This window comes from Chelonoidis abingdonii, chromosome 1, assembly GCF_003597395.2.
Source record: "Chelonoidis abingdonii isolate Lonesome George chromosome 1, CheloAbing_2.0, whole genome shotgun sequence".
Taxonomy (NCBI): domain Eukaryota; kingdom Metazoa; phylum Chordata; order Testudines; family Testudinidae; genus Chelonoidis; species Chelonoidis abingdonii.
This window is the reverse complement of record NC_133769.1, coordinates 354,890,804-355,034,982: the sequence shown is the minus strand read 5'-3', so window position 1 is coordinate 355,034,982 and position 144,179 is coordinate 354,890,804. Positions and strand designations below refer to the sequence as shown.

The 144,179-nt window shown below is 44.3% G+C and overlaps 3 protein-coding genes and 1 long non-coding RNA gene across 11 annotated transcripts in view; 2 read left to right on the top strand and 2 right to left on the bottom strand.

Annotated features, from left to right (window-relative positions):
• The window catches only part of PRCP (prolylcarboxypeptidase), a 104,430-nt gene extending 93,430 nt beyond the window's left edge, over positions 1 to 11,000 (bottom strand). Inside the window, exons 1-2 of one of the 3 annotated variants that reach the window (XM_075061781.1) lie at positions 10,540 to 10,967; positions 7,616 to 7,681 (exon numbers count right to left, since the gene is read on the bottom strand). The gene's annotated coding sequence lies outside the window, so the exon portion shown is untranslated. Of the gene's footprint in view, positions 1 to 7,615; positions 7,682 to 10,539 lie in introns of all 3 variants that reach the window. The other 2 variants (XM_075061779.1, XM_075061780.1) reach the window with 2 other exon arrangements.
• A 199-nt stretch (positions 11,001 to 11,199) lies between these two features.
• DDIAS (DNA damage induced apoptosis suppressor) lies at positions 11,200 to 27,872 on the top strand. Of its 2 annotated transcripts, none has more exons than XM_032789718.2 (5): positions 11,200 to 11,282; positions 15,713 to 15,841; positions 17,209 to 17,370; positions 21,194 to 21,311; positions 25,075 to 27,872. In XM_032789718.2, the coding sequence occupies exons 2-5, from the start codon at positions 15,729 to 15,731 to the stop codon at positions 27,610 to 27,612; spliced, it is 2,931 nt and encodes a 976-aa protein (XP_032645609.1). In that variant the 5' UTR covers positions 11,200 to 11,282; positions 15,713 to 15,728; the 3' UTR covers positions 27,613 to 27,872. The 2 variants fall into 2 exon arrangements, with proteins under 2 accessions (XP_032645609.1, XP_032645610.1); XM_032789719.2 differs by having other exon boundaries at positions 11,232 to 11,402.
• A 9,770-nt stretch (positions 27,873 to 37,642) lies between these two features.
• On the bottom strand, positions 37,643 to 104,735 carry RAB30 (RAB30, member RAS oncogene family). Of its 5 annotated transcripts, XM_075061783.1 has the most exons (7): positions 104,179 to 104,735; positions 93,859 to 94,052; positions 90,258 to 90,364; positions 53,853 to 53,953; positions 51,523 to 51,606; positions 41,824 to 42,007; positions 37,643 to 39,523 (listed from the first exon to the last, which is right to left on the bottom strand). In XM_075061783.1, the coding sequence occupies exons 4-7, from the start codon at positions 53,943 to 53,945 to the stop codon at positions 39,273 to 39,275; spliced, it is 612 nt and encodes a 203-aa protein (XP_074917884.1). In that variant the 5' UTR covers positions 53,946 to 53,953; positions 90,258 to 90,364; positions 93,859 to 94,052; positions 104,179 to 104,735; the 3' UTR covers positions 37,643 to 39,272. The 5 variants fall into 5 exon arrangements, with proteins under 5 accessions (XP_074917884.1, XP_032645612.1, XP_074917883.1 ...); XM_032789721.2 differs by lacking the exon at positions 90,258 to 90,364; XM_075061782.1 differs by lacking the exons at positions 90,258 to 90,364; positions 93,859 to 94,052 and adding an exon at positions 54,233 to 54,312.
• A 553-nt stretch (positions 104,736 to 105,288) lies between these two features.
• Positions 105,289 to 116,428, top strand: LOC116830308 (uncharacterized). The gene is made up of 2 exons (XR_012655062.1): positions 105,289 to 110,301; positions 111,283 to 116,428. It is a non-coding gene; the product is annotated as an uncharacterized LOC116830308 (long non-coding RNA).
• The last annotated feature ends 27,751 nt before the right edge of the window (positions 116,429 to 144,179 follow it).

Sequence of the window (144,179 nt, the reverse complement as noted above, 5' to 3'; positions counted from 1 at the left end):
ATTAGGAAACTTTCTTGTGAACACAGTACATAGCAGGGCAGAAACTGTATAGAATAGCGTCCCCATAGGAAGGGGACGTTTCAAGTAGATATAATTATGCATATGGGGTTGGATAGATGATTCCTATTACTCGTACTAAATATTATGGAGCCATCCTGTCTCAGAATTGTGTATACAGTCTTGTGGGCCCAATTACGTACACAACTAGAGGTAGCTATCAATTCTGAATAGCTGTAACATATGAGCTTCAAATCAGCAACGACTGAAGCCACTCGCTAATAAATCTCCATTGGACGCAGACAACGGCAGGAGTGAGATGTGGCAAGGTCAGATCTGAGAGAAGCTTCAATGTCTAGTCAAAATCAGATGACGAAAATGAAGTGAAAAGATATTTAGTCTATACCTGCCAAATACAAAAGTCTGAAGGATGTGACTCACATACACTATCTCCATGCATTTCAATCAACTGTGGAATTTATAGGAAACAGCTATTAAGCATCACACCCTTTTAATGGCTGTTTTCCTGCTTCCCTCCCCACAATGATTTATTTTACAAGGCACTTTTAGGGTTAATCACGTTATAACTTAAAAAAAATATATATTATATATATATATATATATATATATATATATATACACACACACACACACACACACACACAGAAAAGCCATCCTGAGCTGTGCCTAAACTAGAAAAATATTTAGTTTCCCTCCACTTCAGCTCCACTAGTGGGAAATTTTAGTAGAAATTTCCTAATGCAGGCACATACAAAGATAGAAATTTCTAATTTAACAACAAAACCAACTCATTCTTTGGGTCAGGGACAGTTTCTTACTAGGTGTACAATGCTTAGCTCAACAGGGCCCTGATCTAACACTGGACCTCTAGGCACCATTGTAATGAAAACAAACATGCTTAACCCTGCTCCCCCTCTATTCCCCAATAAAACCCTAGCAAAAACAAAATTTCTTAAAGCAGACCAGGCTTTAGAGATTTAAACGGACAATCACACTTCGACACTGCGTTCTTTATCTAATCATTTGACCATGCTTAGCACCATCATATCCCAGCACCCATGGTGGTGGTCCCAGAAGGCATGGGCTTCCCCAGGTGAATGTGAAGGCTTGATAATGAATAATAATCCAGATCGTAGCTAGGTCTTGTGCGTTGCTGGGAAAGGAACACATTAAGTGTGAATGTGTGGGAGTTCCTGATGCATCTCTTGGAGACAGGGCAACTTCTGTGACTGACAGGAAGAACTATTTCTGAAGGAATAGTTTGTCTTCTCCTTTCCTCTAATTTCTTTCCTCTCTACTTTTGCAATTCTGACCTCAAGGTCTTTCTTTCCCCAGCTCTTCTAGGTTTAGCAGCATTTTTGACTGGTACTGAAGGCATCTGATACAATCGGAAACTGAATTAGCTGTATTGTTCCCATTGAAAAAAAGCCAAATTTTCATGTCTCAATGCACTCTCCCCTTTTATGCACATGCAATTTTATGGACACAAACATTTGTGTTTTAGAGCATTACCAATTACACACATACTGGGTGGCTTTGCGTGTCTATTTTATAACATGTATGAATAAGCACTTGAAGCTGCTTACATGCAGAAAGAACACATTTTGAAAACTGTCCCACAATTTACATGCACTAGTTTGAAAATATAAACCCTTTGCTAAAGATAGTAGTCTCACGATCTTGATAGACTTTATAGGACCTGATCTTTCAAACCAATCCTGGAAAAGAGTTTAAGTTTTAAATAATGCATTATATCCAGGGCTTTGGAGCGGAGCCCAGAGAAGCAAAGCTGCAGGTTTTTGCCTGGAGCTGGAGTGGAGCCGGAGCACAGCTCCAAAGCCCTGATTATATCAGTACAAGCCATTGCACAGAGGCTTAATTCTGTGAAAGATGGAACCAGAAAGAGTGATGAGGGGAAACAGGGCCTATCAGACATATGCATCAAATCCCCCAGAAGCACTATGTATCAAAGAAAACTCTGACATAAATCTTATTAGCTCTTCTGCTGAGAACACTTTAAAAGTTATTGAATACTATGCAAAGAGGCTCATCAGGAAATACGAAAGTTAAAGTTCTCACAGTAACATCACCTCAGCCATACTGGCCAAAAGTGGCATTCTGGATCATCAGTTCAGCTGTTAAATTTGTACTAAAACCAGATGTTTTATAGGCTCTGATGTTCTTCATGCATATGTATAAGTAGCTCCTCCCATGTCATATCTTAAATTCCTCACCCTCTTAATGTTGGAGTGTCCTTATCTTATAGGATAGCATATTAATTAGTTTAAATGTATTAGCATATACATTGATCGGGTTACTAGGTTTACATGCAGTGAGACATTTGCAGATGCTCTCTAAAAACACCCTAAACTGATACAAACTGGCTTCTTGCTGTTACCTATCAGCAGTTTTCCTTAATTTCAGCACTTGTGATTATTATAAAACAAGCAAAAAAGTCTTTATACCATCCTGTGGTTTAAGGTCACTAATAGTTTACTTATGCTATCCCTGTGATACTGACAGATCAGATCAGCCAACTTGGGTATCAGCCACAACAACTTAACAAGAGGCACTGAAATGTGATCAAGCCAATCTACTTGTACGTGAATTTCAAAAAAAATATATTAGACCAGCAATCACTAACCCATTTATTTGCACTAATAGAAGTCAGCTTGTAGATGCTAATTCCCTTTCATGTCTTAAGTGCTTTGTATTATACATGCGGATGGTTCAGTTAACTTTTACATCTTTGATCTCAGATACTGCAGGAAACTAATAAGAACAGATTTAAAAATTTTATTAAGATAAGAAAAAGTGGATGGTACAGAGTTTAAGCACAGAAGTTTCTGGTTATCAGGGAATGACATACAGATTATTGAGGGTGCAAAGTTTGGTTTAAGAGCAGATGGCATAAGGAATACATAATCTGCAATATCCCCGACTGGAGGTAAAAGGTTGATGGGTCGAAGCACAGACATTGAGATACGAGGGTATGAAGTTCATAAGTGGCTATGTTCGGGTGTGGAGTATAATGAGTGGATGATGATGAGGAGGATGGATTGACCCTCATTTGGGTGAGACGTAATGTTCAGGAAGTTTATGGTTCCAGTTCATATGATCTAACAGAGAAAGTCTCTTGGTCCCTTTCTTGTAGTTGAAGAACAATGTCACTCTGGCTCACACCTCCTGATACTGTCAGTGGCTGGTGATGTGCTCGATATTATCTTCAACTTAATTATCTATGCCATAATGAAGTAGAGGCTAATTGTCTTATGTGAATGAATGCAACTAGTTTATCCGTGTATGCCTAGGAAATAGACATTAACTTCAAAGCCACTATCTGCACTGCCTATTTTTCCTCCGGGGAGGTTCTGCTGTGACAAGAGGCTTGCCAGCTTGCTAGGGAGCTATAAAACAAAGCTCCGGGCCTGATCTTGATATCTCAGGTCTGCTTAAATTTTAACAGGGAAGGTTTAACCATAAGATGAAGTTACCTTGGATTACCCTGGAATTCTCATGGAAGAATTTGAACAAATTCTACACCTGGACTACCTATTGGACTATGACCTTCTAAATTGATTCCAGAAAGTCTACACAAACCAGCAGCCTCACCATCTCTGCTATGAAACTGATCTAAGTACTTTACACACATTTGTATCAATAGTGATCCCTAAGCCATATATAACTCTCTTTTTTCTTTTATTAATAAATCTTCGATTTAGGCCTTGGCTACACTGGCGCTTTACAGTGCTGCAACTTTATCACTCAGGGGTGTGAAAAAACACCGCCCTGAGCGCAGCAAGATACAGTGCTGTAAAGCACCAGTGTAAACAATGCCCCAGCGCTGGAAGCGCGGCTCCCAGTGCTATAAGCTAATCCCCACGGGGAGGTGGAGTACCTGCAGTGCTGGGAGAGCTCTCTCTCAGCACTGGCGCCGCGACCACACTCGCACTTCAAAGCGCTGCTGCGGGAGTGCTCCCATGGCAGCGCTGTACAGCTGCAAGTGTAGCCATACCCTTAGTTAGTAAGGATTGGCTGTAGCATGTATTTGGGTGAAATCTGAAATATTCACTGGCCTGGTGGGCAATGTGTCCAGTCCTTTGGGATAAGTAAAACTTTTATGGTGAATAAGGTTTTTAGTAACCCCTCATTATATTAGGGCTGTCTACACTACCGCACGGGGTCGATCTAAGATACTCAACTTCAGCTAAGTGAATAGCGTAGCTGAAGTTGACGTACTTAGATCTACTTACCGTGATGTCTTCACTGCAGTAAGTCAACAGCTGATGCTCTCCCATTGACTCTGCTTGTGCTTCACTTTCTGGTGGAATACCAGAGTCGACAGGAGAACACTCAGTGGTCAATTTATCGCATCCATAGACAAGATAAATTGACCCCTGCTGGATCGATCGCTGCCCGCCAATCTGGCGGCTAGTGTAGACAAGCCCTTAGAGTTGGCTGTCTAGATGGGAGCCAAAGGCTGGATTGCCTAAAAGGGGACTGCATTTGGTTTCTGGTTAACCAGCGTGGTATTACAAAAGCTGTTTTGTTACTGGATTGGTGAATCTAATTATAGAATAAATCACCAATCTTGGGCATTGTCTGCCCTTTCTCAGCATGGCCCATCCAGGCACCAAGGTCACAAACCCTTTTAAGCAAGTACTCCTACACAGTCCGTTTGGCCTTACACTCATGCTAACTGCTTGAGTTCTTCTCATAGGTCTAGGCCTATGGGCCCCTTACATTTCTGCATTATGTTCCTAGTCCTTCACCTTATAACCATTGTGCAGGCTACAAGCTCCTGCAAGGGCTACAGTACTTTAATACACATTCCAGTGTTTCCAATCTAGGATGTGGGATTCCTGGAGGGGGAAAGGTGCCAGACTAGTTTTAGGAGGCGGTAGAGGAACACTGTGGGTCTGGAAAGCTGCATGATTCCAGATTCTCTACCCCTCAGGCCCCCAACATATGGCAAAGCTGCTGCCAATCTGCAAATAAAAGTGGTAAGTGGTTCCTTGAGAGCTACCCACACCTGCCTCTCGCTGTGACCTCTGACATAGCTGGCTGTATAAAAGTAGCTCACACAAATGTGGGTGCAAAATGCAGATTGTCATCCCGCTTCCCTTCTCCATTACACTCAGCTTGGCTTCAGACAGCATCAGTGAACACTCCCAATATGTAGCCTTCTAGTGAGTAGGAGAATGGGCTCAAAACTACCAAAGAAAGGAGGATAAGTTCTTGTCTACACACAAAAATTGTACCATATTAACTATACCCATATAGTTAAAGCAGTACATCTCCCCTTGTGGATGCAAGTATACCAGTATAAGAGTGCTTACGCTGATATAGCTTATTATTGTCATGGAAGGGAATTAAGCTATCAGCACCCTCATATTGGTATAAATGTGTGCACACAGAGGTGTGGGGGTGGTGTATCACTTTAACTATTTCACTAGAAAAGACACATACCTAACCCAAATAGTTAAACTGATATAAAATTCTGTGTGAATCAGACCTAGACGTCAGAAAGAAATATGTATGAGAGCAAAAATGAATAAGAAAATAAATAAAAGACAAGATGGGAAAAAGAACAGTAAGGAGAAATAATAGGTAGCAAAAAAAAAAATAAAAAAATAAAAAAAAAAAAGAGAGAGAGAGAGAGGCCTGTGTCAGGACATGGCCATCATTGCTCCAGTCCATTTCAAGCCTGGTTTTCAACAAATAAGATTGACAGCCACTGATATGCACAGTACTGTACAAAGAACAAGAGTGCTTGTGGCACCTTAGAGACTAACAAATTTATTTCAGCATGAGCTTTCGTGAGCTACAGCTCACTTCTTCAGATGCACAGAATGGAACACACAGACAGGAGATATTTATACAGTACAGAGAACATGAAACAGGTGAAGTATGCATTCAAAGGAAGATCAATCAATTGAGATGAGCTATCGTCAGCGGGGGAAAAAAAATTTTGAAGTGAGAATTAAGATGACCCATAAAGGTGGTGAGGAGAACGTAGCATAGGGAAATAGATTTCAAATAGGTAATAACCAGCCATTCCAGTCTCTGTTAAGCCTGAGTAATTGTGTCAATTTCATTAATTGAGTCAAGCAGTCCTCTCTGGAGTCTGCTTGAAATTTTTGTTGCAGGAACGCCACCTTCAAGTCTGTCATGAGGTTAGAGAGGTTGAAGTGTCTCCCACTGGTTTGTGATATGTTTGAGTCTGATGTCCAGATTTGTGTCGTTATTCTTTCGCAAAGAGACTGGCGTTTGGCCAATATACATGGCAGAGGGGCATTGCGCACAGTGAAGGGCATACACGTTGGTAGATGTGCAGGTGAACGAACGCCCTTGAGGCGGGCTGATGGTGATAAGTCCTATGATGGTGGCACTATGAATAGAGCAGTTGGACAGAGCTGGCATGCAGGCTTTGTTGCAAGGATAGGTTCCTGGGTTTAGTGTTTATGTGTCTGGTGGCGGCTGCTGGTGAGTATGTGTTTCAGGTTGGGAGGTGCTGTCTAAAGTGAAGGACTGGCCAAGCTCCCAGGATCTTAGAGGAGGGATGATCTTTAAGGATAGGTTGTAGATCTGTTGATGATTGCGCCTGCGTGTTTAGTTGGGCTGTAGGTGATGCTTAGGGCTTCTGTACTCTTTGTGGGCCTGTCCTGTAGTGTGGCTCTCTCGGTACCCCTTCGGCTCTGTCAATCTCGTTTTACTTCAGTAGGTGGTAGTAGTTTAAGAATGCTGATAGAGATCCGTAGGTAGCTCTCTCTCTGTCTGAGGATTGGAGCAAATACAGTCTGTATCCTAGAGCTTCGCGTAGACAATGCGATGCGTATGGCGGTCCTGGATGGAAGCTGGAGGCAAGTAGTTAAGTATATCGGTCAGTGGGTTCCGGAAGGGTGGTGTTTAAGTGACAAATCCGCTTATAGCACAGTAAGAGCTAGAAATGGACGATTTGTGTGGATTGATCTAGCTGGGGGTGACTGGTGGCGGCGGGAATGGAAATTGTTAAAATCTACGTGGAGAACCAGGACAGGACCCACCAAAAAAATACAGAACGCCAACACAGGACCCTAATCACACAGCCACGCCTCATTCAAAAACCAGGTGGAGAAACACTTTCAAACCTCTCTAACCACTCGTGACAAGACTTGAAGGTGCAGTTTGCAAACAAAAAAACTTCAAAAACAGACGTCCAAAGAGAGACTGCTTGAACTCGAATAATAGCAAAATTAGACACAATTAACTCAGGCCGTTAAAGAGCTGGGAAAGCTGGTTATACACTAATTGAATCTATTTCCCTATGCTAAGTTCTCCTCACACCTTCTATGGGTCATCTTAATTATCACTTCAAAAGTTTTTTTTTCCCCTGCTGACGATAGCTCATCTCAATTGATTAGACTCTTCCTGTTGATATGCATACTTCCACCTTTTCATGTTCATCTCATGCTGAAATAAATTTGTTAGTCTCTAAGGTGCCACAAGTAGTCCTGTTCTTTTTGCAGATACAGACTAACATGGCTGCTACTCTGAGTACTGTACAAGGAAGGTATGCAAGTTAAAGGTCTCATAGCAACATTAGCTTCTGCATTACCTGATTTGTTTCTCAACATTCTGGACTTCAGCCTCCATCAACATAAGCTTTTTGCATTTGATCTCACTTTAAGAAAAAATGGGTAAAGAGGAAGTTAATGTTAAACTTTTAATTCCACTGTGTACTTCCCCAGTTGCACAAAGAGCATATTCGCAATAGTTGAATCTCAGCAGTGAAGCTTCTGATATAAATCCTGCTTCAAACAGTGCTATAAAGTGTTTAAATGCTTCACAGTCAAACTCAGATTAAACACAGAAATACTGTACTGTAGAAAAGTGATTTTCCCCTACAGTCATTTGCAACTTTTTATTTAATAGTCTTTCCCGTCCTTCCACAAAAAAAATTTACCCAAGGGATTAGTTAGAACTTACTATATTAAAAGTTAAGACTTTTCAAGGTGGTTCTTCTGAAATTATCCATTTGCAACATGCCATTAAATATTTTTTAAAGTTTGAAGTATCAAGTTTGTTCTCTGACAATGGAACTTACTCCTTATTGAACGGATCCTGCTCAAACTTTTTAATGTACCTCTTTGGACAGAGATCTAGTATAGAAAGTTTCAGCCACAAAGGAGAATTTTTGTAAGTGGTGAATATACAAAAATGAGTTAAAAATGAAAGTCTGCTTTGTGATTTACACTATGACGTTTGTTGCCATATTCACGAATTCAGTTTTCTCTTTTTATACAAAATTCTAGAAGTCATTATGTCAAACTTGTTTTTCTCCTCTCAATCCTGTGTTAGAGACTATTTGGGTCAAAACAGGATCTTTGTTGCTAAGAAGCTAAAGAAAGAAATAGGGAACAGAAACATCATACTTTGTCCTATAAAGTTGTGAAACCTTGTTATCCCCATGTCAGGGCTCCTTCCCCACTCTGAACTCTGCGGTACACATGTGGGGACTCGCATGAAAGACCCTCCTAAGCTTATTTTTACCAGCTTAGGTTAAAAACTTTCCCAGGGCACAAATTCCACCTTGAACAGTATGCTGCCACCACCAAGTGATTTAAACAAACATTTAGGGAAGGCCACTTGGAGCGCTATCTTCCCCAAATATCCCCCCCAAGTCCCTACACCCCCTTTCCTGGGGAGGCTTGAGAATAATATCCTAACCAATTAGTACAAGTGAACACAGACCCAAACCCTTGGATCTTAAGAACAATGAAAAATCAATCAGGTTCTTAAAAAAAGAATGTTAATTAAAGTAAAAGAATCACCTCTGTAAAATCAGGAAAGTAAGTACCTTACAGAATAACACAAGACTCAAGAACATAGAGGATCTCCCCTCTAGGCAAAACCTTAAAGTCACAAAACCAGGGATAAACCTCCCTCTTCCTACAAAGGAAATCAAAAGCCAAAATAAAAGTAAGCTAATGCATTCCTTCGCTGCTACTACTACTAATGGAGTTGGATTGCTTGCTTCCTTGATCTGTTTCCAGGATGCATCCAACGAAGTGGGTATTAACCCACAAAAGTTCATGCTCCAATACGTTTGTTAGTCTATAAGGCGCCACAGAACTTTTTGCTGCTTCTCCAGGAAAAGGCACAAGGAACAGACTGACAAAGCCGCCCCCTTCCCCCCGCCAAGATTTGAAAGTATCTTGTCCCCTTATTGGTCCTTTTGGTCAGGCATCAGCTAGGTTACCTAAGCTTCTTACCCCTTTACAGGTAAAAGAGGAATTAACCCTTTACAGGGTAAAGAGGGATTTTATGCTACCCTTAGCTGTATGTTTATGACACCCCATTTTCTATGCAGTATTGTTATAGTCAGGTTGGTCCCAGGATATTAGAGACAAGGTGAGTGAGGTATTACCTTTTACTGGACCGACTTCTATCGGTGAGAGAAACAAGCTTTTGAGCTTACACAGAGCTCTTCTTCAGGTCTGGGAAACTCACTCAGACTATGTCTATGATACACGTGCTACAGCTGCACTGCTGTTGCGCTTCAGGCGAGGATGTTCTAAGTCGACAGGAGAGAGCTCTCCTGTCGGCTTAATTACTCCACCTCCCACAAGAGATGGTAGATATGTCAGCAAGAGAAGCTCTCCCACCAATATAGCGCTATCTACACCAGTGCTTAGGTCGGAGTAACTTACGTCGTTCAGGGATGTGGATTATTTACATCCCGAGTGACGCAAGGTATATTGAAGTAAGTTCTAGTACAGACAAAGTCTCAGAGTATCACTGATAAATACAAGATGAAACAGATTGTTTAGATACATACTTAATACATATTTAAAGGACCATTCAAGGTGACATGGCCCATTAACTTCCCTCAAGTCATAGGGAGGAAAGGAGAGGGAGAAACAGCTGAGGGGGGGCTTGTGTGTGGGGAAAGGAGACTAAGGTTATCTCCATGGGCAGCATGTCTAATAGGCAGAGGAAGGCTATGCCTCCTCAAACAGCCCCGGTGCGCCCCCTGCAGCTAGTTGGCCCCAGCCCAGACAGGCTGCAGCTCTTCCAGGATGGGACGCCTGCTGTGGCTCGGATTTGGGATAGCTTGGACTGCCCACGGCTGAGGGGACCACCCCCCCCCCCGCAGACCCTCACGGTGGGGTGACCCTGGCCCAGCAGAGGGGACCCCCCCGAAGACCCTCACGCTGGGGTGACCCTGCCCAGCAGAGGAGACCCCCCCCGCAGACCTCACGCTGGGGTGACCCTGGCCCAGCAGAGGGACCCCCCCCGCAGACCCTCACGCTGGGACCCTGGCCCAGCAGAGGAAAGACCCCCCCCCCGCAGACCTCACGCTGGGGTGACCTGGCCCAGCAGAGGAGACCCCCCCCGCAGACCCTCACGCTGGGGTGACCCTGGCCCAGCAGAGGGACTCCCCCCCGCAGACCCTCACGCTGGGGTGACCCTGGCCCAGCAGAGGGACTCCCCCCGCAGAGGCCGGGCTGTCTCTCGCGGGGGAGCGGAGGCGTTTACCTTCTGGGGAAGTAGCGGGTCTGGTAGACGGCGGCGGGGCGGACTGAGCTCTCCCCGGGGGCCGCGCCGGAGGCCAGGGACAGGGCGGAGAGGCCCCCGGAGGGCAGCGGACGCTACCCAGACCGAGCAGCAGGAGCACCCAGCATAGCGACTATGAGCAAGCCGCCTGCCGCTCCGCTCGCTTTATACCGGCCGCAGCTCCCGGGGCACTGCCCAGCCCCGCATGGGGCGGGAGAGGCCGAGAGGGGAATCCCGGGGCGGGAGAACCCTGAGCGGAGGAAGGCGCGAGCCGGGGGCGGGGGGGGGAGGCTGCTGGGGGGCTCAGCGCCCCGCCCCCATGCCTAGCGGGGGGAAGGGATTCGGAGCTATCTGCCTAGGGCCCCTGGCGCCCCCAGGGGGAGGGGCCTACCCCGGTACACAGCTCTGCGGCTCTGACTGGTCCGCGGGCCGGGCATGCCAGGATGTGATTGGATTTCCGGGGATGAGCAATGAGCGTCTCTCTGGCTTGACTGCAGTGATTGGCTGCAAAACTGAGAATGGCTACCTCTGAATGGCTGTTGCGTTTGGAAGTGGTGATTGGCTCAGATGATTCTGCGACTGTTCTCTGTGAAGAGCAGCAATTGGCTACCTGGTCTGATCATTGAGAGGCAGCGATTGGCTCCTCGTGGATTCTTCGCTCACGTGATCAGTTTCTGTGCTGTTATCCCAGGAGGTTGAGGGTCTGCTGGTGTGCACGATAATTGGTGTGTGAGAACGAGTCTGTGCGTCTCACGTCACTTCCCCTTCGGGCTAAATGAGCCCGGTGTGGGCGGGCGGAGGAAGTTGGGAGGGGGGAAGCTCACGCTGAGCCGGGCCGCAAGTGGGTGAGTCTAGCAACCCCCAACTGTCTGCCCGGTCCTAGGAGCGGCCCCGCCGCGCCCCCCTCAGCGCCTGTGCCTACAACCCCGCCTCCTGCCCGCCGTTACCAGCCCGGGAGCGCCCCAACTTCTTCGCCCGCCCTCCAAGCGCCCGCTCCCTCAGCCGGGCTGTGCCCAGGCTGGCCTCAGCAATGGCTTTGCCGCCGCCGCCCCCGCCTTCGGGATATGCGGGCTCTGCCTGTGGATAGCTCCAGCTAGGACTCCCGGCCACACCCCCGCGGCTCCGTCCCTCCCCCGGCAGCGCTGGAGCGGGCGCCGAACGCGGGCAGGAGCCGATGATGTTGGTGTCCAAATTCCCTAGCCCCCCCCCCCCCATCAGTTCACTCACAGTCCCCTCAGACATGGATTAAGTGCCCCCCTCCTCCCCACCGCTCCCGCGGCCCGGATCTCCGGCAAAGAAAGAGACGGTCAGTATGGCCGCAGCATTGGGCAGTAAGGAAGATGGGGCGTCAGAATGACGCACTGCCCGTTGCTACGGGGGTGCCAGATCCCAGCTGTGTGGCTTGCTCACCTGTGTGTTAATTGGGATGACCAGCATCGAGAAGGTCGTGCATTGCAGCATTGCATGACCTAATCAGCCTTCCTCATCAGCATTCACTTTAACAACAGGGGAACAGATTGGTCTAAAGTGCCAGAAACGGTAACTGCACAGCTAGTGAGTGCCATTTAGGAGTCTCAGGATTAGAATGGCAGGAGTACTGCAGGTTCCAATTCAGGTGTATTGCTTTCTTCATGAGCACTTTAAACTCGGGGCTGAAGGGAGGGGGGAAATGAACTGATCCACTACAGGGCACCAAACAACTGATTTATAAGGGGGGAAAACATACCTGGGGAAGGGGGATGCTTATTGAAGCCTGTCAAAGAGTTGTGTGATACAGCCGTCTCCAGGGCTGTGCCTTTTGATGCACAGCACTCTTGAAACAAAAATCATATTCAAGTAATAGCAACTAAAGCTGACGCAGTCTCTCATGCATCTGACAAAGTGGATATTCACCCACAAAAGCTTGTGCTCCATCTGTTAGTCTATAAGGTGCCACAGGACTCTGTCGCTTTTTACAGATCCCGACTAACACGGCTACTCCTTTGATACTGATTGTATGTTTTTCTATATAAACTGCACCCAAGGGGTTAACAACAAAACCTGTAAAATGCAAATGTTACACTCCACCTCTCACCCTGTCTCCCGTTCAGAGTGTGCATTTGTGTTTATTTCTTAGCAGACTGAAAATGCATAGATAACGGTGTTTTGACATGGTGCCAATTCTTCCAACTTCTCTGCATGAAACGCCTATTGATTTCTATCTGAATTTCATATTTGGAGTCAGACTCATTACAAGATCAGACTCATTCTTTGTCAACTCTCGAATTTATTCCATGTCCAAACTTATTTTCTTGGTACTGTTGTGTGGTTCTGTAGCTCTCTTGTGTGTTTGTTCTTGAAATCAAGACTGTTATGTGGTTTTGGTGGCACTTATGGAACACAATGTGTATACAGTCAAATCTTTCTCCGGTGCATTAATGCTGTGGATAATATTGGTCCTCTTATTTGATATCCCAATGTATTTTGTCTTTCTATGTCTGTTTTCTAAACTTTAAACTCTCTGGGGCTGGGACCACCTTGATGTCTGCACAGCACTGGACATGTTGTCTGTGCATATAAAAACAAAATTAACAAGTCTTGTAACCTGAATATGGCAACTGTGCTTGTTCCAAATCTTGATTTACTTTTCCAAAATGGTAGATACACTCTGCCTGATCTGGCCAAGGCCAGAAGAGATGTTATCAATTATTTAGATACTTTGCCTTAAATATTTACAAAATAGATACTCTTTTGAAATAATTTAATATAGCTATATCTACAAACTACAAACGCTGCCCTTGAAGTCATACACACATGCATACCAGAAGGAGCTATAGGCTGATGCTGTGGATAATGTAGGACCTGGGAATTTATTAAAAACATTTTCTCAAAGTTGTAAGGTTTTGGGGGGAGAGGTGTGGCTAGTGTATCTTGAAAAGGGATATATAGGTTTGGATAGTACAATGAAGGTGAGTCTTGCATAGAGAAGTTTTATGGCCTCTCCTGATGCAGTTGTAAAGCTCTGTGTAGTCCTTTAAAGAAGTTTGATTTCTACATCTCACACTGCTCAAAAGTAGCTTGTCTGTGACTTGATTTGAAGGCATAAGACGAGATGGTTCTACCCTTCTGTGGAGCAGAATACCCTTGGATAGTCCTTTTAATTTTAATTAGACTATTTCAGATGTGAAGGGTATTGCTCATTGTGAGCAATCATGCCTAAACATTGCCATTATCAATTGTTTGCTTAAAAATGGCACCTTTGGATCTCACTGGGGATACCTAAATGGTTGAATGCACAAATGCTTATGTCAGTTATATGAACACTTCAGTTTGTCAGTTTCAGAAATTCACACTCTATTCTCCATTCTAGGAACTTTAACAATCTGAAGAACTATACATCATCTTAAATAAGGCCCTTAAACAAAGTCCTCCACTTCTATTTGACAGCTTTGGAACAATGTCTTTCATATTAGTTAAGTAGAAGATATTTCTACTCTGTAGTAACCCACAGCTGAGACAAATTGATAATTCAGTGAAGAAAACTACAAGAACTGGGATTTTTAATTAAAACTGTAAACAGTATAAGGTGCTACTCTTTTTTAAAAAAAAAAAAATTCTCAAATATATTTTAGGGTAGATAAAACTTTGTCCTCCCAACTATAGTGAAATGTTAATTTGGAATTTTACCGTTGTCTGGGTCAAAAGCAGGTGTTCATGGTGCCATATGATTAAAAGGCTCTTTTTTTCTCTATGCCAGTATACAGAGGAGGTTGGTTTACAAAAGCAACATTAAAATTCCAAGTGTTGCCTTGTTGGATTAAAAATGTTTATCATGATGAAACATTTTAAAGAGATCCTTCAACTTGTTTTTTGAACTTGATTTGATTTCATGTTAAAAATAGTTTGGGGGATTTCATCTATATGAGTCCTTCTGATAACTCTTTAGTTTTACAATCACGTTTTCCTATTCTTAAATGAGCTGTTGCTGTCAAATACATAAGAAATATTTCTGTAAATAGACTGTCTCACTAAAATGATTGAGTGCTCTGCAGTTTCAGAATTGAAGTCTTGTGATACAGATTCTTATATTTTTTAAAAACCCTCATAGCAAGAAGCATATATGAATGGCTAAATGACCCTTTGAGAAAACAGCAGCTTTGAGAGTAAAGTGCACCTGAGCAAAAATCTATGTATTCAAACCAGATGACCTGCATTTTTTAATTTTGGTGAAACAAAGACTGAAACTGCATGTGCCAAATGTCTACTCAAAAGAAGGATATTTGAGTTAGTCCCTTTAAAAAATAGATTTATCACAGAGGTGCCTTCTGTGATTTAACTATAGCGGGGTGGGCAAACTACGGCCCATGAGCCACGCTGCGCGGCTCTGCCTCGCTCCGGCCAGGGTGCTAGATTGGTTGCTGGACCCCCCGGCTCCCGGAAGCCGTGGCATTGCCCTGCTCTGGTTCTTACGCGCTCCAATGGGAGCTGCAGGGGCGCTGCCTGCGCATGGAGCAATGTGCAGAGCTGCCTGGCTGTGCCTCCGCATAGGAGCCGGAGAAGGGACATACCGCTGTGTCCGGGAGCCACTTGAGGTAAGTGCTGCTTGGAACCTGCACCCCCCTGAGCCTCTCCTCACACCCCTACCCCAGCCCTGATCCCATTCCCAGTCTCCAAACCCCTTGGTCCCAGCCCAGAGCACCCTACTACACCCCAGACTCCTCAACCCCAGCCCCATCCCAGAGCCTGCACTCCCTTCCGCACCCCAACCCCTATTTTATGCGCATTCATGTCCCGCCATACAATTTCTATTCCCCGATTTGGCCGTGAGGCCAAAAAGTTTGCCCACTCCTGAACTATAGAGTACACTGGTAATTCTGCAGAGAAAATTGAGACTAGTTAGGAAACTATTTAGCTCCTCATACTACTATCAGATCCACATGGGCAGACCTGTGCCTCATTGAGGTTAGTGGTGCACTTTGCTGGTCTGCATTTAGATCAAAATGCAGAATTATGGTCTTCATTCTCAACTGAAAGGACAACCTAGTGATATTCCGAGTGTCTCTTGAATGCCCAGTGTCCACCTGTCCCCTGATCGTTTTTTATTTTTATGAAAAAGTTTGTGTTAAAATTTCATAAATGAGAATCTCGTCAGATCATTCTGTGTTTCTCTTTTCAGGTGACACTGTGAACACATGAATGGCAGGAGAAGACTGTTAGCTGCCTCTGTAATTTCTGTCCAAAACTCCAGCTTTGTGTATCCTTCGTGTCAAAACTGCTTTTCTAAGCTGATACTAGATTCTAATAGGTAGGTCCAGTTTGGGGCATTGCTAATTGTTAATTTGGAAAGCACCTGGCACTCTTCAGGTGCTATATACATAAGTGGTCTGTAACAAGTTTTTTTAAAACTATTATGTTACTGCCTGGGAACTCTAGTCATGGACCAGGATCTGATTGTTCTTAGCCCCATACAAAAACAGTCCTTGCCCCAAAGAGTTTACAAATGTAATTATAAGATGACACAGCAGGGGAGACAAGACAGAAGGGGAGCACAATGAGAAAATTCTCATGATCATCAATGACAGTGGTCTCCGCACACTAGCAGCTTCACTGTTCTCAAGTTTTTTGTATGCATTATGGCAATGGAGAGTTTTGGGGGAGGATTTGAAAGAGGCAGAATATGGGGCACTGGGCACATAATACGTTTACTTTTCCATAGGTTCCTTGGAGTCTAGATTCACTAGTTCCTGCTTTCTTAGGCCAGTAGGAACTATGGGTTCAATCATGCATCTATAGACACTTTCTCCTGGGTGTCTTAACTTCAGTTTAACATGATTAAAACTGAGCTGGTTTCTTGAACTTCATGAATCCTTTTGACCTTCCTCATTCTGTGACTGTAGACAACCCCATCCTTCATCTCACAACATGGGGTCCTCCTGTGTGATTTCTCCTCCTCACCATATATCCAGACAGTGCCCAAATTTTGCCCTTTCCTACTCCACAGCATTTGGCAATCACACAATACCATTGTTCTGTAAAATCAAGAAACTCCCACAAATGTGTGGAACATCCAGACTCCTGTGCTGCAAACCCTGGGCACTGAGACTCTGAAACACATGAAAACAATGAATTCCGGAAATACTAAATCGACACATCCAGCTTTATGAAGCTCGATATCTCCATAGTGTCAGATATTGAAGAGAAGAAAGATATTGGAGGTTTCTAATATCTGAGGGGGTTTTGTTATCTTTTTGATTTATCTAAAGCTCTAGATACTAGAGTGTGTAAAAAAAAAAAAAAAATACAAAAACTGCTCTGCTAGGAATTTCAAAGTGAAGTCAGTCATCTTGCAAAGCTCCCCCCCGCCCCCAAAACATTAAAGTAACCCCAACACCCCACCCCACCTGGTAGCGTATATTAAGCTTATGTTTACTAAATGTGTAAAAGAGCTTCACTGAAGTTCATGGGGCTTTGCATGATCACCGGAATCTGCCTTTGTTGAGCTTATTGCAGGATTGGGGCCATAAAGAGCAAAGAATAAGGGGGGTGGGGGGACTCTCTAAATTTCTGATTTGGTACGAGGTGTATGATGCTGGTAGTATTTATTGATGTGTAGAAATTCTTACTACACCATCAGTTAACAACGTGTGCTCATTTTTCCTACTGTCTTACCAGGTTTAACTGTCTAAAATGTGGCTGCACGGGTGAAGCTAAGGATGCAAACTACAGGTATAAGCTGTCCCTAAAAGTTGCTGGCACTAGTGATTTATTTGACATTACCGTGTTTGGAAGCTCTTTAGAGCCATTCTTTGGGGTCACGGCAGGAAGTCTGCAGAGGTAAAGGATGCTTTATTTTTTTATTTTTTTTAATTATATAGCTGCCTCCCCAGCCTCAGCTTAGCAGAATCTGGAGAGGGGTGTGTGGGGATAGAGCGGGTATGGCTACATTTGTGGCTTTTAATATTCGTGGCTCTGCAGTGTGTATGGCTACATTTCGTGGCTCTAAATATTTTCTTGGACCTGTTTGCCAACTTGATATCTGAGCAGTATTCCTCAGTAAGCTGATAAAAATTAGATTTGGGTAGATGGTGATTTATTTGTAAGGGAGAACTCCGGAAAATATCCACTTGTTACAAGCATTTATTTGGCACCTATCACCATATTAACTGGACACTTTAAAAGACTTAAGTTGAGACATTAAAGATCTTCCTAAGAGACCAGATCCCATGAATCCTCCTGTCTGCAACTTAATCCATCTACTAGGAAACTAGGTATAAACATTTGAGAAGATCTTGTCAAAAAGATGCACCTCACAATTTCATTTCATGAACAGTTGATTGGTATGACAGCTTTACAAGTGTTGCCGAAGTGTAGGAGAGAGACCTGAAGGATTTCTATCAAAGGTAGGTATTATCTGCCCTTTGTGAGGTTCACATTGCATTTAGAGTTTTGGTCCCTTATGTCCCTTTGTCATTAGTGATCATTCCTGGTCTGATGGCAAGTTTCTAAATAACATAGCTTTCTTCAGGTTTTTAGACACTTCTGCATCATTTAGATGCCTCATTGGGGGATATCTCTCTTGCACTACCTTGTGATTTGGACATGGAGGTAAAAAATGTCTTGTAGCTCTTCACTGAAGTGGTCAGGTTTGCATTTAGCAAGAAGTGACTTCCCAGGCTTGCTACTGAGAACTGAACCACCAACCCTACAAACTTTCACCCTTTGGGCATAAAAAATCCTGCCCACAAAAATCTTATAGTGGAATTTGACTTGAATGAGAATTTTATGCATGTGATCAGTAGGAGCAGAGTTGGACCTAAGCCAAGCATTTCTGAAAACACCACCTTAATAGCTCCCGTAGGTAGGGAATATGTTCCCACCCATCTGATTTGTATTATCCTTTGCTAACTCTCTAATAACATACTTACAGTTAGTCTTGAAGTTGATGAACAATCATGTGACCTCTCCCTCTCTCAAATTTCACACAGAAGTTGTGATGGCACCCTGCTTTGTCTTATGTTCTGAATGGTTAGGAAAATATTCTTGCTTTATATCCCAATCTGGCACCTGTTACTCCTGGGGGAATTATACACTACTGTGTGTGCACATAATTAACAAGCCCCGCAAATTTCTAATTTTTTGCGCAGAAAAAAGATTCTGCTGAAATGTTGCTGCCGTTCTGCCTCTTGCCCATGAGAGGGCACTATGGCGCAAGAACAGCAGCAGCTCCCAGGAGAAAATAACTTCTGCAATTCCAAATTTTACCCACCAGAGTGCGCTGTGGCAATAGAACAAAGCTACAGCTCATGGCCAACAAGGGAAGAAAGAGAGCTGCCTTCTTTGCAGAGCTTGTCAGGCCAGGTCAGGAGACAGGGGCTGTGGGAAGACAGACAGCATGGGGTATAGGTGGGGAGTCAGACGGGGGCTCATAAGGGTTAGTGGGGGAGTACAGACTGGGGGAGGGGCTGAAGGGGAGTGGAGGCACAGGGCCATAGTGGGAAAGGAGGTGTAGACATACATGGGGGCAGGGAGTGGCTAGGTGGGGACAGAGAGACACATGGGGCAAAGGCAAATGTGCCTGATTGAATGGGAGAGGCTAGGAGTCAGCCAGGGTCTGTATGGAGAAACTCCCTAACAATCCCTTCCCACCCCCCAAAAAAACCTGTTCCATACTTTTCCCACCCATACCCAATAACCCTCCAAGTTCACACCCAGGTTCCTTCCCAGCAATTTACTTCCCTCTCTCTCAGCTCCTCTGTTATCTCTGACTCCCGCAAACCTTTGCATTGCTTCTGACAGGTGTGGGAAAAATTGTTCTGTACTGTAGTTTAAATGAATTATTACTCAGAGTTCTGTATTAATATGCCTAGTAAGGAATCTATTTGTCAAAAACAATTTCGTGAATCTTTTTGTCTGTATTGTTACAGACATACTTGCTGACAGGTATTTTGAAATGAATGGCCAAAAATAATTGAAATTGGTGTGATGATATTGTGGCATTTTTGACAAATAAGTCTGCAAAATTCAGCATATTTTAAAATATTGTGCGCAGAATTTTTAATTTTTTGGCATAGAATTCCACCAGAAATAACCTGTCCATCAGGCAGGCACCATCATTAGAGTAATATGTGGTACCATCTTTTTACCAACGGACATTCTCATGCTTCAATTCCATGTTTTCTAGTTCCTTTATCAGCAGTAGATTATATAAATAGGGAATGTAGAGTGTCTCAGGACTTGTCTACACTCACAGTACCACAATGGCACTTATTACGCCAACGGGAGAACTTCTCCCACTGGCGTAGGTCAGCGGTTCTCAAACTGGGGGTTGGGATCTCCAGGGGGTCACAATGTTTTTATGTGTGTGGGGGCGGGGGTCGTGAGCCGTCAGCCTCCACCAATATCCCGCTTTGCATCCAGCATTTAAATGGTGTTAAATATATTTTTTTAAGTGTTTTTAATGTGTAAAGGGGGTCGCTCTCAGAGGCCTGTTATGTGAAAGGGGTCACCAGTACAAAAGTTTGAGAACTACTGGTGTAGGTACTCCACCTCCCCAAGAGGCGATGATTATGTTAACAGGAGAAGCGCTCCTGTCAACATAACACTGTCTATACTAGGGGTTAAGCTGGTATAACTATATCACTTAGGGGTATGAATTTTCCACACCCTGAGCAACATAGTTATGCTGACAAGTTTGTACTGTAGACCAGGGCTCAGTCTGTGTGCACACATGCTTCTGTACATTTTTATTACTTTGTAGCAGAAGAATGTATCATTAATACTTTAAGTATCAGAGGTGTTAGTCTATAAGGTGCCACAGGATTCTTTGCTGCTTTTACAGATCCAGACTAACAGATGTTTTGGAGCATGAGCTTTCGTGGGTGAATACCCGCTTCATCAGATGCATCTGACAAAGTGGGTATTCACCCACGAAAGCTCATGCTCTAAAACGTCTGTTAGTCTATAAGGTGCAACAGGATTCTTTGCTGCTTTTACTTTGTTTTAAAAAATCCAGCCGGTGTGGTGTGAATTTATTGCTAGCTTTAATTTTTGGCCTTGTCTACAATAGAACATTGTACTGCTTTTACTGTATTGTTTTACCTGAAATGGCAGAACTCCCACCCTCACTTAATGCGGACAAAGTTATATTAGTATAAGTTTGCTTAATACCTGTATAGCTATTCCTATACCAGAAGGGGAACAAGTTACTCTGGTTTGTCACCTTTATACTAGTATAACTGCATCCACATTGTGGGTGGTACCAGTCTAACTATCAATAAAAGCACACCCTTATCAGAAATACTTATACTACTATAAAAATTGTGTACAGGCCAGTCCTAAAGCAAATTATGTAGTTGTCTGATTCTGCTTACTCCATTATTTCCCTACTTGATATTTTTTTTTCCAGTTGTGTGTGTCCTTACTTCTCTTCTGAATAATCGGGAAATGACAGATAGTTAAAAGTTGATTCTCTGCAGATCACTGCGTTGTCGCTGCTAACTTCCTACTCAGATTTCATCTTTTCATTCTATGTGTAGCTCAAAAACCTAACCCAATACCCCATCTTCAGTGTGGGTGCCCTAATCATTACAATTTAAATACTACGTAAAGCTTTCTCTGCCCCATGTCAATACTTAACATTTAGCTTTCTTCATTCAAGGTATATTCAAGATTTTAACCAAGTGTCAGGAGAGCTGGATAGAGATGCATCTCCACGTGTGTTAATTCAAGCAGTCAAAACTTGTTTCATTGGGAGAAGATTTATATTTGGAGTGAAGGTAACTTTCCACATTTGATCCATTAGCTTCTAGTTGAATCATGCAAATTTTAAGAAGCAGTCTTGAGAGTCTAATGTATCGTGGTACCACACTGACAGTAGCAGAGCAGCATGTTTGATGTCTTCTGGGGACTGAAATATCCAGCAAAGAAGGCAGTGGGGCTAGGCCACAAGATGAGGAATCAGACCTGTGTGCCACTCTCAGTTCTGCTACTAAATTCCCATGTAATTGAGTAAGGCCCAGATTCACAAAGGTACTTAGCAGCCTAAACCCCAGATTTAGGCATCTACGTTAGGCACTACTGCCATCCACAAAACCCCACTCAGCTGCTGTCTGTAGGGCCTTAGGCCCCATGGCACCTAAATTTTCAGGGTGAAGGTTTCCTTGACACCTAAATTTCTACCTCTGGCCACATGCATTGTTGCCTCCCTCTAGACATTCAAATGTCTCTCTCTTGCCTAAGCCCCAGTACAGTCCACGAACTGGGAGAACGATCTCGCCTGTGGGGTCTGATGCAATTGGCCTGCTCGGAGCAAGCCTACCGAATCAACCCCCATTCAAAACTTGCCGGGAGGTACCCGCCATTGTAACGCTTAGTCTCTTGGCTAGAGCAAACACCCAGGATGTAGGAGACACAGGTTCAATTCAATTCCTGCCTAATGGGGAGAGAGGATTTGAACAGAGGTCTCCCACACCCTCTCAGCAGAGTGCGCTAACCACTTGGCCATGGGATGTCTCTCTCTGTCTCTCCTGATGAAGCTAGTCACTTTGCAATAAATATTTAGTCATTGGAGCCAGGGAACTGGACTTGAGTCTTCCCACCTCCCAGGTGGGTGCCCCTACCCTGGACTATCGTGTAACTTTCTCTCTCTCTCCCAAATGTCTCGTTTGTTTTTTTTTTTTGGGGTTTTTTTTGTTTTGTTTTGTTTACCATTCGGACAAACTGCAAGATAAAAAGTGGTAAAACATATTATAATTGCTACAGTTGAGCACCTGCACTCACAGACCTTTATGCATTTAAGTGTGAGAGATCTCCAAAGATCCAAAGACACTACTAGAAACTGATGTTTATTAATTTTATTTCTCAACTTTCCACTTTAAACATTTTATATTCTTTTGTAATCTCAGGGTTTGTTAATCTAAATTAATAGAAAGAGCTGGACTAAATCCTGAGCAGATACTGGTTAGCTCTCACTCCTCACAGATGTCAACCATTCCTTGCTGGGAAAAAAGTCTGTGTGACCTGTGTACATTCTAGTGCCTCCTATCTCCCTGTTATCTGAATAGTGGAAGTTGGAGAGCCCAGCTTGAGAGTAGCTATTCACTAAGGTTTCAGTTAAATCCGGCCCTGTGTACTATGAGTACGTACTCTTTATGCATCTGAACAGTCCTTTTGATGGGAATGAGGTCTACTCACATTCTCTAAGGATTACTCAGATGATTAAGGAATGTCTGACTGGGTAGCGAGTTGTAGCGTTACACAACTAATGCCACGCCCAAACTCAAAACACCAGTATTAAACTCTTACAGTGTTTAAAACTAAGACTCAGATACAAACGGATTACCTGCCGTGCATAGGTATTCATGAGGAAAAAACGAGATTAATAATTAGACTCTTTCAGTCTAACTCAAGCAGCAGCAAATTACGAGACTGGAAAATAGAGCAGAATATAGTTTTAATCAGTGAGAAGTCAAATCATAACCATTGGAACAAACTTACCAGAGAGTCATGGGGATTCTCCATCACTAAGTCCTGCATCGCCAAGATTAGCACTCTTTTATCTCTAAAATACCTGGCTCTTTGGAGATTTAGTTTTGCGCGAACGTTCTTACGAGACCTGTGCAGCTATATCGAAGAAGTACAAATGACTAAGGCCAACGTCTAGAACCGACGCGCCCGTATGCGGCGCAGTTAAAATCGATTGCTCGGAGGAATCGATTATATCGCGTCTCATCTAGACGCCGATTATCGATCCAGAGCGTGCTTAGATCGTATTCCAGATCTCCCCAAGACGAACGGAGTTCCGGATTCTGACATGGCGGAGCCGCGAGACATCGATCCCGCGCGGTGAAGACGGCGTGATGTAAATCGATTTTAGATATCGATTTCAGCTACGCTTTTCGTAGCTGAACAATTGCGATACTCTAAAATCGCCTCTCCTCTCTCCGTCGTGTGCACCTGGCCTAAATGTCATGGTCCCTTCTTGCCTTGGAATCTATGATCATTCTGCAGTCTATTCTTTCACCATCACATACTGTGAAGACCCAGCCGTGGGGTACTTGGTTGGTAGAGGGCATGTTACTGGTCACTATGATTGAGTAGTTTTCTGTTCCGAGTGACCAGAGCTAAGGGGTCTGCCTAGAGTAAGCAGGAACCTGCCTAAACCTGTGTCCAAGCCTGTCACAGACAACGGCAGGACAGGTGATTAGATCACCTGCAGCCAATCAGGGCCGAGCTAATTCAGGGCAGCCTGGGTTTCAAAAGGGAGCTCACTCCCGTCAGGTGAAAGAGGAGAGGAAGTGCATGTGAGGAGCTGGGAGCAAGAGGCACAAGTAGCTGAGACTGAGAGGGTGTGCTCCTGGAGGACTAAGGAGTACAAGCGTTATCAGACACCAGGAGGAAGGTCCTGTGGTGAGGATAAAGAAGGTGTTTGGAGGAGACCATGGGGAAGTAGCCCAGGGAGTTGTAGCTGTCATGCAGCTGTTACAAGAGGCACTATAGACAGCTGCAATCCACAGGGCCCTGGGCTGGAACCCAGAGTAGAAGGCAGGCCTGGGTTCCCTCCAAACCTCCCAACTCCTGATCAGACACAAGAGAAGTTGACTCAGCCTGTGGGGAAGATCACTAAGGTGAGCAAATCTACCAAATAAGCGCAGGACCCACCAAGGTAGAAGAGGAACTCTGTCACAATACATTCACATACTACTCTCTTCTAAACCATATCTCCTCCCTCTCAAGTGTGGTATTAAACACCACAAGCAGAACTGCAGAGTCTGAGGGTTTTCTGACACAAAGTACTTGCAGGTAGCTATAATTTGGGCAGTTGCTCAGCTGTGGCATTGCATTTCCTCTAGACACTACAGGTGTTTGAATCACTCCATGAGCTACATGCTTTATGCCTTTCTTTTTCCAAAGATGCCTCTAAATTTGAACCTGCAGTTTACATCCAGTCCGTGATACACGGGGGTGCAAATAGAGTTCCAGGTGAGGCGCCTCTGATAATCTGGCCATTAAGCTCCGGCACTATCTAGACCAAACTGAAAGGGTCAAGGTAATAATCCTCTCCCATCCATGCCCCTGGGTATACGGGAGCCCAGCTTTGAACATTGCTCAGTATGTCATAGTTCAAAGGAAGGTATCTGCTGTCTAGTGGCCATCTAGTCAGTTATGCAGTACATCCCTCCTCACAAGATGGCCTTCTCTAGTGAAGTAGTTTTTCTTCTGCCCGAGTGTTGTCTTTTCCCCTCAGAATTCCTACTGAGTTTTCACCAAGCACTCTGAAAATTCATTCTATCATTGCAACAAAGGCCTTCTGGGTGGGATGTCGTTTATAGCCTTCAGTAGCGCTCATTTGCTAGGGTGTGCTGCTGTGAGACAGCAGGTTTTTCTCTCTTTCCCAAAGACCCTGATGAAAAGAGAAGGTCTTTAAAATGAACTGTGGACTGGACTTGTTTGGATCTTTCTTGCTCTCAAACACCATAAATTTTTCCTCTGTAGCCAGACAAATCTTTACACTAATAAACATAATGAATTCTTTTGCAGAGTTCTGAAAACCATGATGGAGGGCACTCTGTTTCTGACAGCATTTTGCCAAACTGCTCCAGAATTAATAGACTTAAAAGAGATCTTACAGCCTGCCAGATCTTCCTGCCAAACACTGCTGTTGCCGGCTTTACTGTTATCAGCTACTTCCATCGGCTCCTGCAATCTGCTAATTTCAGGAGCAGTCACAGTAGCTCACAGCAACCCGATTGTCCTTTCATTGCAATAGATGAGCCTAGCAGTGAGCTCAGCAGCTTGTGTAGCTCTGGCAGCAACTCATGTTTTGTTCAGTCAAGTGGCCGAGAGAGTTTTTCAGTACCCTGGCAGCAGTCCTTTGGCCTGACTTCTTCATCTGTTGAGTGGGTAACAACAGAAGATTTTTCATCTTTAGAACTGAGCAAGGCTGCTGGTGAACAGTGTAAACTACAGGAGAGAGACCAAACCATTCAAAATTTGCAGCTCTGTAACTCTATGAATGAGAGAAATGAACAGGAAGATAGTGAATTAAATGCACTATCCAGTAGGTCAGACACAATCACTGTCTCTGAAAAACTAGAGAGCTGCTCTCATTTAAAGAGAGAATGGTCACCTGACAGGAACAGCTCTAGGTTGTTACAAAGTCCATTGGATTTGGGGATAAAATACTCTTGCCTAGAGATTATCAGCAGACGTGATTACTGTCCAGAAAAATCTGGGAACTCCTTGCTTTGCCAGAGAAAAGATGATTCATTTTGCTCCTCAGCAGTGTCTCCTAATCATGGAAGTGCAGCTGGAACTTCTCAGGATGACCCTATGATTTGGGACGAGCTGCCGTTCTCTGAAAGTCTAAATGATTTCATAGCCAAAATTGAAAACAACAAGAGCACCATATCCCCAGTAGGTCTCAATGCTCATAAATGTTCCCTTCGTGAAAGAAACGATTTGGATGAAGATCATAGCAAAACATCTTGTAGGCAAGGCATTGTACATGTTGCCTGCAAATCAGCCACCACAACAGGGAGGGTCCCACCACTAGCAGAGAATGTGAATACTTGCAAAGAGCATATTCTCTCCTGTCATCAATCACACCTCACTCCTGTAAATGGCCACGTATCACAATGTGAACCTTTGTACAGCATTTTATCTACGAGTACTAAGGGAGGCAGAGAGTCTGACTTTATACCTGACCCACCTCTGCTAGTGCTGTCGCAGTCCTCAGCAGTTAGAGCAACTTGTGTTCTTTCAGCGGGCAGTTTTCTACAATCTGAGAAAGCAAATGCTAAAATTTCAAACAATGCCCATTCTTTCACCAACCTTCAGTGTACTATGAAAGATGCAGAAATCTCATATTTACAAAGGAGAGAGAACCCCGCCCATTTACGTTCTCTGTATGATGGCTGCATAGCTGATTGGGAAAATAAAGAAAATTGTAGTTATCTATCAAACCTAAGAACAGATCTTACAAGCTCTCAGGAACTGGGCTGTGATTCAGCAGCTCCCTACAATGCTAAAAATACTTGTAAGAGAGAATTGGAACCATTAACTGAATTGCAAGAAAATACTGTTAGAGCTATAAACCAGAATGATGTGCTACAAAACAACCTCAATTACTCCAAAAGCAGCTACAATGCTTCTGCTGACCTCTTTGAGGCTAGTGCCAGAGAGATAGAAACCATGGTAGAATTTTCAAACAAGTCTCGCAACTCTTCAGCACAGGAAGATGTTTTGACTGAAAAGTACACAGCATCTGAATTAGTGTGTAGTCCTTTAGATGTTGGCTGCAGCTATTCAGAGTGCAGATCCTCACTTAGTTTACCACCTCCTTTTGGTAAACACAGTACACCCATAAATTATTCACTTTATGATTCAGAACTTGATCTGGTAGATACCCAGAACTTTGTTCCTTACTCACAGTCAACTCCTGTTGCAAGACCTCTTCAAAAATTCAGATCCCAGAGGGGGAGAGAATCAGTTCTCCCTAAATTGACATCTAAAAGTCCTACTAAAATCCGCTGCAAATCTAAACAGTCTAGGCCATCTTTTAAAAATACTTTATTAAGACAACTTACCAGCAAGTTCCTGAAACACAAAAGATCAAGTAAGACAGCCATCAATAAATCTGTTTCACAGCAGTCATTTATCAACAGCGAGGTGCCAGAGAATGATTCTAAAGAATGGATCCCTCCATCAGCAACAAAATTGTTACAGCCAGTTGCATTTTGTAATTTAAAAACAGCTGGGCTCCAGGCTTGCAATCCAACTATCTGCAAACGCATTGACAAAAAGACTATTTCTGAAAACAGAGTCAGCAGTGGAAAGTCAAGAACTGATACATGTTTAAGAAGCAGAAAATTAAATCCTATGAATAGAGCTGGAATTCCAACAACTCCTATACCTGCAAATGCTGCTAAGGCCTTGTTTCTAAAAGATGCAGTCTCTGGAACTTGTGCCTGCTCAGAAACCCAGAAGAGCCATTCATGTGCAACTTACTTAGTGGGTGGACTGGATGAGGCAGTTAGCTGGTCTCCTGAACTATTTACAGAAAAATACTATTTCTAAGTATGTGGCTTTTGGAAAACCTCATTTTTGTTTCATTTTTGGAAGTGTGCCAGCATTGCCAGAGAAGGAAAAGGGACGTTTTTAAAAAGTTTAATTATTCACGTCTCTCAGCATCTGTCTCGTTTTAAGATGAATTCTACTTAGCTGCAAAGCTTTTTGTCCTGCACGGAGGTTGAGGAACACAGAACCCTGCTGTCACATTATTTTATTGTGGATGAAATGACTGAGCTAAAAAAAGTGAAATAAAAGTTTAACATTAATAGGCTATGCAACCTTACTTTTCAAGCCATTCAAGCAAAGGCTTGTCTAGCCAAAATTGTATCTTCCCCAAAGAGAGAGCCCTAGGAATGCACCATTCTCCTGCTTTGTTCAAAACACAGGCCCTGGATTCTGCTTTCAGTGAAATCCTTTTGTGGAAGGCTGACTTTGCTGTTTTAGGACCTGTTAGGAAATAAGTCACAGGAGGGAATAAATTCCATTCTAAAACATTAGGTACTGTGACTGGGACTAGGCATCAGATGACCTGTATTCAGTTCCATCTCTGCTACCCATTTAGCTTTGTCTTTTTGAGGGAGGTTATTATGATATTTCTAATGCACCTGTCTTGGCACCAGGAACTGTATCCAGCCCAGTCAGAGGAGTCAGTAGAAGACTTTTTTCATTATTTCAGGGGCTAGTGGAATGAGCTCCAAGGCATCCACTGTCTATGGGCCTTAGATTTTTCAATCTGCAAAAGAAAACTCAGCCACTGAGAGCTACTTGAAAGCAGTGTGTAAATGCAGATCTATTCCTGTTTCAAATCTGCCTGAACAGCATCTTTCCTTTATTTTCAGCATGGAAATTCCACCTGCCCTATGGAGCTCTGAAAATCTCTCCCTCATTTCTCTACCCCACCTCATGGCCCCACATTGTAGCCACTCATCTCCTACCCAAAGACTTGGAAGCCCCTTGCTGTTTCTCTGTATTTGGCGAGAAGGGTCAGTTAGCAGGAGGTGCTTCCTCCCTCTTAGGAGCTGACCGTATTGGCACTGCAGTGTTTCCAAAAGCCAAAAAAGAAAAGTCATTAGTGGACACATAGCAAGGCTTCCTAATATCTACAAACAAATCCATTTAAAAAAAAAAAACTTTTCAGTTGTGCTCTGTAATGTACAATGTGAGGACCTCACACCCATTCACAGTCTGATCTTCAGCAGCCCATGAGGCAGAGCAGAGTCATTCTCCATCTGTATGTGCAGGTACTGAGACACACAGGTTTCAGTGACTTGCTGGAAGTCTGTAGTAGACAGATGTGGCCAGACTGCCTCAGTCCCAGAGCAGAATCTTAACCACAGACAGACTATCTTTCCTCTCGACCTTCTACTACTCACTGTGGCACTCTTGACACCAAACAAGAGTTCTTCCCACTTCTGGGGATCCTACACCACTAGGTGATGAAGGGAAAGGGCTGGGCCACATTGATGGGCCTGCAGGAATGTTCTGCCAGCCCTGTCCCATCTGTGGATCCTAGACAGAGGTATGAGAGGAAGACAACACGTAGACTCAGCTACACCATAAAGCACAAAATAGAATTTAAAAACAAACAAGTGAACAGGAAAAAAAATAAAGTTCTTAACCTACCTGAACAGTGCCACCTAAAAACTGGTGATCATCATCACAGGCTCTGGGCAGTTGGCCCAAGAGTCCAACCAGCTGCCTCATGAGTAAGCATCTAGTGATCCTCCACACTGCATAAATGTAATCTCTGCCCCTCATGCTGTATGCACAAGACAGAATTATTCAGAACATCCAGTGAGTGGAACATACCAATAACATGAGCAGATACATAGATGTAAAAGCCATAGATGGTGTGCCCCTGCAACAGCGAACACTGCCTTTCCCTGTGGGACAGATGCACCAGCCTAGAGGCCTTGCAGCACTCAGGGCAGGGATGGAAGGGGAAGGGACATGCTGCAGCTGGGGTACCAGAAGGTAGCAGGATAGTGTGGATGCTTTGTGCTGGTTCAGGCATGCTAGTGCAATTCTCATCTGCAGATGAGGGTGCGATACTGAGTTTTGGCTGTCTGCACTTGTGCCCATGTTGTCTATTCACACTGAGCCACCTCACAAGTTGTTTGGCATATTTGATTAAGTCCTATTGGCTAGCTGGCATCTATCCACCATCCACCACTCAGTGGAATTGGGTGTGACCATCAGGCTTGGGTGCCTAGAAATACATATTAGCATGGCTATTGTATGTAGAAGATAGACCCACACTTGCTGTAAGGCAAGTCTCCAGATGGCACAGAAATAAACAGTTCAGCTTCAGAGACCTCTCCATTCCAGTTGTAGTGTTCTTACATGATGTTCATTATGGGAAAACATCTACATAAGGATACAATGTCCATGCTAGTTCAGAACAGTAGCTAAAGACTAAGATTTGCGCTAATGGGCAGCTGTGATGCAAATATACATTACAGACCAGACCATCCCATTTCACAGCTACAATGTAATTGATGTCAGCAGGGTTTTCCTCTCTTAATAGAGGAAAATTTGGCCCTTATGTCCCATAATGTCTTGCTTTGCAGCAGTTAAGCTGTGGAATCCAAAGCCACGGGAGTGTGAGATTTTGCCACCTATTGGCACCAAGTCTTAGGAATGGCTAATTGCAACACATCTGCTGGATGGCAGAACTTGCAAGGTAAGGCCTAATCTTCCATGGTGTTTAGCTAAATGTAAATAGGTGAAGATAACAATGAAGAGCCCAACAGCAAAAAGCTTAAATTAATAAATTGAACACCAGTGCAAAGCACAGTTAAAGCAAGTACTTGCCCTAAACCCCCCACCCTTTGCACTTGCATGCAAACCGGTCATTTATAAAGAAACTCCCTGGCACCTCTTCTATAGAGATCTCAGAGTGCCTCATGTTAATGAATTAACCTAAGAGCCCTTCAGGGAGAGGAGGGGAGGGGAAAGATTTATTGGTTTTACTCTTATGACCCCATCATGATGGTTTCTAGTCCCTGCCTCACTTGGTCCCTTTTTCCCCCGTCTGTTTGGTGATCCCCAGCACATTAGACCCTGGTCATGCTGGGCTATTTGCGCTTGGCTAAAAGGAATCATCCTGGAGAATAGCCACGGGGGCTGGGGCATGCTGCACATCCACCCCAAACCCACAGCACCTCTTTAAATGCCAAACCCAACCAGCATTGGTTGCTATGGGAAAAAAGGGCACTGCAGTTGGAAACCATTACCACATGTTATGAATGGGGAAGAAGCCAACCCCGTGTACCCTTTAGCTTACCATGGCTGCCTGGAAACCAAATTCTATTGCCCAGCTGTGTGTGATGTATCACCATACCGACAAGTGCTCAATATAAAAGGCAAAATGTGACCTTGTACCTAAAACACATCTGCTGTGAATTGCTTAATTCGTGCGAAAGTCTCCCTTTTGTTTTCAGAAATGTATCTTAAATTCTACTCTCCCTTTTTTCCTCTCCTGCAGCTGCAAATGTTTCCGTGCTCCCCGTATCAATGCCATCCTTGAGGTTATCGCAGATTAGAAGGTGAAAAAAACAAGCTAATGCAGTCCTCCCATGCTGATAGGACACAGCTGAATGCATGGAGGCATTCGGTGACAGAGGCCAGGAAGCATACAGTGCGCGTGATCAGAACATGTAGGAGGAGATGCTGAGGCTAATGGGGGAGCAAATGGACATGATGAGGTGCCTGGTGGAGCTGCAGGAAAGGAAACGAGTACAGAACCCCCGTGCATCCATTGTGTAACTGCCTGCCTTCCTTACCAAGTTCTATATCCTCCTTACTCAGATGCCCAAGAATGCATGGGGGGCCCTCCAGGTAACCAGCCACGCAACTCCAGGGGATAGCCCAAGCAACAGAAAGCTGTTATTCAAACAGCTTTGATTTGTAGTATGGCTACAATAAGCAATGTGGCCTTGTCCTTCCCTCCTCCCCCACCTTCCCCACACTACCTTTTACTAGTCAGGATTGTCAGTGGTTGAAGAGCAGGGGTGAGTTTACAGGGAAGTACATTTGCCAAAGCGGGCAGCTTTGCATCCAGGACAAACACACACAACTGTCACACCATAGCCTGGTAAGTCATGAAACTGTTTTTCAAAGCCTTTCTGATGTGCAGTGTACCACACTGTGCTCTTCTAATTGCCCTGGTGTCTGGCTGTTCAAAATTGGCCACCAGGCAATTTGCCTCAACCTCCCACCCTGCTGTAAACATCTCCCCCTTACGATCACATATTATGGAGCACACAGCAAGCAGCAATAACAATGGGAATATTGCTTTTGCTGAAGTCTAACCTACTCAGCAAACAGCACCAGCGCCCTTTTAAATGTCCAAAGGCATATTCTACCACCATTCTGCATTTGCTCAGCCTATAGCTGAACTGCCCCTTACTGCTGCTAAGGCTGCCGGTGTACGGCTTCTGAGCCATGGGAGCAAGGGGTAGGCTGGATCCCCAAGGATAACTATTGGCATTTCAACTTTCCCCGTGGTAATTTTCTGGTCTGGCAAGAAAGTCCCTTCTTGCAGCTTTTCAAACATCCTGGAGTTCTGAAAGATATGGGCATCATGCACCTTTCCTGACCATCCCACATTGGTGGTGATTATTTTTTATTATGATGAAATGGCCAGTGCTTGCACCACAATTGAGAAGTACCCCTTGCAATTTATGTACTGTTTGTCAAGGTGGTCTGGTGCCAAGATAGGGATATGCATGCCGTCTATCACCCCACCACAGTTAGGGAACCCCATTGCAGCAAAGCCATCCACTATGGCTACTTGGATCACAGCAGCCCACACGGTAGATTTGCCCACCCTGAATTGATTCCCGACTGACTGGCAGCAGTCAGGCATTGCAAGTTTCCACAGGCTCTCTCTAATTGCTTTGCAACTATCAGGGCAAGTCTCATCTTGGTATTCCTGCACTTCAGGGCAGAGGAAAGCAGGTCACAAAGTTCCATGAAAGTGGCCTTACACGTGAAAATTTCGCAGTCACTGGGAATCATCCCATACCCGCAACACTGTGGTTCCACCAGTCTGTGCTTGTTGTCCAGGCCCAGAATCAGCATTCCCTTGGATCAACATGCCCCAATGCTGCCATGATATCCCAACTGCCAGATCCCATGCTTTCAGAAATGTGTGTCCACATCCTCAATCTTCCTTGTGGTGGCAGCGCCAAGCTAGGCTCTGCACATACTGCAGGATAATGCACGAGGTGTTTACAATGCTCACAAAAGCAGTGTGCATCTGAGCAGGCTCCATGCTTGCCATGCTATGGCATCTGTATGGATAACCCAGGAAAAAAGGTGCAAGATGATTGTTTGCCATTGCTTTCAAAGGGAGGTGGGGAGACTGACGACATGTACCCAAAACCACCTGCTACAATGTTTTTGCCCCATCAGGCATTGGGAGCTTAATCCAGAATTCCAGTGGGCAGCAGGGACTGTGGGATAGCTACCCACAGTGCACCACGCCAGAGTCGATGCTAGCCACAGTGTTGAGGACACACTCCACTGACCTAGTGTGCTTAGTGGGGACACACGATTGACTGTATAAAATCAGTTGCTAAAGATTGAAGTCTATAAAATCGACCTAATTTAGACATGCCCTAAGATGCCAGTTTGAGTAGTTTTAACAGTATTGTCAAGAGCTGTCTTGCATCTGTGTACCACTGCCCTCTAGTGGTGGAATTGCTATTTCACCTGAGTGCTGTAGGGCCATCTCCTTTCAAATGCCAGTAGAAATCCTTTTTTGGCTCATGTAGGATGTACCTATGCTCACAAGGATGATAGCTCTATACCTGCTCTTCCTGTGAAATTCTAAGTGTCTGTGTTCTGCAACATGAAGTCCTAGGTGACTGGATTTGTTACATTAACATTAAATACTATGCTCTTAAAGTACATTGGTTTATTTTTTTACATTTGAAGGGGAACTTCACATGTCAAGTCTCGCTCACTGGGTGTGAGACTCACTAGCATGCCATCTCACTCTCACATTCCTAAGCTTATCGCTGTCTTTTTGAGTCAGTATGTTAAGCTTTAAAACTCAGGTGCTGAAAGAGACCAACAGCATTTGTAGGTTTGGTCACAAAACAGGTTGTACAGTAGTTGGCAGAGCAAGGGGATATTAGTCTTCTTGGAAAATGGAAGCTCTTTTGTGCAGCCAGAGCATTCTGTACTAGTGTAGCCAAGTCAGCAAGGGAGAAGCTATCTTTGAGTGATGAAATGTTAAAGATAGCAGCATTTATGAACTTTGATGTTAAGGAAGACTGCACTTTTGAACAGGTTGGGCACTTTGTTAGTAGAGACCAGCACAGATTCAGTCTCTGTCCACCTGAGATAGAGAAGCTGCAAGAGGAGGACGTTGATTACCAGTTGATGCAGAAATCAGATCCCCCTCCAGGTGTACGGGATGAGGCAGCAGTACAAACTGATACACTACTGTGCAATACAGGATGGACACTGCGTGGGCATATTTTAGCAACATCAAAAGCCCTAGTGGTCTTCTGAAGTTTTCTTTACTGACCAAGAGTGCTAGGTTTGTCTTAGTTTTACCCCACTCAAATGCAGAAGAGGACCTGGGGATTACAGTAAACGAGAACCTGGATATGAGTCAACAGTGTGCCCTTGTTGCCAAGAAGGCTAACCGCATATTGGGCTGCATTAATAAGAGCATTGTCAGCAAATTGAGGGAGGTGATTATTCCCCTCTATTCAGAACTGGTGAGGCCACATCTAGAGTATTATATCCAGTTTTGGGCCCCCACTACAAAAAGGATGTGGACAAATTGGAGACAGTCCAGCGGAGGACAATGAAAATGATTAGGGGGTTGGGGCACATGACTTATGAGGAAAGGCTGAGGGAACCGGGCTTATTTAGTCTGCAAAAAATAAAAGAGGGGATTTGATAGCAGCCTTCAACTACCAGAAGGGGGTTTCCAAAGAGGATGAAGCTCAGCTGTTCTCAGTGGTGGCAGATGCTGGAACAAGGAGCAATGGTCTCAAGTTGCAGTAGAGGAGGTCTAGGTTGGATATTAGGAAAAACTATTTCACTAGGAGGGTGGTGAAGCACTGGAATGGGTTACCTAGGGAGATGGTGGACTTTCCATCTTTAGAGGTTTTTAAGGCCTAGCTTGATAAAGCCCTGGCTGGGATGATTTAGTTTGGGTTGGTCCTGTTTTGAGCAGGGCATTGGACTAGATGACCTCCTGAGGTCTCTTCCAATCCTAAGCTTCTATGATTCTAAGAGAGAGTGTTTAGTCTTGTTCGAAAAAATAAAACCAGTTAAACCAAACCTTGGACTAGACAGGACACAGTCCTCTGTTATCCAAGTGACCTTGCAAATCCTTAGCCATGTTTCAAGTTATAAAAATAGGAAAGGGGACCAACATGGCAATATAGCAAAGCATATGAATAAAACATGAAACCAAATTAGATATTAGAAAATAATGTGGAATCTGAATCCTTTATATATGGTTTGTTAGATTCAAATTAATTTATTTTACATTCATTTAATGTATTGTTTGGTTGTGTTTTATTTTAATTGTTTAATTTTAATTACTTTATTTTTTTATTTTGGAATCTGATTCTTTTAGTTTGCTGTAATTGTAATATGAGCAATAATATAGAAACCAAATAATATTTGTATTGTAAAGTGTTTTTCAAATGGATGATCACTATGACAAGGTGATATGCAAAATAAACTTTGTAGTAATAAAAAGGGTTTTGTTAGGTTTATGTAAAAACAGTTAATTTTTGAATATTTCTCTTGTTCTGTCCACTAAACCAAGGGTTATTAACCCTGGTCTTCAAGGGCTCTCCAACCATCCAGGTGGTTGTTCCAATCCGCAATTAATTGTTTTTATTAAAATCTACTGGTTTGAATTAGGACATAGCATTTCCTATGTAATATTAAGCAGTGTACATTTTAAAACAGACTATTAAGTGCTGGTTGGATTAAAAACCTGGACTAGGACCCAAGATGAGTGTCTGTGAATTAAGCAATAACCTAATACACCACATGGAAAGTCTCACTCTTTGGGACTGTAAATCTCATTCTTAAGGACAGCCAACCTTTGGCATCTCTGCAACTTCATTTTATCAATTTTGATTAAACAAACTAAGAAACCATTTAAAACCATTTATTTACATACAGACGCAAGTGTAAGCAATTTTTCACCAAGTACAAAAATTAAGTTACAAATAAACCATGGAGCTTTATATAGTCATTCATCATGTCAGACAAAAGACATTCATTCCATACACTGTTCTTACTCAACACATTTTAGCGGTCTTGGCAACAGAAACTTGAATACCATAGAAAAGCCAAATACTTGTGGTAGTTTATGATTTGCAGTTTGGCAATTTGATAATAGTATCTTTCCTTTTCAGAATAGGACATTCTCTTCCTTTGAGTTTTAGGCAAAGTCTTAGAAAACAATGCATTTTCTATGATGAAATGGCTAAATAAGTATTTCACTATTTGTGCCTGATCAACAACTAATGCATCATCCTCTTGTCATTGTGGTTGTGAGATTCAGACATTGAAACAAGAGGGTCTCACCTAAAATTCTGTATATTGTGCTAAGCCTATGATCAGTGGAAAAACCCAGATGCTACACAGCAGTTATTTACAGAGCCATTTAGATTAGAAAAAAAATATTTCCACCTGGGAAATTCCTTCAATATTATTAGCATGGACACCTTCAGCAAAATGTTGCTATTTGCTTTTAAAAGGCTTTTTAAGCACAAGTTGAACTGTAGTGGATGGTACTTGGTTCATGCTTAAAAATTATCTACTTTAATTTTGATTTAATACTGATCAGAATGGATGATAGTTTAGTTCTTTTTTAAAAAAACCCTATGATCTTACTTCAACAAAATAAACTTTTTATAGTAGACTGTAGACACTTTAGAAGAAACAAGCTTATGCAAAAACTAGAGACCCCTAAAATCTGAACTTGCAACATGTAAAGTACAAACAACAACATGCTGGTTAGGCATTATTACAAAAGGAAACAAACAGACTCAAAATATTAATGAATTCAAATATTAGCAGCAAAAGCTTTTCCTCACAGATTAAATGAAGTAGGAAAGCCTCAATCTACAATTTCAGAGGTGATCTGTGATGCAAAATAAGACTGAAGCATAAATGAAAGAGGAGCAAAAAGAGTGTTTCTGCAGATTGACAGGAATGACTGGAGCTGCTCCAGTTGAAATTTTTCTTTGTCAGTAGCTGTGAAAAATGAAATAGTAACATCTGTAATACAACTTACTGTGCTAAAAAAAGACTCACCAGCCAGTACCCAGAAAAGAATTCTCCGTAGTAACTCAGATCCCATCCCATCTAACATCCCATCACAGACCACTGGGCATACTTACCTGCTGATAATCAAAGATCAATTCCCAAATTAATAAGAGAGGTTTGAGGAAAATACTCGAGCATTTCATCCTTGGACGACAGGACATGAAAAACAAGCATAATGTGGCACCTGTAGCCCTTCATCACTCCACTCCTCCTGGCACCTTTATCAAGTATCTCTTCCTTAGCAGTTGATATACTATGTAGAAAAATCCAGGACATGAAGACTAAGAATGTTTTTTAAAAATACTATGGAATTTTAGTGAGATGGCAGCATTATCCCACAGGGCATTTACCGCAACACTTAAGTGACCTGCAAAATCTGTTATGTAGGAACTAGATGGTCTTTAAGAGGTCAAACGAAACTGTATCGGAAATTTAAGGGGTATTTTTAAAGGAAGTCAGTTAAGAAAGGAATCCTCCCTACTGGAGGTGCTCCTTAGTGCTGGCTTCAGTGTATTACCTAGCACAAGAGAAACCACTGAGTCAAACAAATTTTCCTGTTGATTACACTGTAAGGGAAAACAACTGACATGCGATGGCAGGAAAATATGCATTATAGAGTGGCTATCTTGATCCACAACACATACACTTCCCATCGAAAATCAAAGGCACAGTATGACAGAGCCCAAAAATCTTTTTAGGAAAATGTGACAAAGCATTTTAAAAGGCCATTTTTATTTTCAAGATTTACTTATTGGCAGCTTTTTCATGTTAATACAAAAGGCCAGTCAACATCTTCAGCAAATAATACATGATATCGAGCTGATTAATGCTAAGTTACAATGTATCACAGCCACAAAGTTACCGAGAGTTTTAGCCTCATTCAGGTCAATAAAACTGATACCAAACATTTAAGAATGATTTGCTATGTATGCGTCCAACCTCTTTTCCAATTTTGCTTTAACATCAATGTGTAAAGTCCAATGTGTTATTAGAACATGGCACTAGAGGTGTAATATAACAAATACCAAAGTGCTTCCACATTAGAGCTTTTATATAAAGAACTTGCCGAGGCAAATAATTATACAGACATTGGAGTCTGAGACTTAGAGTACAAAGTAATAAGAAAATTAAATGGATCTATGGTCATGAATCCAAAAGCTACTATAATACAGAGTCGATGCCAAACTGGTACCTTGAATTGCTTCTCCAAGGTACAGTTTCATAAGATGATCACTGGATGAGTAAGACACAAAATGATTAATACCACCACTTGCTGCCATTTTCACTTAAGCTTAAAAAAAACATACAAAATTGTATGCTTGCTTCTCAAGCAAGACCGGTAACTACAAGCTTTCATTACTCAAACACACTGGGCTGCCATCTAAACTGTGCTCTGCCTTTCAACCCTTATACATAATCAGTGCAAGCACAATATTTTGGTCAGATCTGATCTGTTTACAACTCCATCAATCAGTATTCTCAAAACTAGTTCATTAAGTTAGGAAATTACTGTTTAAAGAGCTTTTTTGACTCAAGAAAAAAAGTCTTTTCACCCCCACAATTGACATCAAGGAAGCACAGTCCTTATCCACTATGTTCAGGCTGAGAAAAAGAGGTAAAGATATTTTATGGACAGTGCTTATTAGCATACTTTCACTACTTACTCTAAGTTACACATTCAGAGGACAGTAATGTAAGAAAACTAGGTTTGGTCTATGAAATATTCAGCTGGAGTACTAGCACCAAACGGAGTGACTAAGCCAATATCCATATCTTTTTCCAAACTGTTTGTTTGGAAATGTTGATATATATATTTTTAATTCCAAGTTCATGAAAGTGCCTGTGGATGAGAGATATAACACTAATTCAAAACATACAATTGTGTCCTGCATCAGGATGCTGTGGGCATATACACATCCTAAGCATTAATTTGGCTGGCAGCCTGGAAGAATGCCAGTTCTGTATAGTCCAAGGCTTCAAGTTCATCTTTCTTTAAAAAGACCAAACGTGTGCTGCAAAAGAGATCCTGCATTCTTCCATGTCATCCAGGGAGGCTGTTCTGATCTGCAACAGAAAGTGATGTAGCAGCCCATGCTCTGGATTTGAATGAGCGCCTTGTGCAAACTATTTTTCCTAACCAACTCCAGAGACTGCAAAAAAGATTAAACCATATTATATTCTGCTATGTTGACCTGCAGGTGGAGCGGCCAGCCTGCCATGCTTTAAGATCAGGAACCTGACTTAGGTGCGAGTCAGATGGGTCAAAGTGGCAGGAATTGCCTTCACTGAGATAAATCTCAGCAAAAAACCTCTTGGTCCATTTGGGGTGAATCTTGGGCTAGCCCTTAATTGAAATTGCAGCAAGGCAAATAGCTGATACTTTTCCCCTCTCCTGGTAACGGGGAAGCCACATTGTTCACAAGTGTATTCTGTCTTGCCTCACTGATCAGCCGGCAAGCTAAGTCCAGAAAGAGTTTTTCCACGTTATCGGATTCTTTAGCAGAAGTTTCCAGATAGTACATGTTTTGGGCCTCTGAAAATTCTTCAGCTCTTTGTTTGGAGACTTCTCTTTTCTCAGCTAAATCAATCTTATTACCTGCATTAATACAATATTTTAAGAAAGGGAATTAATTTGACTTGTAAGACAAAACCAACAGAAATTGATCTGGAAGAAAGGCACCATTTGTCACCATGTGTCTCACGTTAGGTTCTTTATTTTAAACAAACTGTTCATCTTATAAAGCTACAAAACTAAATGCTCCCTCTTCTGTCCCCCAAAGAGTGGAGTCTCCGATATTAAAAAGACTTGGCTGTCTACTAGCTCGTTTCATGGAACCTTCCCCAAGAACACACAAGCCATTTAGCATTAATTTAGTGCTAATGCCTCTGTTTAATATCAATTGGCATTAAAGGATTTCCCTTTTAATGTCTACTGAACAATCACTGGTTCTTGCTCCAAGGAGCACTTAAAATGTCAATTATTGTATGTGGGGGCGCCAAATGCAATACTTTTTTCATATAATTATGAGCTTTAAAAAGAGACCTGCTCTCCAGTTTTAATTACAGATTTTTGTTCATTATATGGTTACTGAACATGGGGAATGAATGGGTGCTGGAAAGCTGTTAGAACTAGGTGAGGTTAGAACTAGAACTCAGGGAGATTTCATTTTTAGCTTATGGCAGAACAGATCAACATTTGTGTAGGGAATAAACCAACTAATGATTAATCTGATATTAACTGCACTTGGTTTGGGAAGAGGTGGGAGTTGAGGAAAGGATCCCTTTCCACTGCCATCATTTCCATCCAGCAACCTCTCCTTTACAGTGTAATGGTTCATGGATACACTTTATATGAGGTTACATTTACAGAGAGTTAATAAGTGATTACTATGGTATATAAGCATCTTACCAAGTTACCAGTGGTTATAAGCACGTCAGTAGAAGGTGCTACAGATGGTTATAATCAACCTATTGGATTCTAGCAATTTATTAACACATTATTGTTTATTAACGTTTTATAAACTATTTATAAAATATACTGTACCTTTAATCTACAGTGTGAATGGTTTCTTGTCACGGAACCTCCATGCATTTTAGCTTGCACTGTTAGTGTGCATTAGGGCACCCAGAGTCTGGGATAAGGGTCTTTTTAATTGTTTTTAAATCCAAATAAAGACTAAATACACCAGATTAATCTACTCTTTAAATGTTAAGCTATTTGAGAGAGAGAGAGAGAATCTTGCTATTGAATAACCATTCAACCCACCAGTTGACTAACCGTTTCCATCATTCTTCAGCTATGCTGAGACCTAGTCCCTGGACCAAGTCCCAGAAAAGTGATGTTTTGACTACTGGATTTGGAAAACAAAGTGTAGCATTGCAAAATGGTAATGGGCCTCATCACTGGGTATACATTGGTGCACATTTCTGGTAGCAAACTTTTGTCTGATGGCTGGATTTGCTTCATCTCAAGCAAAGGCACGTTACTCAACATGGCATTTTCTTCATTTATATATTTTTTCAATTCTCTAAAAATTCATGTGAAATTCTGATTTAGTACCAGTGAAAGGTGTAACCTCATGGCCCTGGAGACAGAGCCTTCTGTTTATTCACATGACAGGGATGGTACAGACAGCGGCACATGCTCTTCTTCACTGCCCTGCACTATGCCTCAGTAATGAGGGAGAGGAGGAAGACACTCCAGGCTCCATATGCCCACTGAGTCTTTACCTGTCTGCTGAGAATGCCAATTGGAATGGTAGTTTTTTGTGATGCCAACACCTGCCACTGCAACAGGACTAAGGCCATCAAAGCATAACAACTTTCAGCCACTACCAGCCGTATCTAGATATGAACTGGAAACCTAGAAGTGTAAAGCTCCATTTACTCTTTCTAAACTGCGGCTGCACAGTCAAAGCCATGGGGCTAAATAACCAAATACAGTGGAAGGGAAAGTGAAACAATCGTTAAATGATTCCTGGCTTGTTTGGGCTTTCTACCTAAACACCCCCCTCCATGATGAACAACCTTATATGGCTTAAGATGGCCAACACTTTGAGAAGCAGCAGTTGCTATTCTGAGTTGTATTACTGGTGCATTGGCTTTACGTATTGGAGGGGTCATTCAGCTACAGAAGTTGTCTTGGCAGTGCCACTCAGGTGAATGGCTTTACAGTAAGATTCTACAGAGATATAGGTAAAGAACCTACTGGCATCAAGAGGTGTCCAGTCCAGTATACCTGGAGGAGATCCTGGCACTATGAGATAAAACAAATGCAGTATTTTCCATTGCTAATACCTCTATCTGCCAATGACCCTAGTCAAACTCCAAATGGACATGGCTGATTATTCTCTCCTGGCGAAATGAGCTTTTATAAAAAGCACAGTCCTCACTTACCCACTAGCACAGTTATGACCTTATTGCTGGCGTACTGTTCTATTTCTCTCAGCCATTCGGGAAGGCATCGGAAGGATTCTTCACAGGTTATGTCATAGGTCAATATTAATGCATTAGCGCTGCGATAATAACTCTGCGTAATGGACCGGAATCTCTCCTGCCCTGCCGTGTCCCAGATCTGCAGCTTTTGGCACAACAGGAAGGAGAGAAAGGGGAGGAGAAAAAAAAAAATATATATATATATTTAAAAAAGCATTAAACCATCCGTTACTTCGCAACAGGGCAGCACCTAAATGATGGGAAATCAGGTAACTTTTAATCCCTTTGGCTCCTTCTTCCACTCTACCCCCCATTTTTGTTTCTGTTCCTGCATCTAAAGATTTAAATTCAAGGCACTCCGTCAGCTGGCATTCCAGCTGATTTCCCTTGGAAGCAGCAGGTCTGGAAGCTTTCATGTGACTGTAGGGTGACCAGATGTCCTGATTTTATAGGGACAGTCCCGATTTTGGGGTCTTTTTCTTATATAGGCTCCTATTACCCCCCACCACCACCTCGATTTTCACACTTGCAGTCTGGTCACCCTGTGTGACTGTGAGCATTTCAGCAAGCAGTGGAAGCAGTAAGCCATGCTGGCTTGGGATTCTAATGCTGGCATTACAGGGGGAAAACAAATGCCCCCTGCATTGCGGACAATGACAACAGCTGAAAAACAAAGACAAAACATCTCCCCCAGCTGCAAATGGAGTTATCCCATTTCAAATGAAGAGTGAGGGAGGAGGGTAAGGAGAGAAACCATAAGAAAGAATAAACAGCGTGGGCTTGTGTATGAACTTTCAGCCAAGCATCTCAAGGTTCGTGCTCTGCATAGGCTTGCATAGGTCACCTCACCACTGTCTGTCCCCAGTCCGGAGCTGCAAGGAAAGGTATATAACCACTTACCTACATCAAAGGGGTTGTTGATGCTCTTTGAGCTCTTGAAAGGTAACAGAATAGAAGTGTAAAGTACTATCATTTACACCATCATCTCGGGGTAGAGGTGGAGAGAGGGCTTTTAAAATAACATTGGCCCTGATCGTGTAGGGAGCTCTGTGTCCGACCACGGGTCTGCCTACACAGCGTTCACTGCAGGACTGGGTTCCTAAAATCATGTCGGCTGGTCAATGGCATTTCAGATTAGTCACAAGATAATAAGTGACCTCAATCCACACTAAAACATGGACCATGACCAAAAAGGACCCAAACTGCAGCCCACGTGTACACTGGGAAAATTAACCAACAATTTCAAAATGGTTCTAACGTGGTTCAGCTAATCTGGTATTAAATTGGGGGAAAAGTATGTAAACGTGGCTCAGATGAGAGAACCATTTTCACCGAGGTTTAGTAAATCTGCTGAAATGCCAGTCTAATCAAAATGGTACCAATCACTATAGCCTACACCTAAACCAGTGTTCAACCCAGTCTGAAGTCTGGAGTAAGTTACCTCTCCACTCTAGGCAAAGCTTTTAAGATTCTGAATTCTTAACTGAAGCTCTGTAGCAAGAGGCCATTGGCAAGAAAGAGCTCAAAAAAACCAAACAAGTGCATGTGGAAAGGCAGATGCAGCCAGAGCTACCAGGAATTTCCTAGGGCTTAACAGAAATGTAGGAAGGCTTTGTTAGCAAAGCTACATTATTACTGAAAGAAGAGACGTTGTAGAGGCCCTGTAAAAATCATGATTATAGTATATTCTACTGAGAAAAGGCCTAGAAACCTGGAAGTCCTGTCTGCTCTACACAAACAAGGATGATCTCCTGCCACTCTTCATAATAGTAATGCTAGAATGCTAGTGGCCATATTTCCTTTCTGCCACTGGTGTACAGGGTACTGTGCATTGGTTGCTTGCCACCACGAGCACACAGTGGGCTGTTTTCTGCTGCATATATTGAGATTACAAAATATCCTTTGGAGGAATTTGGTCATCAACATCTGCCTTTTCAGCACATTTGCCTATGCCTGCAACACATTTCTTGACTATATTCTAGTAAGTAAATCTAGAGGTATCAGTTGACCTTAGAATTTCTCCAAATCATTGGTCTCATGCCTAAACACAAACTGCCTCATGAAACAAAAATGTATAATTTTTATCAGTTGTTAAACTGATGAACTTTTGGGGATCTAGAATAAAAGCCAATTTTGTTTTAATGTGGTCGGTGATTCATAATGTCTCAAATTTCAATATTTTAACTCAATGGGGCACTTCTCTATTCCAGGCTTTGGTTTTTAAAGTGCCTATCACCATATCTGAATGGTTGAAATCTGATCAGAAAGATCAACGTTTTGGTGATCTTTGGTGGAAAAGTTAAAGTCAATGGGAATTTTTCCTGTACTCAGCAGATCCACGACAGAGTGAACAAAACTTAAAAAGATTTTAGCTCAAGGGGAACATGGAAGATAAATTGTGTCAATCACAGCATTACAGGTAATCTATATTATATTAGCTTCTGAGAGATGAGAGCCTCACTTAGCCCATTATCTGATTCCAGGCCTTAGGGTCTGACTTTGAAAAGCTGCCTTTGATTTTGTGGAGAGAAAATTAATTGTGTTACCAATTCCCAGCACTCATGCATCACACTGCCTGGTCTGTTGGCAAATGCTGTTTAGATAGCTAAGTATTCAGAACTGCAGTAAAGTGGGATGTAAAATTGTAAGCACAGTTCCTTGCAGGTGCAAGTCAGGTATCAGGGTGGATCTGCTTTAAAAATCAGGGTCTTTATAATTTGTTTTTGTTTCTGTAGGTTTGATGTTTCAGTTACTTTAATAACGGTTTACTGATGTGTATACATTTTGTATTTCTGCAGGATATTCTAGGGATGACCTCTCTGAACTGAAAATGGCTTTTTGATGAGGATGTTCTATCACACCAACATGATGAACTTTGAAATTGGAAGAAACTGCTTTGGGGAACAATAGGACAGAAGCTCCTGTGATTGGATTTAGCTGTCATTCAACCCACTTGCTGGATATTTAAGTTAGAAGAAAAGCACTAGAATTTGTGTTCATTGATAAAAATCTGCTTTCAGCCAAAATGTGTGTGTCTGTTTTTATCACTGTTCAGCTTATCTTTGCCAAAGTAAGTGAATTTACCATCTATATTTTTCCATTTTATGGTCTTCCTAGGGAAGTCAAAGGATGTTGCCTGACTTACACATGAGAACACAAAGTTATCTGGATGTTATTTCTTGGGGAAGCATCCTACAGGCTGTAGGCACTCTGTGGGTTCTCAGCATCCACCGGTAACCCTGTGGATCAGCTCCTCCTTCCCCCTCAAACCCTATCTGCCGGTAGGCCTCACCAATCAGCTCCTCCCTCCCAGCACCTCCTCCCTGCTGTGATCAGCTGTTGAGCGACAAGCAGGAGATGCTTGGAGGGGGGGAGCAGGGTTAGGAAAAAGAGGGGGAGGGGGAAGAAGGGGCAAAGGCAGGAAAGAGGCTGGGCAGGGATGACAGCTTGGGGGAAGGAGTGGGGTGGGGGTGGGATCTGGGGTGGAGCAGGAGTCGAGCACCCCCTGGAACTGGAGAAGTCAGTGCCTCTGCTACAAGCCTCAATCTCTAAATTCATAGATAGGAATAATTCTGTTGAGTTCAATGAGACCACCCCTGTGTGTAAAGTTAAGCACATTCTTAAATGATTGCAGAATTGGGGTTATGCCTGATTACCCCTTTAGCTGCTATCCACTTATCTTGAATTTATTTTTGTAACCTTTTAGGCATTAAATCAGATCTCTATAGAATAGGTGTGGCTTGAGTCTTTTTTAATTTTGATTTTGTCAGAAAAGATCAGGAAGTCCAAAAAACTAGCCTTGGATCGCAGAGAGTTTCATACGCTGTATCACATAAAAGGATATGATGCGATTCAGAACGCCCTTGTCTTGCTTTTCACATGGAAGTCTCTCCCTGAGCTTTCTTCACTATTCTTCAAAACTGAGATGATTTCTAAAGAAGTCTCAAGTTAGCAAGTCTGTCTGTACAGAGTTTGGAATGCAATCCTAAAAGCTCTAAAGACATTGACCCAAGCAATCTTGAATACCAAGAACTGCCCTATAAATAGTTCTGTTCTCTCAACTTAGCTCTTAACAGTGGTGCAAGGAGGTGGGTGGAGTCACAACCTGGGAGCTTTGCAATGAGCTTATAGGCAGAGAAGTCCCTAGTTTGAGTGACATGTCATTTTTATATCTCTACTTTGCGCGCCTGAGTCACACCTGCTTTTCTTGCTAATATACAAGTATTTCCTCCCGTTAGCACTGTTGATCAAATACAGCTGTGGGAGAGTAAGGTGGATTCTATTCTGCCTCACACAAAGAAAAATCAGTTAAGTTCCGCTTGCAGGATCTCTTACTACCAATGCTGATGCAAGAGGCAGAAATAACACAGCTTGACTTTCAGACCCCAAGTAGTGACTGGCAGTTAAATCTGCAGGGCCAGTTTTCCCTTTCACTGACACAAGTTTCACACTAGTTTAACTCCAATGACTGACTTAAATGTAGTTGTTCTTGATTTACACCAGTGTGAGAGAAAAATCTGGCTCAGCATCTTTGAATCAGGACCATATAGAGAATGAACATGAGAATTCTTCGCTCCTAAATGTCACCTGTCAATAGCGCTGCTAAACATAATACAACTCTATCTAATTGTAGGCTGCTTGAAATAAAGGTTGACTCTGTGTGTGTGTGTGTGTGTGTGTGTGTAAGAGAGAGAGAGAGAGAGATCTAGCTAGCTATCTAATCTCTCTCACACACACACACACTAATTCAAGTGTTTCAGATAGGCTGGGCTGTGTCTGCGTTGTACAGATTCTTGGCCTACAAGTTGTCTACACTGTACAATGGTGGCATACTACTGCTTAGGGCTGGTCTACATTAAGGATATTTGCACCAGTGTGCCAAACTAGTATAAAGCAAGGATTGTGTCAGTGTCACCCAATCCAGGGTGCAAAACCCCCTAATGCAGGCAAGACCTTAGTACCTAATGCTTTCTCTCCTGCTGCTCCCTCCCCGGCTTCAAAGCACTGTGCACAACATTGAGTTAACCCTTGTGGTAACACACTTGTTATGGTAAGTAAGTATCATCCCTATTTACAGATGGAAAAATGGAGACAGAAAGGGATAGGCACTTGATCAAGGCCACAAAATGGGGGTGTCACCAGAGCCAGAATTAGCACCCTGGTGATTGCTGCTTCTCAAGCCTGTGCTCAGATCATATTTTGCTACCATCAGCTGCTTAGTATTTACTAAAGAACCTCCACAAGATACAGGTTTGCACCAGCACCTCACTGACAACCTTCAGGGTGACTTTCCAGTATAAAAAGAAGTTGGAAAGAGAAACAGGAAACTCCCAAGTAAGAGAAGAATGGGTCCAAGATTTTCAAAAACTGTTGCCTAAAACTAGGCTCCTACATCAAGGGTGGGCAAACTACGACCTGCGGGCCAGATCCAGCCCTGTAGGGCTTTGGATCCTGCCCACAGGATTGCCCCCTGGGGCGCCGTGGGCCCCGCGCCACTCTCAGAAGCGGCCAGCACCACATCCCTGTGGCCCCTGGGTGGGGGGGGGGGCAGAGGGCTCCATGCGTTGCCTTCGCCTCCAGGCACCACCCCCCGCAGCTCCCATTGCCCGGGAACAGGGAACCACGGACAATGGGAGTTTCAGGGGAGGTACCTGGAGGCATGGCAAGGGCAGAGCATGAGGAACCCCCCGCCCCCCTTATCCCCCACGGCCGCAGTGCTTCCCTGGGCTCAGTGCGCGGGGCAAGGGCAGGCATGCAGGGAGGAGGGAGCCTGCCCTGGCCCTGGTGCATGCGGCTACCACCCAGAGCTGCTTTAGGAGCCTGAACGCCGGAGCCCAAACCCCTCCTGCACCCCATCCCCCAATTCCCTGCCCTAAGCCCCCTGCCTGCACCTCGCACCCCTTCAGCACCCCAACCCCCTGCCCTAAGCCCCTTCATATACCCTGCACCTCTCCTGCACCCCAGCCCCCTGCCCTGAACTCCCTGCTGCACCCTGCACCCCGTGCACCCCAACCCCCTGCCTTGAGTCCCTTGCCTGCACCTTCTACCCCAACCCCCTGCTCTGAGCCCCCTCGTACACCCCACACCCCTCCTGCACCGCAGCCCCCTGCCCTGAACTCCCTGCTGCACCCTGCACCCCAACCCCCTGCCCTGAGTCCCCTGCCTGCACCTTGCACCCCTTGTGCACCCCAACCCCCTGCCCTGAGCTCCCTGGTGCACCCTGCAGCCCAATTCCCTGCCCTGAACCCCCTCGTACACCTCACAACCCTACTGCACCCCAACCCCCTGCCCTGAGTCCCCTTGTACACCCCGCACCCCTCCTGCACCACAGCCCCCTGCCCTAAACTCCCTGCTGCACCCTTCACCCCTCCCTGCACCCCAATCCCCTGCCTTGACCCCCTGTGTACCTGCCACCCCTCCTGCATCCCAACCCCCTGCCCTGAGTCCCCTGCCACACCCCACACCCTCTGCACCCCAACCCCCTGACCTGAGCCCCCCTCCCACATTCCGCACCTTTCCTGAACCCCTGACCTGAGCCCCTCCTGCACTTTACACCCAACCCCCTTCCTTGAGCCCCCCCCCCGAGACACCCGCACCTCTCCTCTGTCCCACTCCCATGCCCTGAGCCCTTTCGTGCACACCACACCCCCTCCCACACCCCAAGCCCTTGCCCTGGCTCTGCATACAATTTCCCCACTCAGATATGACCCTCGGCCCAAAAAGTTTGCCCACCCCTGTCCTACATCCGTAAGTAGTATGATTTTCAAGAGAGCTAAGCAGCCAGCATTTCCATTCTAACCAGGCCATTTATTTATATGCCTAAATATTGCATGAGCAGCCTAACATCAGACTCCCACTTTAAGAAAATCTTGGCCTGGAATTGTCTTTGGGAAAATAAAGTGGAAAGAAAACCCCTCTTTCTGTGAGGTCTGCAAACAACTCCTTCCCATACGTTATCTTGCCAAAAAGTTTATGTCCCTTCTAATGCAGCCAAGGTCAGTGAGTGCTGAGCTTATTGACACAGAAGTACAAGCTACATGAGTAAGAGCTGCCTGGTGCTCCTTCCCCAAGTATATCAATTGATTTTTCTGATCAACATGCCTGTGGATTTCCATTTTTTCCTTCACCTTCTATGAAGAAAGAGAGTCTATCGGCCCCACTCATGGCTTCCGTCTCTCTCTAAGAGGATGAATGTACATTTATACAGCACCTCTATAAAGAACCTAAATCACAAATTATACACGCAGACCACCACTGGCCTGCAGCCACTCAGTTTGAGGGTAGGCATGAACACACCTCCTCATGACAGGCAGGTAATGGGAAAATGGGTGGAAATGCCCTTCTTTCTAAAAAGCGCCATGAGAACTGTAATCCCTCTACAGAGCAGACGGGACATCAAGGCAAAAACTTTTTATATTAAGGAAGGAAGGATGGTCTTGTGGTTGATGGACTGCATCAGACTTCAGAGATCCGGGCTCAAATCCCAGCTCTGCCACAGACTGACTGTGTGACCTTGGGAAAAGTCATTCAGTCTTTTTGCAATTCCGTTTCCAGTTTATAAAATCAAGATGAAGGGTGAAAGAAAGGAAGTAGTATCATCTGGAGAGACTGTAAGCTCCTACGGCAGAGACTGTCTCTTACTGCAGATTTGTACAAGCCCTAGCACAATGGGGCTGGGGACTCTAGACACTCCTATAATTAAAAATACATCAATCATTAGGTGTCAATCCCTATTTAAGCAAACTATAGCCTGATTTTCTCAGACAAGCTGAGGACCCCATGGGAGCTGCAGGTTCTCAGAATATCAGAATATTAAAAAATCTGGCCACTTTTCATCATCTAAATAGATTTAGGTACCTGACTTCAGGCACCCGCATTTGAAAACGTTGCTTTGTGTGTTTAATCCACACAGCCAGTAATTTGCACCACCTTGACTCTCTCATCTGAGTACCCACTAGACTACCAGAAGGGAGAGAAGAGAAATCAACTATTTTTTCATTTCTGTCTGAGCTCGTACTAATATAGCAGGGAACTGAACTCTAGGAAAACTTCAGGGGTCACCTGAAACCTTCACAACATTGGAGGCACGGATCATCACGCTTCCCTCTACTTTGCCACACTAGAGTCACCCAGTTTCTCCCAGGCTGGCTAGCTCAACCAGAATTGGAGGTATTTCTAGGGCCCTTCAGTCCTGTAGAACTCCATAAGCCTGCAGGTCCACACCTGTCAACCTCAGGAGCTCTGCAGGGGCAGCACTGCAATGACTACAGCTGGTGGGGGGGTGCATACCACATCTGAATTAACAGGAGGTTGAACTGAAATAATTCTTTGCATTTCCATAAACCCTAATACGCAAGCGCTGTGCAAATATGGATTGAGTTTTGCAACACCCTTCTTCAAAGGTGCACTATTATCATCCTCACAGATGAACAGAGGCACAGCACCAAAATGATATACCCAAGGTCTCAACAAGTCAGAGGCAGGAATCGGACTCAAGGGTCCAGACTTTTCCAGGCAATAAGGCTACACGCACGAGCTCTCTCCTATATGCCATCACAGAACTTCAAACAATTGCTTCCACCACAGATTATGAAGAGAGAAATGAACACTGGGTTCATCTTAACACAGACAGTAACACAATCAGTGGTGGATTTAGAGTTAGCGGGGCCCTGTGCACAGCTTCATTTTGGGGGGGACCCCCCCCTCAGCACCCAGCCAAGAAAAAGAACACTCTCTCTTATCTCCTCCACCCCATTTTTCATTCTTTTTTTCCTTCATCCTCCTCCTATAAGTAATAGGAAGTAAATGAAAATAAAGTGAGGTACTTTGATTGGGGTAGGGGGTTAGGGTGCAGGAAGGGTTGCGGCGGTCAGACTCTGGGAGGAGGTGAGGAATGCAGGCTCTGAGCTGGGACAGGGAGTTGGGGTGTGGGAGGGGGTCTGGGGTGTGGGCTCTGGTCTGGGGCAGGAGGTTGGGGTGCAGGGCGGGGGGTGTGGCAGAGGGGCAGGGCTTACTTCGGGCAGCGCAGTTCCCAAAGCGACCAGCATACGCACCCCTCTGACACCAGCTCCTAGGCGGGGAGGGCCGGGGATCTCTGCGCACCACTGCCCGCAGGTGCTGCCCCCACAGCTCCCACTGGCTGCAGTTCCTGGCCAATGGGAGCTGTGGAGTCGGCGCTCAGGGCAGGGGCAGTGTGTGGAGACACCCCCCACCACGGGCTGCAGGGACGTGCCAGCTGCTTCCTCTGTGCCATGCCGCTCCCGCAAATGCGGGTGCCTGAAGCCAGAGAGTGCAGGAAGCCACCTTAGCCCTGCTGCTGGTACGTCTCTGCGCGCCCCTTGGGGTGGGTGGGGGGGAGCAGCAGCAGGTCTCCGTGTGCTGCTCAGAGTGGGAGCAGCATGTGGAGCCACCTCCCCACCACCAAGGGCGCACAGAGATGTGCCAGCAGCCAGACGCCTCCAGGAGCAGTGTGGGACCACTGTCCATGGCATTCAGGCAGCCTGCTTGCCTGAGCCCTGCTGTGCCACCGGTTGTCAGATGATATTTGTCCTGCATTTTGGGGGCCCTCCTGTCTGTCGTTGGGGGCCCTGTGCCACCGCACAGTGTGTTTCATGGTAAATGCGCTCCTGAACACAACGAAGCAAGTTGGTGGTTTCCTACCTTCACTTTTTCACCTTTTATCTCCACAGTCTTAATCATAAAGTCAACTCCGATAGTGGCTCCTTGACCTGGTGGGAAAAGCCCCTACAAAGAAAGCAGTTTGGTTAAAGCAGATTCTGCAGTAAGATAAGAAAGAAGATTTCACCTGCTGATGAATCCCCACCAGGTTTTTGTCCCATCCTTCTTCGTCTTTAATTCTATTTCCCTCTCCCCAAACAGTTCTTTTCCATCAGAAAGGAGTATCAATATATGGGGAAACAACTCAGAGTGATTTGATCACAGTCTGTAAGTACCTACATAGAGGATAAATATTTAATAATGGGCTCTTCAGCCTAGCAGAGAACGGACTAACACAATCCAATGCCTGGAAGTTGAAGCTAGACAAATTCAAACTGAAAATATTGTGCAACTTTTTAACAATGAGGGTAATTAGCATTAGAACAATATCATCAAGGGTTGTGGTGGATTCTCCATCATTGGCAGTTTTTAAATCATGGCTGGATAGGTTTTTTTTTAAAGATACGCTGAAGGAATGATTTTGGGGGAGCTGTATGGCCCATGCTATACAGGAGGTCAGACTGGCCTGAGAATCTATGATCTAGGAATTCAGAGAGACCTCTGTGCCACAGGAGATGCAATCAGTTGTTCTGACGCCCTAACTAATGGAGGACTGGACTCTCCCCCCACTCCATACACAAATCTCCAACTGAATGCACTGGGAATCCAATGGATGGAGTGGCAGCAAAATCAACTCTTACATTACTTGGGACAAAAGAACAACTGATTATGTTTCTTGCTGTACAAAGGTCTCTCCGGTTCAACTCCAGTTGTTTTCCATAGAGTAAGGAACGTGACAACTTGACTTGTGAGGGAGGGAGGGGGAGGGCAAAATAGAGAAAAAGGGAATTGAGAAACAGGAGGAAGAAAAGAAAAAAGAACTATAGACGTTTACACCCTCCTCTGAGGCATCTGGTATTGACTGATGTCAGAGACGGGGGACTGGACTAGATTGGCCATTTAGCTGATTCACCATGTCAATTTCTCAGTTCCTAGGAACGAGTGGTGGCAAAAGCTTCAGGAGCATTCATCAGAAGAGAACATTTTGTCATCACCGCTTTCCATTTCCCCAGCACTGTCTTGCAACTCTGTGAAAGCCACTTTCCAAGCGATACTCTCACATTCTTGTACAAAGGTTTGTGTGAGTGAACGAACAGACAGCGGCTATCCTGACAGTAGCAACATCAAAAGATTTCAACTTATGTTTCGTGGTACTATTATATAAATAATAAATAAAACAATAATAGCTTTTCAATTACTGGTTTCTAGGCCTGTAGACCTACACAAAGCCACATTGATTTCTAGCCTCTGCTACCACCAGCAGCAAGCCAAAGCTTGGAAAGCAGCAGAATTGGCTACAGATTTTACAGTTTAGCCCTAGTGCTGCCAGCTATTTGCTTGCAGCTGGAGAGGGAGGAAAAGAGCGAGTTTAAGATTTCCAGAGACTTATTTTTAAAACCAATCACAGGGAAAAAGTGCTGAGACTTTAAAGTGAAACTTGCCCAAAAACCATAGCTTGTGTTACATACAATATCATGCAAACTTCCCCTTAACCTTGGTTACAGAAATCCTGCCCCTCCTTTTCCCCAGTATCATTGCATGGAAAAGGAAATCAGCCCCAACACTTGTGATTTTTTAAATTTCTGCAAGGCAAGCAGGGACTTACCCAACTCCCATTTCTATTTTAAGGATTTAGCTGCAGGGGTCACAGAAGACAACAAAAGCAGGGGGTTGAGAGGTTTGCTGAGCAACATATGGTCTCATCTCCCCATCCCCCTTTTTTAAGTCACCATTAAATAGCCTTTACAACGCTTGCAAAGCTTACTTTTTAAAGGGAGTGTGAAGGAAGGTGCTTGCACTGACGACCCCAGACACTGAATTTCTCTATCCAAAAAGCAGTTTGAAAGCTTCCCAGCCCTCTGAAGGGTTCAGGTCAAAGAGCGATGAGATGCAGCAAGAGGGTACTTCAGTCTCGGTGACCCAAATCATGCCCATCTATAGTCTCCTCGTTTTTCTCTCAGCTAGATCTGCCAACAAGGGGGCTAGTTTTGGAGGACATAACCCCTTGCAGGTACACTTACAGCACCAGGACTTGTTCTGGGGATGTTGGTATCACAACAAAGTGCTTTAGCTGATCTGCGTTGTGGGCGTGCACCTCAGTTCCAAGTTATTTTAGAGACAGCTACTCATTCAAATGGATTTAAGCACACAAACCAAAAACCACCCTAATACGCATCGAAGCATTTTCCCCATTAAGAGAAGAAACATCCTACCTGAGTGAAGCGTCGGACTAAGCAGGTTTTCCCCACGCCAGCGTTGCCAATTAAAACAATTTTGAACAGAAAATCATAATCTTCCATACTCATTTACACAGCTGCAAGGGAAAGAGAAATATAAAGAGAAGCATCAGCTGAGGTTCAAGCAGCTGGTAAGAGTGCTAGCTCTGCATTGTCGCTTTACTCTCAGGAGTCAGCATGTGATATTCCTGCAGGGCACCACTAACAAATCAATGCGGTTTTCAGATTCCTTTGCAACAACCGTTTAGTTACTGGTGAACTTTACTCCTCCAAATACTCAGGACAAAGGTCATTACAGAGTTTGCACTGCTGATAAGATAAAGGAATTGCACTTACAATGGTGAGAGGGCTCCTACCTTCCTTACACAGAGGCATTTCGCATGCCCACAACCCTGACCACAAGCCTGCAGAGCCAATTCAACCTTTGCCATCCTGCCTGGCAAAAAAAAAAAATCTGTTGTAAAAAGATGACTGAGTGTGGACTTTAACTCCATTCTGTGGGATCCTCAGTGTTCAGGCTGCCAATTGTACTGAATTACAGATGTTGGTTTACGGGTCTGTCTTGCTCAGTTTCCGTAAGGAGCCTTACACACACTACTACGTAAGCCTCGGAGAGACAGGCCCTAGGTTTCATTAAACGTTTTGCTCCCAATGCATCAGGTTTGGGCTAAGCCACTAGTTTTCTCTTTTGAAAGAGAACACGTTAATATTCATATTCTGATAACTGGGCCCCACTGTGCTAGGTACTGTGCAGGCCGATGGCACAGGAGACATCCCTGCCCCAGGGAGTGCACAATCTGCATCTGGCAGGATGTAACAAGTGGATGAAATGGAAAAAAAATTGGGGAATGTGGTGGTGGGGGGGTTAGTAAATAGGAAAATGAACTAACAATAAAATGAATAGGGTTTGGCATAAAGCCAAAATCTTAGCTCACCTCCTGCCTAAGTAATGCCAGGAGGTAGCAATTCGGTGGCACTACGGCTGAGGAAAGATTTTAAAAGAGGGTTTTAAAAACAGGTGGAAGGCTTATTATTTTTGTCAAGGAGTTTCTCTATGCACAGGGGACGGCGTGGGAATCAACAGGGAAGCTGACAACCAAGCCTGCCCTCATTAGCAAGGGGAAGGCAAGGCTGACGGCCTAATAAGCAGAGACAGCATTGGCTAAATAGGGAAAGACCTTCTACGCGTCCTTAAACTGTATTTGGTGGGGTGGGAGGAGGAACCAGTGGAGGGATGCAAAGAGGAAGGTGATGTGGTCAGAGTAATGAGACAGGAAGATGACGCTTGCGCCTAGTTTTTCAGTAGACAATAAGGTTGGCATCAAGGCCAGCAGAGGAGGAGATTACAGCAGTCAGGGCATGAGATGAAGGGTTGAACAAGAATCTTGGGAATCTGGACAGGTGGAAGAGCTTGACTACTAGAAACATTATGCAGGTAGAAATAGCAACGCTTGGATATGGCCTGGATGGGTGGACCCAGGGGAGGGGCTGAGTCAAAACACAAATGCAGTATGAGCAACACAAGCCTCTTCCCATCAGCCTGCCACTATGCCTCCACCCCACCAGGAAGGAACAGTCCTGAGATTATCATTTGTGTTGCAGCAGCACCTGGGAACCCCCCAACCACTGCTCAGGGCCCCATTGTGCAAGGTGTTGAAAAAACAGAACAAAAAAGATGGTCCCAGCCTCAAAGAGTTTACAACCCAAATATAAGACAAGAGACAACAGACAGATACAACAGACAAGGGCAGAACAAGTTAACAGTGAGACAACACTGGTCTGCGTGACAGGCACTGGTCACAGCACAAGGGCTGCCCAACCACTGTGGAGTTTTTGGTAGGCACGACAGCAAAGTAGCTGAGAGGCCGGTTCAGCTGCTGCATCTAGTTAATCCTTGGCCTTTCTATCAAGCCTACAGAACAGCAGGCATCAACAGTTAGTGACTAATGGGATGGTGATTTGTGTGACATACACAAGCAGTCAAAATGAATTGGATTGATTCATTTAATATACAACTCACTTTGCCAGGGCCAAACAGCATCAGTTGCCAATAACTCACTAATAGATCTGCTGTGACTATGCTCAGGTCTGGTGGATGGTCCCTTGACTCTACCCTGCACAAGGGCCAAGAACAGTGTAACAAGCTCCATGATGTCCTTCCATCCCCATCTTCACAGCGTGAGAACTTGGAACAGCAGAGAATCTTGTCCCTTTAAACCATTTTTTTTTATGTTAAAGTTTTGTGGAACTATGCAAGTGTTACACACCTGGTAACAAACAACAGTATATCGGTCTACACCGCCCCCTCATCACACAAACGCTGAGGTTTCCCAGGTGGAAGGTACCACTCCGTCACCCTCCCTGGGTCACTTCCTACCAGTATCTGCATTGAGGTCTCTCACAAGGCTTCGGATGCTCTGTGGTGCTGGTCACCTCCTGGGGCTCCTCCGTCACAGGGATCGAAGCGGGCCCAGGGAGACACTGGTTCCCAGAGCAGTCAGGGGCTGTGGCTGGTCCTCTGCAGGAGCTTCCAAGACAGGTCCTTCCCCTGCAGCCTCCAGCCCAGAATGAGCTGGGCTCCCTCCCTTTATGCTGCTAGAGCATTTGGAGCATGCCCAGTCCCGCCTGGAAGGCGGGACTTCTGCTGTCAATAATATGGGCTTAACCCTGTCTGGGCTAAGCTGACCTAGTGACACATCCTCCCACTTAAGAAGAATCTCCAAGGGTGGTCTGTCTCCTCTTTCTCCCCTCCCTATCTAGGAAAAAAAAAATCCGCATTGATGTGGGTCTTACCCAGACAATGAAACACGCAGAAGTCGTAGGGGTTGGAGTGAGAGGTACCAGAGCATAATCCAGGGGTTCATGTCCTTCATGCTGTGTATCCGCCTGCGAGGAGCATGGTCTGTGATTAATTTGAAGGTGTTCCCCAGCAGGTAATTGTGTAAGGCATCAATAGCTCATTTCACGGCCAGGGCCTTTTTCTCTATTGTTGAGTAGTGTTGTTCCCAAGAAAATAATTTGCGACTCAGGTACAGTAATGGAGGTTTTCCCCCTCCAGCTCCTGGGAGAGTACGGCCCCGAAGCCCAGCTCTGAGGTGTCTGTTTGGAATACGAACTCCTTTGAGAAGTCGGGGTTTTGTAGGACACATTCCTGTGTCAGTCGCTGTTTCAGAGAGTCTTGAAGGCCTCATCGCACCGGTCAGACCATCACACCTGTCGCGACTGAGAGTTCTTTGTCAGGTCCAAAATGGGGGAGGCTATGGTCACGACGTCTGGTATGAAACGGCGATAGTACCCAGCCAGTCCCAAAAATTGGCTTACGTTTCTTCAACTTGGGCATGGGTGTATCCATAAGTGCTTGTACCTTATTAATTAGGGGGTGCAATTTCCCTCCCCCTACTACGTACCAAAGGTATATCACCTCTTCCTGGCCGAGATGGCACTTCGCCGGGTTGGCTGGCTTCCCTAAGAGCCCGGAACACCCCAGCAAGATTACAATGTCATCTATATAGGCTGCCGCACACTGATTATGAGGAAGCAAGATTTTATTCATCAGCTGCTGAAAAGTAGCTGCAGCCCCATGTACCCTGAATCTGGAAGAGGCCAAATGGCATCAGAAAGGCCATTTCCCCCCCCCATCTCCCCAAGAGTTTGGTGTTAGGGGGTGTGCCAGTACCCTTTGTTTAAATCTAGGGTTGACAAACACCTCACTCCCCCGAGTTGTTCTATGAGTTCTTCTATATGGGGCATTGTGTGCGCAACAAACCAGGAGATAGCGTTGACCTTCCGGAAATCAATACAGAATTAAGTTGAGACCAGAACAATTGGGCTTCACATTTACTCTTCAATTCCTTGACCACCCCCATCTCAAATATTGTATCCAGTTTCTGTCGTACTGCAGCCCACATCTTTCAGGGCAGCAGTCTGTTGTCATCCTTCACTCTCTGACCGGGTATTGTCGCAATGTGATGGCTCATAAGGTTGGTTCATCCCAGGCAGGTTGATAGAACGTCATAGAAGCCCCTTATGAGATGCTGTATGTGCTCCTGCTGTGCAGGGGCGAGGCCTTCCCCAAGCATAGCTGGCCTTGGATCCGGGGGTTCCCCCATTAGGAGCTCAAGTTCTAGGTCCAGGGTTGATGGGGCAATGAACAAGGCCTCCCTGGCCTTCAAAAGATTCATGTGGCACATACAGGTCTCCCTCCGTCATCCTGGCAGCCAGACTTCATAATCTACTAGTCCAACCCGCTGGGTCACCTCATAAGGCCCCTGTCATTTGGCCAGGAGCTTTGACTCTATGGAGGGCAACAAGAGCCACATACAATCTCCCCGCGTCAAAACTTTGCATCTTGGTTCTCTGTTATGGAGCCATTCTTGCGTATTTTGGGCCCACATCAGGTTCTCTTGGGCGAAAGTACCTAGGACCCAGAGCCGCTCTCGGAGGCGTAGCACATACTGAGTGGTCCCGAGGACCCATGTCTCTTGTGCCTTCCAGTCTTCTCTCAGGAGGCCAAGGATCCCTCTGGGTTGCCTGCCATACAAGAGTTCAAAGAGGGAGAACTTGGTTGACGTTTGGGGTACCTCCCTTATAGCGAACAGCAGGGCTGGCAATAGTGTATCCCAATGGCGGGGGTTCTCCTCCACGAATTTCCACAACATGCACTTCAGGATACCATTAAAGCGCTCCACTAGACCATCCGTTTGTAGGTGGTAGACTGACATCTGGAGTGTCTATATATTCAGGAGGAGGCACAGCTCTGCTATCAGTTTAGAAGATACATTCGTGCCCTGGTCAGTCAGGATCTCCGGGGGTATCCCGACCCTAGCAAAGACTTTCATGGGTTCAGCGGCAATCAAAGGCGCCATGGATGCTCGAAGGGGGACAGCTTCAGGATAACGTGTCGTGTAGTCTACGATCACTAGAATAAATTGATTCTCTGTCTTTCTTCTTTCTGGGGGGCCAATCAGGTCCATCCCGATGCGTTCAAGGGTATGCTGACCACTGGCAGGAGTATCAGGGGTGCCCGGGGTACACTTTTCAGCCTGGTCCGCTGACATTCCTGGCAAGATACACAATAGCTTTGTACCTCTTGGTGAATGCCAGGCCAAAAAAAAAAAAAAAATGGCAGGCCACCCTCTGGAGAGTCTTTTCCCGCCTCAGGTGTCCTGCCCGGGGGTTTGCATGGGCTAACTGTAGGAGGCTTTGTTGCAACCTACAGGGGGACCAACAGATGATGGAGTGGCTCAGGTGTTTGTGGTTCCTCTACCACCCTGTGGTGAGGCGGCCTGGTTCCCAGACAGCCCAGAGGACCAAGAGCCCAGCCAGAGGCCGGATTGGGCGGAGCTACGGAGCACCAACCCGGACGTACAAAGGCGGGCCCTCCGAGCTCAGTAAGGCCCCAGCCATCAGCCAGGCCAGACGACCATGACCGAACTCCCGCTGGGGAGGCCACAGAACGCAGCGGCCAACCCAGCCTCCCCCTCGCTTGCTACCCGGAGGAGGACTGGCCGAGCCTGCCCCGCTCCCACTACCCAGAGGACTGGCCGAGCCTGCCCCGCTCCCGCTACCCGGAGGAGCAGTCGAGCCGCTGAGCCCACCCATGGACACTTACCCGGAGGAGCCAATGGTGGTTGACCCCTCTGCCGACACCACGATGACTCAGGTACTCGAGAAGGGGGAGAGTGGAAGTAGCCCAGGGGCAGTCGACCCCAGTCTGGCTGCAGCACTGCCAGAACCAATGTTAGTGTGTTGCGGCCAGGATCCCCACTGACCCAGCAGCAAACTGCCTGACGCTGCTAGGGCCCCAGGCTGCGATGCAGTGGAGTGGGAGGCCCTGCGTCCCCCCCACCACCCTTCCAGGGGTGGCAGGCTCCCCCTCTCCCTGGCCTGAGGAGGCCTTTAAACCTACGTGAACTGCTGCTCAGCCCTGGCTGAGGGTCTGAGCCCTGTACCCGTGCTTGTTGCCTCGCCCTGAGTCAGGGCTTGGGCTTTATAGACCAACTGCTCGCTGTATAGTGAGGCGGCTTGGTTCCCAGGCGCACCGGAGGGCGAAGAGCGACCCCTCGCCTGACAGGGGACCCCTTACACATCCAATATAGGTGATCCCACCAGATCTCAAATCGGGACCCCGTGGAAGTCTCAAAGGTGTGTCCACCCCAAACCTGGGGCAGTGGCCTGCTCCCAGGCACTACTGAGGGTCAGATCCTCTCTCTGCTACTGTACAAAATCTACATCCCATTCCAGCTCTTCCATGGATGGGTACATTGTGGCGCGGGGGTTGGCAGGTGCCTTCTTAGCCATAGATGTTCCATCCCCAGGGTCTGCCTCCATTGTGTGTCCAAGTAGTGCCTTCCATGGAGGCCTAACCCCTTCTGCTCATGGGGCAGGCAGTTGATACTTCCAGAAGATCTCCCTGAATTCCAGCCAGTCTCGCCCCAGCACAATGGGGTAGGCCAATCTGGGGACCATGCCCACATGGAGACTTCCTCCCGGTGGCAAATCTCAATCCTCCCCGAGGCTGTGGGATAAGGACGGATATCCCCATGGACACATTGTAAATGCATCTGTTCACCAGAGGGCTGAAGGTCAGGGACCAGCCCCTCCCGTATGAGGGTCTGGCTACAACCCGAGTCCACAAGGACTTTTGTGGGGGTCTCTTCAACCTGTACAAGGACCAAGAACTTTCCCAGGCTTCTTATCTGAGCTCTTTGGCCGGTGACCCAGACTTGCTCATAGCTGAAGTCCATGAATGGACATTCCTGCCAAAAATGCCTCTCTTGGCCACACTCTCAGCAGCGATTTCGGGCTTCCAGGGGCCTGGGGCCTTCTTTAGGCGGGCTTGGTCCCTCTTGTGGGTGCAGATCACTTTGAATCAGAGTTTGGGCGACCTGGTGCCTGGGTTTGGGACTGGGGAGCTTAGTGAGTGTGGGGTGGGCGATGGACGGGGGTTCCCAGCCTCCGCTCCCCGTGGGTTTCCCTTGCCTGGCCCATCCCTTCTGCTCATGTTTCCAGATCCCTGGGTTGGTGCCTCGGCCCCCTCGGACGCCAGATAGTTCTAGCGCCACTATCTCTGCCACCTGGGGCCCAGTCAAACCTTCCGGGTCCAACCATCTCCACCAGTGGCCCTGCACCCATTGGGCCACGGCCCGTTGTCGAGCCCCATCAAAGTCTCTCTGGATCCTGTCTCTGTGGATACAGGGGCTAGGGCGCCTGGCGGGCATAATAGAGATTCCACCTGCTGGACCAGGCATTCTTGTTGTACTTGTTGCTGGGCAGCCAACTCATGAAGGAGTTGCTGCTGTTGTTCCTGACGCTGGGTCATCTGCTGCTGCTGGCCATCTGCTACATTATCTGAGCCTGTTGCTGCCGTTGCTGGGCCACCTGCTCTTGCTGACTTTCCAGCATCCACTTTAGAAGCTTCTCAGTATCCATCTTGGATGGCAGTGGGGCTCCCATCACCTAGATTCCTTCTCTTGGCCCTTTCAGCAGGTCCTGGTCAATGCCCACATTCTCCACCATGTGTGGTGGTCTATGCCCCTCCCCAACCAAATCACACCAACAGGGGGTAGAGGGCAGAAGCACACTGCCTACGAGTCCACTCTCGGGCTTTCCAGATGACCAGCTCTGGGTCTTAAGTCCAAAACACAGGTGATGGCCCCTAGGATCGGGGCAGCATGGCCTAGCAGCCAGAGTTCAATGAGGGGGCACCTATCAAGGGGTGTGGCAGCCCCAGCAGGGGACCCAGGCCCACCTGACTCCACCAGGCCCCGACCCAGTGCCCTAACAGTGGAGGAGCAATTTGCCACTGACTAAGCAGGAGTGGGGAGGAACATGCTGAGGTTTCCCAGATGAGAGGTACCGCTCTGTCACACTCCTGCATTGAAGTCTCCCATGAGACTTCGGATGCTCTGTGGACTGTGGTGCCGGTCTCCCTCCTGTGGCTCCTCCCCCCGCAGGGGTCGAAGCGGGCCCAGGGAGGCTCTGGTTCCCAGAGCAGTCAGGGGCTGTGGCTAATCCTCCGCAGGAGCTTCCCAGACAGGTCCTTCCCCTGCAGCCTCCAGCCCAGAATAAGCTGGGCTTCCTCCCTTTATACTGCTAGAGCATTTGGAGCATGCCCAGTCCTGCATGGGGAGTGGGACTTCCACTACCAAAAATATGGGCTTAACCCTTTCTGGGCTAGTGCGGGGTAAGCAGACCCCATCACAAACAGCAACGGTACCAAGAAAAACTGACATCCCTCTTAAAATTAAATGTGTGACACTACTGTTAAAATGTTTCAAGCTTCATGACTTGCCCAAGCTAGAAAACTTTGGTGAACCAATGCAAGTTCTTTCCAGATCAGTAAAAACTTCCTTAACACTGGTTCTGGACCAGAGATCCCTGTGGTCCTTCAAAACCTAGGATATATTTCACCCGGTCACATGACTCCCTTTGCCAGTTCCCTGAAGTCATCCAACATTCAAACTTATCTTCTCAGGAAACTTCAAGATAAACTTGTTTGCAGCTTTTTCATATTTACATTTATGAATGCTAAACAGCTCAGGCATACCCTAGAGTTATGTCTGATCCTCTTTGTTAGACTCCAAGACTAATCGTATGAGATAATGACCCAAAACTGAAACAAGACAAGCCAGCTGCCAAAGCCATAAACAAACAAAACAAAGAGATTAAATACCAGAACTAAAACTAAACAAAGGGTGTGAATAAGCAAGGATGGAACAAGCAAGAAATACAGAAAAAATAACATGGGCTGAGCAAGACATGAGGAGTTAAAAATCTAGGCCTTCTCTCAGTTTATTAAACCATTTCTCTCTTCATTCATTTCCCACTTATAAAAATCAGAAAGGCACCTCTAGGCTTCCCAGTGTGTCCTAAATTCAACTTGGCTAACTTTTAGGCCCTACGTGGAATTTTCTGAAGTGCCTCAATGAGTTAGAAGCACAAGTTTTGTTAAGAAAACAAGTCAACTCCTAACTCACTTAGGTCAGGTCTATACACAGTTTTGTACCATATAAATATGTTGGCACGGAAATGATTTACCAGAATAGTTATACTCATACAACCCCTAGCGTGTACACAGTTATACTGAGGTAAAATACTGGTATAGCTTAACCTCGTGCCCTTACAGGTGTAAGCAATACCAGTCCAAGCACCTTTATAGCAGTATAGCTGCAGCCACACTAGAGAAGTTGTACCATTTTAACAATATTGGTCTAGTTAAAGTCTGGTCTAGCCATGCATCTGACGAAGTGGGTATTCACCCACGAAAGCTCATGCTCCAAAACGTCTGTTAGTCTATGAGGTGCCACAGGATTCTCTGCTGCTTTTACTGGTCTAGTTAAAGTAATACAACAGCTTTTGTGCCAAGGCAAGGCCTTAAGTAATCCCAGTCCCACAATCTGCAATGAGCTCTGAATGCAGACTTCTGCACCAAGTCTCACTGAAGTCAGTGGGGTCCCCATGGTGTGGGGTTTCACCTGCACAGAACTCCTTGCAGGACTGGGGCCTTCGATTATGAACTCTTGGTATTATATAGAAATGCAGTGCACAGATCCTAAAACTGTCAGCACAGGACTAATCAAAAAGTTTCATTACTCTTATAAAGTTTTCTTGCTTCTGCAACTTTTAGCCAAGGGACTTTTTCTGATGCATATTAATAAATTTTCCTTTCCTCTTTCTCTCTTAACCAAGCGAGTGTATTTTAACCACCAAAATTGTTGTTCTCACTGGCCAGGGACTAGTGGATCTCAAAGGAACATTGGAATTAGTATTTTTTAGTTACTGATTCAGAGTAAAACAACTCCTCGTTATTCACTTGTGATCGGCTAAGCATTATTACTTAAAATTAACAAGTAGGAGTTGCATCACACTCACCCTTAGTGAAATCCTGAAGAGGCACAAAGGGAAGAAAAATGTTCCATGGATCACTGTCACAGGGCGAGGCTTTATTTCTTCCCAGAAGCACATTAGGGACCGTTGGGTTATCTACAGATAGCCAGAGCCATAAAACCGGGAGCGGCAGTACTATTTGGGCCAAGATCCACTTTTGGACCTAGCCAGACATGAGTGGCACTGCGACCCCAGGCACCAAGTCGCAACGCCACTCACTGAAATTTGGAGAGGGTGTGCGTAGGGGATCATGGACCAAGGGGGTCAGGCTGGTGGTTGGGGGTAGGGGAATGCCTGTGGGGGGAAAAAAGAGGGAGGGGGGAAATCTATGGGCCTCCTCACTTTAAGTCCCAGTGCATGCATCTCTTTCCAACACCCTCCATGCACCCTCTCCAAACCAGATCCTCCACTTCCCAAAGAAATATCTTAAAGGGGGCACCCCAGCACAATGGGCCCACAGGCAGCTCGATAGTCTCTGAAATGTATTAGTGGGATAGCGTGGTGTGCTTGGCCCTGAGACTGCTCCCTTCTGACAGGGACCTACTGCCCACCCCACCCAGCTCCTGTGGGAAGTTCTGTGCTTGGTCTTGTTGCTAGGAACCTCAATGGGACCTACTCATGGGAGTAAAGTCAGCAGAATCCTCCATGGCCATTTTTTTTTTTTTTGCGCCTGACATTTTTCCCCCTCAATCATCTGCATGAGGCACAGCAGAGTTTGTGGACAATTAAGATATTTTTCTGGGTTAATATTTTGTTCAGCATGTGCCATGGGCAAGGAATTTATCTGCAGTATATAAGTGCCCTGGGATTTATTCCCCAGGGAATTTAATTTCCAGTTTTATTTAGTTTCTTTCCAAGTGAGTTTTATTCTCCCTGCATTTGGCTCACTTCACATATTAGTTCTCCCTAGCTGAGCTCTTTAATATTTTTCCCACTGTGCTTCCTACAGCCTGGATAGTTTATTTTATCTGGTCTTTGCACTGCTCTTCCGTGTGTCTGTTTGAATGGGGACAGAAGATTCCTCCTTATCTTTGACATCCTGACGACTGAACACACAATGCACAGTCACTCAGGGTAACAGAACAAGCAGGCTAAGTTCAGGGTAATGATTCAAAAGTCAGTTGGGAAATGTTAATTGCTTTGAGGCAACTGAGTTCTCGTTTTAAAAGGAGTGACACTGCAAGCTTGACATGCTCTCACGCTCACGTATTTGCCCCATGGGCTTTTCACATGATCTTTCTATCCTAGAGTTTTAGGCTAACACCAGTCTTCAATCTGGGTAGTACCTGAGCACATCCCACACATAATAGATGGCCAAGTATAGTGTCCTTAATAGACTTCATGGAGCCTCTGGCTTTTCTCCCTCTCTGAGGTATAGCAACTCTGCTTGGGGCAGGGTTTACATTTGAGGCCAAATTCAGACCTGGTGTAAGCATGTACAATGGCTACGATTTCTACCCACTACTCTTCCAAAGGAAACCTTAAGTGACTACCGAGGTTAAAAGGCCAGGCATTTCTCAGATCAGCCAGAAGATGAGTTACCCTAAGCTACTCTTTTACACACACTGAAGATCAGGAAATAAGCTTTTCCCCAAGAATCAAGACAAAAAGTGTCCTTGGTAACAATGAACTGTGTTCTCAGAGCTTTAAAATAAAGCCACTAAAATAGGTCACTGTCCTAAAGAACTTCAATAGCAAAATTTCCATGGACCTCAATCGAAAAAGTGTAGTATTTCAATTGCTAGAGATTCAGGTCCCAAAAACTAAGCCCTGATCCTGCAGAGGGGTCTGCCCACATAGAGAACAATCAAAATCCATAGGATTCAACCTAGGCTTAAGAATGAACCTGTATGGATCACTCTGCTGGATCAGGGTGCCATAGACAATAATATAACAACAAGGACAACAGATCCATCTCCAGGATGAGTAAAGGGATTGCAGAAGAAAGCGGACAAATGCACTGGAAAATAAAAGGAAGGGAATACTGAGCTTTTGTAATGTTATTGATATGAACTGTGACCACATAGATCATTGTTGCAACCAAGGTCCTACAGTTGCACCAAATCTTGTACTAAGGAGGTCAAGAGAGGTGTCTATGAAAAGGTTGTAATTTGCTGGTTATGATTACGCTGTCTGTATGTGTGTATCATTTTTGTATTTGAAGTTATAAATATCGGCTATGTACTTGTATCTCAATGTGTTTGATTCTAAGTATCATTAATGAAGCATTTTGAGAAAGCATCTTTCAACTTCTTGAGAAAGGATTTTTCAGATTAAGTGCCCAATCAAGGACCACTTAGCTGACAATGGACCTTGGGAGACTCCAATCCACATCTGAGGAGCCTTCCTGGGAACCTTCAAGGTAGCTGCTCTACCTGCAAACTGAGTCATGCACAGATATGTGACTTGCCCATGTGACTCCAAACTCCATCTTGCTCCTGTGATTTTCCACAGAAAAAACAATGGGGATCTTTCACATGGGAGAAACTATATAAGGCCCCTGGGAGACATTTCCATTTTGTCTTCAATCCTGCTTCTGACCTCTGGAGGAACTGTGCTTGAAACTGCAGCTCTGAACACAGGACTGAACGACCCAGCCAAGATGGGATGTTTATACTGCATAAACTTGATTGGTTTAAAATCAGCAGTAATCCTATCAAGCCTGAAACAAGCCTGAACTAAGAACTTTGCAAATGTTGTATGTAATTGATTCCATTTAACCAGTTTTAACTCTCATCTATATTTCTTTCTTTTTATGAATAAACCTTTAGATTTTAGATTCTAAAGAACTGGCAACAGCATAATCTGTGGGTAAGATCTGACTTGTATATTGACCTAGATCTGGGGCTTGGTCCTTTGGGATCGGGAGAACCTTTTTTCTTTTACTGGGGTATTGGTTTTCATAACCATTCACTTCCATAAGAAGTGGTGCTGGTGGTGATACTGGGAAACTGGAGCGTCTGAGGGAATTGCTTGTATGACTTCTGGTTAGCCAGTGGGGTAAAACCAAAGTCCTCTCTGTTTGGCTGGTTTGGCGTGCCTTAGTAGTGAAAGACCCCCAGCCGTAGGCTGTGACTGCCCTGCTCTAAGCAATTTGTCCTAAATTGATACTCTCAGTAGTATCCCGCCAAAGGCCTCTCTGTTACAGCTCTGAGGAGCGTTGTTCCTTATGGGCCCAGCCAACCATCCTAGTGGTTTTATTTTATTTAGTACCTTTTTGTAACATTAGCTTTTAGATGATTAGGTGCTGGAGTAGAGTAGATGGCACGGCTGTAGCACAGAGATAGTGAATTATGAAGGGAGATCTGAAAGAGGGTGGTGATGGTGCACAGTCCACAAGAGGAGGGAGGCACTGCCAGCCAAAGGACAGGAAAAAGATAAATATCATTCTTCAGAGTCCGTTAAATAGTATTAAGATGTCCTATTGACAGAAGTGTCATGGGTAAGTAATTTTGTTTATTAAACATCCCCCACCACTCACAAAGGGCTGAACAATACAGCACAGCTGAATAGACAGACAATATAAATTAAAAGGTTTTTGACGCATATTTACATTATATCTGTCCAATATTAGAATAATTGGATCATAGAACCATAGGATCAGAAGGGACTGCAAGGGTTTATAACAGTACACTGTAGACCAGGGGTGGGCAAACTTTTTGGCCTGAGGCCCACATCGGGGTTCCAAAACTGTATGGAAGGCCGGGTACAAAAGGCTGTGCCTCCCCAAACAGCCTGGCCCCCTCCCCTTATCCGCCTTCTCCCACTTCCCGCCCCCTGACTGCCCCCTCAGAACCCCCGACCCATCCACCTCCCTGCTCCTTGTCCCTTGAACGCCCCCTCCTGGAATCCCCCGCTCCTAACCGCCCCCTCCTGGGACCCCACCCCCTATCCAACCACCCCTGCTCTCTGTCCTCTGACTCCTCTCAACCCCTATCCACATCCCCACCCCCTAACAGGCCCCCTGGGACTCTCACAGTTATCCAACTGCCCCCTATTCCCTGTCCCCTGACTGCCCCCTGGGACAGCCAGTCCCTTATCCAACCCCCCCGCTCCCGCCCCCTTACCATGCCGCTCAGAGCACCAGGGCAGGCCGGTAGCTCACGCAGCCGTGCTGCCTGTCAGGAGCTCGCAATCCTGCCGCCCAGAGCACTGGCGGCACAGCAAGCTCAGGCTGCGGAGGAGAAGGGACAGCAGGGGATGGGCCAGGGACTAGCCTCCCCAGCTGGGAACTCAAGGGCTGGCCAGGATGGTCCCGTGGGCCAGATGTGGCCCACGGGCCGCAGTTTGCCCATCTCTGCTGTATGTATCGACTACAGAAAACCTCACTAGTTGGGAGGACAAAATTTGGCCTTGTAGTTGGAACACAATTACAATCCAGTTACAGAATGTTGAAGTATCTATATTAAAAAACAACAGTGATCACTCCTACATGGAACCCAGCTTCAACAGGACTACACACGTGAGCAAACCTAAGTGCGTGCTGAAGTGCTTGCCGTATCAGCACCCATTTCTCTACATGTCAATGATACACACACACACACATTTTTCTTCTATTATAGCAGCCAAATGCTGTGTTGGCAGTTCCATTGAAACTCCCACGACATTTAAGAAGATGTAATTCAAACAACACTAGTTCCAGGCTGCAACTTGGTGTCTCATATCTCAGCTCTGGAGTACAGACGTTTTGCTTTACAATATATTAAACCAAACATGTTTAGACATTTTTAAGGAGAACGGCCAACATTTTCAAAACCCCATATATAAAAATAATAAAAGCAATACAGTCCGGAGCGGAGGGAAAAAAATCTAACTTCTACCTGAACATTTTTCTCCATTATTATAACAAAAGAAACCTAACATCATTATTAAAAAGATCAGAACAAGCAACATTTTCTTGTTTCCCTTCCCCAATTTCTTTAATGTATGTATCTGACAGCACTTGTATATAGTAAGTTTCACTGTCTTCCCAGTAGAGGCTGTCAGGTTTCCCTGCTTGACCACAGACTTTAATAGGATCAAAAAATTATTAACAAGAGGACCTAAGGGGCAGGGATGGTACCTGAAAACTACTTTTAACTCATTTATTAATTAAATAAATTTCAAATTGAAAAGTATCCCTTTAATTTAAAGGGAGACAACGGTTTGGGTTATTTTGATCAGATCAATATCACCGTTCAGCGTTCTGAACCCAAGACATCAGGCAAGAGGCTGATGAGGGCATCTAATCTTCTTGCTACTGCAAGACTGTTCCTTGGGTCTTTTCTTCCAGTCTAGCATTTGATAACTCAAGTGACAGCGCTTCTATCATTTCCCAAGGGAGATTATAGTCTATAATAGAACCAGAGTGTGAAACTGACAAAGAGAAAAAGTAATATTTGACCAGCCTAAGAGTGAAATAAAAAAAAGTAAATGAAGAATAAATTAGACTTTTTAAATTATCTATTAGATCAGCTATGGTGCATCTGTTAACTATCAGTGTTATATATAAAATGAAAATACTATTATATAGTACAGAGGGAATAAAATTCAGCAAAACAAGGCATGTGAGGTTTTTGGCACCTATGGCTGTCTCAGGTGACTTGATATTGTCCTTTACTGTAGGAGTGGGGGAAAACAAAAAGTTAGATGTTATTTGCATTCTTCTAAATCCAGAATGGGTGTGTTTGTGAAAAAGGTGAATTTTCCAGAATTCTAGTCTGTAACATGGAGCATTTCAATAGAGTGCAACATTTGTATTGTAAAGGGGTTTTACAAAGAAGAATGTAGAACCAGAGGTGGGCAAACTATAGCCTGCGGGACTGTGCTGCCTGGCCCTCGAACTCCCGGCGGGGGAGGCTAGCCCCTGGCCCCTCCCCCACCGTCCCCTCTCCCCCGCAGCCTCAGCTCACCACGCCGCCAGCGCCGCCAGCGTGGGAAGGGGCTGCATGGTGGGGGCAGGGGAGAGCAGGGAGGGAGGCTCACCTGCAGCCCTAGGGGAGCAGGCGGGCGGTGCGGGTGGTGGGAGCATGGGGAACGCAGCTGGAGGACTCAGGAGGGGCACCAGGCGGCTGTGCAGCCAACTGGAGGGAAGTGGCGCTTTGAAGGGGAAACTGCTGCTGCTCTCCAGGATTTTTCCCACCACAGAGGATATAAAGGAGACCTGGACCCTCCACACTCCTTCTCAGCTGCTTTGTCAGATGGGAGATGTGCTAATAAGGGATGAGAGTGAAGAGTTTCCACAACACACAGGAGCTTCATGCTGAAATTTGTAAAATACTTTAGCTTCCACAAAGGGAAGCTGCTTTAAGACCAAAATATTATGTTTAGGGGGAAACAAAATTAGAGCATCATTTTCCATCAAATACAACTGAAGCTTGCGCTTGTTCATCTGGGACACCATTTCCTCATATCTGGGGCGGGGGGTTACAACAGCTTTTATGTTACCAAGAGAATATTAAAAGATACTTTAGAGAGACCATTTGCAAGCTGACGTGGAGAAGATTAATTTTTCATGTGGGATCAAAAGTAGAGCTGAAGTGAATGTATGTAATGGTGACTGACCAAATAATTCATATGCAAATATGTCCTGGGCATTCTTTGGTATGTGCTTCTTCTTCTATGGTTTTTAAAAAATAAAGCATTTTTTGCAGAAAGTGGAAAAATAAGACAGACGTGTTTATGCTTAAAAACAATCACTCACTTGTTTACCTCTATCTAACAGGGCCTGGGTTCTGACTGCTGAACTTCAAACTAATTGGAATAGTCGAAAAGGAGTTTTGTAGACTTCGAAGGCATGTCTAGACATGGAAACCAACTCATGTCCAGTACACAATCAAAAATACAGTCACAAGGCTGTACACTGTACAGCAATTCTACAGGAATAGCATGCAAAGGGTTCAGAAACCAACCCATATGTGAGACAGACAGATCTTAAAATTGTGGAAAAACTGAATTGCCAAATGCCAGCCAAAAATGGCTTTTAATCTACTCAAAAGCTGCTCCCTCCTCCCTGAAGGAAAAAAATATGAGAAGCTTTCAAAAACTACAGCCAAAAACACTAACTGGAATGTGTCTTAGGCGGAAAGCCAACAGAATTTCATGTGGGCAGCTCTTCAAGAAGTAGTAAAACTTCCCTTAAAAAGCTGTAGGTTTCTGAATACAGGCCATCATGCTGCCACAGGTAAATGAGCCAGAGAAACTGCCATTGTTTACTACCGTTATCTCCTCAGTCTCTCAATTCCTTTCCCCTATTGGTGTTTGGGAACTATGTCACAGGAGCTACTCAAAGTCCACTGCCTCCAAGATATGCTGGACTGAGATATGCTGTGCTATAGTTCTACGAGGTGTGGTCCAAAGGAGATGGAAAAAGATACAGGCATGCCCAGAGACCATCACAAATCTCCTTCTGCCTGACGTTCTCGCGTCTGGTCTCTTCCAAGATGTACGTTCCTTTTCTGAATACAATTCTCCCTTCAACTCCAGTAGCTGCTGGGGTCTTGCTGGCTATTTGAGGCAGTGTTCACACATCTAAAAAGCACTCCAGACACTCTTCCAAGCGAAAGTGGTTTGTTCCTGCATTGATGAGGACCATCATGGCTGACCATAGCAGATTCTCTTTGAAAGGTCTCAACCAGATAATGCATCCAGCTCAGTACAACAGTGAAGTTCTTGTAGGTGTTGCTTGAGCACTCCTGAATTTTGAGGTGTTCAAATCTGGAAGGCAGGTGCTAGATTCCCTTTCTGAATATTAGCTAAATCTGGAAAGGAAAAGTCAATTTCTGCTTCCATGGGTCAGAAGTGGAAATCCTCCTAAGTGCCTAGTACTGTATCTAAAGCCGCCCAGGTCCAGAGCCTCCTCTCCCTTATTTTTCATTTTAAATTCTAGTGGGATCCATGTACCTCCCTTGCTAGGCTTCAGATAGAGAGGGGCACTGTCCATTTAGTCCACCCTAGCAAGGTGAGGTCACCCTAGTATCCCTAATCCAGGCTGCGGATGTCTTCTGAAGGGGATATCTGGGCCAAAGCCTTCTACTCCTTGGACACACTTGCTACAGCATGAGGTTTCAGCTACCATACTGCCTCCCCCTCCCTTTCATGTTGGTAGAGGCCACGGGAATGCTGGGAAATGTAGTTCTTTCCCTGCTCCAGGGCTGGCTCTATAGGCAGGGAGCTAACCAAGGAACTACAGCTCCCAGGGCCCCCTGTTGGTTCTTAGCTCCCAGGCTGGATCCCTGCCAGCTGCCACCCCTGCAAATGGGCTGCCCCAAGCAGCTGCTTGCTTTGCTGATGCCTAGAGCCGCTCCTATACATCGGCTAAACTGGACAGTTCCTACATAAAAGGATAAATGGACACAAGTCAGATATTAGGAATGGCAATATACAAAAACCTGTAGGAGAACAATTCAACCTCCCTGGCCACACTATAGCAGATTTAAAGGTAGCCATCCTACAGCAAAAAACTTCAGGGCCAGACTTCAAAGAGAAACTGCTGAGCTTCAGTTCATCTGCAAATTTGACACCAACAGCTCAGGATTAAACAAAGATTGTGAATGGCTAGCCAACTACAAAAGCAGTTTCTCCTCCCTTGGTGTTCACACCCTCAAGTGCTAGAAAAGGGCCTCATCCACCCTGACTGAACTAACCTCATTATCTCTAGACTGATTCTTGCCTGCATATTTATAACTGCCTCTGGAAATTTACAATACATTCATCTGACGAAGTGGGTATTCACCCACAAAAACTTATGCTCCAATACAGGGTTCCACAGAACTCTGTTGCTTTTCTCAGGGATGAGAGCTTTCCTACATCACTCTGGGTTCGGAGAAGAATACAACTGACAATGTTTGTAAAGTGCTTCCAAGATGAGAAAAGCTACTGAAGTTCTAATTCAGCCTCATAACGCCCCTGTAAGGGAAGGAAGCATTCAAATTCCTGCATTTAGAAATTGAAGTAGAGGCAAATGGAGTAACCAAATGATACTTAGTTGAATGATTATTTGCTCACTTTATTGTTAACTTATCCTCTCCTTTCTGCAGCCCTATGTGTATCTGTATCATTTACCTATTGCGTTTTCTTATAACCTAGTCTACAAGCTCCTTTGGAGCAAGGATTGTCCTTTTACTGAGTATCCGCATAGTATCTAGCTCAACAGGTCTCTGATCCCTCATTAGTGCCCACTCCCCACTTAGTGAAATACAAATAATAAAATAAATGATAGGTACTGACACCCCCAACCCATATCATCATCAAAGGCAAGGAGATTAACTGAACTGGCCAAGGTCACAAAGCATCATTGTGACAGACGGGGCTTGAATTCTAGTTCCAAGAACACAGTGTTGTGTTCAGACTCACGTTCTGTTGACCAGATGCAAGGCTGCATCATGGGCATCCATCAAGCACTGAACTCCTTTTACATAACGTAGCAAGGCTGCTCAATAATGGCAAAGAAGGGTTAATATGAAGAGATGGGTGCCAATCACCACATTCCTCTGGAAGTGGAGCAGCATATTCACCTCTGCCACCTTTGCAGCATCTGGGCCACGTCTACACTGGGAGAAAGTGTCATGCTAGCAAACATGTTAACTAAACACATTTAACTAGTGCGATGTTAAACACAATTTTGCCCTTTGGGTAGATAGGGACAGTTGTGTTTAAAAACATTAGAAGGCCAGGGTTAACCTTAATGATTTTAAAGACAAATCATTGTGTTTACATTTCCCTGCCTACACGAAGGGTAAAGTTGTATTTAACATCACACTAGTTAAAATAAGTTTAATTAAGTCTGCTAGCACAATGTTTTTCAAGAGATGAGAGGAATTTACAGCTGGGACTTGCAGAAAACACTGCGTACTGGAATCTGTTGTCAGTGATGAAAAGGAGAGCAGCCTCATGCTGTGCCACAGAACGGCCTATTGGCCTCTCTTCTACTATTCTTGACAAAGACACTAAATAGTCAGATTAGATCTCGGAATTGAGAGAGAAAGAGAGAAAAGGGGGGGGGGAAAGACATTTTAATGGGCGAAAAAATGTCAGTTCACCATTATCCTCTACTGGTTGCAATATGAAGTTTTGGGTGTTATCAGCCTTTTATGGCTAATAGCAACAGGCAATCTCCATTAATTCAAGTGAGAAGGGCCTGTGTTTTTAGAGCAGGAGGATCTGAGTTCTGTCTGTGCTGTCACCATGGCATTCCAACTAGCTATTTTGTGGAGCACAGCAAGAACCATGAAGTCTTCAGTAACCATTAAAATGTCTTTCCCCCCCCCCTTTTCTCTCTTTCTCTCTCCCCATATACATATACACACATGCACACACACTATAGTTATGGCACTGTTATAGTTTCCAAGATCTTTTTCTTAGTGTTTTAGCAGCATTCAGTCTTTGAAAAAAAGTATGCATTGTTAGTTCTGTGATGAACTTTTTTGAGAGGTAGAGCTGTTGCAAGCAGCAAGAGTTTGATCACTGCCTTATTCTCTCTAACTAGTTACTGCTCAGGAACCAGGCACTAGTGTTTGGCTTGAAAGAGGGGATTACCTGGGTGCTGTTTGTGATCACCTCAATCCAAGGACTGATATAACTCTTATTTATACACCAAGATAATATCCAGACTCTTCACTACTGATTTCTCCTTCAACAAGAAGCAGATTTTCAAGGCCCTAAAATCTGCTACTAGCCAGGAGGAGACTGTATTTTATATCTAAAGGTCTTATTTGAAAGGAAATATTTTATTGGCAATAAGCCAGCATTTCTCATAAAAATTGAGTTGCTAGTGAATATCTGAGTAGCCACTTTTTTCAAAGATGTATCTAAGAACATATTTAGCCAGAGAATTGCAACTGTCAGTATCTCTCAAATAAGCACATGCTGTATAGTCTTCCAAAAAAAACAAATTAAAACAAGAAAGAAATGAACCAATAGACTGGATGCAATGCAAACTGAAGAACTAGGAAATTAAAGGCTGAAGCAGAGTCTTGATCCATAAATCATATTGCATCCGTATTTGTTAATTTTACAAACAATGTAAATTATGGAGGTCGAGAGAAGATTCTGTTCTCAGTTATACCAGTGTAAATCCAGAGTGACTTCACTGTCTTCAATGGAAGTAAATCCCGAACAGGATTTGAGCCAGAGTCATTACTGACTACGTTTTCTGATCTACACTATTGTGTCCCAGAATTTTATAGTTAATACTTCTGTTATAGTTATTACATATCACAATTACAGTTGAATGAGATATCTAACTCTGCTCATTATAAAAGATGCTAGGGCTCTTTTCACAACAGCAAAAGGATGTTAACCCAACCTCCTCATGTTCTAGTCAAATTTCAGCTCAGGTAATTATCTTTATGTTATTTTAAATTCCCACTTACAATTTCACTTTGCTATGGTACTTCTTCACTTTGTCCTAACTCACTGTAGAAGTGCAGTTACTCATGTAGTGCTGCTGTGTGCGGTGAAACAGCTATCACATTTCAGCTCAGAGATGGCTGCATTTCAGTGTATAATTATGGGTCAAGGTCTGGTTGACTTTGTGCACATCAGAAAATCTGAGGGCAAAGAGGGAGCACAGGGTGGAAACTCTCCACTCTGGGTCCAACCCGCTGCAGAAATCTTACTCTGTAGACTCTCCATAAGAGGAGCAGAGGAAAGATGTTCCAGGGCAGGGCCTGTGGGACAGCGATAATTTTTATTTAGGACTTGTGCTGCAGTAGCACTCACAGGCCCCAATCAGGGATCTAGGCCCCACTGCATGAGGCACTGTAGGTACACACACACACACACACACACACCCCCGTAAGGCTAGATTGTACAGTCTCTGGGATAGAGATTAAGTAAGTTGCATCTTCACATTTGTGCATGTATACTCTTAGCTCAGCTATTATGCATTTCCATACACAGAGATTATTTACATTACTGGTAGGATTAATTTATACATAGAAGTCTACAGATGGGTGTTGCTGGCAGGAACACAGGGGCACAATAACTCTGCTTTCATGGCACTGAAATTCACCCATGTTGGTGTGGTCCTCGCAATGTGTCAATATTTGGCCTTATGAACTACAGCTGAGACTTTCTAAGCCAGGGGATTTGGAAGCCCAATTCTCATTAGATAGGAGAGGGAACTAGGTGTCTAAATACCCATTATGAATATTGAGGTTTTAGGGATTTTCCTGGATGAAGAGCATTACATAAATATAACATCACAGCCTCATTTATATAGACTTTTCCCTTTATTAATTCTGCATTCTTTAGAGTAGCCTACACGAGACTGGGAAACATTTGTAAGCATTTATAGAGCTGCATGGCTAAAATTAAATGGTTCCGTCTTGTTTACTTAAAGCAAATATTACCCAATTAATTTCTCTCCCTGAGCACTGATGTCAGCATGTGTGCGCACAACTCTGGGAACTGTTACAGTTCAGCTACGGAGCTATAGAGGGCGCTCACACACAGCTTTACAGGTGGAAGATGAGGTGTTAGCACCATACTGGTGGCCATATATTTTTATGCTTTAATAACAGCGCAGTGCTTGATTTTGTTTTTTGATTTAAGATTACAGCAATTTTAAAGAGGCAGGATTAATACTGGTGCTATGCACAGGCTGACAGTATCAGTGCTGCTTCTTGCCTTTCAGCTAAGATTGAAGGCCTGAACCGTCTCTCGCTGAAGTCAATGGAAGGTCTAGCACTGATTTCAATAGGAGCAGGCCCTGCCAAGAATATTATCTGTTAATTGTCAGACATATCTTCTGTCTTTGCTAGATCCTGCCCTGGCATGGGAATAGGCTTTATGATCCTTCCATCTCTTGGCCACTATGATTCTATATAAACACCAGCCTCTATAACAGTGATACTCAGACCTCAGTAGTCCAGGAGCCAAATCAACAATTTATATTACCCAAGAGCATCACAGTATCATGAATTCATTGTTCCATTTACTATTTACATATTCTCACAGCAAAATGACTGTGCAAGTATTCTACAATTGGTTAATAATATAGTAAAAGCATCCTGATTTAATTATTAACCAATGACATGGTGTTTTAATATCATGTGCTGCAAAAAGCTGCAGGAGACTCATTAAAGAGCCACTTGCAGCTCCCGAGCCTGAGTCTGAGTATCACTGCTGTACAGAGGCAAAAAAACCCATGAACTAAAAGACTATTACCTCCATGCTAGAGTCACTATCACTCTGATTGTTAAATATTAATGTGATTCATTGTTATTGCGATCTATTACTTGTATTGGGCCAGAACCCCATTGTGCTAGGCTCTGTATTAAGATTATTTCAGTGTGATACTTTTTTTTTTTGTTCTTTGGTTATTAGCTAAAATCGCTTTCTTAGAAGGGATCATGAAAATATTAGCATTACCAAGTTTTCTACGGCTCCCTACAAAATACTATGTAGGTAAGACAGGGATATAATTCATGAGAGAGGGGTGGAAAAAAACCACTGAGGTTTCCTAACTCAATTAGCAATATGAATTTTTAAAATAAAAGAATAAATCATATGAAAGACAAAGCAAACACATGGTTCTGCAGTTTCTTTGGTTGTCATGGTAAATGAAAATCCCTCGCTCTGAAATGTGTATGTTTTGGAGAGAGAGAGAGAGAGAGAGAACAAAATATCTCTTTCATGAACTAGAGAGGAACATTTCCTAATAACAGCTGGTGAAACCAGCAGATAGTCTACAAACAAACAAACAAACCCCAAAACTGCCCCTTCCATATGAAAATGTTTGTATTCTCTCTGATTGACTTAATAAATGACTATTTGAAAGTCAGGGAATACAGGCTATTCAGCATGAGCAGATATTCAGGCAGTGGTAATGGGAATCGTGTGCAACCTCTTGCCTGACAAAGAAAGATCGTGCTGAATTAATCAGAAGGATCTATGCTACATTAGGGCTATATCACTGGATGACCAAAGCAGCTGATGAGAAGATACCACCAAGAGACATGGTGATGTGTAAGTGTTATTTCCCATTCCAATACACTGCACGAATCACTAATACACCCACATGAAGGCAATGTATTAATGCAGTGTTCTCCATCTGTTCTGTGCACCTGTTTAGGACTTCTGGGTTTTGGGGTGGGGGGGAAGGCAGTTATTAATTTAGTTTTTTAGGGTTTATTTTTAGTAATTTGAGTTTTATGTAGATTTCCAGAAATTCGGGATTTTCGAGGCTCTCTCCTTGTATATACTGAGTAATTTAGAATACATGCAATACACACTACTGTAATGACAGGCTTTTTGTAATGTTCCCTGGTGCACTTTAACATAGTACTGTTTCAAACAGAACTATGTTAAAGAGCACTAGGAATCTTTAGTGTACACAACAGGGTCTACATGGACCAGTTACTGTGCAACATATTAGCGGGCTTTAGAAATCACATTCCCGTAGTCCACATTACTGTTCCGTGTAGACTAGCTCTCAGACACAAGTAATCAGTTCCGATGTTTGTTGGATAAACAGAAATTTCTCTCTCTTATTAAAACACCCCCAAATCACTATTTATTGCTTAAAAATGAAAGTCAGAAGCCCTATGCGTGCCCTGCAATGGAAGCTACTCAGTGTCCTACCTCCAGGCACAGTTACTACCTTCTATTTCAGTGGTGGGCAACCTGCGGCCCCATGAGCCACACGCAGACTGTCAGGGTAATCCACTGGTGGGCCACGAGACAGTTTGGTTACATTGACCGTCTGCAGGCACGGCCGACCGCTGCTCCCATTGGCCAAGGTTCGATGTTCCCGGCCATTGGGAGCTGCAGGAAGCGGCAGCCAGCATCTCCCTACGGCCTGCGCTGCTTCCCACAGCTCCCATTGTCCGGGAATGGCGAACTGCAGCCACTGGGAGCTGAGGGCGGTCAATGTAAACAAACTATCTTGCAGCCTGCCAGCGGATTACCCTGACGGGCCATTTGTGGCCCGCGGGCTGCAGGTTGCCCACGACTGCTCTATTTTCTCCTCTCCCTCCCTGTCATTCTTTCTGGTTTTGTCTTATTTGCGATTTTCTAATTTTAACTACTTTGCTCTTCAGTCCCCTGGTGGCCTCCTCCACTACCCTTATGGGGGAGACTGGTCCATTGGTGGTGCCATGGAGCCAGGCCCACATGATGTTTTTGCAATAGAATGTAAAGCCATGAAAGCGGAGACGAGACAAGAGGCTTATGCTAGGCTTATAACAAGAGTTATGCTGCTGCTGCCTGAGCCCGCAGCCCTGTCCACGTGAGCCGTGCCCACTGTTGGCTGACTTTCCCTTTACTTGCAGCTGCAGGAAGACTTTTCCAGTAGAAGGGTGGGGCAGATCAAGGCACATGCAGCTTTCCCTGCTACCACTGCTCCTTTACTCTGCCCTGCAACCCTGCTTGCACTAGAATGGCAATGGCAATAGAAAATAGTGTAAGAACGGTAAATATCTGTATATTTTCACCAGCACAGACCTTCAGGTTACAGATGTTTGAGGTAACTGGGTTATAACTTCATCTGCAGGCCTCTAGAGACCTGATTATTTCCAACAAAACTGTCTTGCCTTTTGTTCTTTTGGCTGCAGACTGAATGCCTGGGAAGTTCAGGAAAGACAGATTTATGTCAGCGATTGCACCACAAGGACTTACTCAGTTGTTTTCATTCTCCACCCTGCCCCCTCTGCGAACCTTCTCTCTACTACTGGGCTTAAATTCAAGGCCTTTTGTCTTGGTGGAACAACAAAGCCCTAAGGAACAATGTTTATTATAATGACGTAGTCTCCAATGTTCCTCCTCTTCTGGATGGATATTTTCTCCTTCAGGCAAAATTTCCCCACCCCCTCTTTATTGCACGTGTGAGATCAGCAGAAATTTCATAACCACACACACGCAATTAGCTGGAAGGAATCAGTGCTTTAATGAGAAACACAAGCTCCTCCACTTAAAGTGCAGTGACAAGCAACTATGTACAAAACAGCACCATCTTACTTAGCAGATCTGCTCTGTGCATGTATTTAGGTTCCTCTCTCTGGGCTAAAATATCCAAGGGTAAACATTTACTGCTACATATCCCTGCTAGCCCTGCAGAGCCCATGTAACTAGAGAAAGCCAGCTGTATTCTATTCCTTCTTGAACATTGTCCACAACATTGTTTCATTCCAATCAGGTAGATTTGGTGCTGAAGACAACAAGGTTCCAGAGCTAGAACTAACAATGTAACTGGGCCTGGTGACCCTTTATTACTTGTGATGATATACAAAAAAGGAAAGAGCACTGCTGGGCTCTCAGGGCCCCAAGCGGTGTTAGCAGGACTGCTTCTTAGAACCATCGTTTCACTTGTAAAGTGAGCACATTAGCTCTCGAGTCACTTAGTGATAAATATGAAGCTCCAAGACAAAAAAATTTTGTACAATCTTTTTTCAGTGTAAAGCCTCACTGAATCCTATTCCAAGTCCTGGTACGTGACTAGGGCTCTAACAAATTCAGGGTCCATCTTGATCAATTTCACAGTCATAGGATTTAAACAATAGTAAATTTCATGATTTCAGTTGTTTAAATATGAAATTTCAGTGCGTTGTAAATGTAGGCGTTCTGACCCAAAAAGGAACTTGCGGGGGGAGGGTTGCAAGTTTATTGTAGGGAGGTTGTGGTACTGCTACCCTTACTTCTGCGCTGCTGTTGGCAGCGGCACTACCTTCAGAGCTGGACAGCTGGGAAGCGGTGGCTGCTGGCCAGGAGCCCACCTCTGAAGGCAGAGCTGCCACCAGCAGCAGCGCAGAAAAAAGGATGGCATTGTATGGTATTGCCACACTTACTTCTGCACTGCTGCCTGCAGAGCTGGGCCCAGTCAGCAGCCTCCATTCTCCGGCCACCGAGCTCTGAAAGCAGCACAGAAGTAAGGATGGCAATACCCCAACCCCCTAAAATAACCTTGTGACACACATATACACACACACCCCGCAACGCACTTTTGAGTAGGACCCCCAAGTTGAGAAATGCTGGTCTCCTCCATGAAATCTGTTTAGTCTAAGGTAAAAGCACACAGAACACCAGATTTCACAGGGGGAGAACAGATTTCATGGTCCGTGAAGCATTTTTCATGGCCATGAATTTGGTAGGGCCCTATACATGACCCCCCTCACATCCGCAAGGATTACTGACTTGAGGACAATCTCAGAAGAATTTGGAACCCCTAGACTTCCTGGGACTACAATTAGAAACCTTGGCTAAGCCAAAACTCGGCCCTTCATCTTAACAGAGATAAAATGGGTAGCATGCAGCTTATCATGAGATCGTTTAAAAAAAAAACAAAAAAAAAAAACACCACACACACACCAAAAATGCACAAGGTCCTACCTGCTCTACATGGGCATTCAAAATCCTTTGGGAATTTTGGAGGGAGCAAGTAGGCTTTGAACCTTGTTTCCTTGGCCAAAATTTTACCTATCGTTGGGTATCCCATTAACTACATTTCAGTACTATTCTCTGTATATAGTTCACAAACAAATTCTGGGATCCCTTGGAACAAAAGGCTTTATGTACTTGCATGAAATATCCTGAATCTCCACATCAAACTTTATATGCCCATTTTATTACGCTTTTTTCCTACGTAAGATTTTTTTTTCCCTTATAAATGCGGCCTTATAGCATCAGTGGTTTTATATCTACTATAAAGAGGGTGTGGGGGAGGAAAGATACAAATGCAGAGTCCTGCCAGATTACTGCAGGGTTCAGAAAACCAGAGGAGCTACAGCATAAATTCAATTCCAAGCCCATTCTGAAAATTTAAAAGCAAAACAAAAAGAGGCCCACCAGCCAAAGAAATTACAAAATGACTTGCATAAGTCTCATGAGTCCGAGCATTCTCACAGCAAACAGATTAAGTATTAAATCACATTTCATAACACATTCCACACTTTGAAAACATTAATGAATTAATGTTCACAACACCAGTGAGATCAAATATTAATATTATTCCCATTGTACAGATAATGAAAGAAAGGCCCAGAGAGCTTTACTGACTCCTCAGATCACTTAGTAACTGAGAAATAAATTAGTAATCTTCAAAAGATGAGAATCCAAACAAAACAAACAAAAAAGGTTTAAGGAGCTCAATTATTATAGCTTATTGAAGAGAAGGTGAAGAGGAGGCTTGATCATGATCTATAAATCCCTAAGCAAGGGAGATTTCTGATAGTTGAAGACTCTCATATAGCAGACAAATGCATAACAATATAAAATGGCTGGAACATGAAGCTAGAAAAATTCAAGCTAAAAAAATTTTTTCCCCTTTTTTAGCAAGGGTAATTAACCACTGGAAAAGTGAATTCTCCATCATTTTAAGTCTTTCGAGTCAAGTCTGGATGTCTTTTCTAGAAAACAACCTCTATTTCATCCATACATTATTTGGCTTATAATTTATTGGATCAAAGTTCTATGTACAGTGTTATAGCAGCAGTCAAACTGTTTGTGCACAACAGTCCCTTCCTGATGTTAAAATCTGTGGAACCAAGTGTAAACTAATGCACTGATCTCTGCAGAGTGTGCAGCCAGGACATTTCCAGGGACTCTGCTGCTGTTCAGAATTTTTAACACATCGTTGCCAGTTTTCATTGCTGCTACTCAAAATCCACCAGTTTCACACAGATGTCTCTTGGAAAAGCAACAGAGGCAGGCTGTGAAGATTCATTAGGGGGAAGGATCTAAACACAGAAGGAAAGGAAGGCAGCAAAGAGAAAGAGAGATGGACATAGAGGTGGGGGGACAGAGAACAGAGGGGAGAAGCAGAGACTCAGAGAATGGATGCTGGCAGGACAGAAGGGGTTAGACTCAGAAGAGGTTGAGGTGCGGGGGGTTTCAGACACCTGCTGGTCAAAGGCTACAGAAGACTGAGTCCACAAGGAGGCTCTAGGAACAGAAGCTGATAGGAATCCCCAAACCTTCCCTTATCAACAGGGGAGCGTGGGCTTGACTTCTTCCCTAGATGTGGCCCCAGGAGGGTACACCATCCTCTTCCACACAGGTCTTTGGCAAGTACATTAAGTCCTTTGGCGGTGTGGTGTCTGGTGCATTTTACAATTCCTACATGAGTAGATGCATGGTTGGGGGTAAGGAACTGTTAGAGATTCTGGGGATGGACAGGGGAGAATGGAGATGGAGAAAGAGAAATGGCAAGGGAGGAGGAAAATAAGTCATGATCTCTGATACAGAGAGAAAGGGAAAAAAATGACGCCAGGCTAGAAAGGGGACAAAACGAAAAGATGAATGTTGTTACCTCACTAGAACACTCCATTGACAATGCTGCTGTACAGAGTAAACATCACACAACTATTATATTCCTTTAAATTACTGTTCAGGGGATGTGGCAGAGCAACTATTTTTCACTCTGGCTTGTAGACTTAATCCTCAGGCTAATATGGTCAACTATACTCAGGCAAATGCTGGAATAGCTTTTAACTGCATCAATCAAAAAATAACATATTAACAAATTGTAAGTACTGCACCAAGCACAGTAGAGTCATGGTCCATGACCAAGGGTCTTAGACACTGACAATACAAATATAAGCATCAGCAGCAGCTTCTTAAAAACATTCTCACACACACAGACACACACACATACATTTCTGAAAGACTTTTCCACAACTAGTGGTTTTCCCAGAGAAAAACTTCAGAGTGCAACATCCTTATGTATTGTCTAATTTAGTACCATTATTTTATGTAAATGAATTCAAAGTAGCAGTATTTATCCAGGAAGTGTAGAATGCAGTTTTAAACTGCATTCTAAAATACTATGCACAATAACTACAGCAATATTTTATATCAAAATTTATCACAAGACATCTTCATGTGATAAAACAAAATATTCCTCAGTGGTTCTGTTTTATCATTTATCCATTGTAAATTCAACCACAATTCCCATTATACTAAACTCACACAGAGCAACTCCTGGTATTGCGAGGTAGAATGGAAGTTCTAAGTTGTTGTGTTGCAATGTACAAATTGGAGTCCACTTGTAATTGGAATGACTATTATAATGAAGTCTCCTATGGAAAAAAAATGACTTCATTATCAGATGGCTTCCCCAAATATAGCTTAAAGTTGCAATGGAACATCCACTATTTTCTATTTTGCACACATTTACCATCACACCAGGAAGGATGACTTTGTGGTTCAAGAACAGGACAGGGACTCAGAAGACCTGGATTCTATTCCTGGCTCTGCCACAGACTTTTGCATGACCTTGCGTAAGTCACTTAACTGGCACAGGCGCTAAATCCACTGAAGCTTGTAAAGCACTTTGAGTATTATTTTAGGATTAAAATTTGAGGACAAATCTACAAACCTAGTGACCACTACCCCTTTTCTTGAGGGTGGAAAGCTTGGAAGACTTATGCAAATTACAATATTAGGTCACCTCTGCGGGAACATAAATTAATCCAGCCCTAAACAACCGCTTCAAATGATTCTGTTTTTCCACCAATGTATAGATCATTTTAACGTGTTGGTTGGTTGTTCTCCTGGGTTGCAGGTTTTTTAAGTTTAAAAACCAAAACATCTCTTTATTAGACACTGTTAGAGCAACTTCAAAATTTAGCCAAGACCGTGTATCGGATTGTGGTGCAAAGAAAATGGATATGTGTAGAGTGGCAAGAAGAAAGAGAATTTGCTGCTGAGATGATGAGTCCAGGAGTGCATGATGGCATGACGAGATATAGGTTGTGAATTGGTGAAGTGAGGGGGTTTTGGCTGTTAACGTAGTCTTAACTGGTGATTCCTTTATTTTTATTGGATTGTGTTGAAAGGATAAGCACTTTTAGAGCCTTAACTCAAACTTCAAAATTTTCATATAGGAATTTCCTAGTTTAAAAAAAAAAACAAACAAGTCAAGCAGTAGGGAGCAATAAAGGGTATATGATGAGAAGACATAGGGGAGACAGGAAGGACAGCAGGGGAAGGTTTGGGGTATTGGTGACCATGAAGCGAATGTTGGGGGCAGCAAGTGATGAGCCAAGAGTAGTGAGTTGGGAGGGTATAAACTTTGTGGAGTAGCAAGGGACAGAAGGTAATAATGGGAGAGTAAGCAGAGATGAAGAACAGAATACAGGGTAGACTAGTGCAAACTATCTTCTATGGTTATACTTGACTTGGCCTATGTCCGAGATATTGGAAAGCAAGCAAAGAGTATAAAACTTAAAGAGAGCATTTTTAAAAAGTGTTGTTTCCGCACAAAGTTAGTACATATTTTAAAATTCAGTCATCTGCTGAAGAATTACTGCGCTAAAGCCAGGAGACAATTTAAACTCACTAAAGCATGAATCAGAAGGATTTTAGTACAAATCTCAATGCAACCTTGACAAGGGAGTCGCTACCAACACCTCCATAATATTTGATCTCACATGCACACTGTGAAACAAAACATCCTTTTATCGGCTACACATAGCCTTTGGATTCACTATTGAGTTTAGGAAACATCATAGGATAGTCATGGTGACAAGAGCATGAGTCCTGGAAATATACTGTTTAAAATGTCAAGTGTCACAGGTATTTTGCATCCCAGTTGACCTTTATATTCCTCTTGTTATAACATTGCTTATGTACTGATAACAGAGGATAGGTTTAAACACAATATTTGCCATAAGCCTACCAAATGAAGCCCAAATGAACTCTCCACATAAAAGGCATTTTTGTAATCCTAGGGATGGAAAACTTTGTCTCTACTGAAGAAAAAAGTTCTTGTTATCTATTCATTAATCTGCTCCTTTGGTTGACTAGTGCTTCTCTGTGGTAGCCTCACATACCGCCTACGGGTGAAGCTTGCAGCTCCCGGATTCTCATTGAAATTGGTTTGCATATATTTTGTTGGCAAGTAATAACGTCCCTGCAGATTCCTGACTGAAACTGGAGCAACCATGGAAAGAGATTATGGAGGTGGAACACCTGATTTGCAGATTTTGAGGAATATACCAAGGGCTGTGTAAGTACTTACACAGTGCAGGCACAATCAGTGAAGTTAAAGTAATCTCGCAGAGGCACTTTCTGTGTCATCTTATATGTCTTATAGCAAGAATCAGTACCTGCCACATATAGCGGTTATAATCTAAATAGGTAAAACAGAGAAAGGATAGAGGAAACAGAGGCACAGAAAAGCGAAGGGACTTGCTGAGGTCACAAAGTTGGTTGCTGGCAGAGGTGGAAATAGCAACCCATGTCTCCTGTCCCCTGCTTCAGTGCTCTTTCCACTAAACCACTTCCTTTTCTTCCTGGCTCTATTTCACTTTTTTCCTGTCTCATAATGTGCAATTTCACGGGTCTGTCTCTGTTCTGGCCTTCTCATATCTATATCCCTCTGTCCTTGTACTGCGTCCTCTACCTCCTCCTCTGTATTTGGCCTCTTTTAGTCTCCCACCTCTTCCCCACTGCCAGAAAAGGCAAAGGGGATGGGATTCCTTCTCGAAGGCTGTCCCTGGACCCTGTTCAGGGGATCCAGCTTCTGTACTTTGCCTTAGAAGTGCCAGATAAAATTATAGCGGCTGGAATGGAGAAGGAAAATTTTCTTCCCCATGCCCCCTTCTGATCCTGTTGCCTCCTACCTCCTGGAACGAGAAGTGAAGTATTCATCATTCTCTAGCACTCCCTCCGTTTTCTCGCTGCCTCAAGAGGTAGGCAGTGCGTGTTACGACACAGACAAACCCAGATAGGCACATTACCCCTGTGTCAGTCCATCTTCTCAGTATTTCACCAAAGGGGGTTGTCAAAAACAGATAGTAGGAGTTAATAGAACAGAAGTACTTTATATCTCTTTTGACTGTAAAGGGTTAACAAGCCTGGCTGTCACCTGACCAGAGGACCAATTAGGGGACAGGATACTTTCAAATTTTGAGGGAGGGAAGTTTCTGTGCGTGCTGTTAAAATTTGGTGGTTGTTCTCTCTGGGTTCTGAGAGGGACCAGATGTGCAACCAGGTTTCTCTCCAATCTCTCCGATACAGGCTCTTATAAGTTCAGAATAGTGAGTACTACGTAGATACGGTGAGTTAGGCTTATGTTTGTTTTCTTTATTTGCAAATGTGTATTTGGCTGGAAGGAGTTCAAATTTGTATTTTGCTGAAAGGATTTTAATTTGTACTGGTATACTTAGGCTGGGAGGGTATTCCCAGTGTCTATAGCTGAAAGACCCTGTACCTAATCCATCTTAAATTTACAAAGATAATTTTTACTGTTTTTCTCTCTTTAATTAAAAGCTTTTCTTGTTTAAGAACCTGATTGTTTTTTTTATTTTGGTGAGACCCCAGAGGACGGGGTCTGGATCCACCAGGGAACTGGTGGGGAGAAAGGAGGGAAGGGGGAGAGAAAGGTTAATTTTCTCTCTGTGTTAGGATTAACTTCTCCTACTAACGCGAGGACTGGAGGCGGGAGAGAGAAGGAGGGGGGAAAGGTGAATTTCCTCTCTGTTTAGGATTCAAGGAGTTTGAATCGACAGTGACTCCAGGGTAAGCCAGAGAGGGGAACCTGGGAGAGGCAACGTGGGGGAAGGGTTTACTTTCCTTGGTGGTAAGATCCACAGGGTCTGGGTCTTGGGGGTCCCAGGCAAGGTCTTGGGGGACCAGAGTGTACCAGGCACTGGAATTCCAATGGATTGGTGGCAGCGGGCTACCAGGTTCTAAGCTGGTAATCAAGCTTAGAGGAATTCATGCTGGTACCCCATCTTTTGGACACTAAGGTTCAGAGTGGGGAATTGTACCATGACAGGGGTTGTATGTGGTTTCTGAGGAAAGGTAAAGTGTAGCTGATTGTCATGGTTATTGTGAGATGTTTGTATAGAAAGTCAGTTCTAGAGTTATGCAACACGAGGATATTATGTTCCAAAGCTGTCCGGAGTGAAACCTATCACCTGAGAGGGGGCAGTCTAAGCGCTGACTCAACCAACGTAAGAATAATGAACATCTGTGAAGGCAGACCCCACTGACTGGCTGAGTGAGCTGCAGGCTTCAGTATTTGCAAAGACAAAAGAACCCCAATAAAAGTCTCTGAACAGGGTACCGCTGGGTCGGGGGATGTGATAGGCTGAGCCTTTCTCTGGGTCACACTCAGGCAGTTTCAGAATCTCATTCCCTTTCCCCGCTTGGGAACTTCACTCCAGCCTTTCTAGCTTCTCAGGCATGGGGGTCTCCCACTTTAGAGGATGTTCGGTCTGAGTCTCCTTATAAAGGTCTGGTTTGTCTACAGTGGACTGGCATGACTGACCCCGTGAGAGTTGATTTGGACCCCTGCCCCGCAGTGATCAGCTTGTCCATGGTCTGTTAAGCCCTTGTGGGTGGTGGAGGCTTGTCAGTGGTTTCTCTCTCAGTAGTTCTATAGCAAGAGTCAGCTACTTCTGAGGCACAGCACCTTTCCTGCTGGTCGCCCCTTCCTGTGACAAGCACTCATTTTTAAGTTTGCTTCCTCCAGCTGTGTATTTAGTACTGGTTGAGCCTAGAGGAGCTGGTTAGTCTTCTGATCGAGATGGGGCATGCACCATCACAGGGAACAATGGGCAGGAATTGTATAAGATAATTCCTCCCCATTACAGGAGCAGGGACTCCAATAGCGTGGGGCTCTCATGAAAATTGAATCCCAGTTTTTGGACCCATCTTGCAAGGAATGACCTTTGGGTGAGAGATCCAATTAGATAGGAAAGTGATTTGTGAATAAGTTTAGGCTATCGATTGCATGTTATATCTTTCTTTTCTCTGTAACCTTCTGTTTCCAAATCCTTATATGTGCTTTTCATTGAATCTTCATCTCAAACTCTGGTAAATAAACTTAAACAGGTTTATAGTAAAACCAGATTGAAGTGCCTTGCGCTAAGGAGAATGCTGAAGAGAGGTGAAACCAGCCAACTTGGGTACACTGCTTTCTCGGAGGCAGCGGATCTATGTGCATTGTGGGCGTCCAGAAGATTAAGGAACTGGGCACTCAAGTTGAACAAAATGGGGTGTGTAAATTCCTAGCCTGCAGAGAGAAAGAGCAGGGCTTGCGGAGCCTGGAGTGGAGCGCCTGTGTCACCAGTAGCCAGTAACTGGAGAGTGTTTCCCCTGGTGAGCACAGACAGCACTCCCTTCCACTGTGAGCAGGTGATAGAAATTAACCCTAGACACCTAGGGTCACCCCAAAAAAGTCACACATTTCCAGGGTTCTACTCCTACCTCAGCTGCAGTTTGAATCCTTGTTTGCAGAGAATAGCTATAGTGCCATTTCCTTCTCCACACAGCACCAAAGTAAGACTGTTCGGATTCTTAGCCCCACTGCTGCTCACAGGATTCTGAACAGCAGCAGATGAAGGGAAAGACGCTAGTCAGTTTTTTCTGTACTATCACTTGGGAAAGTTCTGAACAGCAGAGGCAGCACTGGAGCTGTCTGCAGGCTTTGGAAGGAAGTACTGCATTGGTTTTCACTCTATTTGGAAGGCTTTCACAGCCATAGCCACTAGATGATTTTTTTTAAAAAAAAGCTTGGTTTCTCAAGAAGCTGATGGCAGCTGCCCAAGAAATCTTCCAGCTCACTCCACAGGCCACTATGCTCTTCCCTCTGGCAATTCTGTCCTTCGTCAACTTTCATAACTCTATCCTCTCCTAGCTCTCCTCCAACCTCCAATCATTCCCTCGACATTTCATTTACAGGCTCTTCTTCAGGGGGGTCCTACACTTAGCCACCTCCTCTGCTCCCTCTGCACACACTCTGTGGGTGATCTCATTCACAAATACGCGGAGGACTCGCAGATTTACCTTTCTACTCCTAACCAAACTTCTGGGCAAACCAAAATCTCAGTCTGTCATTCTGTAAGAACTGAAGAAGTTAAAAATGGCCATGCTAGGTCAGACCAAATGTCCACAAAGCTCAGTATCTGGTCTTCCAACAGTGGCCAATGCCTGATGCCTCAAAGTGAACGAGCAGAACAGGGCAATCATCAACCTTCCAGCAACCAAAATCCCTTGCATATTGGCACATTATTTTCCCCAACTACTTCATATTACTGAACGAGTCCAGTAACACCTTACTAGGCAAAGCTTCATTAACATGTAAATGGAAAGTTCACACTGATATTTCATTCACTGCACAAATAACAGCTCCTACTTGAAAGGCTACACAATTAAAGTCATAAGCACAAATAATAAAAGGATTAGAATGAGACTGGTTGGCTGTATATGTCACAGTAATGTCTGAAAAACAACTTTTTAAGAAATAAATTATAATCTTTCTGGTAGGAATAGATTACAATAATAAATGAGTAAGAGTCAAATGCTGAAAAATATGCGCTGAAAATTCAGCATTAGTTTAGCCATTGGTTGCCAATGTATTTTTAAATAAGAAAAAGGGTTAGTTTTTTTTTTAAATACTTGAATTCTCTGTACCTAGAATACTAAAAATTAGAACGGAGTGAATCTTTTATTCATTCTATTCTAGCAAGCCAAAAACAGGCACTTACCCAATAAGCTACAACTTGGGAGAAAGCACAGTGGTACAAAATACATATTTTGCAAATAGACAGTAATTGTATAACTGACAAAGGAGTCAGCTCTGACTGCAGATTCTCAATCAGCCCAGTGATAACGGAACTCCAGACAGGCACATCTGTTTGCAGAACCAAGCCCACAGAACATCAGTCATGAGGCTAAATGAAGAGCATTATCAAAAGGAATATTAAACAGGACAAAAAGAAGTCGTTTACATTTTAAGTTTTAATTTAATTTTTTTTAATTTTCAGAACAGAGTCTGACATTTAACACGCTGACCTGATTACTTAATAGCTACTTTCGGAACTGATATAATAGACTTACTGATATGATGAGCGACAGTCAAAGTAAACAACAATTAATGCCGGTTTTGTTATTTTGCTTCAGAGACCAATTCAGCAGAAATGCAGACCTTAAAGGAGAGACTGTGTTTAATATTTATTTAGACATCATCCTCATTTATCTTAGCCAAAGTGATTATGGATTTTGGCTGAATTGTTTGTTTGTTTTCTGTTGGTTGGCTGTGTTGTGGGAGTCTGTGTTCAATTTATCTTGGATTCAGTCATTCCAATTTTGAAATTTGCAATAAGGAGAATAACTAAAACTACTCAATTTTTGAATATTGTTTATTTTTGTCCATGCTTAAGGTGACATTCTGTCTTTTTATGATTGCCAGTGCATTACTTCCACTGTCTCTCTTCATAACCGCATATCAGTTCAGGAAGCAGGAAGAAGAAGTTTTTAGTTTAAATACCCATCAAAACCACTCACATACTTAAAGCTCAGCATGTGCTTAAGCGCTTTGCAGAAATGGGTCCTCAGTCACAATCCATTTCCCTGACCTGTACCTGGGGCAGTGTCAGGGCTGAATTTCCAATTAAACACAGTAGGCAGGTGCCATGGGGCTCCAGCATTCTAGGAGTGCCTAAAAGTGGGTTAAAAGTTTCATTTTTTATGGAAAACAAGGTCAGCCGTAGGCAGCTGAAGATGCTGCGCCTAGAAGCACGTAAGATGTAAATCCATCCCTGGGCAGTGTGGTTAAGTATTGCCCCAAACTCAGGCTGGATTGCAAGGAGAAAATCCAGCCCTTTGTAATGAAGTGAGGATCTTTAATGGTTCCAGTATTCACATGACTTGAAAACCCTCTTCACAAGTGTCATAAATGGATAGGTAGGTAAGGGTTAAGTTTCTTTTACCTGAAAAGGGTAACCGAACACCTGACCAGAGGACCAACCAGAGAACTGGATTGTTTAAAGTCAGGGGCGGGAATTTGTATACTCGGGGTCTTTGTTGTTTTCTTAGCTATGAGGAAACAAGTCTTCTTCTAATTCTCTCCTAATACTTCTTCTAAACATCTGTAAGTACCCAGGAACCGCAAAGTAATTCAGCTATGATGGTCTTTGGGGTGTATTTACCTGTATGTTAATTTGTTGTGCTGGTTTAATTGGGCTATCTTTTAAATCAGACTGTTTCTTTATATTTTCTTATAAGCAAGAGCCTGTATTGAGTTTCTTAATGCAAGATGATTGTTTTATATTTTCTTTCTTTTTTTCTATAAAGTTTTCTTTTTAAACCTTGTGAAAGTTCTTTTCCTAGGGAGGCAAAGGGAAAAGCCAGGCTGTGGGCTATTTTCCTATTTGGGTCCAGGGAAAGAGCAGACTACAGGGAAAGAGACGAAGAATTCTCTCTGTTCTCTGGTGGTTACAGTTTTTCCCTCATTCCTGGAGCAAGGGGGGTGGCAGAGCCCAGCTGTGGGTATTTTGCATCTCCATTGTCCTGAGGGAAGCAGAAAAGCTGGTTTCTTGGGTCACACAGGTTAGCCGCGAGGCAAGCCTGATAAGGAGGGGGAAGGGGTTATTTTCCCTGCTTTTAGCATCCAAGGGATTGGGAATCTGGGTGTCCCACCAAGGGAGGGTTGGGGACACCAGAGGGAGGAAAGGGGGGATCAGGCCCCATAGATTAATTCCTGATCTGGTGGCAGCGAGAATATCCAAGCTGGTAGTGAGCTTGGGGGAGTTTCAGGTAAGCCCCCAAACTTTGGACGCAAAAGTCCAGGTTTGGGACAGGACCAGACTGGTGGACACTAAAGTCCAGGTCTGGGACTGGACGGCTAGATTACCACAACAAGGTCAAGCAGAAAGTTTGTCCAGCCCTGGGGAGCAGGCTGAGAAGAGGAACACTGCAAAAAGAGGACAAGGAGATAAAACCAATTCACATGGGAGGCGTGAGAAACGGGCAGAAGTTTAAGTGTAAACTGTAAGTTATTTCTGATGGCAGCACAGTATTTTTTAGTGCAGTTGCTGCTGCTAATGCTATTCACGGAATAAGTCAGTAAATGGTGCATTAGAGTAGCTGATTCTAGGCTAGAACAGAGGGAACTGTGGGCATTTAATCCACAATTCCCCGAGAGGACAGTGGGGTATCCGACATTACACAGCAGCTGCCCCACAATACACAGCAGTGATTTCACACAAGGTAGTGGTCCTGGAAGCAGGGCAGAGGACACTAGATGCCTACCCACAGTGCAACCGTGATATATTTTGAGACCGTGCGGACACAATCCAGCCATGCAAGTGGCCAACTGTGTAGGTGAGCTGCTGAAAGAGTTTTGTGGTGGCACAATGACGACAGAATTTTTTACTGGTACAACTTGCTAGTGCAGACAAGGCCAATGCTAAGAAGTTTTGTCTTTGGGTTTGAAGGTATAGGGGGTGTTTTTCAACACCTGAATATGGATCTATTTGTTTAAGTCTGTACTTAAGCTATTATACTGAAGCAGGGGTCAGGTAGGGAGAAGTGGAGCCCTAGGAGTATCTCCCCCTATTCTATTTTTAAAAAACAATAATTTCGGGGTGATTGATTATTACCCAGACCCACAATGCACCTCACGTTGAGAGAGTCAGGAATTAACATGGGAGCAATTATCCTTTAAGAGATGAGCATGGGGTATAAATGTTTTAAACACAAGTCATATATGACAACAAATCATGTCACAAACAGCAGCTTTGGTCTCACAGTTCAGATAAAGCAATTTCCATTTGGTTAGGTATTCACACTTTTTTCTCTGCAAGACAGTTAACAGAAATTTCTACTCATTCTGTTTGTTAGCCTGAAAGTTCAATAGGACAATGTGAAAAAATGCTGTGATGAAGAAAATGCGCAGTTTCCCTTTAAATAACATCCATTAGTAATTTTTTTTAACAAAATGTATATGCCAGCTCTTGAAATCTCAGGCTTCTTGGATGTGCAACACAGACAGTCTCAATGCGCCAAAGTAATTTTTTGTGTAAAGATCCAAAATCCTCCAGGAAATGCCCTAAACCTACATAATGTTCTCAAGCACCTATATTTTAACTGGGGAATTTTACATACCAGATATATATGTGAAAGTTACAGGCACCCAGTTGTTTCCCTACTAGCTACCATGTGAGGAGGCTATAGAGACAGAGTTATTCCACCTAAGGGGAGAAATAACTGATGTTGCTGAAATTTGCTTCACTTAAGCCGTTTTCAGTTAGCAGATAAAAATGACCCCTTTTTAGTGAAAGCACTTCTCCTTCTGAAGTTCCACTATCAGAAACATGGGAGGCACGACTGAAAATCTGGAGTCAAGAATTAGCCCATTGTTGCACTATTGAGAAATACAACTTACAAGGTCTTGTCTTCACTGGCGTGGGTGGGAGGAAGTGTTCTTATCAACAAGTGGTAATTAACTTGAGGTAAAATACTAGTGACACTACAAACTGCCTTGTCTTCTTCACTAGGATTTTACCTCGTTCTAGTTACTCATGTTAGCCAGCACCTTTTTCCTCTGAAGACACACATGAGCATGCACTTAAAGGGGAGCTGCAAAAAGAAAAAGAAAAGGGAAATGTTATTTCTCCTACCTTTTCTCATGAGGTACCAAAAGTCTGAAATATCCCCCCCTTCCTAGACATTTTAAAAACAAAAACCATGCTTGATTTTCACCTTGAAGTATCAGCAATGTCAAAGCAGGAATCAAGAGCTTCTGCTGGAAGATCTACTGAAGAGCTAAAATGTGTAAGGAAAGTTTTTTCAGCTCAACCATTTACTATTAAATGGCTGTTAGCAAAAAAGAAAAACCAAAAACCCACACAAGATTCAATTTTAAACCATCTGAAGGGAAAAAAAAGTCATTTCACCTGTTGATTATTCAGATTAAGGAGATTTTAGGACACGTGAGATGTCACATCCTATCAGTTCTCCTGTCATCTTCAGTGTTTCAGGATAGGCAAAGCCTGAATTTCTAATGTGAAAAAATGAACTGAATTTAAATCTCTCTTTACTCACTAGAAAGCAGCAAAAGAGGGTAAACCCAATGTTTTATTCTTTGCAGGAGACCTACAAAGGGATTCTGTTAGGTCACTATCCCAAGAACTCAGGTTTTATAAGAAAACCTTTATAATAAGACCCACAGAATTTTTGCCTTACTTCTCCACACACCCCCGTTAAATATAAGTAGCTATTTTAAGTAAATATCTTCACAACCTAGTTATAGCACTGCGTTCCAGAACCCAAAAGCTGAGTACCACTAGAGAGAGCCCTGAGTCTGACCCTGAAACTGGTTTTGTACCATAAAATTAATTTTGCTACACGTATACACTTTACCATAAAACAAAATATTAAACTAATTGATTTGTTTTATTATTCAAGCTCAGAAATGGATAAATTATATAATGTAATGAAGTATACATTTTCTTTATTAATTTTCCAATTTTATAATCCTTAGCTCTCGTCTCCTAATGCCCCTACTCTACTTGGCTACATTGATGACATCTTCATCATCTGGACCCATGGAAAAGAAGCCCTTGAGGAATTCCACCATGATTTCAACAATTTCTATCCCACCATCAACCTCAGCCTAGACCAATTCACACAAGCAGTCCATTTCCTGGACACTACTGTGCTAATAAGCGATGATCACATAAACACCACCCTATACCGGAACCTACAGACCACTATACTTACCTACGTGTCTCAGCTTCCACCGGAGCACACCAATCCATTATCTGAGCCAAACTCTAATATTTACACTGCCATTTTCTCATCCTCGCAGAGACACCCTACATTCTCTTCACGATTTTCTTAAAACTCAGTACCGCTCTGAGTTAAAAAACGATTGGACAGAGCCGAGAGTCCGAAGTACCTATTACAGGCAGGTCCACAGAACTACAGAACGCCGTTAGCCGTACCTTAGCCCCAACTAATTCTCCAGCGCATCTCAAGATCTAACAAGATCCTGAAGATTATCCTCCTCTCTCGACTGGGAGACAGACCTGCTCGATTACAGACGGCCCCCCCTGAGCAATACTTCCAGCACCACAGACACAGAAAACCTAACAGGAACCTTATCTTGTGCACAAGCCTGATGCACTTCTGTTACTATCTATAAGTGACATCTCTAGCACTATCATCAGGCCCGCTCGGGGCTCATTCACCTGCACATTCCACGTGATATTGCCTCTTGTGCCAGCATGCCCCTCTGCCTGGTATCACTTGGCAACCAGACCTATCTATGTTAAAGAATAAATGGCCAATTGCATCCGGGCTCATATATTCACAAACCAGGCAGGGCACTTCAGCCTTCTGGCATCAGTTATAGCGACTTATGGTGGGCATCTTGTAACGAAGCTTCAAAACTTGGACTCGAGAATGCTCTGAACTTGAATTATATGGCAACTAGTCTATCAATTGGTTGATAGAGAGGAATGGCTGACCATTAACAATTGAATCTGTTTTCCCCTGTTAGGTTCCTTACCCTTTGTCACCTGTCTGAATGGGCCATCTTGTTATCATACAAGTTTTTTCCCTCTTGTTGGTAATTGCTTCCTCTTATTAAATAAGCTTGATTGGACTAGGGCAATTTGCACTTTCATTGTTCTCTAATGTGTGTGGTTGTTATTCTTATCCTTACAATTGTTCTTCTATGATCTGAAATGGGCTGTAGCCTATGAAAGCTCATGCTCAAATAAATTTGTTAGCCTCTAAGGTGCCACAAGTACTCCTGTTCTTTTTTCATAATCCAAGGGGTTATTTAGAACCTAGGTTTTAAGAGGATCTGCTTTTAAATAAAATCATGATGTTTAACCTGACAGGGTCTCTATCATTAACTCTTTGAACATGCATCGTTTTGAAGGCAGGAATTCACCTTTAAATTGTAGTTGCTAGTCTAACACCTGAATAAGGATCTCTGCCATATTTCTGTAGAGTCCAACAGAGTTTGACAGCAGGAGCAGAGTGCCTGCCAAGACATTATGCCTTAATTTTATTACCAATAGGACAGGGCAAAGGTGCACTGGCTCTTTGGTCAGACGTTATTGCCTTCTTTCCAGCCACCCACCCTATTCCCTATTAGTGTTACTTCTACCTCCAGACTGATATCTCCATTTATGCTCATCCATTTCCTAATGTAATACAGAATCATTTGCACCCAAGTATCTAAGGCTCCAAAGGAGCTTGCTGCACATCACTATATATAAACAAGGGCACTATAGTAGAATGGGAACAAGAAAGAATCATGAAGGTAAAACCCCACAACAGGGAGGGAGCAGTTTGATACTGGCCTCTCAGCTATTATGGACAATGCTGTTCCACCAGTGACTCCTCAGATGTGGCACCCTACATGACAATTTGAGTACCCCAGGCAGCTGCCTCACTGCACCCCAGATGATTGCAGCAATATCGTTCAATAGCAATATTCCGGGGGGGGGGGGAGGAATTAAAATGGTATATTTTTGTCACAATCCTCATTCCTAACTCAAACATATTCAACCAGAAGTCCATCTCAATAACCTCTCTCCGGATTCTGTAACACAGCCCTCAGTACATTCTAAATGTACTGGCTACTTGAATTTAAATATTTAAGAGGAAAATAGGAAAGTGCTTCTTTACTGCAAAGCAAGGTAGAGAAACAGAATGGAAGTCAAGGTGTAACACACTGGCAGAGCATGTGTCACATCCCAACCCTGTGGCTGGTCAAACACCTTACTATTGCTACCAGTTAATGGAGGGAACTCCTTTAGCTCAAGTGATAAATGTCTGTTCTACGGCTCTGAAGGTCTGAGTTTCAAGCTTCACTGAATGTTCATACAGAAGGCTGTTACAAGTCATCCCTCTCCAATATCAGGTGAGGGTGGTAAATACATAAGACAAGATTTTCTTCAATGTTCACAAATAAAGTCAAGTCAAGGCCTATTACTATTCTGTAGGGTCTTGGAATTCTTTGGTGCCTCCACGCAAGAGAGATGAATTCACACTGAGAAACTCTGCTCCCTTTTTATATATGCACATTGCACTTTGGATTAGTGACATTTTTGCACAGTACATATTCTGCGCTAACAAGGACTTTAAAAAGCACAATTTCGTTTTCCTGAAGGAGACTGACTTTGTTATCAAAACATGTTCATCGGTGGATCCAACTACTAGGGGCTTGCATCAATACTCCATTCTGCTATTGTGTCTTTAATTAGGACAGAGTTACTGGAGGACTATTTGAGTCTTGTACACGTTTGTGTCTGAGATGCTGTTTTTTACCTGTAGTGCTCATTCTGTGGGAGACAGACAGCCTCTTGAAAAGCCACACAAAAGATCGTTTCTTTCCAAGCCAACACAGCTTTTCCCAATCCCCTTGACTTCCAAGGAAAAAAGGGGTGTCCGTACAGGAAACTTATTGTTGAATTTAATATGACTAAATACAATAAGCTAGAGGAAAATATTTCTGCTCCAGGCAAAGTACACAAATTGGATGTATGCTACCCCTATCTTTAACAGGTTCATTGTTAATCCCACCATGTGGTCCCACCTACACAGGCAAGGCCAAGTCACATTACAACACAATCCCCACACACTTAGTTTGCACAGGCCCCTCATGTGAGTATGTCTACACTGGAGCTGGGGTGTAATTATGGATGGTCAGACAATAGAAGGGGTCAGATAATTATTTAATGACAGTAGACACTGAGATTCAAGACATTAAAATTTCATAACCATTAAAAAACACAAATTATCAACATCATGTCACAATATACAAAGAAAACAGCCTTAAATCAAACTTTTAAGTTCGCAAGCACCATTTTTCTTATTTTGCCTATTTGTAAATTTCACTTATCAATGGAAATTTTTTTTCCTGTGTGTGGTGAAATCTACATCTACCAACATTTACCAATAAAAATCAAATCCTTCCAAGCCTAATTATGTTTAAATAGTAACATTGATTTTAATGGGCCAAACTGATCGCTTGTGTAATTGTAATGAATTAAACGGAGTTATATCAGGGATGTATTTGCGTCGATTTGTTCGACTTCACTTAAACTTAAAGTATGGTCCAATTGAAAGGCATCATAGTCCAGGAAACGCTTAGATCACAAACATGACAGAACAATTTTTGATACTATAAAATATGAATTAAAAACCAGCACAATTTCTCTCACCAGTTATGTCAATAATTGACTAAGTTACTTACTGCAGGATGATATAATAGAAATTGGATACTAAAAAGGCTCTTTTAGGTCATCTAGTCCATGCCCCCCAACCAATGCAGAATGGTTCCTCTACTCTACTTTTCACGTTTTCTCCAACTGAGTTAATAATTTAGTAATGGACCTGTCACCACTTACGAGAATGGAATAATCTCAAAAAGTAAGTATCACTCTCAGAAATTTTGCCTGATATCCAGCCCCAATTTTCCCAGATTTAGATGTTATCCCATTACTCCCAGTTTTAACCTACCTTGTACCATCCTATGCAATTCCTGTCCTACTGTAATCCACACACTTGTATTATGATGCATACTTTCTCTAGCTTTCACATAGCCACACACATCCATGTAACCTGGACACACACAAAAACAAACCACAGCTGTGGGAGCCAGCTAGGTTCAGACATTTTCTGATTGTCATTTCTGCAACTATTAGCAGCAACATTTGCTTTCGTATTTTAGGACCCATTTACTGAAGAAGCAATTCTTCCACTAAAAACAAAAATGATTGTACCCAAATCAACAGTGGAATCAGGCCTGTTGTAACTGTTCATTTAATTTTATTTTATGAGGGAAAAAAATAAGTGGTTACCTGGCACACAAACAATACAGCTCCAGATAAATCTCTGTAAGACAGACCATAACGTACTGTTACACCAGATGACTGAAGTTCCCAGTAACAGATGCCATCTTGACTGAACATGCTTAAGACTGAACTGGGAACTTCCAGAACAAAAAGCAAGAGTTGCTACAGTTTCAGTTAAAGAGGCAAGATTCCCTCACTCAAGCTGTACATGATTCATTTCATGTGCACTGGAGGAGAGGTGGAACTGGGCCATGTAACTCACTTATGAGTGTGTATTACATTAGTCAAAAAAAAAAATGGAGAAAAAACCTGTTTCATGGGAGGAACAATAGAAAAAGGAACACCAGCACCCTCTTCATTTTTCTCATCTTCTTCCAAGTGGCCCCTATATGAATAACCACTTAAGTCCCAGTGCACCAAGTTCTCTTCATTCAAATCTTTCCTAAAGGTTCTTTTCTCCCAAAAATCCACTCATCACACTAGCCTAAGTGAGTCAAATAACTTCTCTCACTCAGCATTGTAGCAGAGAAGAAGACAGAAAGAGCAAAACTTGAAACAAATCTATATCAGCACTTTCCTTGGGTCTGTATTTTAGACCCCAGTTCCACATCAGGGTAGGATTCAGAATGTGTGCATGCTAGTAGATCCCAGTGTGGGACTGGGACCTTCCCTGTCCCAAAGCACTTGCAGTTAAGGACCATCTTACTTTGCCTCCAATACAGTGTATACCTCATTGCTGATGCTTAGCAAATAAGGCCTTCATCTTGCAATCATGTGCATTTGTGCATAACTTTCTTCACAGAAGTAGTCCCATTAAATCTAGTGGGACTATTTGCATGAGTAAATACACATGCCTAAGTCTTTGTGGGATCAGGACATAAGTTAAATAAACATGAAGTTTCTACAAACCAGCTATTTAGGAGGAATGACCCGATAGTTCTTGACTTTGCTCATTCATGGTAGTATGCAGTTATCATAAGCCTCTTTCCCAAATCTGGACCTTAGCGTCCAAAATCTGGGTGCTTAGCATGAACCTCCAAGCTTAATTACCAGCTTGGATCTTATCTCGCTGCCACCAACCAAGGAATCAGTGCCCTGGTACACCTGATGTCCCCAAAACCTTCCCTGGGGAACCCCAGAACTCAGACGCTTTTGAGTCTCACAAAGGGAAACAACACTTCCCTTCCTCTCCCTCTCCACCCGACTCTCTCTCCTGGGCTAACCTGAGAGTATTGATGCAATCCTCTTTACATACAAACAAAAGCAGTCTCCTTTATTCCACAAAGAGAAACCCCAATACAAGGAAACAGAGATGATCCTCTCTCTTCCCCCTTCCACCAACGCCTTGTTGCAGAGCTTCCCCGTAGATCTAACACAAAGAGACCTCCCTGTTCCAACCTACCCGAGAGAAAGACTCACAAGCTTAGAAAAGCTTTAACAAAAAAAAAAAGAAAGAAAAGAAGAATAGAATAAAACTCTGCATCAAGATGACTACAGGGCTATTGCTAAGAAAATATGAAATAAACAGTCTGATTCAAAAAAGATATCCCATTTGAACATTCAGCAAGTTACAATGTAAATACCCCCGAAAACAACATAAAAGCTCATATTGTTTTTCTACCTATATACTTACAAGTTGGGCACAGAAGCTCTTAGAAGTAAAAAGACGCTTCTCATAGCTGAGGACAGACAAAGAACCAGAGTCCAAAACTTCCCTCCCTGACTTTGAAAAATCCGGTTTTCTGATTGGTCCTCTGGTCAGGTGTTTGGTTCCCTTTGTTAATCCTTTACAGGTAAAAGAAACATTAACCCTTAGCTATCTGTTTATGACAGCAGTGTACAGGTCTGTCGCATCTTACGTGCATTTAACATGCACGATTTCAACTTTATGCGGTCGGCAAAAACAAACAAAAAAAAAGAGAAAAACAACAATTTTAATACTGTACCAGTAGTGCAGGCAATTCCGCCCACCATTACACTCAATGTAATTTTGACTATACGCGATTTTTGCTTTACATGCTGACTGCGGAACGTAACCCCAGCGTAAGATGCAACAGATCTGTAGTTGTAATAGTGTCAGTTCCAAGATATTAGAGACACAAGGTGGGTGAGGTAATGTCTTTTACTGGATCAAGCTCAAAGCTTGTCTCTCTCACCAACAGAAGATGGTCCAATAAAAGATATTACCTCACTCACCTTGTTTCTCATTTATGGTGACAGATGACCTCCTGAAGGCTCACTTTGAAGTCTTTTTACATTTCTGTAACTGCAAGGCAAAAACTGCAACAAACACATCCTGGTGAATACTGCATTTGCCTGCATGCTACTTGGTGTCTGAATTTCTTAAGTCCATTTTAACTCTAATTATTGCATAGCACCAGAGTGCTAACACTTTAGACAAACTCATTGCTATTTAGAGAAATTCATTAATACAGCAACCTGATTAAACAAACATACATGAAAACAATAAATAAGAATGCAAGATGGGCATAAATATATAGGCACGGTATTTAGACAAGGGACTGTAATACTCCCCCCATACACACACACAAATCCCCTGCTATATAGGTTTCTAATAATGTACATATCATTAATTTTCAGAATGCACTTTCAAACTATCACTGCAGTTCCAGCGCTTGCTCTTCATAGCCTACAAAATCATTGCTGTAAAGGTTCCTCTCTTATAGCCAACAGGAGAAGTCGTATATTAAATTATGCACTGAATCCCTTGACCAAAAAAAGAGGGGGAGAGGGACGCCATTCCAGGAAATAAAAAAGTCTAAAAAACAAAAGGCAACTGGACTGCATGCACTGCTGTTCCTCTCCTTTAACTTGGGAACAACAAGTAAGGAAGGAAGGAAAAAGAAGAAATAAAAAAAATACGAGGAGATTTAGCTGAGGAATGTTTACCCCTCAGGAATTTAGTTGCAAGATAAGATCACATAAAATGCTCCCTGCATTACACATTGACTCCCTAACAATTGTGTTAGTGTTTACAAACACTTTAATCAAAAGAAACAGGGAGTTTCATCGTCCACATTGCACTCATGTCACACATCCCTTAGCATTGCAATTCCAAGGAAAGTCTGCCAAAGGACAAAACAGTCTCAGTTACACAAGAGTAACGCAGAAGCAAATATGCAGCAGTGGGGGAAAAAAATCAGCTCAGTTGCACACACACTTCCTGTGCCCCAAAGAGATTCAATCCTTGGAGTAGAGGAACTTTGAAGGGACCAGACGGGAGACGCGGCAAATTCTGCAGTGAAGCAAAGCTGTGTCTGTGCTGCTAATATCGTATTATATAACAGAAAGAAGATTTCTCTGGCGCATACTTGTAATTGCAGTGATGATATAGTTTTAGAAAAGAATAAATACTGTAATATTTTGCAACTTGTTATGGTAGCACTATTCAGCAAACATCTCAAAGTGTTTAACAAAAGCAGGGATTATCCCCATTTTACAGATGAGGAAACTGAAGTAAGTGACTTTCCCCACAGAGCTAAGGAAAGAACTGGGAAAAGGACCTACATCCCTCTGCACTGTCTCCAAAGAAAATGAGGACTGCGTTGTGAAGCAGTGTTGGATTCCAGAGTTAATTTTAAAAACACTCACATTTCTTCTATTTATGACATCAGAAAAACCAAGTAGATCACAAAAAGATAGCTCAATAGTTAAGATTGGGTACATCTGCCTAGAGCATTTAGTCCAGCTGTTGGTTTAAAAGTATATATTCATTCACAGTACTCAAAAATAAATCTGAAATAGTTGAAATTGCTAAGAGCCAGTTACACAACTCAAGTCACTTTTTCCCCTGAAAGAGGCAAGGAATGGATCTAACAAAAAACCACCATAGCCCCGGCCCAAAACCACATTTTCCCCTCCCTTTTCCATCACCAGTCCCAGATCTCTCTTACCAACCAGAAACACTCCTATCTCATAGCACCTTGGCATCATTAAGCAATAGCAAATTAAGGTCAATCACATTTGCTGCTATTTTCATCGAGATGATAAATTGTACCAGGATTCCCTCCAGTTATTTGTTACTGTATCCCAGGGAAGTTCAATCAAACTACTACTTATTATTTGTTACCGTGTGCTGAAAGTTGCCATGGAGTTTTTAAAAAAGGTCTACAGATGTTCACTTTTTCAGACAATTCAGTGACACTCAGAATTAACCATATTTAAAAAAGAGAATATTCTTAATAAAAACAAATCAGACAAACATCCTGTGACTGGATAAAAAGAATACTGACATAGAAATGTGAAGTGCGTATTATGCACTATATTTTTACACACAACGATTGAGCCTACTACTGTGGCTATTTCTAATATGTTATCCTGAAGGTGTATGGAAAGGGAAAGAGAGCATTTCATAATGTAGTAAGTCTGCTATTTAATATATATATCATCCGTTTGTTCTCTTAAACACAAGAAAAAAAGGCAATAAAGTATTCTAAAATTAAATTAAGTCACTATCTTATTCCCCTATAAATTAGCTCTTTTGAAATGCATCAAGCATTTTTTTTTTAAAAGGCACCAAACTAAAATAAACCCACATCTCAATTGCTTCTTCCCCTCCACACCAGACACACACCCCCTCCAACATCTGTATATGAAGGGCAATCAACACTGTCTGATAATTGTTCTGCAGGCAAGTCTAGCTCTGTAAGGATTTTTCATACGTAACCACCTCTCCAACAAATAATAATCAAGCTTATAGACAACTCAGTGCACAGAAGAAAAACGGAGGGGTGATGGTGGTTTTTTTGGCAGTGGTACCCATGCGCCCACAAATAGCCCTGCACAGAACCTCCCCTCATCAACTGCACTTTTCTGACTTAAAAATACATATCACAGACAAGTTGATTGCAAGAAATCACAGAACTCACCTGGATTTGGGATTTTTCCCCTTCCCCTGCGAGACCATAAAACAAGACACAACGTGGGATTCAATCACCTAGACATGGGGTAGGGCTTGCAGCTCCCTTGGGATGTCTATATGGTCCCCCCCTTCCCTGTGCTTGGGATTTAGTCTCTGCCCTAGTGCTTCAGCAGCAGGGGGAGGAGGCGACAGCGTAGCACAATGAATTGCAGTGCAGAAATTTCCCTTGCCTGTTTTGCAATGACATCATCCTTATGTCCAGGACGGGAGGTAGGAGAGGGGAAGCCCCCCATTGGCCCCTTAAGATCGACGGTGCGGCATTCTGGAATTTGTAGTTCTCTCCCATGTCTAGCAGCAAGCCCAGGTGCATGGAGAACTACAACTCCTATAAGGTTCTGCGCCGCGCAGCCGCAGAGAAAACTGGGTGTGTTGTGGGGGGGAGGGAACGGAGAGAGTGCTATCGGCGGCCATGTTGGTGGTGTGGGTTCGCCGTTAGCTCGGAGGAGCGGCCGGGAAATCGGATTAAAATGTCGGCAAGGGGCGGGCGGGAGCTGAATGTTCAGGGGCGAGTAAGGAAAGGCAGGAAACGGGGGGCCGCGCCTCTTCTCCCGCCAGACGGACGGGTGCGCGCAGCGGCCAGCAGACCCCGCAGTGCGTTCGGTTATCATCCCCTCCCCCAGCGTGGACGGTGCGGCGTGCTTAAGTCCCCCCTACGGAGGGGTCTACCTCGGTGAAGGGGGAGGGGAGGCTGCCGAGTAGGAGCGTGCGCGGACCGGCTCCGTGTCCTCCGCGGACGGTGAGCGCCCGGCCTCTGGCGCACATGACGAGCGACGCCCGCAGGTGAGCCGCCTGGCTCCATAGCTGCCCCCGCTGGGGGGCTGGCCGGCGGAGGGTGGCGCGGCCGGCGCACGGGCACCCAGGAGCCGCCGCGCACGATGGAGGGCGGGCCCTGCGCGGTGCCCCGCGTGCGCAGTGCCCGGGCCGCGCCTCACCCAGGCCTCGGCGTCTGCAGGCACAGCGGGAGGCGCCGCAGCGGCCGGTCTCTGCGGCTCGAGGGGGCGCGCAAGGCTTGCTCCGGGCCCCCCGGGTACAGCGAGGAGAAGGCGCGAGCGGCTCCGGCGGGGATCAGGCCCAGGTTTCGGTCTATCTCGGGCTCCGGGCCTCGCCAGCCTGGCCCGTGCTGCTGCGGGGCAGAGCGGCTCTTCCAGCGGGTGGCCGCGGGGGCAGAAACCTCGAGCTGACGGGGTGTGGTGGGGAGCGGGGGCCGCCGGCGGGGGAAGGTGCCGGGCAAGCGGTGATTCACAGGTGCTGTGTTCTGTGCTGCGCCGCGCTTCTTCTGGGCGCCGGGCTTCATTGCCGGCTAATGAGTTGCACTAACGGAGCTTGAGTTTCACAGATGCGTGGCTAGGCCTCCGTCCTGTGGGAGATGGTGTAATGGTCCTGCCCTTCATCGATGGAAGTAGGTGTTTTCCCCACCGGACCTGCTCGGGCATTTAATAACACTGAGGAGTCCTTAAAGACACCAAGGCAATGGACATCATCTGAGGGCACAAATTCACCATGCTGTGCATGGGATCCGTTCCCTGAAGACATTTTCCCTTTTCCTTCCAGCAGTCTCAGGTTTGACTGGATTCAGCTTTAATCAGCTGTTCTTCATCCAGGTGGTGATTGCAGTTGAGCATTTTAGGAAGGCTTCGTTATTAGCTTGCTTAGGAAAGGGAAGTTAAATGTAGGGTAGTGACTTGTGAGACTTCCTGCTTCAAGCACAGGTTCCTTCTAATATTTGTCCCACTGTTGCATGCATTAGGGTGGACAGTGCTAGTTCCTCCCAAAGGCAGTGTTCATAGCATCTGTTAATTAGGGGTCCAGAGTGTTCTTTGTTTTTACTGTGCAGGAAGGAGGCCTTGTCTGCACTCAGACTCCTGTGATGACATGTGATTGTACAATTCCTGGAAGTGACAATAGTTGCTTTGGGTCCTGTTCTCAGCTTCTTGGTGGCTAAAGAGGCCATCAGGGATGCAGGTGATCTCTCTGGTTTCTCACAGCAAGTGGGGGTGGCAGTTGCAGAGGTCCCCTTTAAATCATTAAGAATCCCTTATTGGGTTGGCATGTCACACCATGTCAAGTGGTGTCAGAGAGGGTTGTTTTGTTTTAAAATGGGGGAAAGAAAAAAAACTTGTGCTGTATCTAGTTCCAAGAGCAGCCCATCAGACATCTGTTCAAGATGGGCCTTCCTGATAGCAACTGGTAGTTTTATCCTGTCTGCCTGTCATAGTGTGAGCACTACAGTGGGAGGGACTGGGTATGGTGAGAAGTCTTTGTACAAAAAACATGGATTTCTTGGGTAACTTTTTATCAGGCATTTATTAAATTTGTTCTCTTTCAGGATATACTGATACTGAGGAAATGGAATGCAACTGTCCCTCCTCTGCCGCCGCTTTTTTTTTTTTTTTTTTTAAGCTGCAGGTACCCATGCTCAGAATTTTGAGCCAACACTCTGCCTTCTTCCCTCCTCCCTACAAAACTGCCAGTTGGGATTGATGGGAGAGGATGCACTTTAGGCCTTAATTTTAGCTGGAATCAAATAAAAATATTGCTGTGTTGGTAACTGAAGAAAAGGTAAATGATGTGGTGTATGTTAGATCAAAATGGCAAAGATGTGTGTTACGCCTCATGGTTTTTCTTTCAAATGTATGTGAATGTTACAAAAAGCAGTTTTACCAAGTGCTGTATTCTTTTCCTAGTTTCTTCACTGCCTGAGTCAGTATCTGCTGGAATAATTTGTGCTAAGGAGGAGAAATTAGGCTGTTTTTTTAAGGTGGGGGTGTGTGTGTATAATTGCAGAAGAACAGCTGTCTAAGCTTTTCAAATTAAATCTGGCCTAGATCTGTGCAGCTGGAACCTCTTCATATTAAGCAAAAGTGGTAAGTATTTTGATGGAGTACTTAGATAATGTTTGATTTGCCTTCTGTGAAAGACTGTTCTGTATGTTACCTGCTGACATGTCAGAGATGAATCAGCCAACTTTTTCATCTTTACAACAGACTTCCTGGCCAGCAAACGGCGAAATGTGGTAGCAGATTCTAGAAACAACTTTCTTCAGTGGATGATGTGTGGGAAGCCTGCTTTGTACACCTTCACTGCCGTCCCCTGTTTTTAGAAATATACGATTTACTTTGATTCCAATGTTTTCTTTGCCTAAAGAAAATAGGTTTCCTCTTCCCACGCAGACATAGAAGGTTAATGCTCGTGTCACAGTAATAGCCAGGAAAGGCCAACTTAAACAAAGCAGGGGACAATAGCAATATCAAGTTGGCTTGTAAGTCTGGTGCGTGAAAAGTGGTATAGAACAGATTTTATTGTATTACATAATTCACTTTTCCCCCCCACCAGTGCGGAGCTTTCCAATCTTTGTTACTGTCAGTCTGCAGTCATCTGTGATGTTTATTAATCACAATTTGCCGTGACCTTCAGAAGTTTTACTTATATGTCACGCTGTGCATCTGTGAAGTGACTTCTAGAATTTCTGTGTTTTCAGTCACTAAGAGTATAGTTCCAAGCTACACAACAGGCTCACATGCTGACACTGTAGTGCTGATTGTAGCGTTGCAGGAGATGGTGTTGCAATAGTGGAAGTGCTGTTATTTTGGATAACATGGTAATAGTTTTCAAGTGGTTCTGTAGTTGAAGATGGAGCTTGACACTCCTCAAAATAAGTAGGTGAATCCTTTGTCTATTCTAATACTGCTTTTGTCTGTAAACCATTCTCGTGTCTGTACAACAGCTCAGCCCCTATTATGTTTGCCTGTACTTGTACTGTTAGTGTAATCTAACCTTTTATGATTTGAAGACACTTCAGACTGTCACAATTGTGAAAGTAACTGTAGTCCAGTGGTTTTCAAACTTTTTATTTTTCTGGTGACCCAGATGAATAAAACTGATGCCCACAACCCAATGGAGCTGGGGATGAGAGGTTTGGGGTAGGAGAGGGAGCTGGGGGCTGGTGGTGCAGGCTCAGGTGGGACTGGGGATGATGGGTGCAGAAGGGATCAGGGCTCTGGCCTGGGGATGAGGGACTCTGAGTTTGGGATGCGGGCTTACCTCCAGCAGCTCCCACTCAGCAGCACAGCTGGGGTGCAGAAGCAGGGTTCCCTCTTGTCCTGGCACCACAGACCATGCTGTGTCCTGGAAGTAGCCAGCAGGTCCAGCTCCTAGGCAGAGGCACACAAGCAGTCCTGCCCAGCTCTCACGTGCAGGCACTTCATGCCTCTTGCACACACCCCCACCCCACCCTGCTCCAGGAACCAACCAGTGGGAGTGTGGAGCTGGTGCTTAGGGTGGGGGTAGCACATGCAGCTCCATAGCCCACCTGCCTATGAGCTGGGCCTGCTGGCCGCTTCCAGGGCACAGCATGGTGTAAGAATAGGTAAAGATTACTAGTTTTTACTGCCCGGCCACCAGGGTCCCTGGATGCTGAACAAGGTGACCCAGTGCCTTGCATTCTGTGACCTCGTACTGGGTTGTGACCCAAACTTTGAAAGCCACTGCAGTAGTCCGTATTTTTCATCTATCTGACTGAGCAGCTGAAGAAAGTGTCCTTGAAAACAAAACTTCAAGTTTCTGGTGAGCATACTCTGTTCTGAATAGAACGAAATGGTCTGTGTGGAGGTAGAGCCTTCCTGGGAAGGAAACAAAGGCATTGGGACAGGTATAATCCCTTCCTGGCTTTGCAGTATTTAGGTTAAGATGAAAACATAAGCAGAAATCTACATAACCAAGTTCATCTGTAGAAATGCAAGTATGAGACTGCAGCTCTTCAGAATGAAAATCTTACATTCTTTAAGGAAATTCTTGTTCTGTGAATTGTAACAGTTCACTGCAGCCTCATGTAATAAAGCAGATCCACACCCAAAGTAACTTAGTAGTTCCCAGATAAGACCTATGTACACAAAAGTAGAAAATTCAGAGATTGTGGTTCCTACTTGAATTGTAACTTGGCCATGGTAGATACATGTGTTGGGTATATAAATGTTTTTTTAAAAAATACAGGAACAGCTGCTTTAAAAAAAGAAAAAAACAGAGGATCCAGCTCATTTATGGGCCAAGTCTAAAGTGCAAAGTCCTTTATCCCAGATATCAAAGGAACATAGAATTTGAGGTTAGAGCTGCTCAGTATTTTCCATAACATTTTTGATAGAAAGTGTCCAAGGGACTATGTCAGTTTTCTCACCAGGAAATTTTGAAACAAAGTTTTAAATCAACCTGAGCTGACAGTTTGGTTTTTGGAAACAGAAAAGGGCAGGGAAGAGAACAAATTCAACCCTTTTTTTACCAGTTGCAAAACTGAGAGGCATTTAACTTCTTTAGCTGCTGCCTCTTCCCCATCATCTCTTCCCCTGCCCTCTTTTTTTATAAGTGGGGGAGAAGGGAATACTGAAAATACACATGCCAAAAAAAATGGAACTGACATTGTCAAAGTGAAAAATGGCATATTTTGGAAGTAAAACTTTAGAAAAAGCTTTGATTTCTGACATGTATCTGATGAAGTGGCTATTTGCCCACAAAAGCTTATGCTCCAATACGTCTGTTAAGTCTATAAAGTGCCACAGGACTGTTCTTTTTACAGATCAAGACTTACACAGCTACCCCTCTGATACTTGACTAGCTATAATTTATCTTGCATGGGGAAAAACCTTTGTTTAAAAAGTTTTTAAATATAGTTGTCAGATGCTAGAATTGAACTAATTTTATTGTGTCTTTCAGCTTAAGGATACCACCGTGCTTTAACTACAGAAGAATCTCTTCATGTATCATGGACGTGTCTTTCTCCTCAGTTCAATACCAGTTGTGACAGGAAGTAAAATATACTGTAAATCTTAGGATTTCTAGGAACTTAATAGCTGTTGCTGCTTCAGCAGACCCTTACTAGGAACTTCCTGGTAGCAGTGGGGATACAACTCAGATCTTCCTGATCTAGAACTCAAGCCCCTCTCACGTTAGTTAGATGAGAATGTTTGTAGCAGAGGGATTATCCTGTATAGTGAAGTTCTTTTCCTTCTAGGAAACAGAACACTTGCAAGTCAGCTCATTACAATGTTATCCAATAGAAACTTCAAGGAGAGTGATACTGGTGATATGTAACTTCTAAACATGAAGCTTGCCCTATCAATTAACACTTGCCCCCAGGAAAAAATAGCACTTGCCCCATGCCTTATCTTTATCTGTACCTCCTTTAAGTCAAAGCCAAATGATCTGAAGCAGCAGGAAGAGTGCCAAATGCTGACTTGTCAACATTATTACTTCGAATTGACTGTGGTTTAGAAAGGTCCCCTAGCCAAGTAGTGATCTAGTGTTACTCTCTAGCTCTCAATGTAATAGGCTGACCATACAAGATGGTGTGGATACAACCTGAGCTAGCACACTAACTATTCCATGGTTTTGATATGCTGAGAACTATATTCAAGCCCAAAACAATTCCTAAGCAGAAAGCTATTTTGAAGAAGGTTGAAAATAACCCATGGAATTCCAGTTAACACCCCCCCCTCCATTTTTTTTCCCTGTGCGATTTCAAGAAAACCCACTTTTTATAATCTGGAAATGAACTTGAGAGATCTAGTCATTTCACTACTATTGTGCAAGTCTTCCTCTACTGCCCACTGAACTTAGCTCCTTAATTTCCAGAGATATCCATGTAAAGGGGAAACTAGCTGTATACAGAAGGAAAAACCTAAATCCTATTTCCTATTCAAGAAATTATTTTTCAATACATTCTAACAGTCCCTTATCTACATTAGGAGAGCACAGGATCTGCCAAAGTTCCATTAGCTTCCATATTGCTCTGCCTTGTCAGATTCAATTGCAGGATTAAGGCCACAGATCTCAACAACATTTGTTTAGGGAAAAAATCCACTAAACTGCATATGCTGCTTGATATACACTAGCTTTACATTTGCATATTCTCCATACACTTATATAAAACTACACTACAATAAATCAAAACTTTACAGAACAGCTATGTGAGTTGCTCAACGCCACCAGCACATTACATTGAGAAAAAACAACTCTGATAAGATTATGTACCTTTGCTACACATTTATGGCCTGATTTACAGAGGTCCTGACTGCCCTCAGATCCCACTAATGATCATGGGAGCTGCAGAAACCTAGCACCTGTGAAAATCAGGCCATTAATTAAAAATATCAAGATGTTTTGTAATTTCCCTAAAGGTAAGACTGTATAAGTTAGGCGGGTTTCTGCAGGCTTCAGTAAATCTGGGAGGTGTGTAAGAGTGGGAGCTACCTAGTGAAAGGGAATTGGGTGGAGGGGGGTTGCAGAAGAGACTGATATGCACCTAATAGCTGGTCCTGTGCATCCTGTCTGTTTTACCTTCTAGTGTTTGCATTATAGGGGTCCAGGAAGACACCACTTCTGTGACTCATGTCTGTGTCTCTACTTTCCTGCACCTCTATTTCCCACCATTCAACTTCTGCTTCCATTCCCTTGCTTGATTTTTGCACACTCCTGTTTGTGCTTTCTTTATAAAAACCTTGCTTCCAGGAAAGCTTGGCAGCACTGACGACACTATCTTGGGTTCTCTGCCAGCTTCCCTTCCGTGCTAAGTAGTTCAGGTGGTTTCATTTGGCAGTATTATACCATGTAATAGCATATAACCTAGAGGAGTGTGACTAAGAAGCTAATTCATGGCACCAGTTCACTTCAGTCAGTTTTACATGCTGTTGTGCTGCTATCACATGACAGGGATCATTATCCCGCGGTTACTCTTACAGTAGTTGATATCAGTTTGCACTGCCTCCTTATGTAGAGGGCTACTGTTCTGCCCTTGCAAAGATTTGAAACAACTTGGGGAGAAGTAACTGGCTTGCTTATTTACCCCCACCTCCTGATGTTGGAATTATTATTAATGCAGGTTATTACCATGACACTAGTTTACCATTTAGCCTTTGGATTTAATAAAGGAGTTTATGGTTATTTATATAATTGCTGTAAATATCCCTCAAAGGTAATACATTAATTTATTACCTCTAAACAGTAGAATTTGATAGGATACTTAAACTGACTAAAGTCATGGCCACTTAGACCTGTTTTGGTCAGCTCCAACTTGATCAGGTGAGTGCTAGCAATGAATTATTTGAGAGTTTACTTTTTTATATTCTTTAAACACACGTAATTTCATTGCCAATTATCAGGTATTAGCTAAGAACAGATGGAGTTTTATATAGGCATTTATTGCACTTAGTATCCAATTAACTTATTTGTTACTTCAGGCCAAACCTCAAGTAAGATAACACTGGTATTCTGGAGGGACACTTAAGTTTAACACTTTTCTGGTCTCTTTCTGGTCACATGCTTTGGGCCTGCTCATGCCAATATCCCAACTCCATTTTAAAGCCATAGTTTACGCAGATCTAAGGTGAACCTATATTCCCACAGTTGAGCAGCAGGACCCAGAATTTTCTGAGTCGGGCTAGTCCAACTCTTTAAGCATTGGATCCAAAGTGCACTAAAATGAATGGGAGTCTTTCCAATGAGGTTTAAGTCAGGCCCTGATGGCAGCCAGGAGCTATATATACACCTCATTGCAGGGGATTTAGAAATCCTCAATTCGCTCCTCCCCTAAGATGTCCTTGGGAGGGAGAGAGTTGGCTGTGTACACTAGGGAGGCCAATGATGTGGATTGATTCTCAACTGGTTTGGCTAGGCTTTCATGCTGTGGGGTGTCTATTCTCATTGTTTTGAGGTATAATAATCATTTATTTCTGTTCTGCCCTTTGGCAAACACCATTTTTTAAAAAGAGCAAAGCCTTGAGACACTTCTAAACTGCAATTAAAAAAAAAAAACTTTCAAAAGTGGGGGAGGGACTTCGTATGTCTTAGGGCACTAGCATTTTGATGAACATTAGTGGAGGACTTTTTCACTCTAAGAAATAATGCTAACAGTTTGAGCAGAGAGCTAAATGTCTAGTTTTCCATGTGCCTATACAAGGAATGCAGGCTGTATGTAATTCTCAAAACCCTATCTTTGTGTGGTAAATGGATTTTTGGTTACAGCAAAATCAATGCTGTTTTGTACCCATGGCAGCCTACTTTACAGGAACAAACACGAACAGCTACTGAAGTCTGTTGCTTTGTAGGGTTATGCTGATGGATATTTATTTAGGGTTTGTCTACACTTAAAATGTGCTGCTGTAGCACTTCAGTGTAAAAACTACCCCTGTCTCCATGCATGTAGATAATCTATCTCCTCAAGAGGTGGGAGCTAGTTTGACAAGAGTTTTTCCATCAACACAATGCTATCTACACAGGGATTTAGTTCAGCTAAATTATGGATTTTTCACAGTCCAATGGACAGCTAAACCAACCTAATTTTCTAGTGTAGACCAGGCCTTAGAAACCTCTCTCTGTGGAGGAGGGTTGGAGAAGAGCTTGCCTTATCCTAGGTACATTCTACCCATTCTTGGCTCTTTTTAATGCTTATCTTGTAACTCTGACTCATGAGCCAGTGGACTGTTCAGCATTTTTTCAGCTGGTGGTCTTCAAGCCTGCAATTACACCTTTTAAAATCAAGTCTTCAAACAGTGTTGGAGGCTGCTGGCTACAGCTCTATTCAAGGCAGATCATTAGGTGAAAACGTGGCACTTCATTACCAAATTAAGGTGTCTGAGGCCTGGTCTACACTATACAAGTTGACCTAAGGCAGCTTATTTAATTAGGTTACAATACACCCTGGTCCCGCTGATGTAAGTGGCTTATTACACAGACATCTCTACCACCTCCACAAGAGTTGTAGGGCTTATGTCAGTGTAATGAGGGCAATGCAGTGTGTAGATACTCCATTATTTAAGGCTTCGTCTGCTTCAGTGGTTCTCAAACTTTGTACTGGCAGCCCCTTTCACACAGCATGCCTCTGTTTATAAATTATACTTTATATTTAACAATTATATTTGTTAATCACTTTTCATAGTGACTTGCTAACTAGCTGGGTGGCATGTACTCATGACCCATAATAACCTTGCAACCCCCTGAGATCCCCAGTTTTAGAATCCTTTGTTTACACTAGCACTTTCTTCAGTGAAACTTGGGGTGGAAGGACCCCCCACCTCCCAGAGCAACATGAGTTTCACCAACAAAAATGCTGATGGGGACAGTGCTGTGGGCAGGAGAGGCAAAAACCGTGGGACAGCTGGGCTCCCAGCCCTTGGCGCTGCCCCTCTTCAGTCAGTAGAAGCACTCCTAGTGAGGACATCACTGTGGTGGCTGTAAGTCAACCTACTATTGGTCAGCTTAGGGCTGCCGGGTAGATAAGCCTAGAGAGTTACAGAGTGAGCGAGGTAGAGTGTAGGTGTTGTGGTCTCAGAGTAGAGTTTTATGTATTTTTGTCCCTCTAGGTTCTGTCAAACTGTAAGTTTCCTACCTGATGAGAAAGTGAATTTCCACAAGTATGGGGTGGGAGAAGAAATGTCACATGTAAAGAAAGATGGATAAAGATGGATCCCTGTGTGAAGGATTCTACCTGTGAACTCACAGTGCAAATATTTTGCCTCCCCCAGGTTTTAATATTGGTGAGTTTTGAAGACTGTTGTAGTGAGGCTCTCTGGCAAAACAAGTATGCTGAGGAAATAGATCTTTGGCTATAGCAGCTTCAGAATGAAACACAAAATTCATTGGAATTGCTTTTACTATTTTAGTGAGCATCAGAGTAACTGTGCACCAAAAGTTATGTAGTCACAGCTCTTACTAGGCCTCTCGGGAGCAAAATGGTATAGGGCCGTTCTGAATCTCCTGCTTAAACCTGCTCAAGTTATGACTCTCTGGGGAGCACCCTGGCTACTGGTCTGACACAACCTGCTGCAAATAGGTAGCTGGAGAGGAACATGGAGTTGGCTCCACCCCCACACCCCAACCCTTTGCTACTCAGGCAGCTAGGGAGGAACATGAAGGGCTCCATGAAAAACTGAATTAGCTTACTCCTTCCCCAGAGCAAGAGGGGAGGGGAGAAATCATGAGTCATGGTTTGTTCTCAGGTCCGCTTCTGCGGCAGAGCAGCTACACCCTGCCCTTTATTCAGGTCAGAACAGATTGTAAAGTTACAGTCTAGTTCCAAATGCAATTTAGATCTGAACAACTTAGGTTCTGTCTACATTACTAAGCTTGTAATACCTTTGGATTCACATGCAACATGGTGAATACTGTGTTACGGACCATGGTAGCTATGTGGTATCCCTTTCTCTAAGAGTCCTGGGCTAGAATAGGGTTATCTTCCTGAAACTAGTCCATAATACTGTTAATTTGTTGTACAGATTGGACCCCATCATTATTCTTGTGTAACCAGTTTGCCTAGTCTTTCCTCCCAGCTCTGTGTGCAGCAGGCCTTCCTGGAATCCATTGAACCATATGCTATTGATGCTGCTTGGAGGGCACATCCTCCAGGCAGTCTGTACCTTTCAAAGGCATTATGTCACAACTGCCCAGATTTTTCCTCAATGCGCTGAGAGAAACATAGTTCGGCAGCAATGTAATTGTGGGCATGTGGTGGATGCCGTCTTGGCTGACCCCAGGCATGGAACCAGAAGCTTCGGCACTAAGAGCATGAGCTGCTTGAGAGAGAGCTAAAATTCTGTAGTTAGGAGCTTTTAATAACTCATATCCTCTGTGAATTGGGCACAAAGGGGATGTATAACGTTCACCCATGGGCTACAAACTCACAAAATCGGTTTGTGCACATGTAATCCACAATATCAGTGTAGCTTTTTGTCCTCTTGTAACTAGGCTACATAGAGAAGTTTGAGTTTGCTACTGGCTCTGTGCTAATGGACCAGAGAGGTGCATGCCTTGAGATCCTGGCGCAGTCCCTGTGCACTACCTGATTAGGTGTGTTACATGACTGTGCTGTGGAAAAATCTGCCATGTGAACAAAATTGTGCCTGTTGTTGGGGTCAGATGAGTGTGCCATAAACTGGTTGCAAAGACATTAGGGTGGACAGGCCCTAAGAAATATCTTCATGCATTCATATGTCCCATCTATGCTAACTGGTACTGTGTTTAACTATGGCAGTGCTGCTGCCATCTTATAACATGGATTGCGTTTGTAGATGATGGGACCAAACTGGGCTATAAATGCATACCACTACAGCATAGTTCCTTAATGCATTTATAACATTGTTTGGTCCAAGTTTAGGCCTAACTAAGTTATGAAATGGTTCATTTGAAGCACGCTATTAAAACTAAAGTTTGCAGCATATTGTCATTGTGTTAAGTGATGACGTTATTAACGCAGTTGCTTTCCTAAGGAATTTATAATGTAAAAGACAGGCACAGAAAGGCCAAAAATAGAAAGGGTTAGTTACCTGAGTTTGAGAAGTATTATTTCTCTTCACCTGCTTCTCCCCATTGTCTAGTGAAGTTGTGGACAACTTCGCCACTGTCCACTTTTTACTTCTTTTTGTAAAGGGAAAGCTGTGAAAGTCTACTCTCCAAAAATGCTTGCCACCAAGTCTTAGATAAAAAAGTATTGGCCCCTCAGTATCAGACTGCCAGCTGGACCTTGTGACTGGTTCAGAATAATGTGTCTCTTAAGAGACTGAAGTGTTGTCAGGTAGTGGAATTAAGGTTAGTCTCTTTATGTATTTTGACTATACGTCATTTAACATATTGTTCTGAAGGTAACAGGATAAGCCAATTTTACTGTGCATTTTACTTCTCTGCTAAATGACTGGATTGTGAAAAGGCTTCCATTTAGGAACAAATAACTCTTAAGTTAACAAATGAGTCTGGACAAATCTGTAGTTCAAGCAGGCTTGTGTTGTGTAAGCTTTCCCACACTCCAATGTATTAAAGTCCCAATTCAAAACAGGAAGAGACTGACAATTATGCCAAATTGCGGGGTAGTTCCATGACAGAAAAATGTTGACCGAGGATTAGAGCTAGACCAACCAGAAGAGCTTCACTCTTGTCTGAAGTGGGATATGAGTGCTAGGGCTAATCTACACTACAAAGGTTTGTTGGTACAGCTATTCCAGTATAGCCAGACAGCCAAAGCCTCTAGCGAAAACACAACATGTACTGGCAAAACGAGTTATTTTGCAGATGTGGTTAAACCACCTCCCCAGTATGACAAATTATGCTGGCATAAGGCTGTGTTTAGGGGGAATAAGAACCTATATAAGAAAAAGCCCTAAATATCAGGACTGTCCCTATAAAATCAGGACATCTGGTCACCCTAGTTGTGTTGCTGGTATAGCTGAATCTACACAGGGTTTATTTTGTTTGTTTTTTGCACCAGGATAGACATGTTGGTTAGGAGTATGGTTATTTGTAGGGTAGATCTGCCCAAGTCTCCAGAGGTTAAGGGGCATAGATGCAAATTGTAATTTAAAAAAATTGAGCCTGATTCATCGGTTTTGTTCAGGTGAGTTATCCCTATTTTACATTGATGTAAGGGGTGTAACAATCAGGCCTTTTGCCTTAAATATGAACACAGCACACACTGATTAACTATATGAACTTTAAGAAGTACAGTGCTAGATAAAATGGGTGCAGTTTTCCTTGTAAGTAGACTTTGTGTTGGGGGAGGGGCATCGTGTAAGACAAATCCAATAAACATTGAGTAGTTCCTTTTACTAACCAGTGCCTGATGGTGGAAGAAAGTCTTAAATTGCTAGACTCTTGAATAATAGCAACAAGTGACAATAAAATTCCCCGAGTAGTTCCAACCATAGCAAACCTGGGGTATTTAATTCCTGTTTCATAACAGGACTCTGATTAGATAGTGCTTTGTGAACCTAGACAACAAATAAGCCAGAAATAAGCTTGAATCTTAGTTGGAATTCAAGTGTCACCAAAAAGGTGTTGGTTTTGACTCATGTCCAGACTTTTTTTTGTTTTAAATTAACATAAATTTCCCAAGGTTTCAGCTAACTAATTTCGTCCAAGGGAATCCTATAGTCTATAATAGTTATAAGGAATATAAATTCTATATTCTCTACAAATATAATCTGTAATAGGGTCACACTCACCCCTCACAAGCACTCCCTGACAGTGTGTGTGCACCTGCATGCACTGTCTGTTTGTGGTGGGTCTTCTGTGACTCAGACCTCCAGTTGAGCCACACTTTATGTGAAATAAAAATTCCTTCCAAGGAAACAGTCTGACCGGGGGCCTATCCCAGTACCGCTCATTTGGGCTTTCTTTCCCTGTAACCCTCCCTGATCTCAGGCCCTTAATTAGTCTGGCAGGTTTTAAAATAGCCTCAGCCCTGGTACTGAGCAATACTCCAGGACTCTCTGGAGCTAATGTCCTCACCCTCTCTGGCCCTTTCAAGCTCCAGTTGTCCTGCTGGGCCACTAAAAGTTCAGTTTTGTTTCTGGGGTGCATCCAAATTCAGCTCACTTTCCCAGAGGCTGGAGGGACAGGACCTGGACCCACCCTCTACTCCAGGTCCAAGCCCAGGGACCCTAAAGATAGCAGCCATCTGTCATGTTCATTTAACCAAGCTGCATTGCTGCTATGATTTCCTGAGCCACCTTCCCACAGCCCCAGCATGTTCTTCACCTTTACCTCAGGGCCTTGTCCTGGTTAAGTCCCTGCAGGGCCGCCCAGGGGGGTGGGGGTAGTGGGGCAATTTGCCCCTGGTTGTGCGGCAGTCTGGGTATTTGACAGCATTTCAGCAGCGGGGGGCCCTTCAGTGCTGCCAAAGACACGGACCGCCACCTGGTAAGTACAAGCACTGCAGCTCCCCCGCTTTGCCCCAGGTCCCCTGAATCCTCTGGGCAGCCCTGAGTCCCAGCCACCAGCCCAGAGTTCCTTCTTGCTCCCTCCAATCTCTGCCAGCACTGCTCTGTCTGAGGACCTGTGTCTCCCTCAGTCAGTCAGTATCATAAATAGATAGCTAAGGGTTAATGTTTCTTCTACCTGTAAAGGGTTAACAAAGGGAACCAAACACCTGACAAAAGGACCAATCAGGAAACCGGATTTTTTAAAAGCTTAAGGGAGGGAATTTGTGGGTCTTCTTTGTCTTGGGTCTAAGTCTTTTGTCTGTCTCTCAGCTATGAGAAGGTTCTTTCTATCTTCTAAATCTTCTGTTTCCAACTTGTAAGTACAGGTAGAAAAACAATATAGGCTTCTATGTTGTTTTGGGTGTATTTACATGTGTGTAACGTGCTGGAATGTTTAAATTGTATCTCTTTTTGAATAAGGCTGTTTATTCATATTTTTCTTTTAAGCAATTGACTCTGTATAATTGTCACCTTGATACAGAAGATATTTTTATGTCTTTTTCTTTCTTTTTTATATAAAGCTTTCTTTTTAAAACCTGTTTGAGGTTTTTCTCTGGTTAAGGCTAAGGAACGAAGGGAGGGGGGAAATCTCTTTGTGTTAGCTTGACTAGGTTTGAATGCATAGCCTCAGGGGAAGAAGGAGGGGGGAAGGTAAATTGCCCTCTCTGTTTTGCATTCAAGGAGTTTAAGTACAGTATCGCCCAGGATAACCCAGGGAGGGAGAGCTGGGGATGAGATAAAGAGGGGACAAAGGGAGGAGGTTGTTTTCCCTTTGGTGTGAGACTCAGGGTTTCTGAGTCTTGGGGTCCCCCAGAGAAGGTTTTGGGAGACCAGAGAGGGAGTCAGGCCCTGGAAATTCCTGGCTGGTGGCAGCGAAATCAGATCTAAGTAGGAAAAGCTTAGAAGATTTCATGCTAGCTTCTCAGTTTATGAACGCTAAGGTTCAAATCTGAGTAGGAAGCTACGACAGTCAGGCACACCATCCATACTCTTTCAGCTCTAGTATGGAACTGATCTCAAATTGAGCTGCAGCTCCTTTTATAGAGGCCAGCTAGGCCCTTACTGGTTGCTCCTTGCAGCCCCTTTCTGATTGGCTGTGTCCCACAAAGCCACTATAGGCAGTTTGGAAGACCTTCTCCACTGCCCTTTTCTGGAGTAGGGTCTGGCAGGGCTTCAAGGCCACCAGCAGGGGCTCTCATGGCCTGGTCCACCCTGCCACATGACTATTTTCATGCAAATAGATTTGTATGTTTTCAATTTTTTTAGTAGTTAGGCATTTTTCTTTCATGTTCTATATCACAACAAAGTGTATCCACATTAGATAGGTGAAGAGTAAGGGCTTGTCTACACTTGCAGTGCCTCTGTAGCACCTAGTGAAGATGGTACCTATGTCAATGGAAGAGCTCTCATTGGTGTAGGTACTCTACCTCCCCAAGATGATAGCCATGTCAGTGGGAGAAGCTCTCTCATCAACATAGCGCAGTCTACACTTGAGAGTTCAGTTGGTATAACTGCATTGCTCAGGGTTGTGGATTTTCCACATGCCTGAGTGATGTTATACTAACATAAATTTTTGTAGTATTGACAAGGGCTGATTGGACACTGAACATTGCCATTACAGGAGCAGTGAAGTGCAAAGCTGAGAGTAATCAGAGCTGGATTCAGTTCCCAACTGTCATAGATTATCTATGGGCAAGTCATTTCAACCTTGCTGGGCCAAATTTTGCTCTTGGTGACACCAATGTAAAGCCAGAGTTACTCTGTTGAACTCAGTTGTTTTATTCCAAGTTTGCACCTGTCTCTTTAATGGAAGAATTTGGCCTCTGGGTTTCATTAACCCTCTCTGTAAACTGAATCTAATAATGCTTAAACATCTTTGAAAAAACACTAGGAGATGAAAAAGTGGTATGTATGTGCTAAGGGCTTGTCTACACTTGCAGTGCAGCTCGGCTCTTGTAGTGCTTAGTGAAGACACTACCTACATGGATGGGAAACCTCCCATCAGTGTAGGTACTCCAGTTGTCCAAGAGATGGTAGGTATGTCGATGGGAAAAGCCCTCCCGTTGACATTTTGCTGTCTACACTGGGAGTTTGGACAGTTGCTCAGGGGTGTGGAAAATCCACGCCTCCTAAGTGACATAATTATACTGACATAGGTTTGTAGTGTAGACCAGGACTTGCGTATCTTAAGTCCTTGCATCTTTGGAATTGGGCTATCAAAAACATTCCATGGTGGCATCTCCAGCTCTTTAAGTGGAGATACCTGTGTGAGGAGAAGCAGCTTGTTTTCTTGACAATAAATAGAACTCTGGTGTTGCTTGTTTCAAATGCGTCATGTAAAAAAAGACAAACACAAAGTAGAACAATCACTCCAGTGTCCAGAGGCATAATACATCCACTATAAATACTTCAGATATTTATGCAGTATTGCCCAGTCATTTGGAATCATTCCCCCACTTTTCTAGAAGACAATGTTTCTTGCCTAATGTTCACTTGGCTTCTTTTCTCTGCATAGACCATGAGAATTTTAATTGGCCTTATAGTTCAGAGCTAGTTCATGCTTGATCATCAATGGCAGTTTATAGAGATTTAGATGTTCTTTTTATAAAGCTATGCTGAGGCAACCTTTGATGAATAGGGTCTGAGTGGGGTTTCTTTGATGCAGTGGGAGTAATTATTTCAGCTTTAGTTTTTGGATGTCTGGTTTTCTACCAAAGATGGAGCTTGAATACACCACTAAAACACATGGCAAGATCAAAATTCTATTCTACGCACTCCTGCTCCACCAGCCCAAAAAGGAAAGAAGATGACATATTACATATACTTGATTTAAAAGGGTTTGCAAACCTCTGTTTATAATGTCAAGATCCAGTATAACTACCTTTGCTGGGAAGTCACCAACCATAGATGCTGCAATGCAGTGCATCAGTTTTCACTAGACTGTACAAACTGCCTTGCTTTCAATAGTTGCTTCTCTTTAATGTGGGCTCAGGCATACAGCATGGTGCATAACAACTGCAGTCCATACAAATATTTTCAAATAATTTGCCAAGAGAAGGGAATTAAAATCATAAAATGACTGGGTATTATTATAATACACTAATGAGAGTGCATGACTACAGCTCCTCCTTTTATTCAAAGTTTATCATGGAAGCAATCCCATTCCCCCAAATAAGAATTGTACTGCATGGACTTTCCTATAATGTCACAGTTTCAACTAGCCAAAGATCTGTTTTCAGAGGGGGCTTGTGGCACCACTACAGACATAGTGTTTGCTTTTTCAAGCTCTTCAAATTGTTGTATCATCCTCTCAATTGTCAACATCTTCATTAGTCAGCTCAGGTCCTCCCAGAGCCAAATTCACCCCTTGGGTGACTACAGGGAGGTCAATAAACAAACTGCCCATGCGTGAATTTGATCAGTGGTGTTTTTCCTCACCAAAATAAAAAGTTGACCAACAATTGAGACACGAGGCTCAGCCCATAAAATTCATCTTCTATGGACAATGACTATGGATGTCACTTTGAATATGAGAACAAGCATAGCATAGCTTCACACCATTGTTAAATCTCGGGCCTTAAAAAGATGCAGTAAGATTCATAAAATGTGCCTTGACATTTTAAAGCTAGGGACGCTGGTGATGCATTTTCAAATAAGATGAAAGTTTGACCTGGTGACTGCTAGTTTACATGGCCAGTGCACTAAAGCCGGGGCTGTTGTTTACTGTTCAATTTGGTTTGCTTAACAGAGTGGCAAGGAACCAGCTCCAGCCTCACAGAGCAAAGAGAACATGGATCATTTTAAGTGTCATAAATCTTCTTTTTAATATCGTCTCATAGAGCTTTACAACTCCCCAGGCTAAAGCACTTCCCAGAAATGTGTCATGAGGTTTTAAAACTGATGGTGCTGGTTTCTTTCCTACATCTGAGTTCTGATTAGGGCAGGAGTGTGTGGAAGGTGGGATCAGGGAGCCAGCCTAAGCCAGCCTTGACATTAGAATAGTCTAGTGGTTGCTGTAATTTACACCACTAATGTATGGTCCCTTTGGGACTTTACACCAGCAGATGATTGTCAGAGCGGAGCTGTAAGGATGTATGAAGTTTATGTACATTACCTTAATTTTTTTCCTTTAAAAGATTAAGTATTTCTCAGTGTAACATTCCTAGTGTTTTTTCTACTTTTTCTTACTTTTGACTTTATTGTTACAGTGACATTTTAAGCTAAGACTAGAAACTTTCTCAAGTTAAAAGTTTTAGACTTGAAAATTTAGGAAGAGACTGTTGAGAGATCAGTGATATAGTTCATCAGTTACTTTATTGAGGGGCTAACATAATTGCATGATATATGTCCATGCAACAAGGAAATCAATCTTCAGTATTCCAGCTCATAAGGAAATGAAACTTAGATACTAGTACTTTATTATTAAATCATTTATACACACAGCCCCCCTTATAATATCAATAATATTGGGTGATTATCTCCATAAACACTTTTTCATTGTTACTGTAGTACAAGAGGAAGTATTGTAAAAATCATCTTCTGAGGCCAGATTTATTACGCAGGGGCCCGGTCCTGAGTACAGTTACTCATGCACATATTGCTATTATTCACCTTGGAAATCAGTGGGATTCCACAAGTAACTGCACGTGCATGAGTACCTGTTTGCAGGATTCGGCTCCTCATGGCTAGTGAGCTGTTAGAAAGTTGGCTTTTCTGTTTTAAAGCATTTTGTATTAGGAAACGTTGCTGGAGAATTGATCACATACTATCATAAAGAGTATAATGTATTATGTTTCACTGAGGATTTTTCTCCATAAAATATAAATCTTTTAATAAAACTCAAGCAAAGTTTCAAAGATACCTATGCCACATTTCATTTTAGTTACCAGTCACCAGCATGGAAGGGGCAATAAATTAGCTAAATTTTCCATACTAGATGCCAACTGTGGTAATTAAAATCCATTATAATTGGGGGTACAAGAAGCTGCAAGATTGGCCACGCTTACGCAAAAAGCTAAGGCCAACGTGTTCAAAACTTCATACCAGAAGTTAGGCTCCTAAATCCATATTTAGGTATCTAAATAATCAGCCTAATTTTCAAAAGGGCTGAGCATCCAGTGGTTCCCATTCTGGGCAACTAGTACAGAGTCAGTTGTAATAATAGCAAAAATTGGCCCTTAACATTAAACATAGCAGATCACATTCGTACCGTATTCATGTCAGGAATAGGTCTGTTAACACAGAGTATTCAGGCACCATACTGGAGACTACAATGCTCCCTGCACATTGCTTGCAGACAGCAGATGTGCTCTGGCTCTGCATTCCACAAAACATGAGAAGCATCAACTGCTTATACAAGATGGGATTTCAAAGGTAGCAAACTATGGAGTCACTGCTTTCCCTCTTCTGTGGATTTCTACCCGTTTGCATCTAGTTTCCCATTGCTTCTGTGCGCTGACAGCATCTCATTCACTGTAACTGGAAATAATCTCTCCATTTTATTCCACTAGCTCTCCATTTCATTCCACTACCTGCCATCCTGCGCTGTATGTTTTCAGTAGCCCATTTGCTCTGCTGGCTTCCTACTGCTGGTACATATGCAAGTTGAAGATCTGTACAGACAGAACGTATTAGGTAGAAATAGTGCAGGTAAGACCTGCATTCTTCTCAGGGATGTCTTTGTACTAAAGAGAGTGGACACATGTAAAAGCAGCTGAAACAAGGAGGAGAAGCCAGCCCCATGTGACTACCTAGTTCTCTGCCAACCACCAATGAATGCTCCACAAGCTGCTAATGGTTAGTGGACCACAATTTGGGATTGTGGGGTGTGACAGTCCCCAGGGTACAATCTGGACTGTTGAACAGCTGTATCCCCTCAATTCTCCCATCTGGGGTGCCTTTTACACTGCTTCACTGTGAGAGCAACCACTCCTGGTCGCTCACACACACCCAACATTCAGTATGTAAAGCACTCCCAGTTCTATTCTGTAGTGTGATAGCCATCCAGCCATGAATTACACTGCCAGACAACACCAGCAAACTTCCAGTCCTATACTGTCACTCAGAAATGTGCATCTTATAGTGCCTAGCACCCTCCTGGACAATACAAGCTCATATAAAGTCCATCATTTCATTAATAGAAAATGATATGCACAAATCTTGTTATCCCAAATGAAGTTTCCCAAACACTTCAATCCAAACACATACTGGTTTAGAGAAAATAATAAAACAAGTTTATTAACTACTGAAAGATAGATTTTAACTGATTGCAAGTAATAAGGCATAGAAGTCAGAATTGGTTACTGGAAAATAAAAGATAAAATGCAATTTATATCTAACTTAACAATTTAAATGAATTCAAAGAAAATGTTTCTCTCATCACATGGCCTAGCAGTCTTACCGGCTGTACTCCTTTCAGCCAGGATCCCTCCCCCAAGTCGGTGTTCATTTCCTTGTCCTGATGTTTTTGATGGTGTGAGCACTGAGCAGAGAGAAAGGGAGGAGTGATTTGGGGCATCTGTTCTACATTCATATATCCTTTCCTCTTCTTTGAGAATCATCTCCAGCTGGGGTTCAGGAGACAGCAAGTCTGTGAGAATGGAAACTGCCAGCTTTTTCTGTGCCAAAATGTAAATTTCTTACTCAGACTCTTTTTCCTGCCAACAAATGGCCGCTTAACAAGGTGATGATCCATTTGATTTTGTTGACTTGCTGAGGTGTCATTTTGCCTTTTGTCTCTAAGGAAATGATTTATGGCTACTTTTCTAAACTTGGAGCATGTCTCAATAATGTTATACAACAGTATTTTATAACTTTACATACAGTGTTGCCACACATATTTTATAGGACAATAATGATCAGCAAATGATGAGTTTTCACATGATACCTCACAAGACACACTTTGTACAAAATGTATCATAGTCTTGTAAAAAGGTTGAACACAGGGATACAGACGGTCACATGGGGAGTAGACGTAAGCTAGGAAAATAACTGGCTGATCACTCATTTCCATTGTAGTAGTGACCCCAATCAGTGATTAAGGTCTCCTTGTATGAAACAAATTACACAAAGACAGACCCACTCCATAAAGCTCACAATCAAAGATTTAGACAACAAAATACAAAATGTGAATAAATAGACAAATGGGAGGAGCAGGAGACAGGCGATCAACATTATAGTAGAGACAAGTGCGTGTGACGAGGTTACAATGGGTATAATTTGCATCGAAATTTGCAATGACGCCTCCAGAATTGTTTTCCAAAGAGAGCTATGGAAAATAAACAGCAGTATTTACAGTATTCATTTAATATTTTAACTGGTTCAGCCTTTGTTTTTGTTCCCTGTTCATAAACTAGAGGATATTCTCTGTGTGCCCTTGCCCTGATGACTTGTTAATATACATCAACTTTCAGGTTATTTACCTGCTCTGTGATTTATAAAATTCCTGCTTTTCATTGGCAATTATGAAGTATATGGTCAGTTATGAACCCTTTAGTCCTCCCTGTTCAGGTTGTTCCTTATATACAATGATGTTGGGCCACAAATCTTTCAATGAATAAGCCACAACGTTATGAATTTGGAATGAATTATTGCCTTTTCCCAGGAAAAAATTGTTTGGGTTACACTACTGTTGATTTTAACTATAATAAATTGCTTAGAAACAAGCTGTGTGCAGTTTGGTCTGAATTACTAAATTCTTGTGACTAATTACTGGCGTTCATTACTAGCTCTGGTCTTTAGTTTTCCAAGCAAGGTTAAATGATGCCACTGTTTTACTTTTTCCCCTTTCTTTCAGGAGGCAGACTCTTGTTTACAGATGTTGTTTTAGTTTTGTCTTGGAACCATAGATCCCTCTACAAAGCCAGATTGAGTGTGTCAGGGAATTGTGTTCTAGCATCTCAGTCATGTTAGCACAGATTGTCTTGGCTAGGTAGACAAGGCCTGTAAAGATTAGGATTAAACTCATTCAAATCAATGGAGTTATATCAAGGATGAACTTGCTTTTAGGATTGAAACCCAACCCTAAAACATTCTTACAACATGACTTTGTACCATCTGCATAGACAAACTGAATTGTTTTATAATGCAGTGTAAATCTTGATCCTTCTATTCAACATAGACAATTCACCTGTGGAGACCTGCATCCCAGCGAGTAGCACCTGGAAAGATCGATTCAGTCATTTACTTAGATCTCCTGGCAGTGTGCAGGATGTCACACTATCTCATTTCCAGTGACAGTTTATGCCCATACTTGAATCCTGTGGAATCCATTACTAATGATTAATTTGGATAAAGAGAAAATGGGATGTAATTTCCAAATGACTTCAGATCCTCGTATATAGCTTTCTTTCCTCAAAGGCCTTGTCTGCACCAGGGAAACATCTGAAAAAATTTCTGTAGTTGATAACACTGATAGTTAATATCAGCTGCACCACTATTAGCAACACTGGGAGTACAGTCATCAGCCACTGACAGTTGTCAGCATCATGTCATCTAATATAAACCAACTTGGAGTCTACATGAGGAAATTGCAACAGTTTAATTAAATAGCTTTAAAAAAGTTTAGTTAAACTTGTGCAAAACCCTATGTAGATTCACTTATTTCAGTTTATTATTTTAGTTTAGTTCAAATTGGTAAGGATTTGGCTTAAGCTAACTCAATATAAGCCACTGTAAAAACAAAATAATAGTGTCTACATGGGGTTTTGCATTGGTTTAATTACACATTAACTGGGTGCAAGTTTGCATGTAAACACTTTTAGGTCATTTTAGCTAAATCCATTTTTTAGCAGACTAAGGCCTTGGGTAATATTTTCAAAAGTACCAAAGTCCCATTTTCAAGAAGCACTTTCAAGAGAAAGAGCCAAACTTTCATTCAAAATCAGTGATAAGTGCCTAAGTGACTTCTGAAATGGGATTTAAGCTCCTAAATCACTTTTATGCACTTTTGAAAATTGTATCCTTTATCTTCAAACACATTTACACTGATTTAACAAAACAGGTGCAAACCCTGTGTGGATACTCATCTCTGTTCAAGAATGGCCTATTTCAGCTTACTTTAAACACTGCAAAAATCATGCTTTCCGTAGTGCTCTGGTTCTAGGGCTGCATTTAGCGTGTGAACACAGGCAGCAAGGTTGATTCACAAACTGATGCAATCATTGGAGACCCAATGCCAGACATGTGGTTGTTAATTTCTTGCTGCCACGGGACGACCTTCTGATTCATATCTTGAATGATACCATGATTAAACCAGTTGTCTTGCTGATCATTGGAGTGTATGTAGCTGATACTATACGAATTCAAGAATAATCCAGATGCCAGTTATGAGATGTGGCCTTCATAAAGGCTCCAGGAGCCGCTCCCACAGGAAAAATGAAAGACGATGGAATGGGGAAAGTGTGACATCACTGGATGGAAAAAGCCAGCAATTTTCCATGCAACTTGAGATTTTCACTATGCTGAATGGGTTGAATTAGAGATGCTGACAATTCACAATTGCTTTACTGAAATGTGGAAGTTTTCAGCATCGTTGGCAAGGGGAAATAGGCATATGATATGCTGCTTTTTCCTTTTAAAAGCCACATTCAACTTTCACAGCAGGATCTTACTTGATTGGAGGAACTTTCTGCCTAAGTCAGAGAGGAAGGAGTCATAAGAGTGAGCTTTAGCAATAGGGGACTTATGACATAGTAGAATAGAATTTTGGAGGGGCTAGTTCTGCTTAGAAAATGAATTTGTTATCAACGTTAACCCCATAACAAGTATTATCCTTCTATCACACTGTCTGCTGATGCCTTTTTCTCAAAATTAAGATGTTTCTCTTTTTCTTGGCCTTTCACATGAAGATTTACCAAACCAGACATGTTGTATGGGTATATATTTTATAATCCAATAATTTTATAATGCAGAGCTAAAACACCCAATGGAACAAACCAGGATTCTAATGTTTGCAGTGTTGTTTTAGCCATGCTGGTTCTATGGTATTAGAGAGACAAGGTGGGTGAGATGATAGCTTTTATTGGGGCAGCTTTTTTTGGTGTAAGAGACAAGCTTTCAGGTTACACACAGTTCACCTGGCAAAGAGCTCTGTGTAGCTCAAAAGCTTGTCTCTTTCAACAACAGAAGTTGGTTCAATAAAAGATATTACTTCACCCACCTTGTTGCTCAGTATTCTAATGATCATTTGTTATTAACTGATTTTAAATTTACTCTTCTACAATAGATCTTTTCAGCTGTTATAGACTTTGGGCAAAACAACCAATATACATATGAAAGTGGCTAAAATAAAGGAGAGAAAAAACATATAGTGACATGACAAACATCTAAAATATAGTTTCCCATATAATGAACATTAGCAGATGTGAGGGGCCTTGCAGATGGCTTCCAAGTGGAGGAGAAATCAGTAACATGGAGTTTGGATATGCTCTAAGTGTAATTTGTTTTATTTACACACATATACAAATCCTGGAACAGTGGTGATCTTATACAGCACACAGAACGATCTCATTTTTCAGGATTCTCAGCCTAATGCCACTAAGAAAAGAATTTGGAAGACTGGCCTACCACAACAATATATACAAACCCATCACTGATCACAAAAGATACAAAGATAATGTATCCTTCTTGCAATACTAAAGATGTATCTGTCTATCAGTTATATATTTGTATTATACCCTTGTACTATGTGATACATAACAGAGCTGCATCTTATACTTACCTGTCTGAAGTGTTATATGTATATACATCAACTATACCAAACATCCTCCTAAATCCATAAAGTACCTATATGCTAATACCTGCAAAATTACATGTCCTGTCCTTATTGCCTCATAAGGATGTTGTGGATTCCAAAGATGCCAAAGATGGTACTTGTACATGTATTTACCAGGGGTGGCCCATCCATATAGGTGAACTAGGTGGTCATCTAGGTTGCCAAGTTAAATGGGCGCCAAACTGGAGGGAAAAAATCAAATGAAAAAAAGATGAAAAAAATACAAATAAAATAACAAAGATGTCATTATTTCAATTCCCACATGCATACGGAGGGAATGTGAATGATAATTTATTTCTCTACATTTCTGAGAATTTATTAATATGTAAAATCTTTTATTTACTGCTAAAATAAATAATATTTTAGCAATTTTTTTTTCAATTTGTGACCTAGGGTCAAAACGACCCACTCCGCAGTTTTGATAAGCAATAACTCAGCCACAATGACATACTACCCACCAGCGGCAAGAGCTGCAATGCTAGTGACATCTCATTCAAATATACAACAAGGTTGCATAGCCAGAAATTCATGTAGAGCGGCGATATCACAAGTTGATACATGTCAAACGGTCATTTTAACACGTTGCAGGTAGATGGTTAAGAATCGAGCAAATACTGTGGAAAATTGTGTTTCTTGGTGCCAAAGAATAAAGAATAATGTCTTTCAGCATTATAAATCCAAAAAGTGAGTATCTTTAAGCATTATTAAACCTTAGCGTTATTATCGGGCTGTATAATTATGACCTTTTCTTTGTTATAACTGGTTCACATGTAATAAATAAGGTCCACAAAAGAAAAGTAACAGCATTAATGCTTAATAGACTACAAAAGTGATGACGTCACTCTCCAAGTGGGTAACCACTATCATAAGCATAATTCCTAATTCTGAACCTTAGAGTCCAAAATGTGGGTGCCTGCATGAAACCTCCAAGCTTAATTACCAGCTTGGATCTGATAGCGCTGCCACCAGCCAAAAATTTCCAGTGTTTGGCTCACTCTGGTCTCCCCAAAACCTTCCCTGGGGGACCCCAAGACTCAGATGCCCTTAGTCTTACCACAAAGGGATAACCCTCCCTTGTCTTCTCTTTACTTCCTCCCCAGGCTTCCCTCCGTGGGTTATCCTGGAAGGATTACTGTACTTAAACTCCTTGAATTACAAACAAGAGGGCAATTTACCTCCCCCTCCTTCTTTTTCCCCCTCCCAGTCTTTCCCGAGAGAGACCGTAATCCTGGCACAGGATTTCTATCCCCTAGAGCCTCACTTAGAAAAGAAAATCCAACAGGTTTTTAAAAAGAAAAGCTTTATACAAAAAGAGAAAAGGCATAAAAATGCTCTCTGTATCAAGATAACAATACAGGGTCAATTGCTTAAAGAAAAATATGAATAAACAGCCTTATTCAAAAAGAAATACAATTTAAACATCCCAGCAACTACACACATGTAAATACAAAAACAATAAAAGCCTATTGTTTTTCTACCTTTGTACTCACAACTTGGAAACTGAAGATTAGAAGCTTGAAGATTGAAAGATCCTCTCATAAGCCGAGAGACAGACAAAGACACACACAAGAGACACACACCCAAACATTCCCTCCCCGAGCTTTGAAAAATCCGGTTTCCTGATTGGTCCTCTGGTCAGGTTCTTTTGTTCCCTTTGTTAACCCTTTACAGGTAAAAGAAACATTAACCCTTAGCGATTTGTTTATGACAACCACGAGGAAGGGGATTACTTTCCAAACAATCAGTGTTGGGTTATGATGTCAAAAAAGGACATTTTGTTTCCGTGTAACCTCTGTAACTAACTGTTTTAATAGGCAAGTCAGTGTATGTTACTAATAATTGAACCTTTAAGTGCTGAAAAGATGTGTTGGGATGGCTGCAATGTGGTTTAAATCGCCAACTATGAGGTGTGTCAGCCATCCTTAACGCTATAATGCTTACGGTCTGGAGTACAGTTAGTACATAACAATATTCAAATACCCCATGGCAGAAAAAGGAAAGAGAAAACCCTCAGGAGCTGAGTATCATAAACAAAAGGCTGAGAAGGAAAAGGAGCAAGCAAAGCAGCAGGGGTCCTTCCTGAAATATCTTCTCTTTAATCCAAATAAAGATGGAAGCAGTTCACAGCATCCAGATGAAGGAATTTTACTTAGAGAGGAGGTTAGCTCACATCCATATGGAAGCAGTTTGGAACATCAAGATGAAGGTATATTACTTCGAGTTGAGGGTAGCTCACATCCACAAAAAAGCAGTTTAGAAACTCAAGATGATGGAAACTTACTTCTAGATCAAGGCAGCTAACAGCATCAGACTGATATGGAAGTGGAGAAAATCAATTGACCTTCAGAGACACATGCAGAAATTGAAGAAAATGAAGTAGAGGGAAGAAAGGATGAGGAAGTTAAGTATGGGGACTCAGCTTCATGGCCCAGATGTGATAACAGTGTGTGGCAAATTCTCATGGAACATGGACCCGAACAAGTTCATGAATTTCCCTTCCCTAAAGATGGAAATAAAAGAAAATTCTCTGCTCAGCATTACAAGAGGAAACTCATTAATGGGGAAGAAATTCATCAATACTGGTTACAATATTCAGTGTCGAAAGACTCTGTGTTTTGCTTTTGCTGCAAGTTGTTTAGAAATCAAGCAGTTGGTACATCATGCATTGAAAATGGTTCAAACAACTGAAAAAACATATCTTCAATTCTCTCTTCACATGAAAGAAGGACAGAACATTTGGAATGTTTTCAAAATTGGAAAGTACTTGAATTATGATTGAAAAAAGGAAAAGCTATTGATTCAGAAAATGTATGTGTGATCAAGGAAAAAGAATATTGGCAACAAATATTAGAGCATCTTATTTCTTTAGTGACAGTTCTTGGTGGGCAAAATTTAGTATTCTGCGGCCGCGGTAGAAATGAAAAATTATATACTCCAGCTAATGGAAACTTTTTAAAATTTGTTGAATACATCGCTTTGTTTGATCCAGTCATGAAAGAGCATCTATGTAAAATAATTGACGATGAAACATGGGTTCATTACTTAGGAAAAAATATGCAGAATGAACTGATTCAAATCCTAGCAAATGCCATTAAAATGAAAATTGTAGAAGCTGTCCAGTCTGCAAAATACTTTTCAATAATACTGGACTGTACACCAAATGTGAGTTATGTTGAACAAATGACGATTATTTATTTTGTGGATATGAAAAGTCTGCAGACGAAGATAATGTTGAAGTGCTCATAAAGGAACATTTTTGGGTTTTGTACCATTGAAGGAGCATTTATGACTGAAACTATTTACAAGAGCTTGAAATGATGTCATTATATTTTGAAAACGTACATGGCCAAGGCAATGATAACAGGAGTAATATGAAGGGTAAAGGCAATGGTGTGCAAGGGCCGTTTTCGTTCCTTGCAGTGTGCATTCTCTGAATTTGGTTGTCAATGATGCTGCTAGATGCTGTTTGGAGGCAAGCAGTTTCTTTGACCTGGTGCAACATGTTTATGTGTTTTTCTCAGGCTCAACACGCTTTTGGGAGATTCTGACTCACCATGTGAATTCTTTAACTGTGAAACCACTTAGTCAGACAAGATGGGAGAGTTGCATTGATGCTTTGAAGCCTCTTCACTATGAACTTGGAAATCTTTATGATGCCTTAATTGAAATTTCTGATGATACTACCTTTACTGGATCATCTGGTAATACGGCACGTTCAGATGCAGAAGCTCTTGCAAATGGTCTTTCCAAGTTCAAATCTGCGACTTCACTCATTTTGTGGTATAATATCCATTTTGAGATTAACCTCACTAGTAAGCAGCTTCAGGAAAAGAACTTGAACATACATTCTGCTATTCAAAAACTGCAGCAAACTAAAAATATTCTGGACGAATTCCGAAGTGATGAAGGGTTCAAAAGAACACTGGTACATTCTCTTGGGCTTGCTGAAGAAATAGACTTTCCAACAGAATTTAAACCAGAGCCAGTTCGCATTTGGCAAAAGAAACATTAGTTTTCATATGAAAGATGAGAGACACTCATTCAGAACCCAAAACAAAGGTTCAGGGTGAATTTCTACTTCATGATCCTTGATACTGCTATTCACTTGGTTGACGGAAGATTTCAACATAGGTAGAAACTAGAGTCAGTATTTGGCTTTCTATATGATATCCATAGCTTGCAAAAGAAAACAGCAAAACAGATAAGATAATTTTGTATAAAACTGGAGGCTGCATTGACTCATGAAAATTCAAAAGACTTGATGCTACAGATATGTGAAGTGAGCTTCAGGCTTTTTCAAGATGACTTAGGAAACATTCCACTCCTGAAGAAGTGCTGAAGTTTGTTTGTGAAAATAAACACAGATTTCCAAACATTTTTATATCTCTATGCATTCTTGTAACTTTGCCAGATTCCGTAGCTAGTGGGGAATGTAGCTTCTCAAAGTTAAAATTGATAAAAACATCTGCGTTCAACAATAGTGCAAGGGAGATTTGTTGGACTTGCCACAATGTCATGAAATAGCTGGAAAATGGGATCTAAAAGAACTAGGGACTGAATTTTCAAAATTTAAAGCAAGAAAAGTCATGTTTTAAGAGCACAGAGTGTTTTTTATTCAGAGTGTTTTGTAAATACAGGTTAAAGTTCACTGAAGAGTTTTCTTATTTCTTTCTAAATGTGGTGGTAATGGCAGTTAAAGCAGAATAGCATAATGGATGATTTTGGATTTGTAATAATAAAAATTAAAATGTTAATGCATTTTTATTTGAATTTGGAATGAAATATCATCTAGCTGTCGTGTACAAATCTATTCTGAAAATTTTGTGTCTCTATTTTATCTGATCTCAGAAACATTGGTTGAAGAGATAGATGGACGGACAAACCAAATAATTAAGCCTCTGCTTAAACAAAAATGCTTAAAAAAACATTAAAAGGAAAAAAGGGGCAAAATGTTTCCCAGTTTACCAAAAACCTTAGCCTAGATCTGTCCTTGGGGTTTGGGGGTGGGGGGCGCTGATTGCATGGTTTGCCTTGGGCGCCAGTTGCTGGCAGCTAGTCTAGGGTCGCCCCTGGTATTTACTAATGTATTTGTACCTCACTTGTGCCTTTTCCACATAGCGTGGGTGGACCAAATATCTACAGTTGCTTACCTCAGTATGGCAGCATCAAAATAGAAACAGGTGAAAATAAAACGTATAAAAAGGAGAATCAAGAGTTTCTGAAAACCAAAAGGAAGAGCCAGCTATAGACAACATGAAGGGATTAGATTTTAACGGTATAGTAATGTGACTGCTTTGCCGATGAGTTCCACTGCAGTTCCTGTTCTGCAACACAAGAAAGCATTTTTTAAAGCACCAGAAATCCTCCAAAAGCTCTCCAGTAGCAATCTGCATGTGGTATCAATGGGGCCAGGGGTAGATTTTGCTCTATGGACTGCACCTAGTAAGTTCCACAGCACTGAAGTGGTACACTAGAGACTGGATGGAATTCTCATTTCATCCTTCACTCAAGTACATTAAAAGTTATCCCAAACCACCCAAATAAAATATGGTCAAGTATAAACCATACCGACTCAAAGTAACAAATAGTTAGGATCCGGCTAGGAATGTATCCGTACTATGATTATAATAATGTATTCAGATTTATCCACTGAGACTCATGTAATTAAAGCAATTCTATAATTCATCATACTCGGGATTATTAGCAGTCAGGTGCATACTTCATAGCTTCTGCAAGCTGCTGAATTTACTCAACACGCCCAGGGCTACTTGCATTCCTCCATTTCACCCTGCCAGCTCCCTGTGTGCAATGTTCTCATTGCCCTCTATTTCAGAGGCTCTCAGGAATGCTCGTCAAGCTCCACTCCCTACCAGGGGTTCTGTATGCCCCCAATCTCCACTTCCAGGGTCCCCAGTTCCCACCACCACCAGAGGTGCCTCACATGCCTCTCTTTCCCAATCCCCTATACTAGGGCCTCTCAACTCACATTGCCAATTTTAGATGCCCTTCTGCCTGCATGTCAGGGTCCTATTTTCTACTCATCATACCAAGGGCTCTGTTCCTCACACTTCCCTCCTCTCTTTACAGTAGAGTCTCCCATTCTCCATGTCATGCCAGAGGCACTGTTCCTCTCACACTTCTCTTCCCCACAGCATGCCAAAGGTGGTGTACATTCTTCCTCCACCCTCCACCAAAGCACTTTTCTTCTCCCCACATTGGAAAGGATGGGTGGCTGGTGCACTCTCTTCCCCAGCTAGAGCAAGCTTTAAGAGAACAGGATGTTAGGAAAGAAGAAGCAATATATGAAGCTTCTCTCTATTCTCCCTCCGGCTGCTCCTGCTAGTAATTGCCCCAAGGCTCCCATTAGGGAGAGCAATTATTTTTCTTGGGTCATTCAGAGTGTCAACCTGTTACATTCTATTGGGAGGATGAGCAGGGGTATTGTTATGCTGCAAGGTGTGAATGGGTGCCATCAACAGATGATAGTGGCTCCAGGTGGCTCCCCATTTTACCTCTGTCAATGTTCCAATTGTTCCTCAAAATCAATAGGGTTCTGGCCATTGGTGCCTAGAACATTCCCTGAAATTTTGGAACTGATCAATGCAGCAAGGAAAAGTTATTGCATTACACACAGACAGACAGACAGACAGAGAAATGCCATTGAGTTGAGGGTAAGCTCTTGTAAGCTTGGCCAGTTATCATTACTTGACGTTTCTACTTTCTGTGATTCTATGAAGACTAAGTTATATGCCGCAAGCCTATTAGTAAAAAGGTCACAGATTATTTCACCATTTCAAATAAAGTCCAGCTCCTTTCTCTTTGACTTTTTAAATCTTCTTAAAAGATCCAAAATAGACTTGAGTCAAAAATGTTTTTTAGTATATTGATTTTTTTATAATATGGCCGCTTGTCAACTAGGACCTGGACTAAGACCATTGGTTCCATGGAAGCCACTGAGTCTCATCCTGTTTCATATGGAAAAAGTATGTCTCTGCATCTGTGATAGCTGATTGCAATTGTAGCAATAGGAAGAGTTAGACTATGCTTAAATCCTTCAGCACAGGCAGTGTAACAGGAAAATCTTGTTTTGAAGAGTGAGTAAGTAAATACCCTTTCCTGGAAAAAAAGGGGAGAGACAGCACAGAGAAATTCTGCCTTCAGTTACACCTGTGCCTTTAGTAGAGTGACCCACGTGTAAATAACAGCAGAATTTGGATCATCATGAGTCTTGGCAGAGAAGTAGGCCCAATAAGGGATCAGGTTTCTTAGAAGCTGTCACACTGCTGAGATAATAAACAGTTTGCTTACTGCCTATACAGACACAGGCTTCTACAAAAATAACCATGTTTCAACAATGTCTTAACCTATGGTTATGGCCCAAGCATGTGTTTTTCTTGTCTGTGTGGACAGGAAAGAAAGTGTGTTATGACCATGTGAGGTAAATGAGAGTTAAAATACAGTCCTCTACCATGCTTACAACAGATTCTGTTCTAACAAGTGTGACAAAGGTCCTCCTGTCCTTTGGTGGGTCCTGCGCTTATTGGCGGATTTTTTCACCTCAGAGATCTTCCCCTCTTGCAGAACCCACAGTGTGGGTCAGCTCCTCCTGTGTCTGATCAGGAGTTGGGAGGTTTGGGGGGAACCCGGGCCCGCCCTCTACTCCGGGTCCAGCCCAGGCCCTGTGGATTGCAGCTGTCTATAGTGCCTCTTGTAACAGCTGCATGACAGCTACACTCCCGGTACTTCCCCATAGGCCTCCTCCAAACACCTTCTTTATACTCATCACAGGACCTTCCTCCTGGTGTCTGATAACACTTGTACTCTTAGTCCTCCAGCAGCACCCTCTCACTCAGCTTCTTGCTCTCAGTCCTCCACACACACTCCTCCTCGGCTCCTCCTGCGTGACTGGAGTGAGCTCCTTTTTAAACCAGGTCCCCTGTTAGCCTGCCTTGATTGGCTGCAGGTTGTTTCTATTAAGTAGCTTATCTTACTGCCTCTAGAAAGTCTTAATTGCTCCCAGGTTAATCAAGGCACCTGGAGCCAACTGCCATTTGGTTACCAGGATCCTAGGATTGTTACCTGGTACATACCTGTGAGGGAACAGAGCCCTGCTTCTCCTGGGCCATGGAGTAGCTCCTCTTCTCCCTCGACCGCTCTGCTGTGGAGGACAGAGGGAGAGGGCTGCTGCCTGCTTTCTGCTGGGCGCTGCGGCCCTCGCTGCTGCTGTTGCTGCTGCTACTGCTGGCTGCTGTTCCTGCTTCTGCTGCTCCCTCGCTGGCTTAGACACCACCACCCACCCTCTCCCACTATCAGCTTGCTGGCTGCTATAGATTCCCCCCGCCCCTCGGTGTCCTGCTGTTCCTCCACCTACAGCCCTTGAGGGCGGGGGGACTGCTGGCCTGCTTCCTAGAGAGGGGGGGGTGAGGGACCCCAGCTCTGTTGCTGAAGGTCACCTTCTGACGGGGTCCCTCCTGCCTAGACACCAGACACCACACACCTGGAGCTGCTGGGACTACTGGGGCAGGTTCCTGGCGAGCTGTTGGAGCCCGGGAAGGTGCAGAGGAGGAGGAGACCGCCTGCTGTTGGGACCCCGGTGAAACCACTGTGGAGGGGGTATTCCTGGACTGAGTCTTTCTCAACTGTGCTCCTCTATGGTGGGGTTTGACTGTGGTCTGTTGGACACCGGGGTGTGGCGTGGAGCCTGCCCCCGGTCCATCTGTGTTCCCTTCGCACCCCACCACCATCGTGCCCCCTCCACCACCCCCGCTGGTGTTTTCCTTCGCCGTTGGACTCCTGCCTCTGGGACTAAGCTGCTCGCCTGACCCACCACGCCGCTTCCTGCTTTGGCCTGCAGCAGCAGCAGCCTATACTTGACTTTGTACAAGTGCCTGTGGGCAGCACCACCTTCCCCTCCCCTGGACTGGCCAATTTCCTTTTGTCTGCCACTATTCCCTCTGTGGCCTGCTAGTTTTGCCCCAGCCCTGCAGCTATCCCGTGGTCCCTCTGCCCCATTCCCAGCTAGCCCTTCTCCCCACACCTGTGCTCCCCCTGCCCTGATTGGTCCTCCCCTTGGTGCGCCCACGCCCCCCCATGCGTTGTTGCCCTTCCCCGTTGAGTTTCCCCTTGTTCACTGCACCCCCACTCATCTGCCATTGTCCCCCTGATCCCCCAGTGCAACTGGAGGAGCCGGAACTCCCCTCTGCGTCGTGCCCCTGTCATCCTTCCACCCTAGGTCCTTGGCTGCTCCCGCGCCCCTTTAGCCTCCCTTTCTTGGCCCCCTCCTCCCCTGCCTGCACTAGCGGGGAGGGGTGGGCGCTCCTCTCCTTCCCCTCCCTCGCTGTTTGTCCCCCTCCCGCTCTCTTTTGGCGGGGAGCGCGACGGGGAGGCCCCACGCGATGCCCCATGCCCCTCCTCCACCTGCCCCATGTCCACTGCCCTAGCCTCCACCTCAACCGCCTGCCGCTCCACCTACACCGCCCCTGCTGGGCACTGGCAGCGGCGAGTACCGGGAGACTCCGCTGCGGCCACGTCCCTCCCCCTTCCGATCGGGGGAGCTCCCCAGCCGGTGGGAAGGGTCGGGGTGGGAAGAGGGTAAGGGCCCCGCTAAAAAGGCCCAGGCCCTCCATGGCGGAACCTGCCACCCACTCGCCCGCAGCCAACCGCTCCGGCTGCGGCAATCCCTCCACCTGTATTTCCTCCACCAGCTCTGCCGGGGTCCCCCCCGGCCCCAAGGCATACGCCCAGGTGGCGGCCAGTCCCGCCGCCTGCCACCGCTCCTCCAACCACCGCTTCCACCCATTCTACAGTGGCCCGGGGACCCTTCCACTGACCAGGAAGCAACGGCGTCCTGTTGCCTCCTGGGCCCGCCTCGGCCCCACTGTGGAGACCTACGTGCGGGCGTGTGCGAGGGTGGTGGGCCCACGGCCACTGTGGCGGCCTCCAAAATGTACGGGAAGGTGGTCTTCTTCCTCGCATTCGGAGGCCGCCGCCAGGAGCGGTGAGAGGGGCCTAGCGGTAGGGGGGCGTGTTCGTCCCCCTGGAGCGTTGGAAGACCTGGGGTCCGCTGGTCCTGACCTCGTCCTCCTTTCCTGCCCAATGCCGCCCTGTTGCCCGCCTCTTTCTGCCCTGGGGCGCCCCCATCTCCGTCATCAGCCCTCTCCCCTGGCGCTGCAGGACCCGCCCTCGTCACGTCTCTCTCGTTCGCCGGCAAGTGCAGCTTCAACTGCCGCGGCGGCTGCGTGCGGGGAGGCGCTCGAGGGGTTCCTTTCTGGTCCCCTACCAGAGGGCCGCAACTACCGGGTTGCATACTCGACGGGGGAAGGCCCGGTGCACCCTTGCCGGGCGATGGGGCCACATCCGAGGGATTGCCCTTTGCCCGGCAACGGAGGGAGCGTCGGACCCTTGAGCCCGGCCCGGTGCCGCCCTGTCATCGCCACCCACCCTGGCCGCCAGGCACCGACTGCCCCTCCTCCTCCTTCTCGGTCCCATCCGCTGTAGGAGGAGGGTTGCAGCGGGGATAACCGCCGGCGTGGGGAGGGCTCGTCCCAGTGGGAATCTTCCCTCACTTCGCCGTTCCCACCACTGCCTCTGGAGTCCCTGAGCCATTGCCCTTGCCCGTCACCCGTCCACCCTGTTAGCCAGCCCGGATGATGCCATGGAGGGCTGGGTCCTTAGTGCAGGGGAAGCTGGGCAGCGGAAGGCTCGATCTCGTTAACCGCAAGTTCGGAGGCCCCACGGAAAGCAGAAGGGGGGCGCCGATTGGACGAGGCCTTCCGCCTTGCCCCTTGATGAACTCCCACTTTGGTGTGCCGCGCTGGGACATCGTGGCCCGCACGGAGGGTCCACGCCGGCCCTCCCTCCGGGGTCCTTCCCCGTGGAAGCCCCAAGGGAGCCTCTCTCACCCCCCTTCCCACTCAACGTCTCGCGAGTTGCCGAGGTGGGTGTACCTCGGGTGCTAGAGAGAGGGCCCTGGGGTGCGTGGAGGGCGAATCTCCTTCCATATTGGAGGAATCGAGGCCCCTGGGTCTGAACCACCAGTCACGCAGGGGAGGACGACCTCTGCCAGCGGCCTCGATCTGGGCAGCCTTCACCCAGGTCCCCCGTCCCCGCGTTCCTTTCCCCTTACCGCTACTTCTGCTTCCTACCTCTGGGGTCCCTGGATTCCTCCATCGGACGGGCTGCGGGTGGGCCCTCTGTTGCTGGCCGCCAGAGCCCCATTAAGGGCGACGGCCAGTGCCCCGTGCCGGGAACCCCGGTTCTCCCAGGGGTATCCTTCTTGTGTTTGGAGAACCGCCCTTTTCTTAGGCGCGGGACCCCATTGACCAACATCTATCTCCAGATGCCGAGGCTGCCCACGTGCCACTCTGGCTGCCGCACGGGGCATCGTTAGCGGGTTCCCTTCCCACTTCCCAGATCCCGCTAGCCTGACCAGAAGGAGCCACCGTCCAGTGGCTCACCATTGGGGCTCGGACCGTCTCTGCCCCCTTAACCAGATTCTCTCCTGATCCCCGCCTTACTCCTGTAGCCCTGTCCTATGTCCCCTCCCCACTCTCTGTGATGCCAGTGCGCCTGGGATGCCCCCAGAGGGTGCGGCGCCGCCTGGTTTTTTTCCTTTCCCGACCCAATCCAGGGGCCTGCTGGTTTCTGCTTCCGCCACCCCATTGTGAACCCGGGGGAGCGGGCGGTCGGCGTGGTCGTCGGACCTCGGACGCCATGTACGGGGGTTCTGCCCCCTGCCCTGCCCGACCTCGGTGGGCCACGGGGGCTGTGAGGGGGGCCCATCTGGGGGACAACAGTCCATCGTCGTGGACCCCACCCCCCATGCGCTGAGGGAGGAGCTGCGAGGAGTTCCTCCCCAGACGACGCCGTGGCTCCCGTAAACAAAGTCCATCTGCGCTCCAGCGCCTGGGGCGATTTCCATCAGGTCCTCCGGGCCGCGAGTGCCCTCATGGGGGAGGGTAAGAGGACGAGGGAAGCAGGCCGCCAGCGGCCTACCAGCGGGTTCCGACTCTTCCCGTGACTCGTTGTCACCTATGGGGTAGGTCACGGATTGCTGCGCGGCCTGCCGGAGGCTGTGGGCAGTCGTCTGGCTGGCGAGGATCCCCCCAGCGCTCCTATGGCACCGATCATCTTTGCAACCGTTAAACACCGGGGCTTGTAGGATGGGTCTCCAGGTAACGCAGGTGCTCTCTACCTTCGGGAGGGGGTTACTCTGTGATTTCCTGCAGGAAGACCCATACGGATCGGCCGCTGTTGAAGCAGCTGGTCGGTGGGTGGGGACGAGGCCTACTTTGCCACTTTTCGTTTGCCGCAGGCCGGGGGTTGGGCGCCTTGTTCTCCCCCGACCTACGGCCCGAGGTGCTGGGGGTCGCTGAGGCTGTGCCTGGGACCGCTGTGCACCTCCGGGTCGCTGGAGGGGCTTGTGGTTAATTCTTGTCAATGCTATAGTCCATCCGACATCGGGCCCGGAGAGGTTGCATTTTTTCAGGCAGGCCGTCCGCCCTTCCTCGGCTCCCTGGATCCCGTGAGTGCCTGGTCCTGGGAGGGATTTTAAATACACCCTTGAGGAACGGACCGCTCGGGGACCGAGCAGTTGCCGGCCGCCGCGACGTCCTCCGGGAGATTGGGTTCGAACGCCATCCCTGGTGGACGTCCTGGCGCGACCACCACCGGCCGACGTTTCGACGTTCACCTTCTGCCCGGGTGAGGCCCATCGGTCGGCCGCTCCCGGCTGGACCGCATTTATCTATCACGTTTCACCTTTACGGCCCACTCCTCCGGCGTTCGGGCGGCCCCCTTTTCGATACATCTTGCCGACCGTGACAGCCTCTTCTGCGGCGGAGAGGCCGAGGCCGGCCTATTGGCACTTTAATAATAGTTTGCTGGAGGATGCGGGCTTCGTGGCGTCCTTCCGGTGAGTTCTGGCTGGCCGGCGAAGGGCAGCGGCGCGCCTTTTCCTCCGCGCGGCGGTTGGTGGGATCTGGGAAGGTTGCGCGCCGGGGCTCTCTCTGCCGTGACTACACCCGGGGCGCCATCCCGGCGAGTAGGGAATGCGGCCAAGCGCTGGAGCGGGAGGTCTTGGACTGGAGAGAGCGTCCTGGACCGCCAGCACCCGAGGATCCATCCTCTGCTGCGGAGCGTCGCCGGGAAGAAGAGGGAGGAGCTCGAGCCCTTCGAGGCCACGGGCCCGGGGAGCTTTTGTTCGATCGCCTCGCCTCCTTCGGGAATGGACCCGCGGCTCCCCGCTTCTTCTACCGCCCTGGAGAAAAGGAAGGGGAGCCAAGTAAACACGTACACCTGCCTCCTGGCGGAGGACCGGCCCCCGCTGACCCAGGCGGAGATGTGGCGGAGGCCAGGCCTTCTACGACGGCCCTTTTCTCCCCGGATCGACCGACTCCTAACGCTTGCAGAGTACTCTGGACGGGCTCCCGAGGTCGGCCACGGGCGACCGGGACGCGCTGGAGCTCCTTCTCACTTCTGGCCGAGTTCTCGGAAGCCCTCGTCGCATGCCCACCAATAAATCTCCTGGCATGGACGGGCTGACCGTGGAGTTTCTAACCTGCGTGTTTCTGGGACGCTTCTCGGGCCCGGACCTGGTCGAACCGTCTGGGCCGATCTTTTGCAGAGCGGGGTGCCTCCCTCTCTTCGTGGCAGGCGAAGCCGTGCTGCCTTCATTGCAGAAGAGGGGGGACCTCCGCGATTTACGAATTGGCGTTCCCATCTCGCTCCTCACCGGACACCAAAATCATTGCAAAGGGCCATCATCGCTACGTCTAGGGTCCGTGCTGGCGGACGTGGTCCTCCAGACCAGACCATACACCGCCCGTGGCCGCAATATCTTGATAACTTTATCCTGGTCCGGGACCTGTCTGGAATTGGGTGTAGGGATGGTCTGTCGTCGCACCTCGCCTGTCCCTGGACAGGAGAGAGGCGATTCGACCGGATGGATCACGGGTATCTCCTGGGTACTTCCTGCGAGGTTCGGCCTCCGACCCCGTTTTTGTGGTTTTCTCCAGGTGCCTGTAACGCTTCTGCGGAGTGTCTGGGTCAGGCTCAATGGACCTTGACCGAGCCGGTCGCGCTTCGGGCGGGGGTGGCGGGCAGGGTGCGCCCCTGGCAATCGGGGCCAGCTGGTACGCCCTGGCCGGATGCGAGCCCTTCCGTGGCTGTGCTCCTCCGCGGAGGGAGCGTTGACGGGGGTTGTGCTTCGGGAGCCGGAGCTGCGGCTGGTCGCGTGTCGCGTACGGCTGAGCGATGTGCTTCCGGCGGGTGCGTCCAGACGCGGGGCGACTTGCGGGGGTGAGGGAGGGCTTGCGCGGGTGTGTACTCGGCGCCTCCTGCCGCCGGTGTACTGTGTCAAGAGCTTGGCCTGGTGTCGGGGGACGGGGGGCAGTGCGAGCTCCGCTCCGCCCGCGCTGTCGAGGCCGATTGCCAGTGGAGGCG

Excerpts from the sequence above, each read along its gene's own strand:
- DDIAS (XM_032789718.2), top strand. The coding sequence starts at position 15,729 with ATGAATGGCAGGAGAAGACTGTTAGCTGCCTCTGTAATTTCTGTCCAA. Across the intron at positions 15,842-17,208 it reads CTGATACTAGATTCTAATAG|GTTTAACTGTCTAAAATGTG; the intron begins GTAGGTCCAGTT and ends CTGTCTTACCAG. Across the intron at positions 21,312-25,074 it reads GATTTATATTTGGAGTGAAG|AGTTCTGAAAACCATGATGG; the intron begins GTAACTTTCCAC and ends ATTCTTTTGCAG.
- RAB30 (XM_075061783.1), bottom strand. The coding sequence starts at position 53,945 with ATGAGTATGGAAGATTATGATTTTCTGTTCAAAATTGTTTTAATTGGC. Across the intron at positions 51,607-53,852 it reads TAGTCCGACGCTTCACTCAG|GGGCTTTTCCCACCAGGTCA; the intron begins GTAGGATGTTTC and ends CTTTCTTTGTAG. Across the intron at positions 42,008-51,522 it reads TAAAAGGTGAAAAAGTGAAG|CTGCAGATCTGGGACACGGC; the intron begins GTAGGAAACCAC and ends TTGTGCCAAAAG.